Source organism: Cottoperca gobio, chromosome 6 (genome assembly GCF_900634415.1).
Source record: "Cottoperca gobio chromosome 6, fCotGob3.1, whole genome shotgun sequence".
NCBI classification, from domain to species: Eukaryota; Metazoa; Chordata; class Actinopteri; order Perciformes; family Bovichtidae; genus Cottoperca; species Cottoperca gobio.
In genome coordinates, this window is record NC_041360.1 from 10158612 (window position 1) to 10302790 (window position 144179).

Below are 144179 nucleotides of genomic sequence, written 5' to 3' on the forward strand. Positions count from 1 at the left end.
ACAAGACCTTACAGTGGACACTAAATAATAAGTAATTTGTATTGAAATATCTGCTTTTCAGTAACTTATCATTATCTATCATGTATGTGTCCTTGATTCAAAGGTATTCAGTAACTTTGGCGCTTACTAGCAATTCATCAGTTAACAGTTAGTTCCTGATTTAATTCTCACACATTTCTTGATAACCACTCTGGGTGTTGTGTCTCTCGTGATAAAATGTTATCTTCAAAAGGCCTTTACCCAGAATTCTTTTTTTGTTGTCAAAAACACCTCCCAGTTCCTGTGCCATTATGTTAAATACTTTGACACTGAAGACCAAAGACAGCTTAACATATGTAATTTGTAATTACATACAAGACTGTAAAAGTACAACAAAGGTTACATTACATTATATTGCATTACAGTTCATTTAGCTGATGCTTTTGTCCAAAGCGACGTACAAAAAGTGCAAACAATCATGGAAATACAACTCCGAACAGCAAGAATCTTGTAAGTACAATAGCTTCAAATAGGTACAATCGTATAAGTGAACACTGTCTTCAAATAAGCCAGTTTGAAGTGCAACATAAGTGCAACATACAGAAACAGTAGAATACAAATTCAACTATTAGCTAAAAGTAAGCCAAACCAATATAAGTGCAACATACAAAGAACAGTTATTTTGTTTTCTTCATTCGCCGAGGTGCAGTCGAAACAGGTGAGTTTTCAGTCTGCGATGGAAGGTGTGAAGACTGTCTGCTGTCCTGACATCAATGGGGAGGTCGTTCCACCATTTTGGAGCCAGGATAGTAAACAGGCGGGTTTTGTTTGAGGGAAATCTGGGTCCCACTTGTAGTGAGGGAGTGGCGAGCCGATTGGTCGACGCAGAGCGAAGTGATCGCGCTGGGGTGTATGGTTCGACCATGGCCTGGATGTAGGAAGGGGCTGATCCATTCACAGCACGGTAGGCCAGCACCAGAGTCTTGAAGCAGATTTGGGCCGTCACTGGAAGCCAGTGAAGGGAGCGGAGAAGCGGTGTAGTGTGGGAGAACTTGAGTAGATTGAAGACCAGTCGGGCTGCTGCATTCTGGATGAGCTGTAGAGGTCGAATGGCACATGTAGGCAGTCCAGCGAGGAGGGAGTTGCAGTAGTCAAGGCGTGAGATGACAAGAGCCTGAACAAGAACCTGCGTCGCCTTCTGAGTCAGTAGAGGACGTATCCTCCTGAGGTTGTACAGAGTGCATCTGCAGGAGCGGGTTGTTGCAGCGATGTTGGGACCGAAGGACAGTTGGTTGTCCAGCGTCACACCCAGATTCCTTGCAGTCAGAGTCGGGGAAACAACAGAGGTGCCGATGTTAATGGTAAGGTCTTGGATGGGAGAGTCCTTACCTGGAAGGAAAAGGAGCTCGGTCTTGTTTCAGTTTCAAGTGATGTGCGGCCATCCACCGAGAGATATCAGCCAGACAAGCCGAGATCCGTGCCTCCACCTGGGTTTCAGATCTGAGAAAAGACCGAATCAGTTGAGTGTCATCTGCGTAGCTGTGGTAGGAGAAACCGTGAGCATGAATGACAGAGCCAATTGAGTTGGTGTACAGTGAAAAGAGGAGAGGCCCCAGGACAGAGCCCTGAGGTACCCCGGTGGTGAGTTGACAGGGGTCTGACAGATCCCCTTTCCAAGTTACCCTGTAGGTGCGATCCTTTAGGTAGGATGCAAACAGGGAGAGAGCAGAGCCTGAGACTCCCAGTTCTTGGAGGGTGTGGAGGAGGATCTGGTGGTTCACTGTGCCAAATGTCCAAAGGTCCAGAAGGATGACAACAGATGAGAGGGAGGCTGCTCTAGCAGCGTGGAGTTCCTCAGTGACAGCGAGGAGGGCAGTCTCAGTTGAGTGGCCTGCCTTGAAACCGGATTGGTGCGGATCAAGAAGGTTGTTCTCGTGAAGGTAAGACGAGAGTTGATTAAAGACTGCACGCTCAAGTGTTTTGGAAAGAAAAGAAAGAAGAGAGACAGACTGGAATTCCACTGGAACTCCAATAGACTGGAGAAGGTGAGAGGGGATAGGGTCCAGAGGGCAGGTGGTAGGACGGGCAGAGGTAATGAGAGATATAACTTCATTCGGAGAGATTGGAGAAAGAAGTAAGAGTGGGGGGAAGTGATGTGGATGGTGAACAAATGATGTTAGTCGGCAAGTCGGAAAATAAAGAGCATATGTCATCTATCTTTTTTACGAAGTAGTTGACAAAGTGGGACGGTAGGAGGAATGAAGGAGGTGGGGGACTGGGAGGATCGAGGAGGGTGGAGAAGATAGAGAAAAGTTTTTTGGGATTGGAGAAAGAGGATTTAATTTTTTGTTGGAGGAAAGTGCTTTTTGCTTCTGAAATAGAAGAAGAGAAAGAGGAGAGAAGAGTTTGATAGGTAAGTAGGTTGTGAGGGTGTTTTGATTTCAGCCATTTTCTTTCAGCTCCCCGTAGGAAGGCTCTGTTAGCACGCACAGAGTCATCCAACCAGGGAGCTGGAGGGGTCTGGCGAACCTGCTGCAGAGTGAGAGGACAGAGGGAGTCCAGAGAGGAGGACAGAGTAGAGAGGAAAATGTCTGTGGCAGAGTTGGTAAGCATGAGTGAGAAGGAGTCAGGAGAAGGAAGGGCCGAGAGGACAGCTGAGGAAAGAGAAGAGGGAGAGAGGGAGCGGAAGTTACGGCGGAGGGGTACAGTTTTTGGGGAGATAGTTTTGTTAGTTTGGGAGAGGGGGAGAGAGTAGGATATGAAAAAGTGATCAGAGATGTGAAGTGGGGTTACAGATAGGTTTGAGGTCGAGCAGTTTCTGATGAATATGAGGTCGAGGTGGTTGCCAGCTTTGTGAGTAGGAAGGGATGGAGACAGGGAGAGAGCAAAAGAAGATAGGAGAGATAATAAGTCTGTTGACTTGTCTGACTGGATGTTGAAGTCACCGAGAAGTACGAGCAGAGGGCCATTTTCAGGGATGTTGGAAAGGAGAACGTCCAATTCCTCCAAAAACTCCCCCAAAGGACCTGGAGAACGGTAGAGAACAACAATGTTTAATGTAACTGACTTTGTTACAGTAACAGCATGAAATTTGAAAGATGAGTGAGTGAAGTCTGGCAGTGGGTAAAGAGAAAAACTCCATTTGGGAGAGATCAGCAGACCTGTGCCACCTCCTCGTCCAGTGGTTCTGGGCGAGTGGGAGAAGGAGTAGGCTGTGGAGAGAGCAGCAGGGGTGGAAGTGTTATCAGGTGTGATCCAAGTCTCAGTGAGGGCAAGGAAATTGAGGGATTGATGGGAGACATAGCCAAAGATGAACACTTGCGAGTGGCCGACCAGCAGTTCCACAGGCCACCTGTGACGAGGTGTTGGGTCTGAGAGGAGCGGGTGGGATATACAAAAGCAGAGCGGTTACGATGGTGTTGCGAACATGTGTGAGGCCTGTAATATAATAAGAAGAGACATGAACGGGTATGGAAAATATACACATTTTAATAAGGAGGGAAGAGCAAGCAAACCGAGATACTTATCCTCCTCACAAAGACTCCTTGGTCTTTGTCCTCCGAGTCTTCGTCCAATGAGGCTGCCGCTGGGGCTGCCGCACCAACAACTGTCTTTTCTTAAATTAAGACTTAATTACCTACGTAGCTACAGCTGTGTTAGCCACACCCACTGTAATCAGTCCACTGATGACTTACAATGAAACTGATTCAGAAGTCAAGACTTCAAAACAAAGTACACTTTAGCAGGTTGGTTGAGTGTGTGTGATAACACAAGTGGGTTAATAACAGGGTCTCTGTTTGCCTTTGTTCATGTAATACTGTATTGGAAGTGGCACAATAGTTTGTTTATTTGTGTCAGTCTGTGTGTGCTTTCGAGACCAGTAGTGTGTAGAAAGTGGAAAATGTGCAGGATTTATTTCATGTATCTTAGGAATGCATGTGTGTTTGTGACAGGAAGAAGAGTGTGAGTCTATTTGAGGCTAATCTGTGATGCAGAAAATACCGAGAATCAGAGTTTTTAATGGAGTGTGTAGCGTTAATGTCTTTCCAGTGCATCTTCGCCCTCGCTGCAGGGCTCTGTCACAGTGACCTCACCACCCCACTGTTGTTAAGTATCGTCTTTTCATCATTTTGCAGTCCCATCAAGGAACAAGACTTCACATGGGACAGTTACAAACGTTAGATTAGGAATCCCTGTTTACTCCCAATGTTCACATGTAAACAACAGGCTCTGACAACTAAGATGTAAACATGGGTGCATGGGTCATAGCAGCAATTATGACCATTTGCTCTGCATAAACAAACAAATGACAGACAGTTATGCAGATGGAGGGATAGAGAACAGTAGAACAGAGTTACAGTAGACATATCCTGCTCCAATAGTTGCTGTGAAATATCTTTTGTACATGCATAAGTAAAGCTTGCCCAAATTTGAACACAAATTTAAAGGTAAACATACCTTGCACGCCCTTTACTGTGACGGTGTGATCCATGCTTCTGCAATGTGTAAAGCCTTTGTAGTTCTGTGGAATTAGGAGAGAGGAGTATGTTTAGTTTGTGAAATTGAGAAGAAAGAGAGAGAGACGGTGGTGGGGGAATTAGAGAAGTACAGATACATCAGGAGGAGTGAGGTCACTGATGAGGCAGCAGCAACATGGACACTAAAGTAGATCAGTCCTGTCAGATAAATTCAAGCTCCCTTCATTGTCCCATCCATTATTTTCCAAATGTGAGAGTGAATAGACCTTAACATATTAATTACCACTAGTATTTTGTATAAAGTAATAGGCCTAATGTTTAGTCAATCTTTCAACCACCTAATCTTGACTTTTAACTAACTTTAGGTTAGTAGGTTAGCCTACTTTTAGTTAACTATTTAAAAATTTCAACCATTAGCCTATATTTAGCACTAGCTATTTAAACTATTTATCCATTACCTTTTTCACACTGTTTAAACTGTAGGCTATAGCCTTCACTTAGATACATCAACCATTTAGCCATTACTTTTAGAAATATATTTCAACTGTTAACTTTTAGCTAACTATTACTCTTTATGCATTAGCCTACCTTTAGCTAACTATTACTCTTTATGCATTAGCCTACCTTTAGCTAACTATTACTCTTTATGCATTAGCCTACCTTTAGCTAACTATTACTCTTTATGCATTAGCCTACCTTTAGCTAACTATTCCAATCATGTAGCCTATCTCTTTCTAATCGCTATCTATATGTATCTTCTTGCTAGCAGTTCCAACGGTTTAGCCATTACTTAGATATTTTAACCACATAGCCTATACCATTATTGTTAGCTATCTGTTTTCAACTCTTAACTTTTAGCTAAGGATTCATGTTTATGCATTACTTTAAGTTAACTGTGTTGACTTAGCTAGTTAGCTTGCCAACTTTTCATGCACTCTCAATCAATGTTTATTTCTATTTTTTCAAATTATCGGCTCTACATTTTCTTATATCCCCTTACATATCCCCTGGCAACTGCATTAATACCCCCTGGGATCATAGACTGTATAGCCTACAGTATAATATACATATATATATAATGGGATCCAAGTTCCCCTGTTGAGGAGTCACTGCTGTAGATGATGTGTTAATGTCTGTGCTGTAATGTTTGTATGTTGTAAAATAGGTCTGAATTACATGTTCTTAGCCTGCAGACAATGAGCAAGAAATAGTGCTCACAACTCCCCATAAAACTCACAGTAACACAGTCTGTCCAATTGGGTCACGACCTCTTGATTAAAATACAACCAGTCCAGTTGCCTCCTCGACTATTACTTAAAGCCAGTCAGAGGTGAATGTTATGAAAAAATACAGACTATCGACTGAAAAACATTTTACAACTGCAGGACAAAGTGGGTTTAATTTATTTAAAACCTTTAAAAAGAGAGGTAAGACAGAGGTAAGACTTTTTGGGAAGTTATTATGCAATTATGCAGATGGGGGGGGAGTCTACTTTTACATTAAGTGATGTACAAAACCATGATGAGTTTACAAGGTTGATAAGAAGGGAAATGATTTATAGACTGTAGTGTGATCTACATACAGTACGTCCATGTGTGTGCATATGTATTGTGTGTATTATACTGTAATGCTTCGTTAAGCTGCAGTTCCTTGAATAGCCACATATCCAAATTCTCTCTTGATACAAAGTGTTAATATAGTTTTAACAAAAAGTTATTGTCTCAATATTTCATTTGTTTCAAATCTGGGATTTTGTGATAATTTTGAGAATTGTTTCACTAAGAAAATACTAATGAATGATGATAAATACAAAAACAAATAAAGGCAGTACTGTACTCTATGCCTTATTACACATTTGCTTGACTGACTGGTGTCTCAGCTCATCACAGTCAGCTGTAATAACTATTTGCTCATCCTACCTCATGCTGCTCATTCACAGCACACTTGTATCTGCCCCAGTTAGAAGGTTTTAATGCAACATTACTAAACAAACTTTGAAAGGTTTCTATACAACACTGTTGCCAAAACTACAAAGCTTTAGGACTTGATCAGCAACAATATTGCATGAAGTATACTGTATACAGAGAAACATAAATTAAATGGGTATTTCCTTGGAACTCAAAGAGAAAAACAATCTGAATTGGCAGCAGCAAAATTGTGAGCAAACATCAAACACTGCAACCGTTTTTATTCATTATTTCAGCAAGTTTCAGGTCATTTTTCATATCACAGATCTATAATTGTATCATACAGATAGCTGAGGAAAAGGTGGGGTTCACTTGGACTGGAACCATTTAAAAACATCCTCCCTGAATTGGGACTTTAGATATGAGATGACTCAGAAAGGAAAACTTAACTTTCTCATGCACTTAATGACATCTTGAATTGTTAGCTTATATGTACAGAAAAGGTCTATTGGGTCATCAAGAGGTGATGCATGCAAAAGATTTGGCCTTATAGTGATCTTTATGTGTAGTCCCTTTACAATCTAAACTACCAGCAATCACTTCTACTTATCATACACATTCAAATGGAACATTTCTTTATCTCTGATAAACACCTCCAGTTTGAGTTTGTGGCTGACAGCCAATGTATATAACCATTTTGGCTTAATTAGGAAATTCCTCCATTGTCTTCATTATTTGGTCTGGCGCTAGAAAAGCTTTGGTTTCTTTCCTGCATGTAACTTCAACATTTAGAGGATCACCTTTTCAGATTGACATTTGAACTTGAACCGGGTCACTTTGTGTCTGCGTGTGCTGCTCATTGAAACTCTTTCCAGCTTACTCTGATAAAGTGTGCAATCAAAACATACAGGCAATCATTATATAGATCTGATGTAGAAGGCCTCTTTTCTGCACACTTTTTCGTTCTGTTTGTTCTTTGACTATAATTATACAGTATCTCACATGGCAGAATTGGCATTACAGTGCCTTACAATTACCAGCATTTATAGACACCGTCCCATACAATGTCGCTGGCTATGATATTTATAAATCACCTGAAAAAAATGTTACATAAAAAACAGGACCTTGTTTGTTCATAGAAATGTGTCTGTTTGCATTGAGTATGACAATGGAACAAATGAGAGCTTGTTCTTACTGTTTGTTTGCGTTGCTATTTGCTATATTAGCCTGTGTGAGTAAATTGCACAATTTTCTTTGTATCCGTGTTTGCATTTTATACTGTGGGCGAAGGAAACACAAACATAATAAATGTGCACAGCTATAGTTTCCAAATACAGTAGCCATGCAAACTTCATAGCTTGATAGCTGTTTTACCTTACTGAACGCTAATGGGGTATTTCAACAGTTTGTGAAAAACAGTAGGCCTACACCTGTTAACCTGCTTGCCAAAAGTTAGATGAGGAGGAGCCAGGCTAGCAGTATCACCCTGTTTCCAATATTTGTGCTAAGCTAAGCTAACCAGCTGCTGGTTGTAGCTCCATATTTAGCGGACACAATGAAAGTGGTATCCATCTTTTCATCTAACTCTAGGCAAAAAGCAAATGTGTATAGTTCCCCCAATGCCAAACTTTTCCATTAATATGGATAGCACTTTTAGCTCTATTTCTAACCATGCTGTGTGGTGTGTTTTTCTAACCATGGTGTGGCTCCATTGCAATGTCCACCACTTTGGTCCAGATTGAAATATATCTCAACTAATAAAGGTATTGTCGTGAAATTTTGTAAAGACATTTATGCTCAAATGTTAGAATGATGAACTATGATTATGAACACGGGAAATGTCATAGCCTACAAGCACAAGCTAAACATCAATGAAATGTCTCTTACTATTTTGTGTAAAATACTTATTTCACTAAAGCATCGGTTAAAGGTTTAATGTGTAATTCCGAGGCTCTTGCTCAAAAAGAAATAGGAGGCAGTATTTCACCTCTAAGCTGGGTCAATTCGATCTAAATTCATCATTCATAAACTCTCAGTTATTTTAAAAGCCAACTATAGTATGTTAACCTGTTTATACTTTAGTTGTAGTAGTTGGTCATATTTATTGTATTCTAAGTTTTAGAGTATTACAGTGTATTCTTTGTATTGTGTATTGTATGCTACAGCTTCGTATCTCTCTCTTCTACTGTTGATATATTTACGGTGTATTTTTTACTCCTGTGTCTGTCTGTCAGTCAGTTCATTAGACCAGACTGCTGAAACTCTGCGAGCCGGTCTAAATAACGCTGCTATCTTATAATCTTCACATGGGGCTTAGATATCTGTGTGTTTACTGTGGCACTGGGGGCTGTACAGTCCGTGCGAGTCGTTTTCTTGTTTCTGCCATTTTGGATTCAATCAAACCAAACTATAAAAGGTTTGAATCTGAGTGTGCCCCTTGGATGTATAAAGAGAATGTCTGTCTGAGTCAGGCAGCTATACTTCTTCTCCCTCTGCACTGGCGCTACAGTGACTCCCTATTGCCTCTAGAGGAACAAGTGGTTTCACGAGACAGGTCGGAGCGGCACTAATCAGGCCTACTACAAAACAAAAGTAGGACATAAAAAATGTGATACCACACTACACTACTATCACTATGGTGTGATTTCACCATCCCAACGTTAGCCTCCAAACTGTATTCAACCTGTTCATAGCAGGAGATTGTTATTGCTTAAACGTTGGTAACCACTGTTCACATCGAGCTCTGCAAATGTAGTTTCATCTTCGTCACTGCTAAACTATAGAATTGTACGGGCCCATGTGTATACAGTATTTGCTGAATAGAGTTAGTGATTTCTGGTTTATTTAAAGCGGTTGCATCCATTTTAATACTGGAGATTCTACATGCTAAGAAACAGCTATGACTTAACAACTTATGGCAGGGAATTCCCAAACCCACAAATCCAAGAAATGTTATCTGTAAAGCTTCATTAATATTGAGAATATACATGAATCTAGACCAGGGGTGGGGAACCTTTTTCCTATCAAGGACCATTTATTTTATTACAACATCTTTTGAGGGCCATACTAATTATTGAACTCATAACCTCTGCAAAACTTTTTTAAGACACAGCCCATTCATTTCATCTTTCTTTTATGCTGTGAAAAAAGCAACTTTTTTATCCATGTATCTTTCTGTTTTATCAGAAATCCTTTATTAGTCCCACAACAGGGAAATGTATCTTGTCACAGCAAAAGAACATATGAAGTAAAACAATAATTAAATAGAATAAAAAAGAATATGAGTACCAAGTGGTTGATAGAAAATAAAGTGAGTATTGTAAATGGCAGTGATAATTGCACAGCAGTGGTGCAACAGTCTGTTCTTGGTGTGGTGGTCTACCTCTCTATCTTTTCATGTTTGTATGTTCCGCTCTGCAGAGAGCTGCTTGTTGGGCCAAACGCCGCCGAAGAGCGTTAACTTTATCCAAACGCACTCGTCCTTTCAGCTCGTGCAGTTTGTCATGTTTTGTGCAGTAATGACGCTCGAGATTATTTTTCATCACCGCAAGTACGTCCACACAAACTAAACTGGAACTGGCCTTTTACTTCCACAAATAAATCATCGTTCGTCCATTTCTCCTGGAAAGTGCGACATTCCGCATCCACCTTTCTCTGTTTTACACTCGCCATGCTGCGTTCGCTGATGTCAATGACAGTCTCGTTTAAAATTGAAGTTTTTTGACATGACGTGACCACGTGATGACACGTTCCGCTCGTGTTGTGTTCAGGGACCCTGACCTTGGCCAGGAAAAACAGTCAGTCGGTCGTTTAAAACATTGGCGTCTAGTTTATTTTGCTAGTAGATTTTTTTTGCGTGCGTTTTACGAATTACCTCGAGGGCCGGATCAAATGGTCTCGCGGGCCGTATACGGCCCGGAGGCCGGAGGTTCCCCACCCCTGATCTACACAGTCTCATGCATATCTATATGCAACAGTTCATGAATGAATGTGTGAATAAATAACAGAGAGGACAAAAAAAGTGAAAGGGAGAAAATGACCAAGAGGATGGATTGAAGTGAGGATTTAATGGCAGCAGGATGAGTTTAGTTCCTGATCGGGCTGTTACAAATGAAGCTCTCCAATATTTGGATTTTACCATTGACATTTTGTAGAGTACTGTTGGAGCGTGAACGTCCGGAGCTTAACAGTGTAGTGATATGCTGAGTACACCTCTTGGTTAATTTCGTTAATGTGAATATTGGATGACTAATTGTGCCACCCTCCAGAAAAAAAGAGGTAAAGTTCATAATTGACATGTCATGCAGTTTTAACATACTCCAAGGCTATGTACCTAAATGTGGAGACTAAATAAAAAGAGCAGTGGTGTAAAGGGAAGTTGTGAAGAACATTTTACAGCTACAATAGAATACAAATAGTTCTGTGCACTATGTAGGAGAAACACAACCACTTCCACAACATGCCAGGATCTTGTTGTCTTGTGATGTTGACCATGTTATTTTGAAAAAAGAAAATATCTCAATTTGCATACTACCATTAGCACACTTCGTGGAAGTGTCCAGCTCTCCACACTTGACCCTTATGAGTACACCATCCACTCATAGTGCACTGCATTTTTCCATACTTGTCAGTGTGAAAGCACTTATTCACTCAATATAGCACGTGTAAGTATAGAAGAATGCAAATTTAGACACCGCATCAGACACAGTTGGTATTTGGAGTAATCAGGGCAAAATAAAAGCAGAACAGATGTTGCTTACAGCAATGTAATATACACCCAAACAGGTGCTGCTGCTGTATCAGAGTAGTATTGTACAGACAATACAATATAACTTCAGTGCACTCAGGCTGGGATGTTGATGTTGAGGACTAAGGCCTGAATGATGTGTGCGTGATAATGAATCCATGCAGATAACATGACATTCCTTCCATTCCTGCACAGTATCAACATCATCTCACACATGAAACTACTTGACTCTTGATCTTTTGATGGAGGGCAGTGTGGAGATGGCAAGAGACAAACATTAGACAAACAGACAAAAACATATACTGTATATGGTAACAACAGCACAAACAAACATGCTGCAACTATCCCTAGAGGATTACATAACACTTTCTTGGAAATGGTGGGTCACAATGACCACTTCATATCATCTCCATCTCCATTAGCCATCATCAGCAGGCCTCTTGCAAAGCCATTATGAAACTGTCTGTCACAAAGCGATGGCAGCTTTGGCATCAAGTGCGCTGTGTAAAGGTCAGGAAAATCTCCCACTCAGCTCAGCACATCCTGAGTGATGCAACACAAGTATTAAGAGGTGTTAATGTTGCTTGAACACATCAGCAATTCACAACTCTATAAACTGTCCTGCTACTTTGAAGTTCTGGTAAATACAATGGTTTTCCAATTTTTGTGAATCTTAAAGTGATAGTTAGCCTAAAATCTGTCATTTGAATACCAAGCACTAACCCCCTAATAAATGTGTGAATGCGTGTTGCTTGCATATAACGGAGGCTTGATTTCCATTTGTTGAAACGGATTCACTGTGAAGTTTCACCATGAAAAGAAAGAATTAAAACGTCTATAAAAAACTTTTAAAAAATATTACTGCAGCTAATCCTAATTATCTGTTGTACTTTTGTATTCTTGGTATGTTCAAAAGCTTTTTATAATATATAGCTTGATGCGCCATTCATGTTTAGCAAGACTGTCCTGTTTATTTGTACACGTTTAATGTCTTGCCAGGGTCACTTTGACATGTGGACTGTTTGATCGCCAGCTCTTACATGCAGTATTCTTTTTCACTACATGTGTGATGGTAAAGTGATGTGAACATTTAAAGCTTGAACGCAGAGTCATGAATTGAATCAAACAAACAATTAAAAAGCTTACTTACAAAAGCTGACAAAGTGATGGTTAATGTGAAGGCTATAAGGCAAACAGGAAGTAAACAAGTGAGATAAAGGAAAGGATCAAAAACACAATATTAATAATCATACTTTTAATTACATAAATACACTTGATCAGAGTTTAATTTTCAAGTATTAATCATTGAAATTGAAACCTCAGTTTCTTAGAATGTTATTTGTTCTTCTACATAGTGTCACAAGGTGGATTGTCTGCTGTTTTTACAGCCAGCCATGAACAAGGGCTGTCTGTTATTTGCTGTTTCCTGTACAACGCTCTGTGACAAGCTGATAAAAATGCTCTATAAATAAACCTTACATGACTAGCCTATATCATGCACACTTCCATATTTAATTGTATTCCTGATTCTTAAATGAACACAGAGGACGTTTAGAAACATGACAGCACAGGTTCAAATCCCCCTTCTACTACACTGTCTAAACCAACAACTACAGTTGAGCAACTGTTGGCTTATTTGGAATGAATGGATGGATAAAGTTATGATAGACTTGACATCGCAGGCTGCTCTTCAAATTTAGTGCCAAATGAAAAGGCCCTGCAAACAGATCTTTTCCCTTTTCGCAGCTGATTACACCTCCTCTCATTGTAGTTGGTTGGTGCTATGTTGAGAGTTTGCTGAAGTCACCAAAGTCCACTTAAATCACAACAGTATAAACAGCGTTGGGCAAGTTACTTGAAAACTGTAATCAATTACCAATTACATATTACTTTTTTCTAATTACTCCACACATCAAAAGTAAATAGTAAAAGTACTCGTTACTACACAAACACATTGTACATTTTCTGTGTTAAAGCTGCAATGTGTAATACTGAGCACCTGTTCCGAAGAAATAGGGGACAGCATTTCACCTCTCCTACCGGGTCCATACAAAACCACATGTACAGTTATCAGTTATGAACTGATAGAATAATATTTGTGTTTTTGGTCTACCTGATGGCTCAAATATCAAATATAGTTTACAGTTGGCCATCTGTGTGTTTACTGTAAAACTAACTTTGAGTTAGTGTCAGATGCATTTCTAATTGCAAATAGTTTATCAAGTGAAAATGCAAAACCTGCTCTGTTGCAGTTTCTTTTACATCATTGTAAATTGAATATCTTTGGGGTTTTCTTTTAGTCTTTGTTTAGACTGTTGATCGGACAAACAATACATCTCAAGACTCATGGAACATGTGACGACCATCACCACTTTTTATTTGATCAATAAAAGAGTAATTGATGTATCAATCAATGATGGAAATAATTATTAGTTGCAGGCAGCTGTAATTATGTTTTTAATGGGTTTGGTTTGTGATGCTCAGTTAATGTCTCCTTATGGCTTTACAGATGTTTATCTTATAATGATTGTGTATGGCCAAGCATGAAGTCCTGTCTCCTGCTTAAGAGAACATGATTTCTTGCTACGCCCCTGCTAATGTGAATTCAGTGGCATCACTTTTTTCCAAAAAACATTTGCCTTGGCAGCTCGGCTTTGTGTGACATTAATAAAGGGAACCCTCGGATGCATTCCTCCACCCTGCCTGGCCAAAAATGGCAAGAATGCGGGGAAACTCTTTCTCATTTCTGCATGACCAAGCAGCCCTTGAGCTCAGGCTGTTGGAGCTGTGACACATTAGTGGAGATACTGAAGCAGAGGGGGTGAACTGATGATGAGAGGAGTGGCACACTTCACTAAAACTTCCCGGAGTGACGCGCCTTGTCGCCGCTCCTCCCCGAGCAGAGAAAGTTCCCCTTTTTGACTTTTAATTCCCCTGAAGTAGCGGTAGTTTGACGCAGAGTCTTTTCAAACGAGACAGAAAGTTTTTACATGAAAACACTCTGGTGACTTTTCTACAACTGGTAGAAAAGTCACGGCCAAGAAGCGTGCGGCATCATGAAGCTACTGCTGCGCTCCTGCAGCGTCTCTCTATGGACTCTTCTTTTCTTCAGCGCTCTCCTCAAGGTAAGAAGAAAGCTTTCATTCACTTACATTTTTCGCTGAATTGAACCAGGTGGTGTTGTTTTCTTTATGACAACGGGGCGCTTTGTTTGCAAGATGAAGGTCAGTTTTTATCACGCGGGTGAGACTGCACCTGTTGCGCAGGTAGCTGCTGTTCTGTGAGGTGATTTACTTCTCTAGTCAGAAGTTGGTGCAGTTGTATGAAAAAAGTTCATGACAAAATATCAACAGTAACAAAACAATTTAATCACAATAAGGTTTGATGGCAGATGAGAATGTCATGGCTCACTGTAAGAAGAATAATGGGCCTTTGAGAGTTTTAATTGGATTCAAATTTATGTCAGCAAGTAATTAATACGTCGACCTTCAGATGGAGAGGTTTAACAATGGTGGGTTATTTATTGGAAGACGTGAGGAGCATATATTAAATCCTACAATGTTGGATTTACTTGTGGAAATAAACAACATGCATTTTTCACCATTATTTGTCATAATGAAGTCAAGCACCCAAATGAGATGCTTTATATTTGTAATCTGTATGTTGGTCATTTATTTATTCAGGATTGCACATGTCAACAGTGACCTGACCTGTAATGTGTTAAAATGCGCCCCTGAACAAAGCTTACATAACAGATAGACTGAGGCATCCAGCAGCCACAGACCCACCTGTCCTTGTCCCACTGGTCTTTCTGGACAGAGAGAGAGAGAGAGAGAGAGAGAGAGAGAGAGAGAGAGAGAGAGAGAGAGGTTGAGAATGGCATGTAAGGTTGTGTGTGGCCAACACAAAGGGGTCAGGAATGGAATGAGGTGCAGCTCACCATAACTTACTAATTAATAGGTAACTAGTTAAAAAATACAGCCCGATAGAAACCACTACAACAGACAGAGAGGTGTGTCGTGACCTCTGGTCATTTTGAAGACTGTATTGGGCTATATAACTATAACTATAGAGACATGTTCTAATACAAGTTTAAACAGTTCATTTATAAGGTCTTTCTAATAATCGGAGGTATTCCTTAAGAGGCCTGGTTCTGACAAATGGCTGATTCCAGGCTTTCACCCCACAAATGATGACGCACTTTATTTTTCATTATGCGTTGTGCATTACATCAGGAGGTCCTTTTTAGTGATGCTCCCATCCAACTTTTTCTCGACCAACGCTATACCTTTGATCCCCTTAGCACATTTAAAACCTGTAGACCTCACATAGTGTACACACAACAGAGTTTTAGATTGCAAAACGTTTGTTTACAGTGGTGGTAGAAGTATTCAGATCTTTTACTTACGTAAGTAGCAATACTACTGTGTAGAAATACTCTGCTGTAAAAGTCCTGCATTCAAAATCTTACTTAAGTAAAAGTAATAAAATATTAGCATCAAAATATACTTGAAATACCAGAATTAAAAGTACTCATTATGCAGACTGGCTGGCCCATTTTGGAATAATGTATATTATATTATTGTATTACAATTATTGATGCATTGATGTGTTTATCACTTTAATGTTGCAGCTGGTAAAGGTGGAGCAAATTTAAGTTACTTTATTTATTTCTGGTTTCCTTTACCTATACTAATACATCATCATTTATTAGTTTATTTCTATTTTCTATTAATAATCTAAACCTGCAAAGTAACTAAAGCTATTGAATTGAATTGAATTGAATGAATGTAGTGGAGTTAAAAGTACAACATTTGCCTACAAAATGTAGTAGAGTAGAAGTAGCATCAAATTGAAATACCCAAGTAAAGTAAAAGTACCTCAAAATTGTACTTATGTACAGTTCTTGAGTAAATGCACTTTCCACGCCTGAATTTTCAGGTGTGAAAGTCATATCGCAGCCAATATCCTATCCACTAAATAGGATCAGTATTGCACCGTTATTGAAGTTACATGCTTTATTTTAATATAATGCAATTTACCTGTGACAAATGCAAGCGGCCTCTCTCTAAAGCACAAGTGGAGTTACGGGTTTAAACTGCATAACCTGTAAGCGAGGAGGTTTGGGTGGATATATGCTTACAAAAATGTAAAATGTGTGACTTCTCTTACCAACGGTCAACAATTACTTCCTTTAACGTTAACCATAATATGTGCCACACCTTAACCAGAGCTTCACCACAGAGGCATCAAATTATAAAGCAAAAGCGTTGACAAACAACCTATTTCCCCTTGAGGACCTTGTTGTTGATGTACGTTGATATACAAACTGTAAGGTGGGCCTCCACACTGTACATTTACTAACCTGATGCCCACATCCTTCAGATATTTAATCAATGAAATCTAACTCTTAGTCATTTGTCATTGCAGTCAAACTCGGCACCGATAATACTCCACTCCCTGTCAGCAGTTTGGGGCTTAAAGTTGACTTTAGTTTGGAAAAATGTGTATAAAATTCAAGATTTTGAGTGCGTATCTTTTGAAATGATACCTTAAATGTAGTAATTCATTGTCTTATGGTGAAACACCCAGCCGGTGTGATAACTGTAATGGTTTCAATGAGGAAGTAAAGGTGCTTAATCAACTTCTATGAAGAGTACACACGCTGAGCAGAGATGAACATAGGTCACACGCTACACATGCAAATGTGAACCTGCCACCACCACCGTTGGTTTAATACTGTAAAGAGAAAAGCAGGTTTACAGACTCATGATGGTTTGTATAAAATGGCTTAAACTGCGTGCCTCAGTATTAAAGAGGATGCTCTACGTATGACAACACATTTTCAGGGATTGTTAATAAATGCAAGAAAAAAAATCGTAGTTTAGATAAGAGATAAGACAGTTAGGACTTTCTCGTTTGGAGATAAAACCTGCTGCTCTTTCAGCATCTTGTCTTTTGATGAGATCAGAGATTAGAGGCCTGATCGTCTCCTTTGCAGCTTTTGGACACTTAAAATCATCCCTCTATGATAATATATAGTGAGTGTCAAGAAAAACACATTTTAAATTTAAAAAGAGAGGCATGTTGAGATGTTTTAGTTGTTGATGATGCTGGCAACACAGAGCAACACAAAGGTTCTAATGGATAAAACATATTCTGATTGTTTTTTTATCTTGTCTTTTCCAGAATTGATTTTCCCCTTTTCTCTTGTTGTCTTTTCCCCTCTTCTGTAGTTCCTGTATTACGGTTCTCTTACTCTTTTATTCTTGGTCCGAGGGTCCATCAGCACTTCCTTGCAGAAAATAGGAAGTGACTGTTGTGGTGCGACGTTACACCTTCGTGCCTCTCTTTGGTTATGGAAACTAGTCATAGAGGACGATTTGCAGATCATGACTTAATATTAATATTAATATTTAGGGACAGCAGAATGTCTTTGCTTTAAAAAACAGTATAATGCATTTGGGTCATCACACAGCTTATTCTCGATAGCCTTCAGAACGCATCAGGTGTTACATTTAGATTAAAACAATAAAAAATGGAAACATAGTGGCTAAAAGTACAAAGGAAGTTACAGTAGAAAAGGGGGAAATACTTTGCTTCCCTAAAAGGACATTTTTACATGCCGACATTTTCCATACTGAACATGTTAATAACGTTAATAAGCCACTGACTGCAGGTACACGCCACAGTCTGTATGTTCACTTCCCGTCTAAAGTGAATATTTCTCAGAAGGTGATATTTAGTTTGTATCTTGGTTTAAATTTTAGTTCCCCTTAAATAAATATAGTTTGATACTTTGTTTACCTGCTTTAAAAGTCTAGTTTTAGTGTTCTAGGTCAAAGTCATAATCACATTATAATTTTCTCTTCTGAATGGGAATTTGTTGTAAGTTGTCATTGTTTGTTGTACAGTATTAATTCTATCACTTGTTCAATGCCCAGTTGATCACAGATCATCCAGGATTTAATTTCACCTCCCTCCGGCAGGCGGACACAGACAGGCCACAAGAGGCCTAAGCGACACGGCTGCTACTGCGCCCCTGGGAAACTCTTATGGCTCTTAGGGCCAGAGGTCGACGGGGGCTTTGTAAGGATCAGCGGGAACCCTGATACAACCCCTCACATTTTAAAAGTCTTCTTAATGAACACATACGTAAAGTGCACAGCACGTCAACACAGGTGTTTTCACTCAGTTGTAATTCGGTAGAGCTATGATGTATTAACACCGGTCACATGACTCCATTAACCAATAGGATCTCTGAAGAGATGTAATTAGGCATACTAATTGAAAACACCTGTGCAGATGGGCAAAGGGTGTGTCGGGCCTTTAAGAAAAAAACCATCCCCCACTTTTTGACAGTGTACTTTAACAAATATAATATGGGTTAAAGATTTACATAAAGGATAATAATTTTGCGTGCATGGCACAATTATTCAAATTATATTATATTATATTATACTTGATTTACTGGTTGGACTGGTTATCTGTTTAATCACATATTTATTATTTCATATTCGATGTGTCTATTCCCCTGCTCAACCTAATGTCCCTATGGGGTTCATTAAAGTTTGATATATAAGTGTTTCTTATTAAATTAATAAATATCACTAAATTAAACAGAACTAGTGCATTAATATCTTCATGCATTATTCAGTTTTCAATTCTGAGTCCTTTAATGATTCTGTACTTTCTCTCGGGCACTTCCAGTCTATAAAGACATAGCTCTTCTGCTTGAAATAACACGTCCATTCAGCAGTTAATATAGCGTTAGTCTTTTTCTTGTACTTAGGAGCTTTTCATGAGGTTTGTCTGGCCATCATATGCTACAAAACTCAAAGATGGAATGACAAATGTGCCAAAAATAAAGCGTTGTTTGTTAGGTGCAGTCTAGAGAGAGTGCGTGCAAAGTCATAGCTTGATACATTCGTTACCCAGCAAAAGTACAAAACTTTGCATGAACTGCTCTGTTCCTGTGCACTTTATCTGTTTCACTCTTTTTCTCTGCCTGAGGCCTTCTGACAGCATGCAGAAATGGTGTCGGTGACGTTGCTATCAGTCCAGACATCTTGAAGCGAGGAAACGTGACGTTTTCTAACACTTGCAAGAACTGGCGCGTCTGTGGCTATGGACTGTGAAACACTGTCTTTCTGGCTAGCTGCTATTGTAATGCCTGGCACTACTATAAAATGTGGATGACGTGTGAGGCCTTCATGACAAGAATCCATCTCTAAAATGTATTCTTCTCTCTGTATCCAGATTAGAAAGCGTGCATCCCATTATTGATCTAAAGTGCAAAAGTCACAAGTCAAGTCGTCCTTTGTGGAATGCTGAACCCTCCGCCCACTCCCATCCCCCCTCTAACTGTATCAAGATAGTCCAGTTTCAAATGAACATCCCCAAACATGCTGCCATCCACCAGCGTTGTGACTGGAAGCTCAGAGCGAGCAATGAATTACAAAGAGTCACAGTTCCTCTGTCCATGTAAATGAGACACAGGCTCCTCTCTCGGCCTCAAAGGCCTTATTGTCAGAAGATAGCGATCTTTCTACCAGTGGCCTCTGAGCAAGGCTGTAGTTGGGATGAAAAATTATTATTTTTTCTCTTGTTTCAGTTGTCTGTCTACCACTCAGTCATACTGCCTTTCTAGATGGAGTGCTAGAGTGCTTCAAGTAAGATGTGTAATGCCCTGTTAGTACTGATCATAGTACATAGTACAGTATAGTGCAGTCTGTGGCAGTTGTTGAAATGTCTGGTTCTAAAAAACGAGTCTGACTAAATATCACTGTTAGCCACGCTAGAAGCACAGCTCTAAGGATGATAATGTAGAGGTGTTCAGTACATGTATAAATTAGGGATGTCCGGATCAAGTTTTGTTTGCCCCATAGGCATTTGATATTGAGTATCTGCCGATACCAAGTCCCGATCCAACTTGTATTTTCCTGATAATGGAATTGCACACTTCAAGTATACTGATCACACTTCTATGATAAGTGTAATGGCCCGGCCCTCTGTGTCCAGAATCTGTGGGTGTTGGTTAGTATGAATTCATGAACATCTCAGCAGCATTAGGAGGAAGCTCTGATGGCAAGTGCATTGTACTCAGATGGGTATCTGCAGCTAGCAGCTTCGCACTCTACACTGTGCAGGGAACAGTAAATACTACGTCACTCATTTCCATAGCCTCTGATGTGGCCCGCGATAGCAGCTGCAGGACTGCGGTGTGGGAGGCTGATACTGTACCTGGAGACAAACACACTCATAGTTAAAGCCGTCATGCACAGGGAGTTATTGGAGGCAGTGGATATTTTTAGACATGGCTTTCACTTTTTTTTTTATGATTCATGTTTCTATATTATTCCACAGGAAAACGCTCATATTGAATTTCTCTTGTGGCGCTTTATGCCATTTATATTCTCATAGAAATGCTATCACACTTATATGCTATATGATATACTACTGTGCAGTATACATAATGCAAATGTATAAAACACAGACATCTAAAGGGATCATCTGCATGTAGAAAATGAATATATCAAGAGTAGATATGATCAATTACAGGAAACAATAAAACATTTTAATTTAAATCTTCTCAACCAGTTCATTCATTTTCTTACTAATTTGTATAAAGTTATGTGGTATTGAATATAAGAGTAATATTATTATTTTTTATAAATAAATATAGAAGATAAATAAAGAGAGGTACTGATCACTAGGGGTAAATGAAAAATGCTTTTGTAATTTGGGTGAACATACATTACTGTAGCGCATTATTTAGGAACATTTCAAGTTGTAAAAACATGTATCTTGATAATGGAAAACAGACGCAAAGGTACAGTTTGGCGTGAAATAATTACATATGGCACACTTCAGAAGAAGGAACAGTGCAGTCTGTCCAGTGATGTTCTGGCAACAATGCTCAAAGATGGCTTTAAGGGAAAGAAACAAGCGTTGATTTATTAGCGAATGTCGTGTGGCTCTTCGCTTCCTCTATTTGACCTTAATGAGCTGGAGGTATGAATTAACTTAAAAGCCCTTAATGTTGTTTAAATATGTTATCAGGGGTCTCTGGGTGGGACAGGAAGTTATGTTAGAACAGAAACAATGAGTAGGCACACAAGCTACTGAAGCAATGAACTTAAAATAGAAAACAAGCTGACAATTTATTAGAGTCTGACAGAAGAACGTGAGACTCACTTTCCAAAAATCCTACCATACATCATACTTGATGTTTGCACTGAGGTATGAACTATGCATTTTAATGTGGGAAGCTGAATACACGACTAATTTACTTTTATGAAGTATTTTGCATACTTACAGTGTGATCTCACTATGACTGTGGCTGACACATTAATTAAACGATAAAACAAATATAGTATAAAATAGTATATAGGTAAAAATGTGTACTGGCCCTGCACACCCACACATGTGTGGGTTAGAGTTGGGTGGAGCTATGCTGGGAGTTACCTGATAATACAGGTCGGAGCTGTCAATCAAGCACAGTCTGTACACGCCGTTTTGGGAAGAGGTCTAATCAGATACCTTTAGTGAAAACACCTACAGCTACTGACCCTGAAGCAAACACATTGTTCAAAGCTTAATTTGACTCCATTGGTTACTTTAAAAGTAGGAATGCATTTTGACCGATCAACCGCGCTTCAAAGTATCACGGTTTTATAATCGTAAGGCTCAGCTACACCAGGTGTTTCTGTGCTCACTCTCAGAAAAGGTACATATGGTTATTACTTTAGTAGCACGTTACTTAATAAATCACTGAGCTGGGAGGGAATTAAGTATAAACATGTCACAAACAATCAACAGAGTAGCAGTTAGTTCAGTGATGGCTTTCAGTGCAATGTAAAACAAGGGCAACAAAAGGAGTATTGCACTGTTTATAAATGAACACTCACTAAAACGGCATGTAATCAGTTCAAGAGCATAACAATTAATGCATTATAATTCGTGAAACCAGGATATTTTTCTCAGACTGACTAACTAATATTACCATCAAAATCTATAATCGTTTAAAGATTTCAATATTCACAGGGCTTCTATGAATTATTCGACAGTCATGGGTGAAGAAAACACTGACTGTGCCACACAGCCAGGCTACCTGATGATGGAAAAAAACCTTCAAAGTCAAGTCGAGGGTAGGACAGGAGATGTCAACACACAAACGCTGCAAATGGAGAAAAGAGTAAAAAGAAACAAAGCATGTATGTAAGAGTCCTTGGCACTGGCACGCACTAGAAAAAAGGCAACTACAAAGGACAGGAAAAATCAATTAAGGAAAGAAGAAAACTCGTCAACATTATGCATTTCTCCATTTCTTCCTTATGAACTTTGTTTTGTGTTGCCAATCATCAAGACACCCACATGTGTTGGTTTGAGTCAGATAACATGATTTTGAAGAAACTTCAGCTGTAAAGGAATCTAAGTTCTCAGTCAACAAGGGCACCACCAGCAACTCCTCCACTTTGTGTAAGGAGCAGACATCAAGTATTGTTCTCCCTCTTCACATTTTTTTACTAAGTTATCAGATTATAAGGTTAAATAGGTTGATCCCTGAGAAAACAGCTTTAAAGGTGATTTCTTGATTGTTTTCTTGAGTGTTATTACGGAGGAAGGAACCGGGGCGTTATCAGCAGCAAAGGCAGACTGCTGGGAATGAAAGGGAATCAGAGAGTGGCAGGCAGGCTGCTTTTAGGGTTGATGTAATGTTTATATAGTGGTCAGTACAGCCATTTCCTCCTCCTCCCCATGCAGACAGGCTTAGTCGAAGGGCACAGATACAGTACACAGGGCAAAAGGGTCATTGGCTGAGTCAAAGCCACGAGTGTTTCACAATGAACATTAAGTTTTGCTCCTGAAGTAATAAGAAATAACGCTATATGTATATTAATTGTCAGACTTTGAGCTGTGTGTACTAACAAGCAGCAAAATAATTGTATTTCCCTATCTTTCATTGGCTTCCGTATAATAATCAGCTGATACCACTTGTGATTTTAAACACCAGAATACATATATCTAACACTATAATTATTTGTTAAGTAATCCAAGTGATCCTATAAGGTCTTTATTTAGGAGACGGACTAGCTGAGGGTTAGCAGGGAGGGAGGATATACAGATGGGTGGAGTCCCAGTAGACATTATGTGAACTTAAGTATTTATACGGCAATATATCCCAAATGGGACTTTGAGTTTGAGTTATTTTTGCTCTCTGAGTCAGTGCCAAGGCTTAATGGCTTGAGAAGTTGTTTTGTTTATTTAGTCAGGAGAAAATAAGTGATACTTAGGAAGAGAGCCAAGGGAAATAAAGAATTTGGGAATCATAGCTCAGAGAAATTACATCCACAGAGGTCAGTTCAACAAGAATATTTGTATGAAAACATGAGATTGTCAAAGCTCAAGAAAGTTTAGTTTGTCAGCAACAGCCGCTCCTAAGTTCAAACTTGGTCTGGTTGTAATGTGCTTAAGTTTACGTACCACTAAATTAAAATGCCTTTCACCACACAAACTAGTTTTTAAATAGAGCTTACTAAATATTGAATAAATGTGTCTGTTGTTGAGGTTTAGAGTTTATTCTCGACCTGCGAAAGCGATCTCACCACAAGGTCCTATTGAAAGCTGTTCTGGAGCGTTTTCTCATATCACATGATCTTCAACAGCAGATATAGTTTGCCCAGTTTTCATTAAGATGTTCAAACTCTATTCTTTCTGAGCACTTTGAGGACTTTCATCCATGTGGGCTTAAAAGCTGAGGTTATTGTGTAGTTATCTGGTTAACAATAAAAAAAAACATTGTCCGATCCAACTTGAAATGTATGACTTATCATGTTTTAAAGTCAGATAGAGTTAGTAAGCTCCACTTTTTGTCAGCATCGTGACAATGAATTTAATCAACCAATAACAATACAGCATTTTAACTGAATCTAATTAAACAGGCGGGTCCAAGGCTCTTGTATTGTGCATGTGGACTCACTGACATGGCTTACTCAGACATCTTTAATGTGATTATTTACACCTGTGCATTTCCTGCTTTGACAGACCAAAATATTGGCTGTGAAAAGGTTGATGTGGACAACATATTAGCAAACAGTTGCCTATTTACACATCCAGCCAGAACAGAGAAAGATTAGCCTACCCTTCATTAGGAGTCATCTTTTCTGACCACGTGATGAATGTAAGTCCAATATTTGATCTGTTCTTTGCATTGTTTTGGTAAACTCCTGAGAAACATATCTGTCAGTGATTCCTTACGACTGGAAGGAAGGGAAGGGTCAATGTTGTTAATAGAAAAAGAAAAGTTAAGGAGAGGTCTCCAGGGACGTGACGGTGAAAGGGGCAACATTTGATGCAGAATGGTGTCCTTGTCTGATGATGTTTGAGTTGTTAGGCCTATTCTATTCTATTATATATATCTGTTATATTCAATATATAATTTTTAATTCAAATTTACTGGTATTAGCATGATTAATTACAATATTGCCAAAGATTGTTGTACAAGACTTACAATGTCACTATAATTCTGAATATAAGAAAATACAATAGATATTCACACAGCTGCTTATTATAGTTTATCAGGTACACCCAACAATGCAGTGAAACACAACAAACTTTGTAATCAATCCCAACTTCATGATAGTTGTAATTATAGCTGAAGTGAATCTTACTCAGTTAATTGTTAATTGTCTAATTCATTAAGACAAAATGCCAATTTTCTTCTTCTTCTCCAATGTAATGATTTTCTGCATGTCTCTGTTTTATAACATTGTAAACTGAATATATTTGGGGTTTTGAAAAAACAAGACATATCAAGTCACAGGAAATAAAGATATGACATTTAAAAAAAACAATTTGACAGTTATAGACTAAATAATGAGTCGATAAATTAAAAACATCATTGAAAGCTTAAACAATAATGAAAACAATCACCAGTTGCAGCCCTACTTTTAATTGTGTGTTCAATGTAATGTTTAACATTAACATATTTAATTTTAAAGTACAACCTGGTTAGATCTTTTTCTTATTTAGTCTATTTTGTCATTATCGGGAGTTAATGATTGATGGTTATCTTTGTGTTGGAGAGAATGATGCAGGTTTGAGCAATGATGCCATGAGTTTAATGTTTAGCTGTGTGGTAAACAAACTGAAAGGCTGCATGTCAGCGAGTCACTCTGGGCTGATTAAGTTTGGGCTAATAAGTAATGTGGAATCAGAGCTGTGTGTTTAGTCCTGATACCAGGACACAGGTGATGACCATGGAAGAAATACTGAGCTGTGTGGACATGAAGTTGTATGTCCACATGCGTGAGTGCATGATATTATTGTTTGCTCTCAGCACTTGTTTGTAGTTTTTTGGAGCATGCGAGATGAGGAAGAACAGTATTTTCACAGTTGTATTATTATCTGAGGAAACAGAATGATTACTGATGGTCGAGTATTCACAGGATCGCTTGTTTGCACTAAGTGACGCAAAAACATGATCTTTTCATGATCAGTTACAATGGGACTTTTCCCATAATACTAAGCTTTTGTGTTTGAAAAGGAAGTGTCTTAATGACACTTATTTTCCTCTTCAGAGCTGTATGAACTATGAAGTTTATTATTTAATAGAAGTTCATATTTTTTCTAATGTAATATTTACACATGGTGTTATTTTCCATGCCGAGTCCTGCATGTTTTTTGACTTGATATACTACTTTCTTTACTTTGACTACTTTTGACTCATTTTTGAACTAGTGCTAAATATTATTATCTGTGCCTTTTAGTTTGGAAAATATAAGCAAGTTTCACCCTTCACACATGATTTAAATCAGGAAATATTTGGTCAACACTTTTCCATATTCAATAATATGTGACCACAATGTATTGAGGTTTGATACCCAGTGTGCAGTACTTATCCACCAGAATTTAATTCATGGCAGTGTGGAAACGGCGTTAAAAAACAGCATTTAGACCTCTATGTTGGGAATCATGCATCATATGGTGTTTCACTGGAAGGCTCATGTTACAAAAGGCTGTTTAAGAAACCGAGAAAACATTACCGATTTAGAAGTACTATCAGTGGTTTCTACATTAACTGATTCCCTGAGTACATCGAACAGGTGGTCAGGTTTTTAGTTGATGCTTTGGAGCTGTTTTAAACTCAATGCTGACCTCTGCTGGTGCAAGACCACTTACTCTGCTTCACTCTCTCAACAGGTCTCCGGAGCAGAATGTAGTAAGTACACATATGCTGTTTCTTTATTTTGTTGTGCTACGTTTCTGTTATTTTGTCTGTATATATTTAAAGAAACATAAATTACCACACAGGCTTGTTAATTACATCACTCCTGACATTATCTCTGCAGAAATGTAGCTAAAAAATCAATTTGTGCTCTTTTCTTATTATTGGTCTTGTCTCTTCTTCTTCTCCTTCTTCTTCTCCTTCTCCTTCTTCTAGATAGAGAATGTGACAGCAATGAAACAACAACAACAACAACAACAACAACAACAACAACAACAACAGCACTCACGTTTGAATCCAATCCAAACTGCACCTTCTCCATTGGAAACAATATCTCTGAAAACGGTTCAATAACTGGTTTGACTCCTGGAGCAAGCTATCAAATCTTCCATAATTGTTTGAACTGCTGCATACAGGCCACCACGAGTAAGCGTGTTAACTTTGTTGAATCATTCCAGACCCTTATACAGTACAGTACATACAACAGTATGAATAAACCACATATATCCAATACAAAGATGATAATACTGTGTAACACTAATGATGAGGGACGAGAAAATGAAACATAAATTATTTTCCCACACAACTTCTTTCTCACTCACAGAGCCTGAAGTCGTCCTGAACCTCACTGTTGATGAAATCACAACATCCTCTATATCTGTGAAGTGGATTAAACCAGAGGGAAACGGCTCTTCCTATAAAGTACGCTGGACTGATGGAAATATGAATTTTCGTGACCATGTGACTGAAACAAATGTAAACATTAGTAACCTGACTGCTGGTGTCCAGTATGACATAACTGTTACTGCAGTGGCAGATGATGGCAGGACTGAAGGACACAGTGCTGCAATTTCTCAATACACAAGTAAGTAATCATTTAGATGTGGTTCCTAAAGTCAGGTAGTGAGAGTCTGCTGAAGACATCTGTGAGAGAAGACTGTCTGCAGTGATCACAAGCAGGTTGATACTCTGAGGTTACTGTAAGAGAAGTCCAGATGTAGAATAACAAGTCCTCTCAAAGGAGAAGTGGTTGACTGAGGTTTGGGCAGCAGCTACAGTGATGCTGTTGTTGTACTGGACCATGGTGAAGACAAGAGAGCTCACCTGTGAAGCAAAGCTCTGGATTGTTGTTGTCTCCTTCTGTTTTTGCTAAACAGCTTTGTCAAAAAGTCTGTTTAGACAAGAATGATGTCATTGATACAGCAGTTGAAATTAGGTTTCTCCACAGGGCGACTTGCCTCATGTTTAGGGTGAGAGATCCAAGAAAATCTTTATGTCAAACTGCTGTTACTCTGTTGTATCAGAAGTCAGATGAGGGGCTTTGATCACTTGTTAAAGATGACGCTGAGTGTCGGCCTTAAGAAGTGTGACTGTACAAAGATGTTAGATGGACTTCCAGCTGCATGGAAACAGCTTGATAACATTTGTGGGATGACATGGCTCTGGTTGCACTGTTACTATCGTGACTTTGACTCAAAGAAGAATTTGCTTGATGAAATTATTTAAAAAACGGTTAATTTCCCTATTTAACACCTTTTCCCTCACAGAGCCTGAAGTCGTCAGAAACCTCACTGTCACTAAAATCACAACATCCTCTATATCTGTGAAGTGGATTAAACCAGAGGGAAACGGCTCTTCCTATAAAGTACACTGGACTGATGGAAATGTGACTTTTCGTGACCATGTGACTAAAACAAATGTAAACATTAGTAACCTGACTGCTGGTGTCCAGTATGACATAACTGTTACTGCAGTGGCAGATGATGGCATGACTGAAGGACACAGTGCTGCAATTTCTCAATACACAAGTAAGTAATCATTTAGATGTGGTTCCTAAAGTCAGGTAGTGAGAGTCTGCTGAAGACATCTGTGAGAGAAGACTGTCTGCAGTGATCACAAGCAGGTTGATACTCTGAGGTTACTGTAAGAGAAGTCCAGATGTAGAATAACAAGTCCTCTCAAAGGAGAAGTGGTTGACTGAGGTTTGGGCAGCAGCTACAGTGATGCTGTTGTTGTACTGGACCATGGTGAAGACAAGAGAGCTCACCTGTGAAGCAAAGCTCTGGATTGTTGTTGTCTCCTTCTGTTTTTGCTAAACAGCTTTGGAGCTGCAACAATTAGTTGGTTAATTATATTATTAATAATTTAATTGAATACTTTAACAAGTAACAAGGCAAGTATTTTGATGATCAATTAATTGTTTTAAGTTTTTTTTGCAAGCATATTTAGTTATTTTAGCTATTAAAATGTCAAATGTATTTGTGTTCCTCTGCATGTTGGCACCATTATAAACGCTAAGTTGTTAAGAAATATAATATAAAAAAATAATAATACACGGTAGTATAGTATGGAAGAATTGGAAGTATGGCAGCAGGGTCCCACCCTTGCTGTACACAGCTTGGATGGTTCCTCGCTTCCCCCTCCTGAGGTGCCGGATGGTTTTCCAGAAGCACCTTGGTGCCGACCGAAAGTCCTTCTCCATAGCTTCTCCGAACTTCTCCCACACCCGCTGCTTTGCCTCTGACATTGCAGAGGCTGCCGCCCTTCTAGTCTTTTGGTACCCTGCAACTGTTTCCGGAGTCCTACATACCCGGAAGGACTCCTTCTTCAGTCGGATGGCTTCCCTGACCACCGGGGTCCACCACGGTGTTCGAGGTTTACCGCCCCTTGAGACACCTAAGACCTTGAGACCACAGCTCATCACCGCAGCTTCAGCAATAGAGGTTTTGAACATCGCCCACTCAGGTTCAATGCCCCCAACCTCCACAGGGATATCTGAAAAGCTCCGCCGGAGGTGTGAGTTGAAGATCCCCAGGACAGGGGCTTCCTCCAGACGTTTCTAGTTCACCCGCACTACCCGTTTAGGTTTACCAGGTCTGTCCAGAGTCTTCCCCCACCCCTTGATCCAACTCACCACCAGATGGTGATCAGTTGACAGCTCCGCCCCTCTCTTCACCCGAGTGTCCAAAACATGCGGCCTCAGATCAGATGATACGATTACAAAATCGATCATTGACCTTTGGCCTGGTACCACGTACACTTATGAGCATCCTTATGTTCGAACATGGTGTTTGTTATGGCAATTCCATGACTAGCACAGAAGTCCAACAACAAATGACCGTTCGGGTTTAGATCAGGGAGGCCCTCCCTCCCAATCACGCCTCTCCAGGTGTCTCCATCGTTCCCCACGTGTGCGTTGAAGTCTCCCAGCAAGATTACGGAGTCCCCTACTGGAGCCCCCTGCAGGACTCCATTCAGGGTCTCCAAGAAGGCCGAATACTCCAAACTGCGGTTTGGGGCATAGGCACAAACAACAGTCAGAGTTTTCCCCCCCATAACCCGAAGGCGTAGGGAGGCGACCCTTTCGTCCACCGGGGTAAACTCCAACGTAGCGGCGCTCATCCGGGGACTTGTGCGTATCCCCACCCCGGCCCGACGCCTCACACCTTGGGCAACTCCGGAGAATAATAGAGTCCAACCCCTATCCAGGAGTACGGTTCCAGAGCCAGGACTGTGCGTAGAGGTAAGCCCCACCAGATCCAACTGGTAGCGCTTCATCTCCCGCACTAGTTCCGGCTCCTTCCCCCACAGAGAGGTGACGTTCCACGTCCCCAGAGCCAGCCTTTGCTGCCCGGGTCTGGTCCGTCGAGGCCCCTGACCATCACTGCCACCCGTGTGACAGCGCACCCCACCCCAGCGGTTTTTCCCATGAGTGGTGGGCCCACAGGATGGATGTATGGGAGGCACCACGTAGCTACGTGGGGCCCCAGGCTTACTCCGGGCAGGGTCTCTCCTTTCCTTTCCCTTTTTTTCATGAAGTCGTTTTAAACCGTTCTTAGTCTGGCCCCTCACCTGAGACCAATTTGCCTTGGGAGACCCTACCAGGAGCACTAGGCTCCAGACAACACAGCTCTTAGGTTCATAGGGACACACAAACCTCTCCACCACGATACGGTGATGGTTCCCAGAGAGGCCTCTTCTATACAATATATATAGTAGAAGGTCCCTGCTCCACCTCTACATCAGTTTGGGAGTCCTTGGCCTGAAAAACATTGAAAACCCCTGCGCTATAGCTTTTAACTTTTGTAGATGTTTATCCTGTCCCAAAACACACTCAAGTGTAGATGATGTACTTGCCACAGTCAGTAGTTTTTTTCCCTGGCTCTAAATGTGTTTATTTTCTCCCTCATCTTGTATTTATCCTGCGCTCACAGAGCCTGAAGTAGTCGGATATATCTCTGTCACTAAAATCACAACATCCTCTATATCTGTGATGTGGATTAAACCAGAGGGAAGCTGCTCTTCCTATAAAGTACACTGGACTGATGGAAATGTGACTTTTCGTGACCATGTGACTGAAACAAATGTAAACATTAGTAACCTGACTGCTGGTGTCCAGTATGACATAACTGTTACTGCAGTGGCAGATGATGGCAGGACTGAAGGACACAGTGCTGCAATTTCTCAATACACAAGTAAGTAATCATTTAGATGTGGTTCCTAAAGTCAGGTAGTGAGAGTCTGCTGAAGACATCTGTGAGAGAAGACTGTCTGCAGTGATCACAAGCAGGTTGATACTCTGAGGTTACTGTAAGAGAAGTCCAGATGTAGAATAACAAGTCCTCTCAAAGGAGAAGTGGTTGACTGAGGTTTGGGCAGCAGCTACAGTGATGCTGTTGTTGTACTGGACCATGGTGAAGACAAGAGAGCTCACCTGTGAAGCAAAGCTCTGGATTGTTGTTGTCTCCTTCTGTTTTTGCTAAACAGCTTTGTCAAAAAGTCTGTTTAGACAAGAATGATGTCATTGATACAGCAGTTGAAATTAGGTTTCTCCACAGGGCGACTTGCCTCATGTTTAGGGTGAGAGATCCAAGAAAATCTTTATGTCAAACTGCTGTTACTCTGTTGTATCAGAAGTCAGATGAGGGGCTTTGATCACTTGTTAAAGATGACGCTGAGTGTCGGCCTTAAGAAGTGTGACTGTACAAACATGTTAGATGGACTTCCAGCTGCATGGAAACAGCTTGATAACATTTGTGGGATGACATGGCTCTGGTTGCACTGTTACTATCGTGACTTTGACTCAAAGAAGAATTTGCTTGATGAAATTATTTAAAAAACGGTTAATTTCCCTATTTAACACCTTTTCCCTCACAGAGCCTGAAGTCGTCAGAAACCTCACTGTCACTAAAATCACAACATCCTCTATATCTGTGATGTGGATTAAACCAGAGGGAAGCTGCTCTTCCTATAAAGTACACTGGACTGATGGAAATGTGACTTTTGAGACCATGTGACTGAAACAAATGTAAACATTAGTAACCTGACTGCTGGTGTCCAGTATGACATAACTGTTACTGCAGTGGCAGATGATGGCATGACTGAAGGACACAGTGCTGCAATTTCTCAATACACAAGTAAGTAATCATTTAGATGTGGTTCCTAAAGTCAGGTAGTGAGAGTCTGCTGAAGACATCTGTGAGAGAAGACTGTCTGCAGTGATCACAAGCAGGTTGATACTCTGAGGTTACTGTAAGAGAAGTCCAGATGTAGAATAACAAGTCCTCTCAAAGGAGAAGTGGTTGACTGAGGTTTGGGCAGCAGCTACAGTGATGCTGTTGTTGTACTGGACCATGGTGAAGACAAGAGAGCTCACCTGTGAAGCAAAGCTCTGGATTGTTGTTGTCTCCTTCTGTTTTTGCTAAACAGCTTTGTCAAAAAGTCTGTTTAGACAAGAATGATGTCATTGATACAGCAGTTGAAATTAGGTTTCTCCACAGGGCGACTTGCCTCATGTTTAGGGTGAGAGATCCAAGAAAATCTTTATGTCAAACTGCTGTTACTCTGTTGTATCAGAAGTCAGATGAGGGGCTTTGATCACTTGTTAAAGATGACGCTGAGTGTCGGCCTTAAGAAGTGTGACTGTACAAACATGTTAGATGGACTTCCAGCTGCATGGAAACAGCTTGATAACATTTGTGGGATGACATGGCTCTGGTTGCACTGTTACTATCGTGACTTTGACTCAAAGAAGAATTTGCTTGATGAAATTATTTAAAAAACGGTTAATTTCCCTATTTAACACCTTTTCCCTCACAGAGCCTGAAGTCGTCAGAAACCTCACTGTCACTAAAATCACAACATCCTCTATATCTGTGATGTGGATTAAACCAGAGGGAAACGGCTCTTCCTATAAAGTACACTGGACTGATGGAAATGTGACTTTTGAAGACCATGTGACTGAAACAAATGTAAACATTAGTAACCTGACTGCTGGTGTCCAGTATGACATAACTGTTACTGCAGTGGCAGATGATGGCATGACTGAAGGACACAGTGCTGCAATTTCTCAATACACAAGTAAGTAATCATTTAGATGTGGTTCCTAAAGTCAGGTAGTGAGAGTCTGCTGAAGACATCTGTGAGAGAAGACTGTCTGCAGTGATCACAAGCAGGTTGATACTCTGAGGTTACTGTAAGAGAAGTCCAGATGTAGAATAACAAGTCCTCTCAAAGGAGAAGTGGTTGACTGAGGTTTGGGCAGCAGCTACAGTGATGCTGTTGTTGTACTGGACCATGGTGAAGACAAGAGAGCTCACCTGTGAAGCAAAGCTCTGGATTGTTGTTGTCTCCTTCTGTTTTTGCTAAACAGCTTTGTCCAAAAAGTCTGTTTAGACAAGAATGATGTCATTGATACAGCAGTTGAAATTAGGTTTCTCCACAGGGCGACTTGCCTCATGTTTAGGGTGAGAGATCCAAGAAAATCTTTATGTCAAACTGCTGTTACTCTGTTGTATCAGAAGTCAGATGAGGGGCTTTGATCACTTGTTAAAGATGACGCTGAGTGTCGGCCTTAAGAAGTGTGACTGTACAAACATGTTAGATGGACTTCCAGCTGCATGGAAACAGCTTGATAACATTTGTGGGATGACATGGCTCTGGTTGCACTGTTACTATCGTGACTTTGACTCAAAGAAGAATTTGCTTGATGAAATTATTTAAAAAACGGTTAATTTCCCTATTTAACACCTTTTCCCTCACAGAGCCTGAAGTCGTCAGAAACCTCACTGTCGGTGAAATCACAACATCCTCTATATCTGTGATGTGGATTAAACCAGAGGGAAGCTGCTCTTCCTATAAAGTACACTGGACTGATGGAAATGTGACTTTTCGTAGACCATGTGACTGAAACAAATGTAAACATTAGTAACCTGACTGCTGGTGTCCAGTATGACATAACTGTTACTGCAGTGGCAGATGATGGCAGGACTGAAGGACACAGTGCTGCAATTTCTCAATACACAAGTAAGTAATCATTTAGATGTGGTTCCTAAAGTCAGGTAGTGAGAGTCTGCTGAAGACATCTGTGAGAGAAGACTGTCTGCAGTGATCACAAGCAGGTTGATACTCTGAGGTTACTGTAAGAGAAGTCCAGATGTAGAATAACAAGTCCTCTCAAAGGAGAAGTGGTTGACTGAGGTTTGGGCAGCAGCTACAGTGATGCTGTTGTTGTACTGGACCATGGTGAAGACAAGAGAGCTCACCTGTGAAGCAAAGCTCTGGATTGTTGTTGTCTCCTTCTGTTTTTGCTAAACAGCTTTGTCCAAAAAGTCTGTTTAGACAAGAATGATGTCATTGATACAGCAGTTGAAATTAGGTTTCTCCACAGGGCGACTTGCCTCATGTTTAGGGTGAGAGATCCAAGAAAATCTTTATGTCAAACTGCTGTTACTCTGTTGTATCAGAAGTCAGATGAGGGGCTTTGATCACTTGTTAAAGATGACGCTGAGTGTCGGCCTTAAGAAGTGTGACTGTACAAACATGTTAGATGGACTTCCAGCTGCATGGAAACAGCTTGATAACATTTGTGGGATGACATGGCTCTGGTTGCACTGTTACTATCGTGACTTTGACTCAAAGAAGAATTTGCTTGATGAAATTATTTAAAAAACGGTTAATTTCCCTATTTAACACCTTTTCCCTCACAGAGCCTGAAGTCGTCAGAAACCTCACTGTCACTAAAATCACAACATCCTCTATATCTGTGAAGTGGATTAAACCAGAGGGAAGCTGCTCTTCCTATAAAGTACACTGGACTGATGGAAATGTGACTTTTCGTGACCATGTGACTGAAACAAATGTAAACATTAGTAACCTGACTGCTGGTGTCCAGTATGACATAACTGTTACTGCAGTGGCAGATGATGGCAGGACTGAAGGACACAGTGCTGCAATTTCTCAATACACAAGTAAGTAATCATTTAGATGTGGTTCCTAAAGTCAGGTAGTGAGAGTCTGCTGAAGACATCTGTGAGAGAAGACTGTCTGCAGTGATCACAAGCAGGTTGATACTCTGAGGTTACTGTAAGAGAAGTCCAGATGTAGAATAACAAGTCCTCTCAAAGGAGAAGTGGTTGACTGAGGTTTGGGCAGCAGCTACAGTGATGCTGTTGTTGTACTGGACCATGGTGAAGACAAGAGAGCTCACCTGTGAAGCAAAGCTCTGGATTGTTGTTGTCTCCTTCTGTTTTTGCTAAACAGCTTTGGAGCTGCAACAATTAGTTGGTTAATTATATTATTAATAATTTAATTGAATACTTTAACAAGTAACAAGGCAAGTATTTTGATGATCAATTAATTGTTTTAAGTTTTTTTTGCAAGCATATTTAGTTATTTTAGCTATTAAAATGTCAAATGTATTTGTGTTCCTCTGCATGTTGGCACCATTATAAACGCTAAGTTGTTAAGAAATATAATATAAAAAAATAATAATACACGGTAGTATAGTATGGAAGAATTGGAAGTATGGCAGCAGGGTCCCACCCTTGCTGTACACAGCTTGGATGGTTCCTCGCTTCCCCCTCCTGAGGTGCCGGATGGTTTTCCAGAAGCACCTTGGTGCCGACCGAAAGTCCTTCTCCATAGCTTCTCCGAACTTCTCCCACACCCGCTGCTTTGCCTCTGACATTGCAGAGGCTGCCGCCCTTCTAGTCTTTTGGTACCCTGCAACTGTTTCCGGAGTCCTACATACCCGGAAGGACTCCTTCTTCAGTCGGATGGCTTCCCTGACCACCGGGGTCCACCACGGTGTTCGAGGTTTACCGCCCCTTGAGACACCTAAGACCTTGAGACCACAGCTCATCACCGCAGCTTCAGCAATAGAGGTTTTGAACATCGCCCACTCAGGTTCAATGCCCCCAACCTCCACAGGGATATCTGAAAAGCTCCGCCGGAGGTGTGAGTTGAAGATCCCCAGGACAGGGGCTTCCTCCAGACGTTTCTAGTTCACCCGCACTACCCGTTTAGGTTTACCAGGTCTGTCCAGAGTCTTCCCCCACCCCTTGATCCAACTCACCACCAGATGGTGATCAGTTGACAGCTCCGCCCCTCTCTTCACCCGAGTGTCCAAAACATGCGGCCTCAGATCAGATGATACGATTACAAAATCGATCATTGACCTTTGGCCTGGTACCACGTACACTTATGAGCATCCTTATGTTCGAACATGGTGTTTGTTATGGCAATTCCATGACTAGCACAGAAGTCCAACAACAAATGACCGTTCGGGTTTAGATCAGGGAGGCCCTCCCTCCCAATCACGCCTCTCCAGGTGTCTCCATCGTTCCCCACGTGTGCGTTGAAGTCTCCCAGCAAGATTACGGAGTCCCCTACTGGAGCCCCCTGCAGGACTCCATTCAGGGTCTCCAAGAAGGCCGAATACTCCAAACTGCGGTTTGGGGCATAGGCACAAACAACAGTCAGAGTTTTCCCCCCCATAACCCGAAGGCGTAGGGAGGCGACCCTTTCGTCCACCGGGGTAAACTCCAACGTAGCGGCGCTCATCCGGGGACTTGTGCGTATCCCCACCCCGGCCCGACGCCTCACACCTTGGGCAACTCCGGAGAATAATAGAGTCCAACCCCTATCCAGGAGTACGGTTCCAGAGCCAGGACTGTGCGTAGAGGTAAGCCCCACCAGATCCAACTGGTAGCGCTTCATCTCCCGCACTAGTTCCGGCTCCTTCCCCCACAGAGAGGTGACGTTCCACGTCCCCAGAGCCAGCCTTTGCTGCCCGGGTCTGGTCCGTCGAGGCCCCTGACCATCACTGCCACCCGTGTGACAGCGCACCCCACCCCAGCGGTTTTTCCCATGAGTGGTGGGCCCACAGGATGGATGTATGGGAGGCACCACGTAGCTACGTGGGGCCCCAGGCTTACTCCGGGCAGGGTCTCTCCTTTCCTTTCCCTTTTTTTCATGAAGTCGTTTTAAACCGTTCTTAGTCTGGCCCCTCACCTGAGACCAATTTGCCTTGGGAGACCCTACCAGGAGCACTAGGCTCCAGACAACACAGCTCTTAGGTTCATAGGGACACACAAACCTCTCCACCACGATACGGTGATGGTTCCCAGAGAGGCCTCTTCTATACAATATATATAGTAGAAGGTCCCTGCTCCACCTCTACATCAGTTTGGGAGTCCTTGGCCTGAAAAACATTGAAAACCCCTGCGCTATAGCTTTTAACTTTTGTAGATGTTTATCCTGTCCCAAAACACACTCAAGTGTAGATGATGTACTTGCCACAGTCAGTAGTTTTTTTCCCTGGCTCTAAATGTGTTTATTTTCTCCCTCATCTTGTATTTATCCTGCGCTCACAGAGCCTGAAGTAGTCGGATATATCTCTGTCACTAAAATCACAACATCCTCTATATCTGTGATGTGGATTAAACCAGAGGGAAGCTGCTCTTCCTATAAAGTACACTGGACTGATGGAAATGTGACTTTTCGTGACCATGTGACTGAAACAAATGTAAACATTAGTAACCTGACTGCTGGTGTCCAGTATGACATAACTGTTACTGCAGTGGCAGATGATGGCAGGACTGAAGGACACAGTGCTGCAATTTCTCAATACACAAGTAAGTAATCATTTAGATGTGGTTCCTAAAGTCAGGTAGTGAGAGTCTGCTGAAGACATCTGTGAGAGAAGACTGTCTGCAGTGATCACAAGCAGGTTGATACTCTGAGGTTACTGTAAGAGAAGTCCAGATGTAGAATAACAAGTCCTCTCAAAGGAGAAGTGGTTGACTGAGGTTTGGGCAGCAGCTACAGTGATGCTGTTGTTGTACTGGACCATGGTGAAGACAAGAGAGCTCACCTGTGAAGCAAAGCTCTGGATTGTTGTTGTCTCCTTCTGTTTTTGCTAAACAGCTTTGTCAAAAAGTCTGTTTAGACAAGAATGATGTCATTGATACAGCAGTTGAAATTAGGTTTCTCCACAGGGCGACTTGCCTCATGTTTAGGGTGAGAGATCCAAGAAAATCTTTATGTCAAACTGCTGTTACTCTGTTGTATCAGAAGTCAGATGAGGGGCTTTGATCACTTGTTAAAGATGACGCTGAGTGTCGGCCTTAAGAAGTGTGACTGTACAAACATGTTAGATGGACTTCCAGCTGCATGGAAACAGCTTGATAACATTTGTGGGATGACATGGCTCTGGTTGCACTGTTACTATCGTGACTTTGACCCAAAGAAGAATTTGCTTGATGAAATTATTTAAAAAACGGTTAATTTCCCTATTTAACACCTTTTCCCTCACAGAGCCTGAAGTCGTCAGAAACCTCACTGTCACTAAAATCACAACATCCTCTATATCTGTGATGTGGATTAAACCAGAGGGAAACGGCTCTTCCTATAAAGTACACTGGACTGATGGAAATGTGACTTTTGAAGACCATGTGACTGAAACAAATGTAAACATTAGTAACCTGACTGCTGGTGTCCAGTATGACATAACTGTTACTGCAGTGGCAGATGATGGCATGACTGAAGGACACAGTGCTGCAATTTCTCAATACACAAGTAAGTAATCATTTAGATGTGGTTCCTAAAGTCAGGTAGTGAGAGTCTGCTGAAGACATCTGTGAGAGAAGACTGTCTGCAGTGATCACAAGCAGGTTGATACTCTGAGGTTACTGTAAGAGAAGTCCAGATGTAGAATAACAAGTCCTCTCAAAGGAGAAGTGGTTGACTGAGGTTTGGGCAGCAGCTACAGTGATGCTGTTGTTGTACTGGACCATGGTGAAGACAAGAGAGCTCACCTGTGAAGCAAAGCTCTGGATTGTTGTTGTCTCCTTCTGTTTTTGCTAAACAGCTTTGTCAAAAAGTCTGTTTAGACAAGAATGATGTCATTGATACAGCAGTTGAAATTAGGTTTCTCCACAGGGCGACTTGCCTCATGTTTAGGGTGAGAGATCCAAGAAAATCTTTATGTCAAACTGCTGTTACTCTGTTGTATCAGAAGTCAGATGAGGGGCTTTGATCACTTGTTAAAGATGACGCTGAGTGTCGGCCTTAAGAAGTGTGACTGTACAAACATGTTAGATGGACTTCCAGCTGCATGGAAACAGCTTGATAACATTTGTGGGATGACATGGCTCTGGTTGCACTGTTACTATCGTGACTTTGACCCAAAGAAGAATTTGCTTGATGAAATTATTTAAAAAACGGTTAATTTCCCTATTTAACACCTTTTCCCTCACAGAGCCTGAAGTCGTCAGAAACCTCACTGTTGGTGAAATCACAACATCCTCTATATCTGTGATGTGGATTAAACCAGAGGGAAACGGCTCTTCCTATAAAGTACACTGGACTGATGGAAATGTGACTTTTGAAGACCATGTGACTGAAACAAATGTAAACATTAGTAACCTGACTGCTGGTGTCCAGTATGACATAACTGTTACTGCAGTGGCAGATGATGGCATGACTGAAGGACACAGTGCTGCAATTTCTCAATACACAAGTAAGTAATCATTTAGATGTGGTTCCTAAAGTCAGGTAGTGAGAGTCTGCTGAAGACATCTGTGAGAGAAGACTGTCTGCAGTGATCACAAGCAGGTTGATACTCTGAGGTTACTGTAAGAGAAGTCCAGATGTAGAATAACAAGTCCTCTCAAAGGAGAAGTGGTTGACTGAGGTTTGGGCAGCAGCTACAGTGATGCTGTTGTTGTACTGGACCATGGTGAAGACAAGAGAGCTCACCTGTGAAGCAAAGCTCTGGATTGTTGTTGTCTCCTTCTGTTTTTGCTAAACAGCTTTGTCCAAAAAGTCTGTTTAGACAAGAATGATGTCATTGATACAGCAGTTGAAATTAGGTTTCTCCACAGGGCGACTTGCCTCATGTTTAGGGTGAGAGATCCAAGAAAATCTTTATGTCAAACTGCTGTTACTCTGTTGTATCAGAAGTCAGATGAGGGGCTTTGATCACTTGTTAAAGATGACGCTGAGTGTCGGCCTTAAGAAGTGTGACTGTACAAACATGTTAGATGGACTTCCAGCTGCATGGAAACAGCTTGATAACATTTGTGGGATGACATGGCTCTGGTTGCACTGTTACTATCGTGACTTTGACTCAAAGAAGAATTTGCTTGATGAAATTATTTAAAAAACGGTTAATTTCCCTATTTAACACCTTTTCCCTCACAGAGCCTGAAGTCGTCAGAAACCTCACTGTTGGTGAAATCACAACATCCTCTATATCTGTGATGTGGATTAAACCAGAGGGAAGCTGCTCTTCCTATAAAGTACACTGGACTGATGGAAATGTGACTTTTCGTGACCATGTGACTGAAACAAATGTAAACATTAGTAACCTGACTGCTGGTGTCCAGTATGACATAACTGTTACTGCAGTGGCAGATGATGGCAGGACTGAAGGACACAGTGCTGCAATTTCTCAATACACAAGTAAGTAATCATTTAGATGTGGTTCCTAAAGTCAGGTAGTGAGAGTCTGCTGAAGACATCTGTGAGAGAAGACTGTCTGCAGTGATCACAAGCAGGTTGATACTCTGAGGTTACTGTAAGAGAAGTCCAGATGTAGAATAACAAGTCCTCTCAAAGGAGAAGTGGTTGACTGAGGTTTGGGCAGCAGCTACAGTGATGCTGTTGTTGTACTGGACCATGGTGAAGACAAGAGAGCTCACCTGTGAAGCAAAGCTCTGGATTGTTGTTGTCTCCTTCTGTTTTTGCTAAACAGCTTTGTCAAAAAGTCTGTTTAGACAAGAATGATGTCATTGATACAGCAGTTGAAATTAGGTTTCTCCACAGGGCGACTTGCCTCATGTTTAGGGTGAGAGATCCAAGAAAATCTTTATGTCAAACTGCTGTTACTCTGTTGTATCAGAAGTCAGATGAGGGGCTTTGATCACTTGTTAAAGATGACGCTGAGTGTCGGCCTTAAGAAGTGTGACTGTACAAACATGTTAGATGGACTTCCAGCTGCATGGAAACAGCTTGATAACATTTGTGGGATGACATGGCTCTGGTTGCACTGTTACTATCGTGACTTTGACTCAAAGAAGAATTTGCTTGATGAAATTATTTAAAAAACGGTTAATTTCCCTATTTAACACCTTTTCCCTCACAGAGCCTGAAGTCGTCAGAAACCTCACTGTCACTAAAATCACAACATCCTCTATATCTGTGATGTGGATTAAACCAGAGGGAAACGGCTCTTCCTATAAAGTACACTGGACTGATGGAAATGTGACTTTTGAAGACCATGTGACTGAAACAAATGTAAACATTAGTAACCTGACTGCTGGTGTCCAGTATGACATAACTGTTACTGCAGTGGCAGATGATGGCATGACTGAAGGACACAGTGCTGCAATTTCTCAATACACAAGTAAGTAATCATTTAGATGTGGTTCCTAAAGTCAGGTAGTGAGAGTCTGCTGAAGACATCTGTGAGAGAAGACTGTCTGCAGTGATCACAAGCAGGTTGATACTCTGAGGTTACTGTAAGAGAAGTCCAGATGTAGAATAACAAGTCCTCTCAAAGGAGAAGTGGTTGACTGAGGTTTGGGCAGCAGCTACAGTGATGCTGTTGTTGTACTGGACCATGGTGAAGACAAGAGAGCTCACCTGTGAAGCAAAGCTCTGGATTGTTGTTGTCTCCTTCTGTTTTTGCTAAACAGCTTTGTCCAAAAAGTCTGTTTAGACAAGAATGATGTCATTGATACAGCAGTTGAAATTAGGTTTCTCCACAGGGCGACTTGCCTCATGTTTAGGGTGAGAGATCCAAGAAAATCTTTATGTCAAACTGCTGTTACTCTGTTGTATCAGAAGTCAGATGAGGGGCTTTGATCACTTGTTAAAGATGACGCTGAGTGTCGGCCTTAAGAAGTGTGACTGTACAAAGATGTTAGATGGACTTCCAGCTGCATGGAAACAGCTTGATAACATTTGTGGGATGACATGGCTCTGGTTGCACTGTTACTATCGTGACTTTGACTCAAAGAAGAATTTGCTTGATGAAATTATTTAAAAAACGGTTAATTTCCCTATTTAACACCTTTTCCCTCACAGAGCCTGAAGTCGTCAGAAACCTCACTGTCACTAAAATCACAACATCCTCTATATCTGTGAAGTGGATTAAACCAGAGGGAAGCTGCTCTTCCTATAAAGTACACTGGACTGATGGAAATGTGACTTTTCGTGACCATGTGACTGAAACAAATGTAAACATTAGTAACCTGACTGCTGGTGTCCAGTATGACATAACTGTTACTGCAGTGGCAGATGATGGCAGGACTGAAGGACACAGTGCTGCAATTTCTCAATACACAAGTAAGTAATCATTTAGATGTGGTTCCTAAAGTCAGGTAGTGAGAGTCTGCTGAAGACATCTGTGAGAGAAGACTGTCTGCAGTGATCACAAGCAGGTTGATACTCTGAGGTTACTGTAAGAGAAGTCCAGATGTAGAATAACAAGTCCTCTCAAAGGAGAAGTGGTTGACTGAGGTTTGGGCAGCAGCTACAGTGATGCTGTTGTTGTACTGGACCATGGTGAAGACAAGAGAGCTCACCTGTGAAGCAAAGCTCTGGATTGTTGTTGTCTCCTTCTGTTTTTGCTAAACAGCTTTGGAGCTGCAACAATTAGTTGGTTAATTATATTATTAATAATTTAATTGAATACTTTAACAAGTAACAAGGCAAGTATTTTGATGATCAATTAATTGTTTTAAGTTTTTTTTGCAAGCATATTTAGTTATTTTAGCTATTAAAATGTCAAATGTATTTGTGTTCCTCCGCATGTTGGCACCATTATAAACGCTAAGTTGTTAAGAAATATAATATAAAAAAATAATAATACACGGTAGTATAGTATGGAAGAATTGGAAGTATGGCAGCAGGGTCCCACCCTTGCTGTACACAGCTTGGATGGTTCCTCGCTTCCCCCTCCTGAGGTGCCGGATGGTTTTCCAGAAGCACCTTGGTGCCGACCGAAAGTCCTTCTCCATAACTTCTCCGAACTTCTCCCACACCCGCTGCTTTGCCTCTGACATTGCAGAGGCTGCCGCCCTTCTAGTCTTTTGGTACCCTGCAACTGTTTCCGGAGTCCTACATACCCGGAAGGACTCCTTCTTCAGTCGGATGGCTTCCCTGACCACCGGGGTCCACCACGGTGTTCGAGGGTTACCGCCCCTTGATGCACCTAAGACCTTGAGACCACAGCTCATCACCGCAGCTTCAGCAATAGAGGTTTTGAACATCGCCCACTCAGGTTCAATGCCCCCAACCTCCACAGGGATATCTGAAAAGCTCCGCCGGAGGTGTGAGTTGAAGATCCCCAGGACAGGGGCTTCCTCCAGACGTTTCTAGTTCACCCGCACTACCCGTTTAGGTTTATCAGGTCTGTCCAGAGTCTTCCCCCACCCCTTGATCCAACTCACCACCAGATGGTGATCAGTTGACAGCTCCGCCCCTCTCTTCACCCGAGTGTCCAAAACATGCGGCCTCAGATCAGATGATACGATTACAAAATTGATCATTGACCTTTGGCCTGGTACCACGTACACTTATGAGCATCCTTATGTTCGAACATGGTGTTTGTTATGGCCATTCCATGACTAGCACAGAAGTCCAACAACAAATGACCGTTCGGGTTTAGATCAGGGAGGCCCTCCCTCCCAATCACGCCTCTCCAGGTGTCTCCATCGTTCCCCACGTGTGCGTTGAAGTTTCCCAGCAAGATTACGGAGTCCCCTACTGGAGCCCCCTGCAGGACTCCATTCAGGGTCTCCAAGAAGGCCGAATACTCCAAACTGCGGTTTGGGGCATAGGCACAAACAACAGTCAGAGTTTTCCCCCCCATAACCCGAAGGCGTAGGGAGGCGACCCTTTCGTCCACCGGGGTAAACTCCAACGTAGCGGCGCTCATCCGGGGACTTGTGCGTATCAGCACCCCGGCCCGACGCCTCACACCTTGGGCAACTCCGGAGAATAATAGAGTCCAACCCCTATCCAGGAGTACGGTTCCAGAGCCAGGACTGTGCGTAGAGGTAAGCCCCACCAGATCCAACTGGTAGCGCTTCATCTCCCGCACTAGTTCCGGCTCCTTCCCCCACAGAGAGGTGACGTTCCACGTCCCCAGAGCCAGCCTTTGCTGCCCGGGTCTGGTCCGTCGAGGCCCCTGACCATCACTGCCACCCGTGTGACAGCGCACCCCACCCCAGCGGTTTTTCCCATGAGTGGTGGGCCCACAGGATGGATGTATGGGAGGCACCACGTAGCTACGTGGGGCCCCAGGCTTACTCCGGGCAGGGTCTCTCCTTTCCTTTCCCTTTTTTTCATGAAGTCGTTTTAAACCGTTCTTAGTCTGGCCCCTCACCTGAGACCAATTTGCCTTGGGAGACCCTACCAGGAGCACTAGGCTCCAGACAACACAGCTCTTAGGTTCATAGGGACACACAAACCTCTCCACCACGATACGGTGATGGTTCCCAGAGAGGCCTCTTCTATACAATATATATAGTAGAAGGTCCCTGCTCCACCTCTACATCAGTTTGGGAGTCCTTGGCCTGAAAAACATTGAAAACCCCTGCGCTATAGCTTTTAACTTTTGTAGATGTTTATCCTGTCCCAAAACACACTCAAGTGTAGATGATGTACTTGCCACAGTCAGTAGTTTTTTTCCCTGGCTCTAAATGTGTTTATTTTCTCCCTCATCTTGTATTTATCCTGCGCTCACAGAGCCTGAAGTAGTCGGATATATCTCTGTCACTAAAATCACAACATCCTCTATATCTGTGATGTGGATTAAACCAGAGGGAAGCTGCTCTTCCTATAAAGTACACTGGACTGATGGAAATGTGACTTTTCGTGACCATGTGACTGAAACAAATGTAAACATTAGTAACCTGACTGCTGGTGTCCAGTATGACATAACTGTTACTGCAGTGGCAGATGATGGCAGGACTGAAGGACACAGTGCTGCAATTTCTCAATACACAAGTAAGTAATCATTTAGATGTGGTTCCTAAAGTCAGGTAGTGAGAGTCTGCTGAAGACATCTGTGAGAGAAGACTGTCTGCAGTGATCACAAGCAGGTTGATACTCTGAGGTTACTGTAAGAGAAGTCCAGATGTAGAATAACAAGTCCTCTCAAAGGAGAAGTGGTTGACTGAGGTTTGGGCAGCAGCTACAGTGATGCTGTTGTTGTACTGGACCATGGTGAAGACAAGAGAGCTCACCTGTGAAGCAAAGCTCTGGATTGTTGTTGTCTCCTTCTGTTTTTGCTAAACAGCTTTGTCAAAAAGTCTGTTTAGACAAGAATGATGTCATTGATACAGCAGTTGAAATTAGGTTTCTCCACAGGGCGACTTGCCTCATGTTTAGGGTGAGAGATCCAAGAAAATCTTTATGTCAAACTGCTGTTACTCTGTTGTATCAGAAGTCAGATGAGGGGCTTTGATCACTTGTTAAAGATGACGCTGAGTGTCGGCCTTAAGAAGTGTGACTGTACAAACATGTTAGATGGACTTCCAGCTGCATGGAAACAGCTTGATAACATTTGTGGGATGACATGGCTCTGGTTGCACTGTTACTATCGTGACTTTGACTCAAAGAAGAATTTGCTTGATGAAATTATTTAAAAAACGGTTAATTTCCCTATTTAACACCTTTTCCCTCACAGAGCCTGAAGTCGTCAGAAACCTCACTGTTGGTGAAATCACAACATCCTCTATATCTGTGAAGTGGATTAAACCAGAGGGAAGCTGCTCTTCCTATAAAGTACACTGGACTGATGGAAATGTGACTTTTGAAGACCATGTGACTGAAACAAATGTAAACATTAGTAACCTGACTGCTGGTGTCCAGTATGACATAACTGTTACTGCAGTGGCAGATGATGGCATGACTGAAGGACACAGTGCTGCAATTTCTCAATACACAAGTAAGTAATCATTTAGATGTGGTTCCTAAAGTCAGGTAGTGAGAGTCTGCTGAAGACATCTGTGAGAGAAGACTGTCTGCAGTGATCACAAGCAGGTTGATACTCTGAGGTTACTGTAAGAGAAGTCCAGATGTAGAATAACAAGTCCTCTCAAAGGAGAAGTGGTTGACTGAGGTTTGGGCAGCAGCTACAGTGATGCTGTTGTTGTACTGGACCATGGTGAAGACAAGAGAGCTCACCTGTGAAGCAAAGCTCTGGATTGTTGTTGTCTCCTTCTGTTTTTGCTAAACAGCTTTGTCCAAAAAGTCTGTTTAGACAAGAATGATGTCATTGATACAGCAGTTGAAATTAGGTTTCTCCACAGGGCGACTTGCCTCATGTTTAGGGTGAGAGATCCAAGAAAATCTTTATGTCAAACTGCTGTTACTCTGTTGTATCAGAAGTCAGATGAGGGGCTTTGATCACTTGTTAAAGATGACGCTGAGTGTCGGCCTTAAGAAGTGTGACTGTACAAACATGTTAGATGGACTTCCAGCTGCATGGAAACAGCTTGATAACATTTGTGGGATGACATGGCTCTGGTTGCACTGTTACTATCGTGACTTTGACTCAAAGAAGAATTTGCTTGATGAAATTATTTAAAAAACGGTTAATTTCCCTATTTAACACCTTTTCCCTCACAGAGCCTGAAGTCGTCAGAAACCTCACTGTCACTAAAATCACAACATCCTCTATATCTGTGAAGTGGATTAAACCAGAGGGAAGCTGCTCTTCCTATAAAGTACACTGGACTGATGGAAATGTGACTTTTCGTGACCATGTGACTGAAACAAATGTAAACATTAGTAACCTGACTGCTGGTGTCCAGTATGACATAACTGTTACTGCAGTGGCAGATGATGGCATGACTGAAGGACACAGTGCTGCAATTTCTCAATACACAAGTAAGTAATCATTTAGATGTGGTTCCTAAAGTCAGGTAGTGAGAGTCTGCTGAAGACATCTGTGAGAGAAGACTGTCTGCAGTGATCACAAGCAGGTTGATACTCTGAGGTTACTGTAAGAGAAGTCCAGATGTAGAATAACAAGTCCTCTCAAAGGAGAAGTGGTTGACTGAGGTTTGGGCAGCAGCTACAGTGATGCTGTTGTTGTACTGGATCATGGTGAAGACAAGAGAGCTCACCTGTGAAGCAAAGCTCTGGATTGTTGTTGTCTCCTTCTGTTTTTGCTAAACAGCTTTGGAGCTGCAACAATTAGTTGGTTAATTATATTATTAATAATTTAATTGAATACTTTAACAAGTAACAAGGCAAGTATTTTGATGATCAATTAATTGTTTTAAGTTTTTTTTGCAAGCATATTTAGTTATTTTAGCTATTAAAATGTCAAATGTATTTGTGTTCCTCTGCATGTTGGCACCATTATAAACGCTAAGTTGTTAAGAAATATAATATAAAAAAATAATAATACACGGTAGTATAGTATGGAAGAATTGGAAGTATGGCAGCAGGGTCCCACCCTTGCTGTACACAGCTTGGATGGTTCCTCGCTTCCCCCTCCTGAGGTGCCGGATGGTTTTCCAGAAGCACCTTGGTGCCGACCGAAAGTCCTTCTCCATAACTTCTCCGAACTTCTCCCACACCCGCTGCTTTGCCTCTGACATTGCAGAGGCTGCCGCCCTTCTAGTCTTTTGGTACCCTGCAACTGTTTCCGGAGTCCTACATACCCGGAAGGACTCCTTCTTCAGTCGGATGGCTTCCCTGACCACCGGGGTCCACCACGGTGTTCGAGGTTTACCGCCCCTTGAGACACCTAAGACCTTGAGACCACAGCTCATCACCGCAGCTTCAGCAATAGAGGTTTTGAACATCGCCAACTCAGGTTCAATGCCCCCAACCTCCACAGGGATATCTGAAAAGCTCCGCCGGAGGTGTGAGTTGAAGATCCCCAGGACAGGGGCTTCCTCCAGACGTTTCTAGTTCACCCGCACTACCCGTTTAGGTTTACCAGGTCTGTCCAGAGTCTTCCCCCACCCCTTGATCCAACTCACCACCAGATGGTGATCAGTTGACAGCTCCGCCCCTCTCTTCACCCGAGTGTCCAAAACATGCGGCCTCAGATCAGATGATACGATTACAAAATCGATCATTGACCTTTGGCCTGGTACCACGTACACTTATGAGCATCCTTATGTTCGAACATGGTGTTTGTTATGGCCATTCCATGACTAGCACAGAAGTCCAACAACAAATGACCGTTCGGGTTTAGATCAGGGAGGCCCTCCCTCCCAATCACGCCTCTCCAGGTGTCTCCATCGTTCCCCACGTGTGCGTTGAAGTCTCCCAGCAAGATTACGGAGTCCCCTACTGGAGCCCCCTGCAGGACTCCATTCAGGGTCTCCAAGAAGGCCGAATACTCCAAATTGCGGTTTGGGGCATAGGCACAAACAACAGTCAGAGTTTTCCCCCCCATAACCCGAAGGCGTAGGGAGGCGACCCTTTCGTCCACCGGGGTAAACTCCAACGTAGCGGCGCTCATCCGGGGACTTGTGCGTATCCCCACCCCGGCCCGACGCCTCACACCTTGGACAACTCCGGAGAATAATAGAGTCCAACCCCTATCCAGGAGTACGGTTCCAGAGCCAGGACTGTGCGTAGAGGTAAGCCCCACCAGATCCAACTGGTAGCGCTTCATCTCCGCACTAGTTCCGGCTCCTTCCCCCACAGAGAGGTGACGTTCCACGTCCCCAGAGCCAGCCTTTGCTGCCCGGGTATGGTCCGTCGAGGCCCCTGACCATCACTGCCACCCGTGTGACAGCGCACCCCACCCCAGCGGTTTTTCCCATGAGTGGTGGGCCCACAGGATGGATGTATGGGAGGCACCACGTAGTTTCTTCGGTCTGTGCCCGACCGGGCTCCGTGGCAAACCCGGCCACCAGGCGCTCGCTGTCCGGCCCTCCCTCTGGGACTGGCTCCAGACGGGTGCCCCAGGCTTACTCCGGGCAGGGTCTCTCCTTTCCTTTCCCTTTTTTTCATGAAGTCGTTTTAAACCGTTCTTAGTCTGGCCCCTCACCTGAGACCAATTTGCCTTGGGAGACCCTACCAGGAGCACTAGGCTCCAGACAACACAGCTCTTAGGTTCATAGGGACACACAAACCTCTCCACCACGATACGGTGATGGTTCCCAGAGAGGCCTCTTCTATACAATATATATAGTAGGAGGTCCCTGCTCCACCTCTACATCAGTTTGGGAGTCCTTGGCCTGAAAAACATTGAAAACCCCTGCGCTATAGCTTTTAACTTTTGTAGATGTTTATCCTGTCCCAAAACACACTCAAGTGTAGATGATGTACTTGCCACAGTCAGTAGTTTTTTTCCCTGGCTCTAAATGTGTTTATTTTCTCCCTCATCTTGTATTTATCCTGCGCTCACAGAGCCTGAAGTAGTCGGATATATCTCTGTCACTAAAATCACAACATCCTCTATATCTGTGAAGTGGATTAAACCAGAGGGAAGCTGCTCTTCCTATAAAGTACACTGGACTGATGGAAATGTGACTTTTCGTGACCATGTGACTGAAACAAATGTAAACATTAGTAACCTGACTGCTGGTGTCCAGTATGACATAACTGTTACTGCAGTGGCAGATGATGGCAGGACTGAAGGACACAGTGCTGCAATTTCTCAATACACAAGTAAGTAATCATTTAGATGTGGTTCCTAAAGTCAGGTAGTGAGAGTCTGCTGAAGACATCTGTGAGAGAAGACTGTCTGCAGTGATCACAAGCAGGTTGATACTCTGAGGTTACTGTAAGAGAAGTCCAGATGTAGAATAACAAGTCCTCTCAAAGGAGAAGTGGTTGACTGAGGTTTGGGCAGCAGCTACAGTGATGCTGTTGTTGTACTGGACCATGGTGAAGACAAGAGAGCTCACCTGTGAAGCAAAGCTCTGGATTGTTGTTGTTTTGCTAAACAGCTTTGTCCAAAAAGTCTGTTTAGACAAAAATGATGTCATTGATACAGCAGTTGAAATTAGGTTTCTCCACAGGACGATGTTTAGGGTGAGAGATCCAAGAAAATCTTAATGTCAAACTGCTGTTACTCTGTTGTATCAGAAGTCAGATGAGGGGCTTTGATCACTTGTTAAAGATGACGCTGAGTGTCGGCCTTAAGAAGTGTGACTGTACAAAGATGTTAGATGGACTTCCAGCTGCATGGAAACAGCTTGATAACATTTGTGGGATGACATGGCTCTGGTTGCACTGTTACTATCGTGACTTTGACTCAAAGAAGAATTTGCTTGATGAAATTATTTAAAAAACGGTTAATTTCCCTATTTAACACCTTTTCCCTCACAGAGCCTGAAGTCGTCAGAAACCTCACTGTTGGTGAAATCACAACATCCTCTATATCTGTGATGTGGATTAAACCAGAGGGAAGCAGTTCCTTCTATACAGTAAAGTGGACTGATGGAACAACTGACTCGACTGTTAATGCCACTGAAACAAACATAAATGTCACTGAGCTGACTCCTGGAGTGCAATACAGTTTTACTGTCATAGCAGTGGCTGGAGATATCAAGAGTGAAGTGTCTGAGATTGTTCACTATACAAGTAAGACCATGAATTACACTTTTGCTAATGACAGTGCTTATTTCTTATTCAGTGCATCATCCTTATCTGATGTTAAATTATTTTTATACTACTGTACATATATAGTGTAAAAAATGGGGTTCATAAACGGCAGATAAAAAAAAAGTATTAACAAACAATTTGGATGCATGTGGAGCTGCAACAATTAGTTGGTTAATTATATTATTAACAATTTAATTGAATACTTTAACAAGTAACAAGGCAAGTATTTTGATGATCAATTAATTGTTTTAAGTTTTTTTTGCAAGCATATTTAGTTATTTTAGCTATTAAAATGTCAAATGTATTTGTGTTCCTCTGCATGTTGGCACCATTATAAACGCTAGGTTGTTAAGAAATATAGTATAAAAAAATAATAATACACGGTAGTATAGTATGGAAGTATTGGAAGTATGGCATATGGATTACTTAAATGTATGATCACATTGCAATATTTGATGTTCTTCATCGTTCAAATAGGCATTTACAGCAAATATATGTATTTGATTTGTATTATGCCATTTCAAATTACGACTCATCATGAAGGGAGATTGTGTTTCTTTCACAATGCAATGACAAGGAATCAAACCACCTTTTACTTCTTTATTGTACAGAACCTGAAAAGCCTGAAAACATTTCGGTGACAGCACGAGGAACCGATTACTTGAACATCAGCTGGACTTTGCCAAACGGGAGGGTTGATCACTATGTGGTGAACATCACAAATGAAATATATTTGTATTGCAACGTAACAACAGTCACCACAGTCCTCTTTACTGATTTAAATCCTGGTAGACTGTTTTTTATCAACGTGATCGCTGTATCTGGAATCTTCAGTAAGATGTCTGATCAGTCTTCATTTGCCACTGGTAAGTTCATTCTAAGAGTTATTCATCTAACAATGTTTTGCAAGTGGATGTCATTTTTATTAAAGGGTTTAAACCATTAAAACCAATCAGACATGACTAACAACAGAAACACAAGTAATAAGTGTGTGTCTACCTGTTGTTCATACATCTTAGAGCCCACACCTCCTGGTTCCATCATCATCAGTCAGAGGACAAACTCTTCGCTCTTTCTGCAGTGGGCGACTCCTGCTTTGATGGAGGGGGCTCCAAACATCAGCTACCATATCACCTACCAGACTGACGGTGGCGAGGCACAAAATAAGAGCCCCTTGGTCAATCACACAGAGCTGTCCTCGCTTCTCTCTGGAACTTCCTACAATATAACCGTCGAAACTGTTGGACCCCAGAGTTTAAAGAGCAAAGCCAGTCATCATTCTGCTTTCACCTGTAAGTATAAGAGGGAGAAACCAAAGGACGTAGAAGTGTCTCTATTGCTGGAAGTCATTAAATTGATGTTGTAGTTTTTGCAATATTTGTATAACATCTGCCCAGCACGTACAGTAAGAATATTACTGTATATTACGTAACTTATTTTATAAATATATCATAAGTGATGTAAATCGCTTCTTATTTAAGTACTTTTTAATGAATATTTCCCTTGTTTGTCGTTTTTTCCAGTGCCCAACCCTGTGTTGAACCTTGTAGCCAGCCCTCAATCCAGCACCTCAGTAAAAGTGGAATGGTCACACCCGCAGGAAGCCCCGACGTATTACAAATACTTGGTTCAAACCTACAATTCTACAGGAGCACTGTTCAACACAACAGTCAGCAATAACAGCACTAATGTATCCAACCTGGAGCCAGGAACTAGATACAATATCAATGTCACAACGATAGCAGCAGCAGGAAGTGAATCCACGGTGGAACAGACATTCAGTTACACAAGTATGGGCTTACATTTAAACACTTGATGAAGCAATAATGGATTATGTACAATCAGAAACATCCTGTATACTGAAATTGATTAAAAACATCACAAAAATATATAATACCCTTGTTCTACCCTCTGCTGTATTTGCTGCAGTGCCCAAAGCAGTGACCAACCTCACGGTGGAGGATGTGAACACAACAGCCATCCGGCTGACGTGGCTCAGACAAAGTGATCATAAGCCTTTCTACTCCTACCTGGTGATAACACTCCAGGACGCCATGATGGTGCAGAATCATTCAACTGAGACTGAGACTTACACCTTCTTCAATCTGACCCCTGGGAAATTGTACACTTTTGATGTGTTCACAGTTGTAGAAGGGGTCAGGTCCACAGTGGAAAGCAAATTAAGTTACACAAGTATGTCATCAAAGCTTCTGAAATGTGTTTTTTCATGTATATATATATATAACATTATTAGTGGCTAAAGACATGAATTTGCTCAATCACAATTGCAGTCAGTAGCACTATTCAAAGGAATAATACGCAGTCATGTATTGACTGGGTCAATTGGCCGATTCTGGCAACTTGTTTCCATATATTATTGAATGTGCAATAATTTTGGACAATAATACATTTGTAATTTTCTGTGCCTTCACATTATCTGCCCCGAAGTAATTCTCTCAAATGTAATTTTGTTTAGAATACACTTTTACAATTTTGATTGTATGTACAATACATAATTTTATTACAATTATTAAATTCCGCCCAACCCAGTGTATTTCTTCCAGTTAATGTTGTGTTTTCAGGCAGAGCTAAAACTAAGTATTTTCTAAATGTATATTAACTAACATTTACATTTTGAAATCTTAAATTTTACAGAGCCTGGAGCAGTTTCTGACACGACTGCCACAGGAAGCACAACCAACATGTCAGTGAGCTGGACACCAGCCTTTGGGCAGGTGGACTCTTACACTGTCCTGCTGTACAGAGACGGGCAGTTGGTGGAAAACCGCACGGATCTGAGCAACGCTACAGTGAACGAACAGTTTCAGGACCTGACACCAGGAGTGCTTTACTGTGTGGTGGTGGTCACCAAGAGTGGACCTTTTGAGACTCAGAACTTACAGATTTGCAACGCCACTTGTGAGTTACATCGCGACTTATAAACCTACATACTACACGTACAAATTATACGCACTGTATATATTTTGACCAATGTTTATTTTAGAAATGCCTGAAGCGTTTGAATCGATCACTAACAAAACAGTATTCCTTATTCCTCCTGTTCAGTTCCCAACCCTCCTGGCCCCATCATGGTGGACTCTCAGACTGTGGATTCCATCAACTTCACCTGGCCCTTTCCGGAGGGCATGGACCAAAATCAGTACAACTTCAGTGTGTCCATCTTTAGCAGCTCTGTTCTGACTGGAAACAACTGGTTCCTGCTGGACAGCCTCCAGTCTGGAAGCCCCTACAGTATCTTCGTTACTACTGTAGGCGTGTTGAACTATGAGAGCACTGCAGTGACAGCAGAAAGCTATACCAGTGAGTGTGATCACACCAGGGCTATTATTATTCAGTCATTCTCAGTGTGGGTTTCTAGTTTATTTATTCATCTATTTACACATTTAATGTTTGAGTTTTGTTGTAATTTTCTGGTTTTGGTTCCCATTATTATTATGATTTGGTGATTGTGACATTCAAAAGAGATATTTTGTATATGTTTGCAAGCATTAGTATTTGAAAAATGCTTCACTTATACTCACTTTTGTGAACATTTACATATTTTTCCCAATTAGCGTTAGTTATATATTCTAAATGTTCCAAAAGTTAATACGATACTAAGTTTACTTCTGACTATTAGCTACTTTCACTTACCTTTTATTTTTGTTTTATTCATAACAATAACCTTTGTACACAAACAATATAACAAATGTATAGTGATATTATTTAACCTGGAAAAACAGATTCCTAATCTCAATTGGACTCTCCTGGTTAAATAAAGGTTAAATAAATAGAAGACTGCTTTATGAGCCAGATGGGTTTTATAACACAAAGGCCATTCAGAAGCACCAAGTGACATATTGAGCACTTAATTACTACAGATGATTGACTTTTCCCAAATCTGACACATGAAAACACACGTATCTGCATATCCACTGTATCTCATCTGTCTCATTTGCTCAGGACCATATCCTGTAACCATGCTGAGAGAGACGGACATCACCACAAATTCAGTGACCTTGGAGTGGGAACAGGCAGAGAACAAATCTCACTACTCATATGTGGTGCAGACCACCAACGGCTCCTTTTCTACATCTGAAACCGTCTTAAACGGACACATAATGATCCCTGGACTTCTTTCTGGGAGCAGCTACAGCTTCACTGTCACCACACAGACAGCAGATGACACTCAGGCAGTTAATGTGACAGTGTCCTACTTTACTCGTATGTATATATTCTATCCAAATTACTGTCTCTAAAGTATCAAAATGAACCCCGAACTAAATAATAAAACAACCAAAGTACATAACAACTAAATATTTTACCTAACATTGACAGAGTGTGTCATGAGAGATTATGTGCTTTATGATGATTAACAGGAAACACTTTCTGCTCTGTTTGTAGGTCCATATAGTATTGGACAGTTGGAAGCTGAAACATTAAACACAACTACTGTACGTCTGGTTTGGACGAAACCATTGGAGTACAAGACTGAATACAGATATCGGGTTGAGACTACAGGCTGTTGCTCTGAATCCCAAAACAAAACATTTGCAGGAGAAGTCGCAGAGATCTCCAAGCTCACTCCTGGGACCAACTTCACCTTCTGTGTTTTTGTCATGGCAGCGGATGGCATCGAAGGGAAAGCAAGAAGAACCTCTCAGTACACTAGTAAGACTCTTACCTGGTATTTCTGTATCTTTTATTTCAAATGGTCAAGGTGGGTGATCAGCTTTAATCCTTCCTCCTCTGCACATTAACAGAGCCTGAAACAGTGCAGCCCAGTATCTCCAACCAAGGCTCCAATAGTTCGATCCTAGTGTCATGGACTACACCTCCTGGGAAAGTGGAGAATTATAAGGTTTATCTAAACAACATTTCCACAGCTTTAGAGGAGGTAGAGCTCGACTCCAAAAATACCTCCTTTCTGTTTGAGGACGTGTCTGCTGGGAGGCTTTACACTGCTGTGGTAACCACATTTAGTGGACCCTTCAATGCATCATCTGGAGTCGTTAAGAATGCAACTTGTAAGTATGATACATTCGTTAGATTTTTAGCAGATTCATATTCAGTAACTCACATCCAATGTATCAAACAACAATTTATTGCATATACTTTACATCATTGTTTAAGTTTCCCAAAGCATGCTGTTAGGTTTTGTTTTGTTTTTGGATCGCCTATCTTCCAGGCACCCAAAGGCTTTCATTAAATCTACTTGACTTTTAAGCTTCGGGGACATTTTGGAATATACAACAGAGAAATATTGTTTGCCTTCATTTGTTTCTAATCAGGTTTACATGTGTCAGCATGTGGCAGTGCAATTGTGAGCACAGCTGATGCTCAAACCTTGATGGTGCTTTCAAGAACATGATAACGGCCTGCTCTCTGGTATCACACAGGTCACACAGGACAATGATACAAGAACACATTTTTTTGATACATTTTCAAATTAAGTCAGCTGTTATTGATTGGCTAAATAAATCCTATGACTATAAGATGTAAAAAATATTTGAGTGCTTCCTTTATAACATAAACATAGTTTCAAAACAGGGTCTGCTCGCAACTGCATTATTAGTGGTAGTATTTTTATTCATCGCACACTACACAATAAGTTTCAACAGTTTCAACAGTGCAAACAAAGTAAATAAGAGTGAGAGTTGTATGTATGTATCTATGTATGTATGTATGTATGTATGTATGTATGTATGTATGTATGTATGTATGTATGTATGTATGTATGTATGTATGCATGCATGCATGCATGCATGCATACATACATGTATGTATGTGTCTATGTGTGTGTATTTATATATATATATATATATATATATATATATATATATATATATATATATATATATATATATATATATGCCTATCCTACATTCTTATCAATTTATGCTACCCTCCAGAAATAAAAATAATCATAACATAACAATCGTTCACACATTATTTATAAATCAATCTTTTGAAAACCAAAGGTGAGTTACATTCCTAAATTTATGTTGACATTGTTCCATATGACACCATGATAACTAAGCTTCTCCCAAAAAATATTGGCAATGAACTATTTACTGTGATGGTCTCCACCTAATTATACATTTCTGCAAGGAAAATTTTCTATATACATAATAGAAAACTTGCAACACTATCATATAGCCATTTAAGCATTCATATTTTTGTTACTCTGCTTGTTGAAGTTCACATTCCATAATTTACCCCCCTCCAGTCCCTAACTCTCCCGGGACGATTGACATCCCGAAGAAGACAACCGGCTCCATTGACATCAGGTGGATGGAAGCTCCTCTGATGACCGGTGCATCGTTCTACTACCAGTTGACTAACCAATCACCCCAAAGAAGAGAAAGCATCAATACCACCAACACCTGTCATACCTTTGACTTCCTGCTTTCTGGGACTTCCTACAACATCTCCATAGCAACAGTGGGTCCGATGGGTTTTGAGAGTGAAAAGATTCAGATCAACATGGTGACTACAAGTAAGGCTTTCATTTATGTAAGCAAGCACAAAACACTTTCATGTTTCTGTCTCGTAACATTTACATCTAATAAATGTCTTTTAAACAATCAGGACCGTTTAGTGTGAAGTCTCTTACGGCTTCTACAGAAGAGGAGAAGATCACAGTCATGTGGGCCGTACCGGACGAATACAAGGAAAGCTATCATTACAATGTGACTTTGCAAAGCTCAGATGGGTTCATCAGTGATAGAATTATTAAAGAAAATGAGTTTAATATCGATGACCTGTTTCCTGGCAAACGTTATAATATTAGTGTCACCACTGAGACCTCTGATGGAACTAAAGGTGCTCCAACATGGATTTCCAGGTGCACAGGTAGGAGTCATAAAAGCCTACTCATTTCACATAGAGTTATTGCAATCAGATATTTTCTAAATTATTTTGTCTTCCAACTGAGCATGTATGAAAATTGTGGATCAATGTTATTGTTGGATGTTTTCCTAAAAATCATTCTTGTTTGATGCTACAGATGCAAGCCCAGTGAAAGACTTGAAATGTGAAGGTCCAAACACAAAAGATGCAGAAATCATCCTGAACTGGAATATACCCAAAGGCCAATACTCTGGCTTCAACGTCACTGTAAACAATGACCAGATCAACTCTCCACGCACCTGTTGTCAATACACTGTGTCCGACCTCCGGCACTATACTGAATACAATTTAACTATGGAGACTCAGAGCTGTGGACAACCCAGCACTCCTGTGCATCGTCGCTGCACGACAGGCATCACAAGTATGATGACATTATGTTACGTGAACATTAGAATTACATAACTGTTCCATGTAAATACTAATATGTTCAATATGGTTTTTGAGTAAAAAAACTTTTTTTTCTTCCAGATCCACCCATTCCAGAGAACTTTGAGACACTGGTGGTGGTGAGTACCATGGTATACAACAAGTTCATCCTTCAGATTGACTCCAGACTGCTGAACAGCACCAATGGGCCAATCACACATGTTGGAGTGCTGGTGACAAATAATCCCCCCGGTGGGTTTCTTTTTCTCTCCTTAAAAGAACACTTCACCCTAAAAATGACCAATTATATATCAATTACTCACCCCGTGTTACTTTAACTTTGTTTTTAATATTCCAACGAAGATTCAAATACAGATATTATTCTTTCTGTTTTTTGATTCTTCATTCACTGTGGAGGCATGCGAGAAAAACAAAGTTTAGAGGTAACACAGGTTACTAATTGATATAAAAATGATAATTTTGGGTGTGAAGTATTCCTTTAATTTCAGTTGTGTAATTATGTGGCGCGATCATTATCCATTAGTGCTAATGTGACCATTTGATGGGTATCAATTTATTCATGCCTACTCTAAGCAACTTTCCTATCAGGAGCAAATTACCATAATACCTGCTCTTCCAGATGAAACTTCTGATTGGACCAAGTATGTGGGGAAAACTTATAATCAGTGGAGGAAAAAGGACACTCCAGTATACCTGGCAACAGTCACAAAGAGGCTCTCCCAATCACGCAGTGGAGCGAATGATCTAACCATAGAAGTGGGAGATGAATCCAAATGGAACGGCTACACTAATGGTGCTTTGGATGCCAATGGAAAATACCAGTAAGAGCACAAACAATATTGTAAATAGCTGTGCAGAAGCAGACAATATAAAGTAGTAACTTCTCAATGATACATTTTTAAGATATTGAGAGATTAGGAACAAAAACAAGTCAAAGTGTATGATATGTGTAAATCTCTAAACTCATTTGTTCAATCCTGCAGATATGCTATTGTGTTGTTCACCAGTCTGACTTTGAAAAACAACCTTGTGGATGAAGCAGCGTCTCTGGTGTCAACAACAAACTTCTATCGTGTATTTTCACTCCCACAGAACCCAGGTACCAAATTTAGAACCAATGTTGTTGATAAGAAAATGCTGCCATAACGTGAGGAAATGCTCACCGGCCTCTTTCTTTGTCTTTCTTCTGTAATCTTTTTCAACATTGTAGCAATCATTGGCATTGCTATCGGAGTAACATTTGGAATTTTTTGCGTTCTCTTCATCATCCTTATCGGCTTCATAATCTACTGGAAAAGGTTTGTATTCGTTATCATCGTTAAAAAATAAAGTCAGTATGCACTCTGTGTACTCTAAACTCACCATTCATGTACTTGTAGGTTATCCACCAAAGACTCGTCAGACATCCAGATTCATTCCATGAGGTAAGGTTTTCATTTTACCATGTCATTATACGTCTAAAGTAAATGGAAAACAATTGTTTCTATAACATTTTGTCAACATTGCTTTTTCCTCTTTCTTATTCCAGAGCTAAAGTGTAAGTATAAATCCTTTACATTATGTATGATCAGATATATCAAATGTTACACGCTATGACAGGCAATGAAGAGGCAGTGGTTTACTGAACAAAACTTGTGACTCTTGTCTGACCTCTGGTGTCCATTTGAGCAGAAGTGTGGCTATGAGGGTGGAGGACTACGAGGCTTACTACAAGAAGCAGAAAGCAGACTCCGACTGTGGCTTTGCTGAAGAGTTTGAGGTGAAACATGAGCCGAATATTCTAGTAGTAGCAGGCAATTATTACAACAACAAAAAATACATCATTAATTGCCATTCGGACCAATATCAAAATGATATCCTATTATGAAGTTCATTCTACACAGATATAATCATCTCATTTAACAATTTAGGAAATATGATGTTTGTAAAATGCAATACCTTTGCCTGATACTTTTTTTGGTACTGCACATGCACCCGATTTTGGACATAAAGGGAGCCATCCAATCATTACGTTTTTTTCCTTTCTTCTCAAAGGACCTGAAGATTGTTGGTACAGCTCAGTTGAAAACAAATGCTGTGACATTGGAGAACAAGCCAAAGAACCGCTACAGCAATGTGCTTCCCTGTGAGTCACCTTAACAAATCCACCTCTGCTGCTCTAAACAATAACACCCCACACTCTTTCAACTACGTCATCGCCTATCATCCTGTATCTACCATCATTATCTCATTTATAATTCAACATTAAATCAAAAATTATCACACACAGTCACGCAGCAGTGCGGCCATACCTTTTTATATATAATAATACATTTTATTTAGAGGCGCCTTTCAGGACACTGAAACTTTGATATAACTTAAAGTAGTCAGTGTGCTGCTTGAATAACAGTATAGATTTATTGTCCTTTGAAAATTACTCAGTACACAGCTGTTAATGTCTAAACAGCTGGCAACAAAAGTGAGTACACCCCATAGTGAACATGTCTAAATTGTGCCCAAAGTGTCAATATTTTGTGTGACCACCATTGTTATCTAGCACTGCTTTAACCCTCCTGGGCATGGAATTCACCAGAGCTGCACAGGTTGCTTCTGGAATCTTCTTCCACTCCTCCACGACGACATCACGGAGCGCACGAATGTTGGACACCTTGCACTCCTCCACCTTCCTCTTGAGGATGCCCCACATGTGCTCAATTGGGTTTAGGTCTGGAGACATACTTGGCCAGTCCATCACCTTAACCTTCAGCTTCTTCAGCAAGGCCGTTGTCATCTTGGAGGTGTGTTTAGGGTCATTATCATGTTGGAAAACTGCCCTACGGCCCAGTTTCCGAAGAGAGGGGATCATGCTCTGCTGCAGGATGTCACAGTATATATTGGAATTCATGTGTCCCTCAATGAAATGCAGCTCCCCAGTGCCGGCAGCACTCATGCAGCCCCAGACCATGATGCTGCCACCACCATGCTTGACTGTAGGCAAAACACATTTGTCTTGGTACTCCTCACCAGGGTGCCGCCACACACGCCGGACACCATCTGACCCAAACAGGTTTATTTTGGTCTCATCAGACCACAGGACATGGTTCCAGTAACTCATGTTCTTGGATTCATTGTCTTCAGCAAACTGTTTGCGGGCTTTCTTATGCATCGGTTTCAGAAGGGGCTTCTGTCTGGGGCGACGGCCATACAAACCGATTTGATGCAGTGTGCGGCGTATGGTCTGGGCACTGACAGGCTGACATCCCACTTCTGCAACCTCTGCAGCAATGCTGGAAGCACTCGCACGTCTATTTTTGGAAACCAACCTCTGGATATGACGCTGAGCACGTGGACTCAACTTCTTTGGTCGACCCTGGCGAGGCCTGTTCCGAGTGGAACCTGTCCTGGAAAACCGCTGTATGATCTTAGCCACTGTGCTGCAACTCATTTTCATGGTGTTGGCAATCTTCTTATAGCCAAGGCCATCTTTGTGAAGCGCAATAATCCTTTTTTTCAGCCGCTCAGAGAGTTCCTTGCCATGAGGTGCCATGTTGTCCAGCATTCAGAGAGAATTGTGCCCAAAACACCAAATTTAACAGCCCTGCTTATCATTTACACCTGAATCCTTGTAACACTAACGAGTCACATGACACCAGGGCGGGAAAACAACATCATTGGGCACAATTAGGACATGTTCACTATGGGGTGTACTCACTTTTGTTGCCAGCTGTTTAGACATTAACAGCTGTGTACTGAGTAATTTTCAAAGGACAATAAATCTATACTGTTATTCAAGCAGCACACTGACTACTTTAAGTTATATCAAAGTTTCAGTAGGATAATGTTATCCCCTGAAAGGATATAACAGAATATTTGCAAAAATCTAAAGGGTGTACTCACTTTTGAGATATACTGTAGGTAAAACAGACAAGACAAAGTGTGGAGTGACGGAGTGAAAGGAGGATCTGTGATAGCAAGTTGATTGTGTTTTAGCGTGAGCAGGCCAGTTTAAACAGGTGGGTTTTGAGGTGGGATTTGAAAGTCGTAATGGAGTCAGACTGTTTGATATGTGGGGGCAGAGAATCCCAGTGCCTGGGCGCGGTGCAGCTAAAAGCCCTGGCTCTCATGGTGCTAAGGCGGGAGGTGGATACAGTCAGGAGTCCGGCTGAGGATGAGCGCAGGGAGCGGGAGTATTCCTGGAGGATATAGCACATTTTTCATTTCATTTACGCTCTTTTCTCACCTCCTAGATGACTCATCTAGGGTGAAACTCTCCATTATCCATGGGAGTCCATATGGTGACTACATCAATGCTAACTGCATGCCGGTGCGTACTGACACTCTTTAAAACAGCTCTCTGCCTCAGTCATTGCTTCAGTATCAGTAAACATCCTGATCATCATTCTTTTGCTTAATGGCATGTCATTCAACTTCATCCGCAGTCATGTTTGAAATAATTGAACAGGATGGATGTGTGTGGGGATGTTTTTTTTTTTTTAAAGGGTTACAACTCCAGGAAGGAGTATATCGCAGCTCAGGGTCCTTTGGCCAGCACAGTCAGCGATTTCTGGAGGATGATCTGGGAGCAGAACGTACAGACTCTGGTCATGCTGACACGCTGTAATGAACAGGGACGAGTGAGTGCGAACACAAACATGGCGCCCAGAAGCAACGCGCATGTTTACATACATGGACACACACTATTGTCAGACCGCATACTCTTGTATGTAATATTTCATCCTAAATGTAATCAGTAATCATATTCCATGAATGCATCCCTGAAGTAAAGATGTTGGAGAGTTAATGCATTACAATTGGTTAATTCATTGAATGAACCACCTGTACATTTATCCAGATAGTAAGAGAGAGAATTATATCAACAGTGTGATATATTTCTACATCTCACACAGTGTATTCTTAAACATTTTATATGAAGCAAAAACAGCCAAGTCAATGCATAACCATAAGAATTATCATAAGCATTGCAGAATTTAGTATGCCAAAATGTATCTTTTTAAATAAAAACTAAAACAAGCTGTACAGCTGATTGACACAAATATTGTAGAGTTGCCTTGCTGCTTCAAAAATCTCATAAAATAACATTTCTCCTTAGAATGTACCTTTACTGTAAATACTTATGTTTCCAAATGTTTCTATATTCTGAATATAAATTCTGAGTACTGCAACTGAACAATTGTCTGTTCCAGGTTAAATGTGAGCAATATTGGAATAATGGCACCAAGCACTTTGAAAACATCACTGTGACAACAACCTCTGAAATATCACTTGAAGACTGGACCATCAGGGACTTTGACATTAAAAACGTAAGTGTCGAGATGTTACATATACCGTCGAAACATGATTGAACAAATAACACTACTGAACACCTGTCAATAATCTGATGAGTCTGATAAAAAAGGCACATTGCATTAAAACGTGTATCCTTGCAACCAATAAATTGTCATTTAAAAAAAGGGTGTGTGCTCCAGTTACCTTCTGAGCAAAGGCACTGTGATCTAACTTGTCAATAATTGTGAAAATGTGTTTCTCTGCAACACAGCCTGTGTCTGTAATTTGATGAGATCACACACTCCATACACTTTGATTATTTTGAGTTTGTGTGCATGTTCGTCCTTCAGGTGAAAACAGCAGAGACCCGTTCAGTGCGTCAGTTCCACTTCACAGTCTGGCCAGATCACGGGGTACCACAAACCACCGAGCTCCTTATCGGCTTCAGACACTTGGTCAGAGAGCACATGAACCAATACTCCAGACACTCTCCCACTGTGGTCCACTGCAGGTCCGACAGAACCCACGCACGCAATGTAATTCTACAGAACAGAAATGACAAAAAGATTAATCTGATATTCTGTCTTTCTCTCCTCTTTCCCTCTTCTGTGTGTCTACGTCGTCTACACTCAGTGCTGGTGTTGGACGCACAGGTACCTTCATAGCCATCGACAGTTTGATCTTCCAGATTGAAAGGGAAAATATTGTGGATGTTTACGGCATCGTCCACGATCTGCGCATGCACCGGCCCCTTATGGTGCAGACAGAGGTAAGACACAGTCTCGTTTTGGTTTTGGTTTTGTGCATGAAATAAATGAAGGGTGTATATGAAGTGTGCTGCAGCTCAGTTAACTTTTATATTTGATGTTCCTGCAGGACCAGTATGTGTTCCTAAACCAGTGTGCCATAGACATCATCAGATCAAGAACTGGAACCAATGTGGATCTAATCTACCAAAACACCGCTGCACTCTCTATATACGAGAACGTAGAACCAAAAAAAGGTTACCCCAAAAAAGGGTACCACAATGCATAGGCCAGAGAAACCATTCAGGTTCTACTTCTCTCTTTGCTCTTAGCAAGAAACTGAGCAGACATTTGCAAAGGGAAAGCTTTTAACAGATTATGCTGTATTTATTTTTTATACTTGCCACACTTTTTGTTCAGCATCTTGTAGCTTTTTGGATTTAAACTTCTATTTTGCGGTATTTATTTGTTAAAAAAATATAGAATGTTTGATAATATGGAGATGTAGGGGACATAATCACTGACCAAAAATATTTGGATTATATGTACATTCAAACATAAAATTGGATTCTCTCTTATAACTGCAGATTTTTGTATTGCTCATTTTGTTCTTTACATGCTTGTTTCCTACTGTATATGACTTACTGATGATTACATTGTTTGCTCAGGTAACATGTTTGATGCTGTATAGGTATTTTCACAGACACTTTTGACGGAAAAACTTGTAACTAATTGAACCTTTGGAATTCCCTTGTATAAAGAATTGCTGGTGTGAATACTATGTGCCTTTTCAAAGCATGTACACTTTAGTGCCAATAGGTGGCACTCCATTATTTTGTCTTAAACTGTAAAAGACAAACAGGGACTGTTATGATATTACCTTGTTACAGGAACCTTACAATTAGGTTTCTCAATATATCATATTTTATTAAAGTTTTTCAGATAGTCCAGTCAATTCTTTTTGCACCTCTTAAGCCAATTTAAACTATTCAATGCCCTTTAATGACTTGTGTGTATTTGTTGTAGACATGTGTACGTGTATGCACTGTAGTGAGTAATGCACTGGATGCATTAGTCTTTCTGTACACTGTCCAAACTATCGAGATGTTTTTTTTTATTATCAGTATCGTTGATTACATTTTAGCCAGTGCTTTGTGAAAGATTTTGCTCTTCACCCCACATTTGATTGTTACAATTTTACTTTGATTATTTTGTTCTTCTTCTGATTTAATAAGGTAGCATTAAACAAAAGCTCAGGAACCTTTTGGTGGGGAGGTATGGTGTTAACAAACCCATACTGCATCAGTGTGTACTGTCAAGAACTTAGAGGTCACATCCATTGTTTTTGTTTTGTCATGTCCTTCTTTTCTACATTGTACATTCCTCAAAGAAACAACCATGTTATGTCACTTCCTGCTGCACATCCAGTCTGTCTATGGACATTTCCTGTGATGTTAAAATCACAAGAGGAGCTTTATTTTCAGCTTCTAAAGGGCAGAGCTTTCCATGAGGCGGGTATACTTTTTATTAGTTTTTTAAGATAATTGATGCGTGTGGTTAGTCTGTAGAATATATAAGTCTATGTTTTATTTTTATTGTATCGTAATGTATTTAATGATTGAAAGCACTTAAGGAAAGAAGAATAGCAAATAGTCACAAAATTGTAGGATTGTTTTTTGGAATGCTTTATGAGATGCTTGCTGGTACAATGCAAATAAATGTAAATCAAATTTGTGTACCCTTCAATAAAATGAAACAAAATGGGATTAAAGTGGCTGTTATTACATTTTTACCCCACATTTGTGATGGGTTATTTAGTGTGTGCATGGTTTGAATCAGTGTGTAAGTGAGTGCAGCTCAAACCTGTCCTGTACTAGAACCCACTAGCTTAAAAGACGTTCGCTCTCACCATAATGTTATCATCATTTTTGATAATATTACAAATCTCCAAGATGATGTCACTCAGAATATGCTACTTCTTGTGTTGTGTAACATTTAGCCAGCTAATATCATTAAATCATACCTTGCACAATATGTTTGACAGCTACACTAGAACCTGTACTGCTGATACCTTTATTATGCAAATAGTTTCTGAATTTCTGCAGTCAAATGGAAAGATCAAATGAAACAAACAACAGAATATGCTGCATGCTGCAGAGGAGGACTGAACTGGCACACCTTTGCATTATTCAGAGCAACTTTGAGGTTGCAGGTAGTTAAGTGCACCGTCAAGAGACAAATAAATAATGCAATTTCTGTTTCTTCATAAGGAAAAAGCTTTTTACACTGAGACTTCAAAAAGTTATAATTGTACAGCTCAGATGAGGCCTATACTTGGGGGATTTGCTGCAACATGGAGGTGTTTGTAAGGGCTATTATTTTCACACAGTGGGCACTCCTGGCATGGTGGTAGTATACGATTTTGTCAACGTGTCAGCTTCAATAAGCCTGATATTTCTCACTCATCATCCTGTTCCATGTCTCTCAGATCCACAAGTTAGATCTAAAAATAGATGTGGCATTTGAATGCCTCCTAGTTTCCTATGCTGTGTGTTGCAATAATAGGTATACAGGGAGATGGAACTGTTATGACAGCAATGACACGTTCATAAACAAAGTTAAAATAGGACAAAAGATAACTGGGTGGTCCACATGTAATGATGAGCTCAAATGCTTTTGTGCCAGACAGTAAATCCACCATAATGGATTACACCAGGATATTTCCAATTGAGGTGATAATGTTTTTTTAATCTGTCTTTAAAAACACAAGAAAACAAGTATATAAATTGTATCCTACTGTACACTTCTACTTCTCGTTTTCAGATAAATATATTGTCCTCTTATTCCACTGCATGTACAGTATCTAACAGGTATAGTTACTAACTACTTTGCACAATACGATTGTGTGTATGAAACATGATCATCTTATAAAATGTGATGCATTGTTATAGATTAAACTAATCAACAGTATTTACAATGCTAAAAATTAAAACTACAGCTTTGACAGTAAAACTCTACTTATATGTTAAGGCATCAGTAATAATAATAATCCAATAAAATGATATATAATACTGATAGCCTAATGAGTACGTTTACTTTTGGTACTTTACATACATGTTGCTAATAATACTTCTGTAATTATACTTGATAAAAAAAAATACTATGCATTACTTGTATGTATTTTGCATGCATTTTTACACTGCGTAGTGCTATATTTAATGAAGATTACAATCTTAATACTTTTACCATTTTGAAATACACTGTCCAATACGTCTTGAACTATTCTTGTCCCACTGATGGGTTAGATGTTTAAATGATAATCTTGACAAGTTGTAAATACACTACAACATCTCAACAAATGGGCTTTAATACTCCATATGTGATAGTGCAAATGTATGATAATGTTTGCTCTTGTCGCATAACTACCTCATCTACATGGTTAATATTAACAATACAGTTCCGTGCAGCAGGTGTTGTACTCTGCTGCAGCCACAGGTGTCGCCAGGGCTCCCTGTGTAGCAGCAGCAGCAGCCAGATGAACCGCAGCAGGAGGATCCAGTCCACTCCACACTCTCCATGTTGAAACTTCTCCTCCTGCCGACTCCTACCGTCCGCCACAGCCCGCCTGCTGTTCCCCTCAACCCTGCTATCTCACACAGTCCCGTGCTATGACGCTGGTTTGGGAAGCAAGCTCGGAAACAACTGTATGAGCGCCACGCTGGTCGACACAGAGTAAGTTTTAACACGTAACTGCTCTATTACTACACCACGCCAACACGTCGAGAAAGATAACTTGCTATTTTTAGCGAACGTTACTTGTATAATTGAACGTATATTTAATGTGCTAACTTACGCTAGCTAGCGGAGCTCAGATAGCATTAACTGGTAAAATGTGGAGGATTTGCTTTTTCCGGACGGTAGTTGTGAGGGTCCTAACGTCGCAATATTTGGAGGAATTTGGTCAGTGGGGGTAGTAACGTTATCTGTGTCTATATGGTGTGCCTTCTGGCCGGGTAGTGGTTAATGTTACACGCTAGCTACCTAAAGTAAACCCTCATCCCCACGTTAGCCAACCATGCCCCATGCGGCTGCATCTTGGCTGTCACTTGTTTGCATGGCAACCCTGAACCTAACCGAGGTGTAGGGTGCCTGTGGCAAGCAAGGGCAAGCACCTCTGTATTAAATCCTCGTATGTATTCGTTTTACCTTCCTGCTTTCAACTGCTTCAAGTAACGATGAACTGCATTGGTACATTGGACCAATCAAACATGGATAACGAAACCCTTTATTACACGGTAAGTGGCAGAGCGATCACCAGAGGAATAACCATAAGGATTAATGCTGCTTCCCAACAACCTCCATTACTCAAAGGAGTACTCCGTTCATCGTCGTGATGACATGCAGGGCGCGACGTGCAGTATGTAACGTTAAGACATAATGCAGTGTGTAGATGATTCAAAGGAGAGCGTTGTGGGGCTGGTAGACATTTAAATGTCAAATGCCGGTATATGCAGTGCAGGCCAAGAAATCTTCAGCAAGATTCAACCCCAGTGTTTCTGAAGTAATGCCAAAGCTGTAACCTTTGACATGTGTTCACTACAAGCACATTTATGACCGTCAACAATCTTTTCTGCAGAGACCTTTCTCAATGGATATAGAGAACAATGGTTAATATTGAGTTGATATATGGATTCAATCAACGATCCAATATTATTGATGCAAAGTTAAAACATGGATACATATCATCATCTCTAGTATACGCCTTTATTTTGAAATTCCCATGGCAGTGTGTATTACCATCCAAGTGCACCTCCTTCCTACAGAGACCAGTCATAAAATTGTCAAATCATATTTTAGTTGCTATAAATGTAACTGATTGTGTTTAATGGTCATATGATATCGTCTCATATTGATCCTAGGCCCCTGAATTGAATCTATAATATCCTATCATGATTAAACTTGTGATTTAGACCCCTACTTAAAGAGTTAAGTGTCCTTGTAAGTAGAGCTACATTAATAAATTGGCCATTATTGGCTTATTACAGACAGTATATAAGTAACAAAAAAAGTGTGTCTATTACATAGCTTGTCTACTAGCACTGAGAACTGAGAAGTTTAGCTTTCAACTGCAAAATGTCCTGCTCAGTACATATCCAAGTCAACAACAAAAAAGCTAATTCAAAGGATCCTTATCAAAAATGTGTGTTTATGTAATACAAATAACCATCAACTAATATAGCATTGTCAGGTTTTTTAAACTCTTATATACTGACATTGGTGTTAACCTAAAAAATCCAGAATGGGTCAGTTTATACTTGTGACATTTGATCTAGGAAAGATAAGATAATGACTAAATGGAGATTTTACAGTGCCATATAGCCTCATCCATATCTGTCTATTCCCAGTGCAGACAAAGATAGAAGAGCTCATCATCTTTAATCGTGTGGTATTATGTTGAGTTGGGCTTTGCCAGAGATGAGAATAGCATAGAAGTGCACTTTAGTTAATATTTAAAAGGGTTACTGGAATGTGTCACTCAAAACACTGGGGGAAAAAAAGGCTCAAAAGAAGGCTATCCGAGCACCAGAGGAAATGATTACCAGAGGAGTGAAATGTTGGGAGATGTTTTGGAAATTGCAGCTGAGTGAGAAGAGACAGTTTAACAGTTTGCCTCTTGTTCCCCAAGTTTTCTTTCTGTCAACGCTCTGCAAAGTCGTTGCATTGTTGTCTCAGTGTTTTTGTCTGTACTTTTAGTTGACTCCATCTTTCACAGTGGGTTGTGCAGAACAATGAAGGCCTGATATCCAGTATTAGGATTCTCTGTCAGACTGGCACTGGGCAAAAAATTGATCTGATATTGAATGACCGCAAAATGTCAGGAAATAGGTCACGAGATCAATAACAACAGACTAGTCCTATTTCCATATCTAGTTTTGATCAAGTCTGTGTTGCTTTAAATACTCCATGTCCAATAAACCTTCATTAGATTTAGTTTTAATCCTCTCTAACTAAACAAATCAAAGTCTATTCTATCTTTCCTGATTTTTTTCCAACTTTATTTTAATGATGAGAGGTTTTCTGTGCTGATCTCTTAACACCCGCAGTCTGGTCTGCCATGTGAAAGTCTACCTTGCACTAATCAGGTGGAGATATTTAATGGTGTTGGTCCATAATCCTATCAACTGGGGCTTTGCTCTGCCGTGAATGACAAATGGGGGGAGAGTAGCCGTGAATGAAGGAAAAAGAAGAGTGGTGAGAATGTGAAGAGCTGTTTGAGCTGTTTCTGTGGGTGGTTAGTGCTGTTTTTTATCACTGCTTTTTCTAGCAGGAAAACACAGCAACAGATGTCCCAACTTCCATGCTGTGCTGTAAGGACTACTCAGACTACATGTCCAACTACATACTGTCGATCTGACTATAGGAGAGGCCATTCGAGGAAGTCCTGGTGGTGTAGAGGTTTAAGACGCTGACTGCAGTGTCCCTGGTCTGATTCCAGCTGGGGACCTTGTAACATGTCATGTCACCTCTCTCCCCACTCACGTCCTCTCTAATATCAACTTCAAGAACACAAGCAAAAAGGCCCAAAGATATAGGAAATACAAATCTTTCTTTGGAATTTCAATTGAACACTGCCAGGATTGTTCATTGGTATGAATGAAAAAACACCAACGTAATTGGATCTTGAGGTTTATCTGCAGCCAGGTGTTTTGTCCCTCGGAAAAAGCAAGCAGGCTGTAGCTAGTGTGCAATCAGCTGGGATTGGGATTCAGGTTTATTTTTCAGGGAAGGAAAATGAAAATCAATGGCAGTCAAAAGATTCCACAAATGTATATCGTCCCCTTGCTACTGTAAAACACAGCAGTTGCTTGCTTCAGTTTTTCTTTTTTTTACTGGGCCACCTATTCATTCAACATGTTGGAGCATCACTGCTTTCTGTTTAGCTCAGATGTTGATGTCAGAGCTGTACTGAACTTTATTTGTCCCACAAAGTGTTTCAGATCTTTGTTTTCCTGGCAAAATAATCGTTAACGAGGTTGTTGACCTGAAGATGACTGTCCGGAGTTGTTCTCACATCATCGTGCAAATTCTGCAGCCTCATCAATATTCAATCGTGTGCTCGGTGTGCCTCACCACTAACGTGCTTTGCCATGGCCATGCATCAATGAAGCAACTGATAATTCATCTGTCATTCATTGTAAAAATACAAACTATCAGTAAATAATGGCAGACAATATTGTCAAAAAGATAGTGTCACTTTACACCATTAAAAAAATCAGTCTTTACAAAAAACACTTTCTCAAAATGTGACGAGTGTGAACATTTTTCATAGTAATTTTCCAAAAGATAAGGATCCCTGTAAAATATGAGTCTGAGTCTGACTGGTCTTAACAATGGAATTGTCCTACTCTAGGGTTTGATAAATGGCTCAGTGCAGTTCCAGTTCCCCTGAGATATAAATGCTTTCCCCGACACCTAGTGGGGGAATCTAGGCTAATACTGCTCCATATTGAATCCGTCTCTCTGCCTCCAGAGAGCAAATGCACTTTTAGCAGCGTCTATTGTGCCAAGATTCCCTTCTCCTCCCATGGTCTTGCAGAGTTTTTTTGTCCTAAGTTACTTTACAGCTGTAAGTTGGCCTTTATGTCTAAAAACAGGTCCCTTTCTCAAAGAATGTCAAATGTTTCCCAGAGAAACCTCATCTCTGTGAACACAACACGATAGTACTGACATTTTCAAGGTTATGATATAACTACATCATTTAATCAAACAAGAGAGCACATACAGTATACTGCATGCTGTATAGCCAAATTGAGGCATTATTTACCACACTACAAAAGTCAAGTTACATTATTGTGAATTTTGTTACACCTGTCTGAGATGCAAGTCCCCAATTTTAACTGCTGTAATATTCGCTGTTCTTTATGATGACACCAGTATTGTAACACACTGTAATGTCTGTAGACAATAGTCTTTTGTGTTAGTACCACATTAATCTGGGGAAGCAGCTTTCCCTTTTCTCAATACAAAAGTGAGATAAAGACAAATCGTTACTGTTTACAGACCTGTGAAAGCATATTTACGACTTGGATGCAATATTTCATTATGTAATCGGAAACTGGATTTTTCCATTATGAGATTTCCGTGCAGATTGCACAGTGCTGATAATGTTATTTGCATAATTCTAATGAGTGATACTTGGAGTAAAAATCTTGTGTCCTCAGTTTTCGTTTGACTAAAAACGCAAAAGGGCAGTCTTTTTAACCGCATACTTTGAGTTTGACATTATCCCCAGTGTTGTTCTGCGGAAAGGGTCCATGTTTCACTGCATTTGAAAAAGCAGAATCTTTCAACTTCAACTTTGCACAACCTTTTTGGAATCTGTATTCTTTAAATTCTGTACCTCCCGGTTCCTCGTTCTACGTTTGTCTCTTGCTTACCATCCCTCTCTCTCGCTCTCACACACACACACACACACTTTAGGTTGTGCGACTAACCTGCTGACCCTTTGACGTTTGTTCCTAGGTTGCCGGGTAGCTGTTGTGTGTATTTATAGAGCAGGTTTAACACCTTAGATCCACTGCTCTTCTTTTTACAGAGGCAGCGGCAGCCTGGGTGCTCTCATGGTAGCTAGCACCTCTGAAATCGATATCCACCTCTCACTCATCTCTAGCTTAATGTATATGGAACTGCTGCTTGTGTAAATGCTGCCAGCTTTCCTCTGGACTCAGTGTTTTTGCTTTGTGGAAATTGTAGATACAGTTGCCAAACTTCACACGCATGCAAAGCTTTCGTTTTATTTAAAGGTGAATTTTGTAATACCACAAGGCAAAATAAAGGCAGCGTTTCACCGCTAATTTCAGTAGATATCTTTGCAACACAATACATTGACGTCTTTAGAATAACGTCGATACTGTAACCTGCTTCACATTCTGTTGATAATGGTACTTCCTTTATTCCTTTATTATTTATTTTAAACTAAAATTCTGGCCATTTCGCACAAACTGCAAATGTAAGGCTTGTGTGTGTATACGTATGCTCACGTGTTGTGTGTCATAAGATGATGAGTATTCCGACTGAAGGTTGTTGCTTCTTGTCAATTTAGCAAATTACCTACAGTACAAGTAGGCAAAGGCACAAGTGTCCTTGTCACAATCTACGTTTGTTTTATTCTGAGAGGCAGGCTTTGCACAGTGACTTGGTCCAGTCCCTGATTGGCACTGTGGACACCCCATGTCAAATGCTGATAATCTGCAGTTTCAAGGGATAAGCCAAAGTGTTTGTGTTGAGTTAACAGCGGGGTCGTTTTAGGTTTGTGTCATATTTTCATTACACTGAGTTTTTATTACGAAAGAGACGAGGCTGAGATGCTTGATTACGTAATGGGTTTAATGTCAGCCTGTTACAGGCCTCTTTGGATGGTCATCATGGTGCTCTGTGCAGGCTCTCATTTTTGGGATCCGTCTGCTGATTTTTTTCATGTAAAGGCATTTCTTTGGCGACAGACAAGTTGTTTAATAGCTATTAGTGTAATGTCACAGCTGTGTTGTTTCAGAAAATAAATACCCAAGTATCAGCGTTGTATTTATGAGGCTGTGTAGTGTTGCTAGTTTCGGTTTTCCTAATGGAGTAGTCAGGTGAGGGGAGAAAGTGACACTGTGTTAGATTACACTAAAAGGAAACTTGTGACACTCAGTCGTAGCTGTCTTTGCCAAGAAATCAAGCATCGCCTTAACCTTTTTAAGAAACACCTCAGGTTTCAGAGTATGGAACGGTTTCCATGACATAGGCCCATCACCTGACTTCAGTCTTAAAGTGATACTCCACCCAAAATCCATCTTTCGGGTATTCAACACTCTCTGTATATGAAGGGTGGCTGTAAAATGAGAAAATGACAGTTGACGTTGTTGCAATGGCTTCTGACAGTGACCAGGTGTCACACAGGAAACAAATCAAAAATGGTCATAGAAATGTCTAAAACCACTACTGCAGGATACATTTTTCTGTGCTCCCTCCCTTCAGTGTTTGTGACTGCCTGCTTGTAGCTTCCCGCCACGACCCCCCATCCCCCCTCGTTTCCTGCCATTTTGTGCTCAGATAAACACATCTTGGTCTGATCTCTGTGCTGAATGCACGGAGATGAAATTGATATCGATCCTCTCCTCTAACTCCTGGTATGGAAGCAAACAAGTGCATTTTTCAAAAAATGTCAGAGAATGCCTTTAATGCCCGATTATGATGTTTTTGATTATGCAGCACTACTTGACATTCAAGCTTATTTTAGTGTTTAATCAGTGTCACTTATATCGATTTTGATTGCTAACGGTTCTTGATTTCGACGGTTTGCAGGGATCAAAACAGGTCGCATGCTTATTTCAAAAAATGAATTTATGAAAACCTTTGCACACTTCATATTCACATATTCACTTCATACCTATTAAATTAATTGGAAACAGTTTCATTTGTTTGCTGTTACAATATCTCCCAGTCTCCCCTACTGTAACTGTAACACTGAAACATTCCAAATTGATACAGACAAGGTCCAACAAACGTCAGGCCAGTAAATTCAATCAGCCAGTTGCCCAACTGGGTCACTACTTGCAGAAAATGTAAATGTTTTAAATTCCAATAATTTTCCAGACTTTGCTTCATGAGATACATACCGACTTGGCACTGCTCTGCCTGTGTTTGTCTCACCGTCGTGAAGACAGACACAGGGAGGCTTGTTTACCTCATAGAGGAAATGGCTGTCAATATAAACAACATAAGAGTTGAAACGCTAAAGAACATCCATTGCATGTCGGCGAAAAATGTACGACTGGGTTGAGAATGATGACTGGTGTTATCAGAAGAGAAGCAGAGCCGCTTTAGTGTGGAGAGAGAGAGACAGAGAGAGATGCAAACAGCTGTTGCAGAGCAGAGAAGAAAACCTGCTGTTCATGGGGCCATGGCCTCCTCTTCTCGTTATTAATCTTCCCATAGTGCCGATACAAAACAAAAGCAAAATGTATCTCTTTGTGCAGCGTCATCTAGTCCAGAGAGAGCGCCAATGTGAGTGTTTAGGAACTTCGAATAGTCATAATTGGGGTCATTCTGAAGAAGACTCCATTGAAAATATCAGCAGACCTAATAAGGAGTTTTACTTGATAGTTAAAACATTAGGAAATTATGAAGTAATCAGTTATAAATGAGTTTTTAAATTAGAATCCAATCATCGGAAGGAATTTACGAATGCAGACTCGAACAATGGCATAGCCGTCAGTGCTGGAATACAATGTTTAAATTGAAATATTTAATCAAATTGTGACCTTTTTAAAATGGAAAGTCAAATTGAAGTGTGGATTTTGAGAATTGTGACACCCCTAGTGCTTAGTAAAGTTAAAAAAGAACCATGTCGTACCTATGTTTCCTGTATTAAAAGGGTATTAAAACACCCTTGTTCTCTGCTTGAAGACCCTAACTCTTACTGGCTGCTTTGCAATTGTGCTTCAGTTCCGAAGCATTTAATGAACATCCTGGTTAGCACAGCCTAAATTAAAAACCTGGCCGCCCACAGCCACACTTCACTTATGAAGATGAATTGCCATTTACGATTAATATTTAGGTAATTAGTATGCAGAATGTCGGGCTCTACATCAAGTAGGACACTAATGTCAGTTAGTGCTTATATTTACAGCAAATCTATTTTAACAGTTGGGCTGTCAGAGCAAAAAAAAAAGGCTTAGGCAATACTTTAAAAAAAGTGTTGATGTAAATGAAAGTAGTGTAGAGCAGTGCATTATCTATAATAAACATACACCTTCAGAAATGTATATCCAAAGCAAGCCATTTTACCAGTGTAACACGATACAGACACATTTTACTTTTATTAGAAGCAAGTGTATCTTAAGCTGCACAGGAAGAACTCCAGTTAAATGTTAAAGACACTGACTTACAGCTGTGTTTGTTTACCTTGCATTACAACATGTTTGTTATTTCTAGAGTGCAATTTGTTAGGCCTACGTAGGGCCTACAAAAGATATCTGTTATTTAGTCTATTCTGCATCATCGTCATTATTAAGGGCACGGTTATTCATTTCCATGCATGGGACATAGGGCTCGTTTTAGATAGTTGCTGTTGACCGTTTGCCCCATGTTTCTTACCAGTTTTATTGTGCTAACCCAGAGTTAAACCTAATGGCACAGATAACAGACCCCCGGGTAGAAGGGTTTGTGATGAGCAATAATTAGTGTGTAAGGCATTTGAGTGTACTTAATGTTAGACCTTGGACCTTGTGCCATTCCTGTAAAATCCAATCTGCTGTCATTATGCGCAGTGAGTGCTCACTTTGTGTCCCCGTGCCTTAGGCTTTTTTTTTTCTCCGTTCCTGCAGGGAGGTTGATGAAGTGTATGGTCCGCTTGTCTGTGTGTCTAGTGGCTTCACTGGACAAACAATCAGCTCTGTATAACTAAGGGCACTTGTAAATATCAGCCTCCATTTTCCACTTGGATTAGAATCTCATATCCAGGAGCAGATGAAGGACTTAGTCTAATAATAGTTCATTGAAAACATGTACCCTGTAAAGAGGCACCAAATTAATATTTGGCTTTTGATCTACCTTCATTGCAGAACCATGTGTAACTTTTGAGATTATCATTGATTTGCCCACAACATAAAGGTACATTTTTTACCCTTTTAGGAAAATTATTATGATTATTATTATTATTAATAATTGCCCAAAGAGGTAAATAATCTAAAGTAACACTTTTCAAACACTGAAGATGGACAGATGTGAAATATTTGGTATATTTTGAATAGACCAATAAAATCTAATGTCAGAATATCAGCCAGTCTTTATCACTTATCAGTTTTGCCTCCGTCTCTACCCACTACTATATTTCTAGTTGGAGCACCTACTCCTTGCCTCAAGTTATTATTCACACCCTCCCCATTGTTTCCCTTAATCGAGCCAGAGACACAACTATAAATCAGTGGGCAGGATCTGGCCTGGTCCCCTCCTATCTTGGCTCTCTTGCTGGGAAAGTTGGCGAGCTAAGCTCACAGTGCTCTCATGTAAATGTTACTTACTTGAATGCTTGCGAAGAGGCATGCAGAGCGCTGGTTTTAAAATATGCATGAGGCAGTGTTTCACCCATCCATAACCATATAGTTTTCAGTTGCAGGGCTAGTGTGGCTAATAGCTCCCTCGCTGAATTTCATTTGGCCCAGTTACTTGAAGATACAAGTAGAATTTGAAAGTAAAAGGCTTTGGCAAATCCAACACTAGGGCTTTAAATGTTGGTATGTTGTTGGACAGCATAGCGGAGGTAGACGGGAATACAGGTCATTTGGTGAATGCACGCTCATAATCTTGCACATCTACATGGCATGTTGTTTGTTTTATTGCACTGTGAATTGGTCCCAAGAACCGACTCACACGCCTGGTCTGAATAAGAAAATGTAGGACAGCGAGGAGTGTGTATTAGAAAAGTGGTGTAGTTTTGGAGTGCTTCCATCCAAACCATGTCACATTCTGGGTCAGTGTCTTCTGTCACTTTTTACTCTTTTTAAATATCATAAATGTAAATGTTCTTGTTCTTGTGCCATATGTTATGCATGTCATACAAACTAAGGACTAAATGAATACGTCAATAGAAATGAGTGCTGTTTTGGTTATTTTGACGATGTCATGTCCCTCTCAGCCAGTCTTAGATTACCCCTTCCTTCCCGCCCTCTACACCATGTCTTTCTGTTTTCCTCTGCTTGCTGTCTGTGTTTGGCTTACATCTCTGCACTGCCTCCCCCCTTTGTCTCTGCCCCTCAAGCGCTGTCAGCTCAGGGATTCTCTCTCAGTTCACTTCTTATTTAGGTTAGACGTAGTCAAGTGTTATGGCTTCCTCCTTTGCTCAGCGATAGGATTTAATGGCAAAGATTCCGTCTCAACTGCCCAACCCATTTTTTGTTGGTTTGCCGTTAGATCATTAACTGCGGTGTCATTGACAGAGATCCATCCATGCCAAGGTCATGTTTTCAACTGAGATGTGATTTATTTTTGTGCAGATTTTATACAGTTAGTAAAAGCATTGGTAGAGTCAGGGAATTGGTGATACTATATCTTTTTAAGTGTAGTTCTCCTACCTCTGAAATGGTAATGATCCAACAAAAATATTCATGTTATATGATCCTGGTAATCATATAGTGCATGAATGCTTGCTTGCTGTGTGTTGTTTTGCTTTGGTTTTTGGATTTGTGGCTTATCACACATCACAGCTGTTTGAGAATGCATTGTTCTTTGCACAAGCAGAATTAAAAGGCATTTCAAGGGGAAACAAAAGAAAGACCAGAATGGGGTGTTGAAAACAGCATTTTTAGCTGTAAACAATATATGTCAAGTGCAGTTAATTACAATGAAAGTCAAAAGTTAGATTATATGAGAAGTGGATTCGAAATGTACATTATACTGTGAGATTCTTTTAGTTGGATGGGATTCACATCCTACCAGGGTGTGTATTTGTTTGGTGTAGGAGTAGTAGTCCTCCCATGATTGGATAGTTTGTGTGTTAGTGTCTGTGTGTATGTTTGAGCATGGTTAGCTGGAACAGTGTTTAAGTAAACACATTAAATATACCGGTAATCCTGTTTCTTTCCATGAAAAATCATTGACAGTGCTATCAGTTATACTTTTACTTTTAATGACCTTTCTTATTGGATTGGATGATGGACTGCTCAAGTAGTTCTTTAGTTTCAAATCTACGTTAGCTGGAGAATTGATGTAACCGTACGACAGAGTGGTGTGTGTGCAGGTGGCAAACAGACCTAGAGAGACGTTAGTGGCTCCCTCAGGAGTGAGACTGGGTGGGGTTTGGTCTCAACCCTCTTTAACACAGTGGTGTGACCAGGAGGAGCATGGAAAGGAGACACACCGGGAGTGAGGCAGTTTGTCTGTTTTTACTGTGTGAGTTAAAGTGAAACCTTATTCTTACTTTTGTGTCTCTGCAGGTGAGACAGGCTGCTCCAACAAAGGCTTCTGGATGCAGTGTCTCCTGCAGCTCAGGTGAAAGGTAAGATGAGCTCTCACCTGCAAGCCCACACTTTATTGTCTTAATAATGCATATGCTCTGTTAAATTGGCTAGCTATTCAGTTTCAGTTAATCAAGTGGTTTGCATACGCCATTCACATGTTACAGTCCAAAATTAAGGTTTCATTTGTGAACCTGTTTTCTCTCAGGCGTCAGTCTACTTTCAAAATTTGACACAAATGCAAGTTCATTTTTACCCAGTGTTGCCAGGAGAGATAACTTTTTGAGCAGAAGAGAGAATTGGGACATGTCTCTTAAGGTGTGAAGTAGATGTACTTTCTGTTAATGCCAGTTTTTATTTCATTTTAAGTGCACTTGCTCTCTGCAGATATTTGATCACAGTGTCAGTTAGTGCTGTAAAGCTTCCACTTGTGCTGTTTTTTTGTGACTGTTTTCGCATTCCCATGTGAGCAATTCTGTGTCAATTTTGCAAAGTTGGATCATAGTGCAGCTTTGAAAGAGGAGAAACTGTTTGACAAAACTGAAATCAGGAGCTTACAGGGTGTGTCAGATTCATTTGGGTTAGAAGGGAGTAAATGTTTGGGTTGCACAAGGACCGTTGGCTTCAGAATGATACTTCAAAGAGATACGTAAAGCCCTAAAACAGGCAGTTTGCCTGGAGTACATGTTGATCTTTCATACAGTGGCCGAGGGTAGCGTAATGACTAGTTACTATTTCTTTTTTCAGCCTCCCATCCTGAGCACACTGTGTATTTTGGTCTCTCCTGGAAGGATAAGTGTACCAGTATCTTTTATGCTGTTGGTTAGTTAATCAGCTGTTCCACACATCTGTCCATTGAGTGTAAAGATGGAAACCACGTGTTCTTATTACACTTATTCCTACGTATTAATTTGGCCCTCTTACTGCAAAAAAGTTCCTTTTGGTGTGGTGGAATCACACTGATAAAAGTGACAGTTAACTTGCAGTGCTTTTGGTATCCTGAAAATGTGTTTGCTTTGCTATTCTGTACAGCTCTAAGATGGTAGCAGACTGTACCGTGGCAGCCGTGAAAAAGCACCACTTGCCCGCTCATATCAGTCAGGAAGCGTTTGGATTCAGCCTTACCCAAGCTGTTTATCTTGGCATGTGTTTGCAACATGGAGACGTATGAGATTTAACTGCAAATTACACATTAACCAGGCATAAATGTCTCAACCTGTACCCAGCGGCTCATACCCAAGCTAATCTTGTCACATTTTTGTGTCTGCCTTAAAGCCACACACAATGCGACTTATCTTATTTACTACGATGTTAAGATAATGATTATGAATACTTAATAGTTTCTGTTACTGTCTACTATCTGACTGGTTACATAGTTTGCTTATCTGTTCTTAGTTCCATTAATATGGCTTAGTACTGTGCACACTGTGTCAATTTACTTGGCACAATTTCAAAACATCTATTACATCACCCCAAACCAACAGTTTGAAGTTAGTACTGTAATAACAATTTGGTTAACAAGTTGAAAGTGCAAAAAGACACAGTACACGTTAATATCAAAATGTCACCTTTTTAAATCCTTCTCAACCCTAACGCACAACTTTTTCAATGTTGAAATGATAATGACCAAGGACACTTGATAGCCCTAACTAACTGTTCCTTTAAGTTTAAAGACTGATTTACCTGGTCTTTGACTTGCGAGGTAATAACAAGATAAATAGAAATATGGAAGTTGTTGTTAACAGCAAAACTGCTCTCTTTTCCATATTACGTCTTTCCTAAGCCTCTCATGCTTATCATTTGATCCACAAATTACTTTATTTAGCATAGTATAACATGGGTGATTTAAAGTGCAGTGAGAGGAATAGGATTGGACAATGAGTTGTACTGTATGGGTCATACCCTGAATTACATAGGCCTATATATTGTTACTATACGTTAGCCTGGAGCAGGTTCATGAAAGAGTAAGTCATACATTCAGGGAATGACCTTCTAACAATGGATCGAAAGGACAATGAGGTCCAAATTGGTTGTCAGGAAGAATATATTAAGGGGAGTGCTAGCAATGCTAAATAGCATCTGCATTGGGAGTACCCAGCAGTCTCCTTTGATCAGTGAGCAAAGTGTAATTTAATGAGATCAACACTGAGGAAGCCACAGTGAGATTTATGTTTATTTATTGTGTTCCTGGAGAGTGGCTTTATCCATCTTTGTGTTGTATCTGAGACTCTTCCTGTGTATTATTGACAGATGAAAACCAATCTGGACGTTTCTAAATGTAGATCTCCATCTTATTTGGCAGTAGAATTCTGAATGTGCTGGAGATCTTAAACCTTGGCAAATAAAACTAAAACTGTATGCATAGATAGATATACTGGTCCTTGAAGGGGCAATTGGTCTCCCTGTGCCTACATAGATTTCCCCAAAGACATGCAGGTTAGGTTAATTGGCAACTACCGATATGAGCATGGATGTTTGTGTGTCTTCATGCGGCAGCCCTTTGATTTGAAGGCCTTCAAAGGATAAGCGGGTATAGCTAATGGATGGATGATCCTTAAATGTAAAGTGTCATCTTTGTGAGAACTATTACCATTTGTTAAGATCTATCCTATCTAGTTGTGCATATGATTAGCTCTCTGGCTAGAATAAGCCTGTTTATCTGCCAATGAAAAGCCTGGGAGCAGCTAACAGCTTCTATAAAAGTGTCTGTCAGTTTAGGTTTGATGAAGGGACAGAAAGAGGGCAGGTGGTAAACAAGATAGTGAGAGGATGTACTGGCTGTGGGAAGTGTTGATCTTTTGACCATAACCTTTATTATCGTTGCCTAATGAGGTACTGGTGCACAGGAAAGGAACAAAGTGAAAGTGTGAAACGGTGATAAAGTTCAGAGGTCACAGCATCAGACAGACCTACTGGCTGTGTCTCAATTCATGGGCTGCAGCCTTCGCAGGACATAGCCTTCGCAGTCTTTAGAGGCCAGGATCTAACGAAATGAGACGGTCCGGTCTACAGGGGACTTCCTGGTACGTCACCAGTTGTTCACGGCCCTACATTTTGCTGCTCCCGTCGCCTAGCAACTCTCTGAAGTTACCAAGCAGTTGACGGCTTACTTTAACATTTTCCCAGAGAACGGAACCAGAGATAATACTTTAGTTTTTTTATTTTCAATCATTATTGAAGATGTGCTTTATCACCGGCGATAATGTATTTTAGATGATGCATCAGGAGACACCAGGGGCTTTATTGTGGCAGCCCATCCAAGTCAAGCAGCAAACTTTATCTGTATACTGTAAATGTTATATTGTTTTATAATACTTTTGTTTATAATAATCATTCAATCATTTTGTTTGTTCGATCATTCATTTCCATTCAGTGATAGGTAGTTTTCTAAATTAAATAATCTCTTTTTTAAATTAATAAATCATATGTACAAAATAAATCCTTCTTGAACCTTGAAATCAATTAAGTTTTCATTACTTTTCATTTATAGTTCATGTAAATTAAATACACAATATATTCATCATTATATATATTATTTATTAAAATTAATTTACATTTCATTTGTCAACAAGTTTCTCCAGCAGAGTAATCTCTCCTCCTCTCCCTGCTCTCCATCCTCTCCTCTCCTCTGCCTCCGTCTCCTTCTCCCTAAAACAAAACAAAATGTTAGAACAAGTTTATCTATACACCACTAAACAAAAGCAGATTAAGTTGCAAAATAAGTACACATATTATAAATAATAAAATATGTATAATCAATCCGAACGATTGCACTGGACTGAAAACCAAGCCGGTACTATGAAGTATACATTATCTATACAATCGCCACAATCTATGTAAAATATAAATAAACATTTACAACTCTTAGGTTTAAAAGTTTAGATCTTAAAAGTTCTACTTTAAAAGGCTAACTTTTAAGCTAGCTGCTCAGCAGCTGCTCCTAACAGCTGCTGAGCAGCTAGCTTAACTAGCATCGGCGCTAACGTCCTGTAACTTAACCGTCATTTTAGCGAAAATTGTATGTTTTAAGGTCCTTTGATTTTATAACATTAGTAACGTTCGCTATTCGAGCGAGTTGAAACCCAAGACTTATATTTAAAAGTATATCCATTTGCCGTATAGATAGTGTGCATGTGATGTCACGCTTATTTCCCAACCCGGAATTCAGCCATCTTGGTTGTATATACACAACCAAGACGGTGGCCGTTCACGTGTGAGTTGCTGCAACGCTTCGGAATTTTCTTTGTATTTAAACGTCTAAGATGCCAATCTTGTGCGCAGTGACCCAGAGAAACGTTTCTTTAGATTTCCTAAAATCATCAAAAACAACGATCCACAAAAGAGGGATGAATTACTGTCTACCGAACGCCGTGAGCTGGTTTAGCAACATAACTCGTCAGGACTTAACAGAAGAAAAAGCACAATTCACCCGTGTGTGTGGCGTCCACTTTATATCTGGTAAGAGCTCATGCTAAAGCTATGTTTTCAATGTTTACGTTAAACATTTGTGCTTATGATATACCCGAACACTGTAAGACCTTACTTCTCGTCACTAGGAGAAGCGGCAAAGCTTTATGACATAACATCGCCGCTCTTCTCACTCACAAACCACGGCTTGAGCGGTGTATCTCGAGCTCTTTGCGAGTGATTTACAGGGGCATGGACGGGCACCCTGTCATCTTTCACTGGTTTGGTAAGAAGACTACCAACCCAGCCAGAAACAAAGAAATTATAAGCATCTAAGCTCTTGTATGCCTTCCTTTGTGTATTGGTTGCCCACGACTTTTGTAGCACAAGGTAGTTCACAATATCCGGATATTCAATCGGCGGTAATGAATCTAAATCCTCAATATAATCCGACGGCTTTAGCGTGTACGGGTCAAGGCCGCAAATTTTGAATTTTTCTCTGAATCTTGCCTTTGCAGAGGACTCCAGAGAGTCAAAATACTTTGAAGAAGTCGGAGTTGTATTGTTGTTGTTGTTCGCTTTAGACGCCATTGTTGATTTGTTTTCCAACCAACATGGCGTCGCACGCATACGTCACAGAGTTTTGTCACGTGTTTGCACACTACCTATTGCTGGGTCGAGGGGTGCCATTTTTCGTCAGAATCTTTTTCTCTGGGCGCGCAATGAATCTTGGGATACCTGAGGCCGTGTAGGATACATCAGATGTATCCTGCAAATCTGGCAAACGAAGACCGCATTTGTCGGCTATAGCTGAAGGAGTCGCCGAAATGGGACACCCCTGTCGCGGCCGCTGTGACGTAATCGGTCTACAAATGCAGCCTCCGAAGGCTGCAGCCCCTGAATTGAGACACAGCCACTGTAGGCAGAGTGCTATTTAAACATTAAAACCGCAAGATCTGAAAAAGAAACCACATGCTAGTCCTTAACTTTTGCAAAAATGGTGTTATGTACTCAGGAATTATTATAATATATGGTAATAATATATAATTGGTTGGGGGGAAAATGTGTAAAACATGGAACCCCCTCAACTCTAGAACACGGATTTATGTAAAAAGACCTGTTTTAGATAGCTATGTCAAAACTATGAAGATAAAGGGCCAACAGACTTCTGAAGTCAGGCTGTGATGCAGCAGTTTGTTTTGATCATTTGCATATAATATGGCTTTTTATTACCATTTTGAGAAACCTGGTGATTAGTAAAAAAAAAAAAAATTCTCCAGCTGAAAATAAATAAACATTTGCACATAGCTATGACAAAGTGGCCCTTCTTAGTGTATTTACTGTATATAATCCTGGCGGTTCTTGTATTAAGGGATTGAGGGTCAGTATAATTTATTTATGCTACAACTCCATAAAACAGTTAAAGCGGTTTTAATGGTGTCAGAACTGTACGGGTTGTTGCACTGTTTTGATAAACGCTGGACAAGAATGAGGTGATTTCACCTAGACAGGAGTGGACGTGGAGCACAGTGGCTGTTTAGTCTTTAGACTTAGAGAAAAAAGTCTAGTCTCATTACATTATTTTGATTTAGCACCTGGGCTGGCTTGTGACAGGACTATCAAGTGACTGCTTGGACAAAGGGCAGAACTTGCATTTTTAGCAGATTGACCCAATTACTTCCAATTCAATGTGTTACACATCATGAGCAAGTCTTGCTGTGGCACGAGTCATCTCGGGTCTGAGAGCAGCCAGCAGTTCAATGCAGTTAGCCAAAAAAAAAAAAGCTGCCTTCACGTGATAGGAACTGTTCTCTGCGCTCACTGCGAGGTAGGTGAAGGCAACTAGTTAGTTTTGTTTCTATGGTTACCTCCCCTGCTTACCTGTGCCGCTTCATACAGCTGTTATGTCTTTTGTTGTGCTTTGAAAGGTCAGCGGCAATTTGAGCTTTGAGCGCAGCGCTCGGTGGCAATTTTGAGCAGTGCGCCACGACTAGGGTGCCGCTTCTGCCCAGTTGGGCGGCACCACTCTCTCCATAGTAAAACAACGGCACAACCAGCGCAGAGCGGTTTCACTGCCGATCATGTGAAAGCAGCTTAAGAAGTTGTCTTGTTCCCTCTCACCGTTTTTACTGGAAGATGATAAACAAACATGGACATTGTGAAAAGGTTAATGTTTCATAGTATGGTAGTGCATATGTTAAATAGTAATTATCTTACAATAAAGCACAGTTTTCCTACAATACAGTGCCATTTGAAAGGTGTCTTATTTTAATTTAATTTTCTTTAAGAATGGCTGGCAGCTTTAATGTATAGGTCAGAGGGAGTTGTATTTTCTTTGAAGCGTTTGCAGGGACCTGACATTAGGTTTCAAGTAGTGTTCAGGCTGAACAAGATCGCACTCATTTGCTTTCCAAGTGTATTTTCACTAAACTGACAATGCATTGCAATATAGACATCAGCTATATCTAGCCAGCAACATTTACCAACATTGTGTGTGCTAAATGTACCTGTGTAGGGGTGTGATAGCTCAGACTCATTTCAGAACCAGGTCCAGAACAAAAGTCTCTTGCTTGTTTCCCCTACTGTACACCCTCTGCTTTTTTGTTTGTTCATTCATAAAGTTCTATATCTGCAGTATTAGCAGTTTTTCCTCAAGTTTAATACTTCTCATAGGTTTTGCACCACAGTTTTGCTGGCAAAGCAGTTTTGTATTTTTAGCAATTATATATGTATTCAGTTTTTAAAATATGCAGTCAGTGTTTGGCCAAGTTGATGGGAAGATAAAAGCAGCAGGTTTGGGTTGGCAAGAGACACTATTGCAGAGCTCATGACAAGCTTAAAGTTGCCAGTTAAAATGCTCAAATCAAACTTTATTTTAGAAAATATATAAGCCACAATTTATTATTCCTTGCTGGTGAGATTAAATGGTATATTGAGGAGTCTGTAATGTGCTCCTACCGTCTGCTTCCCACGAGGCTGCTCTTTGTCTTAGTATTATTGATTTAAAGTCATTTATCCGACACCTTCTCATCTGTTATCCCTTGCTTAATGACCCTCCTTATGTCCAGTCAGGACAGGCAGCCTCCAGGTCTGCTCCATGTGCTGGCAGACATCTTCCTCCCAGCCCATCACACCTCATGTCTCTCCAGCAGACAAGCAGAAGAGCCTTTGCCTGACAAAATCTACTTAGCAATTCTCCTTTATTGATGGTCTACATTTAGGAGGAACGAAAACAACCAAAAAACGAATTCCCAAAATCAAAAACCTAACCTAAACAACAAACGAATATTTGACCAATCGTGTCCAGCTCTATGCAACCTCCCAATCCTATTATTTCCTTTTACTGCCACAGATGTTTCCAGCTCTATACAAAAGGCCTTATAATGATGTAACAGGGCCTTTTAAGCAGAGCAAAGGAAATAAATCTAATTTCCATAGCCCTTTCTAATAAGGTGCAACGTGATAAGTAAAATTGGCTCATACATTTAACTTTTTCAGCTTTGGAAGTGGAAATATGGGAGAGGCATTTAGAGCTGGTGGAAAAGCTAGATATCTTTGTTGATAATGTCAAACTCTTAAATGGGTATTTTCTATACAGTAAATAAACTGCACTGAGCACAATCATGTGTTCCCCAGACATACTGTATATTCTACTTTCACCTTTAACCATGGGAGGTTTTCTCAAGCTGCCTCTTATTTTTCAGCTACATCCTGCTATGCCATCAAACAGATACACAATGAGAGTGGCCTTGTAAATACAAAGTAAATTGATGTTGACCCCTGCCTCTTCCTTGTAGGAGTTCGGTATTAAGTTTCCCTTATATTTAATTTTGCTCTAAAAAAGAACTAGTCTCAAATACTTAATTGATTAATGATCACAATTATGATAGCTGCAGCCCTAACATGTTTGTTGACAAGATATTCCACTGCGTATCTTCTAAATTCACTGTCATGCCTCCTCCGGCTCACAGCTGTAATTGAGTTACTGGAGGTCTGTGTCAGTGTGTGTTTGTGTCTCTGTAGTTGCAGGTGCATGTACTGTATGTGGGAATCAGTGTGCTGATGCTAATATTCAGGCAAATACTGTCAGTTTTGTTTCTGTGTACAGGTTCGTTCCTCTGACACTGAGGGGATCTTTAATTGTGGTACACTGGTACTGTACTATGAATGTCTTTGATGTTCCAAGAGAAGGAACGCAATTAAAACAAGCAAGGGAGGATGTGCCAGTCAAAGTCATGGCTGCAGCCTCTCAAAGTGCACTATTGACGACCTCTGATACTAAAACATTTTATTTAGTGTCTCTTTGTGCGTGTTTGCATGTGTGTTCGTGTCTGCATATTAATGCAACTTATGTAAACAAAGTGACCATGCTTGGCACCGCTGCATTCATCAGCTCAGCCTGGCTCGGGCTGCCTAAGGCTGCTTCTCACACACAGCCACCCCTGGCCTGGATCCAACTGTACAGACAGCCAGCTGGCTTGGTCTGTCTACCAGGTCAAATGGTTCCAGTGTGTGGAACCATAGATGAGATTTCTGATTTATTAAGACAGGAGAACATGACCGCTTCCTTAAAACGGTGAGGAATATAAACTTTGAACGTGGTTGTTGGTGGGCTGACAAAGCACGACTTTTCACCAGGAGTGTTTGTCCTATCACTTTAAGATGACTAGATATCTGTCAGAAGACACATGGTACAATACAAACGGGACAAAATTAGCACCATGTACCAGCCAAATGCTGGTAAAGTATGCAGGTGGCTGGTAGATTTTCTGTACTCACCAGCTAAAAAAAGCATTGCTAATCTATTGAGGGGCTGGGTGAATTTAAGCCATTGGACAAAAAAAAACTGTACGTAAGAAGTGGACGTAGTCACCGTGATGTCAGCCATTTGGTTTGTGGACTGCCGTTTTGAAGCGTTGAGTTTGGCTTTTTGGCTGTCGCCCTCTTGTTTTTTTTGGACACAGAAGTGACACAAGAGGGTGAAGCTAAGTACGACCGAACGCTGAAAAATACATTTTTAAGTGACCAAAATGCTACAATAAACTCCCCCATGGAGTGAAATCAGACGATGTTGTTCAGTGTGATCATTTGTATCAGGAAGTTGGGGGCCTAAAGTGGGTATGTGATTGGGAAAGGTACACACACACACGCACACACACGCACACACACGCACACACACACACACACACACACACACACACACACACACACACACACACACACACACACACACACACACACTAGAAGCAAAGAAGCACAGAGGGAAAAATACTTTAAGAGATCTTTTTTTGATACAATTTGTTTTGGATCTGTGCTTGTATTATGATACAGCCATATCTCTGACTCTGTTTTCAGATACAGGTTGGTTAATCTTTTGCTGAACCAGAATCTGAGCTCGCTTCCCAGCCCCTTGTAGAGAGTCCTAGTTCTCATTTTCAGGCTATGTTTACCTTGCTCTTTCCCTTCTCCCTGACAGAAGCCTGTGTTCCCAGAGACTGTGTGTACGCAGGGAGGTTGTGTCTCCTGCCAGTCTAACCTGAAATACAGAGAACAGTGGAGAACCTTAGTCCCTCTCCTTCCCCCAAATGCTCAGGTCTCAGCTGGGCAAGAACTCTGATAACCTCTGACAACTTTCCTGGACTACATACAAGCTCGTTCAGATGAGCAAGACCTTGAAGAAGTTAATTGATGGTCATAGAATAGATGCATGATGTACAATTATTGACATTACTGCAGCATCAGGGGGGAGGGGCATGCTGGGTAGAATAGGGTGGGGACTGTGGTCGTATGGTGTAGTGAAGGCTTACCATGGTAACTGACCACTGCAGTCCCCACACAACAAAGGGAGTTTCCTATTTTAAGTAAGATCAAATGGGAAGTCTGTCTGGAAGACATTTTCTCCATGCGAGTTTCTTAAAATATACATGCACCCCCCGCAAGACTCAGAATAGAAGAACCGAACCAAACATCCTCCCACAGAGTCACAGAATTAGCCTCCTTTTTGAACTGCAACAGCTAACCTAGTTCTGCCTTCTTCATTTTCTCTTGGACACAGTAGTCATAACTCAATTGTTTTTATTTATTTACAGAGATGTTTTGAATGCTAAAGATTTCAGTTTATAAAGCTGCTTCTCCCAATTCTTAGTCAGGACAACAGCTGTGACAACTTGGTGGCGCTGTGACCATCACTTAAACTATTTCTATTGCCTATTCTTGCTCAAGGAATTTACTGGGACTGACCTCAGGCCAGTGTGTAAAATTGTATTCGCTAGATTCAGGTGGATGAGCGTGTGTTACTGTCTTGACCTGACTTCTGAATTATTTTAGCCGTGTTGTGCATGATGCTAAAATGCCATGCATAGTATGAGCAATTTAGGTTCCACTTCCAAATAATGTAGTTGTTGGTTAGATTTGTAGTTCAGTGTAGTGTTTCTTCACAATAGTTAAATGTTTTACAGGATGCGTCCGTAGATGAAACATTAGATGATGTTTCTGATGCAGGAATTGTAAAGGCAACTGAACAGGTGGATGTTATTAGGATAGAAACAATGTCTGTGAGCCTCCTGCAGCAGAGACAGTGGTTGAGATGCACTACACATGAGCGACTGGAACAAATGTCTGCACATCTTGCTTGTATGCGTGCATCCCCACTCTCCCTATGGTACCATTTGAAGAAAGACACGTGGTCTGTCTTCTACAGTATGTTGCAGTGTTCATTGTTTATGTACATACTGCACTTGGCGACAGCCTATTGGTGTATATCTAGGTCATAGGGCCATCCATTAGTCCTTCTCTGGAGATGGGGGTTAACAGGGTTGGGGGTGCTGAGGGGAGGACAGATGGGAGTGATGGAAGGATGGAGGGAGTGTCTGGATTTAATCTGTGCCATCATATTAGCAACAGCTGGCTTGATGATGCCTGTCAGAATTGAAAGGCTCTCACACTCTTACACACAAGCTTAGCACTTTCTACAGTGTGCACATTTATACACACACTTGCAAACAGTGGAGTTTTTTAGTCAAGGCCACATTTGTGTTTGTCTGTCACTTCGTGTCCTTTTGAGAGATCCTGATAGTGGCTATTGTACTAGAATCAATAATGGTATATTTCTATACCTATTTTTTTTAAATCATTTATAGCTCTTGTGTCCAACTGTTTAATTAGATGCCTTCACATTTTTTTTTCTAAACTCAAAATCATGATGTCACCCAGCCGACAGTATGGCTATAAATTAAAATGTAGAAAAGTGCATCAGTCAAGGCAGAAGTTGTTGAATTGTTAATATGCATAATATCATCCCATAATAGATCCTGGCTGTGCAGTCGCAAACGCCAGTGCGTAAACTGAAGATGTCTAACCAACCTGTTGTGTGTCACAGACCATTTTTATATTGACAGCCTTGTTGTGGACCTGCCGGTATGATGGGGGTTGGTGGTGGTGGGGGGGTTAGGGGGGTATTGTCACGACTAAAGTGACAGTGACAGCAGAGACAGGGTGAAGGGCCAACATGACTGCTAAATCAGGGATCTTGAACTCCATATGACACTTCCGCCTTAAATAGCAGTAGTGTTGACGGATTGGGTGTCAGTGTATGGGTTAGGATTTCTAGACATTGTGTTAATCAAAAAAGTAGCCTTCTCTTCAGTGTGAACATAACTGAGGGAAAAGAACACAAAACTTTCACTAGGTCGACCTCTTTCAGCTGATAAACAACACAGCCTGGTTACTCTGCTTGGTCTCAGTGGGTTAAACCACTGCTGTTTGTTTCATGATGACAAACTATATTTACTGGCATTTTTATTGTACTTTTTTTCTGGTTCAGTTATAAGACGACACAAAATTGTGATTTGATTGCAGCTACAAACACTAACTGTTTACCCACAATGGCTCCTGCATTGATGTTATATTGACTGTTATAGTTCATAATTCTTCAGAAAAATTCAATATCAAACTCATTTTGCTTCTTAAATTTACTGGTATTTTTTATAGAAATGGCCATAGTGCTTGCAACTAAAACCCAGCATGATACCATGTTCCCTGCTGCTCCAATGTGTAATCAATCAATTGAGTAAACTGTCTCTCAGCCACTTTCTCATACAGGAGTTTTGGTTGAATGTGGGTTGTTTATTGGAGTAATGTGAAAAGGTTGGCCTCTCTTGCAATATAATATAATAATACAAACTAGCCAAAGGTTACTCTCAGCCACTGCATCTGCAGCCCAGCTGTCTGTGTCCCTGAGAGAGACTGAGGATTATGCTCATTAGATCAGTCAAGCATGTTAACAATATACAGGTTAGAACATGTTAACATGACACCTCGCTCGGTTTCCCCCTCCTCCTCCTCCTCCCAGTTGGTGTAATGATTACTAAAAACGAGCAGGTCCCATGTGACAGCAAGACAGGTGCTTTTACCTCAACAAGGTAACTGGGTCACACAGCTTTTGTTGTTGTTGTTGTTTTATCTGTCCTCCTTCTCATAGTTCAAGGTTAATGTGTGTTATTGACTGGCCCGGTGCTGTTATCTTTTCCACAAGTTGTTCCTATCACTGGGTAAATATTAGCCGAGCACCTGTGTAGCATTAGCAGAGGTAGCAAACTTTAGGTGCTGTGGACAGTGAGTTGTGAGAGTGGTTTAGCACAATTACATGTTGTGTTTCAGTGATAATAGGTCAGTCAAAGGGTAGAGTGACTGTTTAGGGAAAGCAAAATGGTGCTTGTATATCTCCTTGGATTCTATTTGCAAAGATTCCTCATGTTTTCTCCTTTGTCAATATATACACTAATGAGACTTGAAAAACATGATACATATACAGTATATATATATATATCTCAGCCACTGGTAATAGAACACAAGGTCAATGTTTAATTTCCAACTTGTTATTTGTATTTATGAGTGCCACACTGATACTGGTCCCACTTATCTATTTGATTGTCTTTTTTTCCCTCACACTGAACTCTGAAACCTTAGAGCAGGGGTGACAAACATGCGGCCCGCGGGCCGGTTTGGACCCTCTGATGGACCGGTTTTGGCCCGCGGATGACTTTGCAAAGTGTAAAAATTAGTTGTTTTGATCATAAAGTAAAAGCCTTTGTAGATGCACTGTGATCAGTAAGTTGTAACACACATGTGTAAATGATACCTTTTTAAAAATTTGAAATTTCAGGTTGTTCATAATGTTTTGTAAAAAGATTAAGTTTGAACATTTTTAGAATGTTCTTGTACTTTTTTGCACTAAAACGAAGGGAAACATTTGGAGTTGTGGTTATTTATATTTATAGGTTATTATGCTCTGATTTTACTGGTCCGGCCCACTTGAGATCAAATTGTGCTGCATGTGGCCCCTGAACTAAAATGAGTTTGACACCCCTGCCTTAGAGGATACAGTAGCCTTATATTTGGACATGGAAACAGTGTGTTTTTAATTAAGTTTTATATATTCTCTTCTGGTGAGTTTAAATATGTGCATGCATAGCAGTATAGCAATAAAGCAATTCATATTGGTTATAGTTTGAATTCATAAAATAGATCTCTGATGTAGTAAGACTGTAGCTCGCTGCACAACTACTGGTGTGCGTGTGTGTTCTGTGCACTCGCGTATGTGTGTTTGTGAGTACTGCACACTCAATGCGGCCCGCTTTGCCACTGCTGCTGGGATTGGAGACGAACATTTTCCCTCTCCTTTGGCGCTACATCATGTGCATGTGTAATCCTCCCTTCAGTATGCAGCAACAAGGCACACACTCACGGCCACGTATGCACATCCACACACTCATTTTCCACGCATACGTCATTCGACGAACACCACACAAACACTATTGGAATGGCCTCCGTATATGCTCATCTGACAGGCCCACACACAATACAAACACATTAGACATTCGTGGATTCCACACCCATGCTCAGTCTAGACTGCGTAATATGCTCACACACATACTGTAGTCTTTCTCCCGGCAAATCTCCACCCTGCAGCTGTGAGAACCAGCTGTGATTGGTTTGTCCTGTCGGTCTCCATGTCTGCCCATATCTTGACCCGCCCTAGGGCCTGTACTGTAAGTGATATTAATTCTCCATGTGTGACTGTCCTGATACATTTTGGCAGCCCATTATGTTATATGTTATGTTATATACTGTTGGGTAATGCTAAAGCTTCATGCTCTTTTCCATGCAGCCTGCATCACACTCAGGGTTCAGCACTGTACTACACATGCACTCATGCACTGCAGCAATGGAATGCTATTTATAGACCTCCACAAGGACAAAAAAAAAAAGAATCTATTTTCCAAAAGAATAAATATACATTTTCTCTCTCATATCTTGGTTGTTCATAACTGCCTATTTGAAAGGACAAAGGAGCAGAGGGCATGAGGAAGAAATGCACAGAAGAGATTGCAAGATCAGAAATGAGAAGGGAGTCAGGAGGCTGAGAGAATGAGTCACAGAGGCAGGGTAGAAAGCAGAGGGGAAGCAGGGAGTGGTGTGACGAGTATACGGATGTGAGTGTGCTCGTGTATTTTTAATATGTGCATAGACTTTATGTACTTGTAGAGGGAGGGTACAGTTTGTTAACCGCCAGGACTCCTCCAGCACTACATGTGGTTTTCCATTTCCAGTTTAAGTCATTGTCCACCTTCAGGTTTTATTTGTATAATTTAGCAATATGTACACTGACAAACGGCCCTTTCCTCATGCACCAGTGTAATCACAGTTGAATGATGTGGGTGAGTTGAATGATGAATCAGTCTGTGAAAATGTTCTATGAATGAATTTTATGTAACGCACAGTTCTTGAATATTGTAATTGATGGCTCGTAGGCGAGACTGCTCTGTAGGCCGGGAGTCTACTGAATGTGTTTGTGCACTGAAAGAAAATGAATGGGATTATATTGATCTGAGCAGAGAACAGTGTGGCCGTACAGATGGACCCAGGTGGTAACAGCTACGCTCCATTTACCTCAGTGGTTTACCGTCGACTCTGGTTTGCTCTGATCAGCTCAGCACCAGTTTGGACAAGCACAATGTTTAAATCTGTCTGGCAACAGCCATAACCCTCAGCAGTTGTTAATAACGTGCTCTGAATAGTTTGCCACTTGTCAATAGTTACAGAGCTCAGCAAAGTAGAAAACCGAGCACAAGAGAGAGAGAGCGGAGAAAACAGGCAAAGTGAGGCTACGTCATCGTGTCTCTGGGTACCAAAGAAGAAAAACACGTCTGTCATTAAGAGCACACAGATTAACAGAACATTTAATGTCTCAACACAGGCTCTGTATGTGCAGACTTGTATACAGTAGGCCTATGCATATGCGTGTATAGTTTATTATATGCAGGCATGGGACGATATAGGGTTTTATTGCGGTTAAAAACACAATAAATTGATTGTGGTGGATTTCTATCTATAATCATAAATATTGTCTCATGAGTAACTCAACAAAGCTGCCTAAATCACTATCTATCACTTTCACTAAGTGAACAAAAAGAAGAAAGAACGGACTCACAATGTTGCTGTTTTCTTTAATCTTTTATTTACACAGGGGGCCTTATGATGTATGATATGATTATGATTTATGTCTCCTATCTGTGCCATTTTAAGAGTTTTAAGCATATTTTTTAATGAATTAAGCAAATGTAGCCATTATTTCAGTTAGGATAATCGTGACATGAAATTTTCATATTGACCCATGCCTACTTGTGTGTGTATTTCTTTTGTTTCCTTTATGTGGGCATTGTGGCCTGAACATATTACTCATCCACTCACTGCTGTAAATCAACAACATGAAGCTGCAGAGCCACAGCTTGACCCACATCTGCAGTAGCTGCATGTGTCCCCTTTTGTGTGCCGAGATGTGCATCTTATTGGTAGATGGGAATCCTTGTGGATACCAACAGAACGACTGGAGAAACAGCATTTTTGGGGGCGAAGCAATTTCTGGACTGAAGCCTGTTGATGCAGACCGACAGGGAGGATGGAGGAGTGGTGACAATGGTGGTGGGAGTCGTCTTGGACAGTGAGTCTCTGTAGACAGAGGGGCTGAACTTGGTTGGAGACGCTATCCGTCATATACACTGACAATGTGCAGTCTGAACTGCTTGTCACTGCCACGCACAGTGGTATTATGTGGACAGGCTGACATGTCCTGGTACAGTAGGTCTTTGTTGGTGTTATAGAGGAGTGAAAGGGCGGGGGTCCTGACAGGCCGATAGATATACACAAAGAGAAGGAGCGAGGTTGGAGTTCAGGAGCTTAGAGTCGGTGACGCAGGGAGAGACAGCAAGTACAATTATATTCAAAAGAAGAGGAGCTACAAACACGAGATGAATCACTTCTATTGTTTTTAAATCCTAATATTAGATGAACAAATGCATGCACGCAAACATTTTGTAACATTTTGTTCTAATCAGAATGTTCCTCCTTCCTTTCCAAATCTTCCCTTCCCTCCTTTTTTCCCTCTGCGCTTCTCCTCCTGCAGAGGACAAGCAGGTTGTCAGGATGAAGGAGGAGAATTTGTTCCATCGGAGGTTTTCTCTGTGCCCTAACGCCACCTCCCCACCCAAAATCGACCCCCGAACCCTCACCCGAAACCTGTCTTATGGAGGAGACAACGACCTCTACAACCTCAGCCCAGGTAAAAGACCAAGAGGTTTAAAGCCGACAAATTAAATGTGAATTTTACACAATAGTATATTTCGGTGGCTACTGTACTAATTCCATACAAATGAACAAACCTCCGCTGCTGCTTATATCTGCTTGTGTGGCTGCCATGCTTCAAATGTCTGTCAGCAGATTTATTTACCGAGTTCATTTGTATGTAACTGTGTGTTGTGGGTTCCCACCAGGCAGTGACACAGACAGGAACGGTCTCTCCATGCTGAGTAATGAACTTAGTCCTGCCCAATCACCAGGCAGCAAGGTAAGAACGCAGTTCCTGATTGGGCAGCTCACTCTAAGTGACTCATTAGGTGAGCCCCTTTCCTTTTGTATTCTATGACAATTTATTTTCCTCCGCAGTGTTAGGAACCCGAAACATCTACGAGGATTTTAAGTGGACAAACCTACAACTGTTGTCATAAAAATATACAAGATAGTCATTTCCACCTTCAGTGTATTTGAAATGGAAACCAGTTTTGATACATCAGCACTAACAAACTAGGAATTAATAACCTTTGAAGTCATGACACTGCCCCAATGTAAGTCCTATAAAAGCTGTGGGACGTCAGGGCCATGGTGGGAACTGTGTCTTTTGCACCAAACACTGACGCTGCCTGTGTTGCATTAGTCCTAACAATCCCTTTCAATATTTTAGTAAACCCTAACCCTAATTAAGAGTGGTCAATGTATGTTTCCAATGGCAACTGCGTAATCTCATTTTCGTTTCCTCTTGTCGCTTCGCCTCGCCTCGCAACACCGCCTATTTATATGTGGAATAATTCACAGGCGCAGCTGCGTCTCTGGCCTTTTGCTCTTTCTTCCATCCTGAAAGCCCTTATGGGACAATAGGAGACTGAGCACAGCCTCGCATGTTGTCATTTTTACAAGGTTGTAATAGTGAACTACGCTTTTAAGATTGGCTTCTTTTAACACAAATGGATAAGTCCAAGCACATGTGTGGGCTCACCAAATATTACTGTGAGTCATATTTGGTTTAGTGCATGCAGAACATTTGGTTATGTAATTAAACATCACGGAGAAATGGCAGCATAATTTACCACTGAGATTCTAATCTTTACTTACTGATCAGTAGAGCCCATCAAACAGTCAGCGCCCTTTGATGTCTAACCAAGGAAGTTAGTGGGTTTGTGGTCACAACAGCAGAACTGCTATCTGACTGAAAGGGCCACCCGCCTGCTTCATACAAACGTGTGGCCGATCAGATGAGCTACGTGGCTAAGGAAACAATAAATCAATGCGGGGTTCATAATGCCAGCGAGTCAAGTCGGTTAACTTGTGGCATTACATCACAAGAGATAACCGTCTATTGTTTATCTAATAACCGTTTCTACACTCTAAAATATAATCCGCAAAATTCGTTTATAATGCTGTTGTGGTGGTTAATCATAGATTATTAAACTCTATTTGATGAATGAAAATCTCTACAGAAGCAAAGTTAATAGTGTTTGTCTGTAGTTTAAATCTCTTCTTCATCCTCCCTCAGTCTGAGTCCAGGATGTTTAATGGTGTTGAGAAGGACTGCCCCTCCCCCACAGAGAGACTGGCCCGGAAGGAGTCTCTCAAGGTACACATCACTTTCTTATACGAGACTGCTGTGAAAAATGTTGAGCAATATTAATGCAATTTGGAAATATCATAAAGTTCATGTGATTCATCTCTTCAGTGTCTCTCTCAGTCTAAGCTCAGTGAGATAAATGTACGCGAGCCATTTTAGAACCTTTTTAGTATTGTAAATGTGTTCCCTATTGTATGTTTCAAACGGTCACCAATGAGTCCTGTTAATGATTACCAAAGAGCATTGTTGCTAGCATTCGGTTGGCTTTGCTTCCACCTAGTGTTGGTGCTCTCAGATCGGTCCTCGGAACAGTAACACTGATGACTCATTCATGTGTTGATGTTTTTTTCACAGGTCCAAAAGCAGAATTACAGGCAAGAGAAGAAGCGGGCAGCAAAAGAAATGTTTAGTGCACTAAAGGATCCCAGTGTTGTCATCATGTCCGACTGGCTAAAGGTGTGCTGATGTTGTCTATTACACATATGCTATACGCTCTAATCTAACAGATTATAGAATAATGATATCTCTAGAAACACACTATTCAGATGTTGGTATCTTCTGTCATGTATGCCTTTTTTGAGTATCATCATCCTAGTTTTTTTCTACTTTGCACGTCAAACTTGTGGTATCTTGTTATGTGTATTAACATCACATCAACAACATCATATTTCTTGTGTTCTCATTATGTTCTGCTACTGAAATGTCCTCTCATCTCACCCCTTCTGCTTTAGATCCGTGGCTCTTTAAAGAGTTGGACCAAGCTGTGGTGTGCCCTGAAGCCCGGAGTTCTTTTAATCTATAAGACCCCCAAATCAGACCACTGGGTGGGCACCGTCCTGCTCAATGCGTGCAAGCTGATTGAGAGACCCTCCAAGAAGGACGGTTTCTGCTTTAAGCTCTACCACCCGCTGGACAAATCCATCTGGGCTGTCAAGGTCAGACATGTTTGTAGGCTCAGCAGTAAAGAACAGGGTGCTTTGTTGTTGTCATGACTGGAGTTTTTAATTCAAATTTGGTTTGCCAACGTCAAATGAAAATACAGGGTTTACTTGCACTGCAACGGTTAAAACTAAGGCAGTTTTATCTGTAATTATATTTTATATCTGTTCTCTTTGTAGTCCATATTGACGCTCGGTTTGGTCAGTGCTTCACTACAGTTCTGAGGTCTTTACAGTGGCTTCCTGTCCGTCAAATAATCTATTTAAATACTACTGTTGTCTTATAAAGCACTTAGTGGTTTAGGGCCAAAATACATTTCTGGTCTTCTGCTACATTATGAACCATCCAGACCTCTCAAGTCGTCTGGGACAGGTCTGCTTTCTGTCCCCAGGGACGGGTCTGCTTTCTGTCCCCAGAGTCAAAACTAAACGGGGACAAGCAGAGCTCAGTTTCTATGCACCATATGCCTTGTTGCTTAAATGTGCTATACAAATAAACCCAATAGTTTTCATTTTTAAGTGACAATTATCCTGTTCAGTGCTCCATTATGGTTATAGCCCTTGAGAGAGCCATTTGCTTCTGTTGGTAAAACATGACTAAAATGGCATGAAGCGTGACTCATCGTCTCATCATTCTGCTCAGGGTCCCAGAGGAGAGAACGTCGGCTCCATCACGCAGCCTCTTCCCAGCAACTACCTGATCTTCAGAGCAGCATCTGAGTCTGACGGTGAGGCTTGTTTTGGTTGGAAGTGTACATTCTAACGTTTTTAATGGATTATTTTTACGAGCAGAAATGATTGACGGTGCTCCTTCCCCTCTCTAAAATGTGTCTGTCTCTCCAGGGCGGTGCTGGATGGATGCCTTGGAGCTCGCTCTCAGCTGCTCCAGTCTCTACAAGCTGACAGCCAAAGGCGGGAAAGAAGGAGATTTCAGCACGTCTTCCGAGTCCTCCCATATACTCCACCTGCTGCAGTCGACCGCACTCACTGATGCAGAGCTGCTACAGTAAGTGCATACAGCTGCATACACTGAAAGCATCTCGCATATCATTATTTCCATCTTACATTTATTAGTTGTTGTTATTGGTGCGTTTTATGTTTTCTGTAATCACACTCAAGTTGTTGCGCTTGCCAATTCACACACAAGACCGTTGGCATTCTACCAAACACATTTATGCTGTTTTATGATAGATGGTAGGTCTAAAATATAGTTTCTGTGGTTCCTGGTAATCAACTCATAATAGCAGCTGCAGAGACATGGGGTGCACCGTCCTAGTAAAAGGAATTAGTCATTTAGATTTCTTTGTTTAAACGATCAAGCACAAGTGTGATTTCAGATCATGCAGTGCTCATTCTTTTTACTTGTGTGTATTTAGAAGGGAGTATATCAAATGTAATGTTGTGAACTGTATACATTGTATGCTACCATTTGTTTAATTTGATCAGAAAACTGCAAACTGGAAAAACCAGGTCTGAAATGAAAGTTTTAATCCACAGTCAATATAAACTCTTTTTGGTGTCAGGAAACTACTCCCTGTTTGCTGTTGTGCTCGATTGCATTAACAGTCACACATGAATACTCTGGATAAACGCTCATACTTGAAATGTATAAGTAGAAGGCTGCATTTAATAACAAAAACAACTGATTAATGTGGACATGTCCCGAGACATGAAACCATACTATACATAATCAAGGCGGTCATATATACAAGTGAATATGAACAGTAAGAGCAGTAAAGAGTAACTTTATGCCATGATGTGATGTCAACACAACAGGTCCAGCATGATGGAAAATTATGTGATCTGCAAATATGAATCATATTCATATCTTGACTGTAATGTTTGCCTAGTTGGACCATTGTTGAACACTGGTCCTGTGGCCGTTCAAAAACATGGCTCTTGATAGTCTGACATGACCCTGATGAGCTCTGCGGAGCAACGAGGTTCACCTGTGCTGTCAAGACTGAACGAGACACAGGTGAACTCGCTTTGCACTAAATCAGTACTCTTATAAGTAGGAGGAAAAAACATTGTTCTGTTTGCTGTACTACCAACCAGACATGTGTTCACTCATACCTGTGCGTCGAGAAAGTGAGTTATTCTTTAAGATTTATCAGTTTGAAAGGCTGTGGCTCCGTTTGAATAGTCTTTTGTACTTAGGAAGGTTCCTAACTGAGTGAAATGACCCAGACGTGGCAGCCATGATGGGAGATGTTCGAATTCTATAAATGCTAAGGATATAAATGCTCCTTTAGCTTAGGGAACACTGGACCATCCTTTACCAAAAGAAAAGAGATGATTATGATCTAGTTAGATTTCCATTTAGTCTTGTAGCCTCTTTTGAAAACCACCTGATCATGTCCCCTTGTAGGAGTTACTGTTACTGTAGCCACTCTACCTTCTGTAGCTGAATCATCCTAGAGACTCCATTCCCTGCAAATGGAATCTAAATTTAGCATCTTCTGCTAAAATTAGTCTGCCACTGTTTTAAGTTATTAGTGAAGCTGAGCCACACGTGCAATTCATCCTGTGTGTGTGCGCACGTGTGTATACTGTGTGTTGCGTGTGTATATATACACTGTGTGTGTGTATACTGTGTGTGTATACTGTGTGTGTGTGTATACTGTGTGTATACTGTGTGTGTGTGTGTGTGTGTATAGTGTGTGTGTGTATACTGTGTGTGTGTGTATACTGTGTGTGTGTGTATACTGTGTGTGTGTGTATACTGTGTGTGTGTGTATACTGTGTGTGTGTATACTGTGTGTGTATACTGTGTGTGTGTATACTGTGTGTGTGTGTATACTGTGGGTGTGTGTGTATACTGTGGGTGTGTGTGTATACTGTGGGTGTGTATACTGTGGGTGTGTATACTGTGGGTGTGTATACTGTGTGTGGGTGTGTATACTGTGTGTGGGTGTGTATACTGTGTGTGGGTGTGTATACTGTGTGTGTGTGTGTATGCTGTGTGTGTGTGTGTGTGTATGCTGTGTGTGTGTGTATACTGTGTGTGTGTATACTGTGTGTGTGTGTATACTGTGTGTATACTGTGTGTGTGTATATTCTGTGTGTGTATATTGTGTGTGTGTATATTGTGTGTGTGTGTGTATATTGTGTGTGTGTATACTGTGTGTATACTGTGTGTGTGTATATACTGTGTGTGTGTATACTGTGTGTGTGTATACTGTGTGTATACTGTGTGTGTGTGTGTATACTGTGTGTATACTGTGTGTGTGTATGTGCTGTGTGTGTGTGTATACTCTCTGTGTGTGTGATTCATAGAGAAAGTGGGAGGATCTAAAGAGAAATTAGCTGGGTTTTTTAGCAGAAATTATTACATTTAGAAATGAGCAGTGCGACGCTTGAGCATAGTGTGATGTTGCCCTAGTTTGTGTCTCATTTAATCATCTTTTATACATTTGAACATTGGAGCCAGTAAACTTCTGGTCACTTGCTTTGTAGAGTAAAGTATATAAAGTAGCACCTTTGGAAACTGGTTCAAATCATCTTTATTAGGCACTGGACAGAATATTAGCTAAGAGAATAGAAGTGTTTGAGGAGTGTGTAAATGTTAGTGCCTTATTTGTCAAAAAAAAATCAAAATGCTGCTTGATTAGCAGAGTTTTAAATTGAATATAGATTCTGAAATAGTGATCCTGAATAGTGACAATGACGGGAAATGTGAATGCAAGTAGTTCTTCAGCACTGTGATTATTATTCTGACCTTGTACTAATTATGTTTTTGCTATGAAGCACTTTGGGCTACAATTCTTGTATGAAAGTTGCCTTACAAATAAAGCTTATTATTGCATTTGCCCTTAAGCAAGGCAGCTAACACTGGTGGGCAGTAGAAGATGGTTGCGGTGTAGACTCTATTGACTCTGAACGTGGAACCATATTAATGTGATGAGGAGAATTACAAGGGAAGCAAATAATGTGTGTGTGCATGCTCCACTTTGGCAATTCATTAATGCTTGACATCTGTTGTGTAACTAAAAAAAGCTATATAACTGCCAAATCTTTAAATGCAGCCATGTCTTATCTTTTTTTTCATGTTGGTACTTATCTATCAGTCATTTCCCCTTTTTCTCTTGAGAATGCAAGTTGCAGTTTGTGTGCTGTTTACATTCTACATTAGACATCCCTGTCCTCCCCTCCTCCATGGCTGTACCCTCCCTCTGGCCATCCACCCAAGCTCTCCCTCCTCTCCTGCTCCTCTACCAGCCAATCGCAGCAGCCCGTACAATCACATGACTGTCAGAGGAGCAGGAAGATGAAGTAGAATGAGAACCGTACACCGCCCAGAAAGAGACGGCAGCAACACAGCCGTTGGAAGCCCACATACACACGCACTGGCACACAGACAGAAATATGCAAACACACACATTTAGGAAGCAGGTGTGCCAGAGTCGAGGAAAACAACACTGAACCTTTTAGTCACTAGATTAAAAACATTTACGCACGCACTGGAGAGGAGAGGACAGACTGCGCTCGTGTTTGGATTTCCTGTTAACATCATCGGTATTTGATTCCTGGGGAAGAGTTTGTCTGTTTTTCTGTATGTCTTTGAGGTAAGGAAAGCCACGTCTGTTCCAGGGCGTGTTTGGTTAATGGATAACGTTACTGGCTGGTTAGTGATTCACAGAGGGTGCAGGAATTTGACTGTTCTCGTCTGTCGAGTCTAAAGGCATTTTAAAAACTGAACTTCCTTTCATTGTTTGTGAAAATAAGCGGTTTCCTTGTGTTCTGGGACCACACTTGCAATTATCTTCCACCGTCCTAATGTCTGACTGTTAGAATCCCAATTGTTGAGTATTTTTGAATTATCTGACTTAAAACCTCCGAGTATGCATATGATTAAAACCTGCTTTAATTTCTGTTTGTTTGTCCTTTTGAATGTGCTTTTGGGACTTAGCACTAGAGTACACAGACGTCCACTGTCTGCCTTTTTAAAATGGCTGTAGGTTTGGAACCATGATGTTCCCTATTAGCTATCGATTTCACCCTGCCCCTCCCTCTTTCCCTCTTATTTTCTCTTCTCCTTTCTTTGGCTTTTTACAAGCTGATTTGTGATTTTCTTCACTGTGTTCCCCTTTTTTTGGTTAGTTTTTTGACTTTGTTCTGGTTGTGCAAGTGCTGACAGATCTGACATGTAGGTTTGATGTGTCCACGACTGGAAAGTTCCACATTGAGAAAGTGATAACTCAGCATTGTATCTGGTTTGAATTATCTCTCAAATGTGTGCGTATGTGTGCATACATGTACAGCATGCACATATGTATATGCATACATTACCCTGTTTGTGTCTCCTAATTTTTAGCCAGTCACATTCAGACAATGTTAATGTGAGGTGGATAAGGATGGGGTGATATGGCCTGGTTGTCCTGGCAACCAGTCGGGTCAGATTTACTAAATGTATCCAGGCCCGCCAGGTTTTTTTAGTGGATAATCTCTGACGCGATGAGCTTACTCATCATAGCTGTAAGGACACGATTTGATCAGATTCAATACACATTTAAAAGGCCATTCAGTCTCTTAAAAGTTCACGGCAGGTCATTTGTTTTTCTCCAAAGTCGGCTGTTTATAGAACGCCGGGGGAAGAAATCATCAAAGGCAGCACTGAAGTAAAATGAAATACTATGTTTGTGATGTCATGTGATTTCTCATCTTTGATGTCTAATCACGGTCATCAACTCCCTCAAGTTTCCACGCTCAATTGAATCATCCATGGCAATGACTTGCTAACATTATGAGAGCCACTTACGATACCAGTTTAAATTGATTTAGATCCAACCTGTCAAAGATCAGCACATGCACATGGAGCTACTTCATTAAATCCTGTGATTATTCTTCATCTGTTATTTATTACATCATTTCCAGAAGAGGTTGGTCTTAGCTGCAGTAGCAATACAACTGTTGACTTGAGGTTGTTTAATATAATTCTAACCTTAATGTTCACTTCTGTTACTTTCAGGTTAAATGACACCGTGCTGCTGGGCAATCACCACATGGAGCACGATGCCTTTTCAGACAAATCGGAGCGTGAGGCTCACGATGACTGGTACACTGCGGCCAATGAGAACGGTGGAAGAGTGACAGAAGAGAGCGACATGGACCAATCAGACGAGCTGTCCCCCGGGCCACAGGCCACAGCCTATGTAGAGCAGAGCACAGAGGAGATGGCTGAAGTGGGTTTACAGTTACAGTATTTATGTAGGGAGTTCTGCCTCGTTTTGTTTGTTACAGTTCCCTTACTGCAGTTTTTCATCTTTTTTTTTTTTAAAGGCAGCAAAAAAATGTAAAAACAAATGCATCTTCAGTGTTTTTAAAAATGTAAGTCTTCTGAAAGCCCTGTTTCTTCTCCTCCAGGAAATATACATCAGTTTAATTCTCTTTCTGGCACAGGCCCAATATTCATTAAAACGTAACTGCTTGTCTTTGAGAAATTCCCTCTTTGCATGTCCTAGTTGTCTCTGACCGTAGATTCACCAACGTGACTATAAAGGGATCCCTCACTCATGTTGTTTTGTTGTTTCTTCAGGCTGGGGAGGCGTCCCAGGTGGAGACTGTATCGGAGGAGAACAAGGGTTTGATCTGGAGCCTGCTGAAGCAGCTGCGGCCGGGCATGGATCTGTCCAAGGTAGTGCTGCCCACCTTCATCCTGGAGCCCCGCTCTTTCCTGGACAAGCTGTCTGACTACTACTACCACGCTGATCTGCTCTCACAGTCAGTAACTTAAAGTCACTATACTTTGTATGTGTGTCCATAAGAGTGTGCACATTTTAGCATTTTCCTTCAAAGTCAGATGAGTGGAATTATTATCAATCTGCTTTTTCTTTGTGTCCGTCTCCCTCACTGTCTTTCCTGCCACAGAGCTGCACTGGAGGAGAGCGCGTACGGTCGGATCAAGCAGGTGTTGAGATGGTACTTGTCTGGTTTCTACAAGAAGCCAAAGGTAAGATTATTTTTCCACAATTGTACCAGAAGTATCATAGTGGCCCAAATACAGGACAACCCTGATTATAAGAAGCATTACCTGTTAAAGTTGATGATGGCAGCTATACCATATACACCTCTCTTCAAAATAGTGTTACATAAACATTCAGACAGTTAATCATTAAAAATAAAAAAGATACATTTTTCAAATTAACTTATTTAGTAATAAATAAAATACATTAGACTTGAATAACTTCGGCTTAGTGGATTTTCAAATTCCATTTCAGCAGCAACCAGAGCGCTGGGAGATTGTTTGCATTTTTCAGACACATCTTCTAACATGGGATTCTGTACCACTGTATTTCTTGGCCGTTGGATAAATGACTGTCCTGGGTCGATTTCTGCAGTAAAAACGTCAGCAGAGACTTCGCACTTGTTTCTACTCGTTAGGAATTTATTTCCTCAGCGGCAGCAAAACGCCCAGCATGAGCCAGCAGCTAACGCCTGTAGGTTAAACTGGGCTTGCTCAACAAGCTTGCTGACGACCTCTAGGAGGCTCACTGGAGATGGAAGAGTAGAAACTTGTAACCTTGTAACCTTTAATGATTATTGTGTATTATTCTTCCTGCAATGCTGTACACTATTTCCTGCTCCCATTGATACTAATGTCGATGCATGTGCTTTCATTTTCCAGGGTCTGAAGAAGCCTTACAACCCAATCCTGGGGGAAACGTTTCGCTGCTGCTGGCTTCATCCTCGAACCGACAGCTGCACTTTCTACATAGCTGAACAGGTGAAACCAGCTTCACAACTAGAATGTCTAAATGCACCCGCTTCATCCCCTTGTGTGAAACATTTTAGCACAATTAGACTAAGAGTAACATTAATACGTGCCAGAGGGTATCTGACGCCTCTTTTCCTCACTTTCTCGCTCTTTGTTTTGTCTGCCAGGTGTCCCACCATCCGCCCATCTCTGCCTTTTATGTGTGCAATAGAAAGGATGGTTTTTCTATTGGTGGGAGCATCCTGGCCAAATCCAAGTTCTATGGTACGAAGCATACTGCAATATGTAATCCGTTTGTTCAATGTGAACAATACACACATTTAAAGTCATGCAAGGACACAACAATGGGGTCACAGGGTTGATCATGTCGAGATAAATTCCCGATTCTGCTTCGAGGCACGACAAATGACTGTCAGGATAAGCTTTTTAAGGGGATCTACAAGGAAAGATTATTTTTCTGTTCTTTAATAAAGTGCTTCTCTGTTGTAGGCAACTCTCTGTCAGCTATTCTGGAAGGCAAAGCCAGGCTGCTGTTCCTGGGCAGGGACGAGGAGTATGTCATCACCATGCCGTACGCTCACTGCAAAGGTAATAGGCCTTAAGTAAATAGTGATGACCATCACACCCATTAGTCTGTCCATGTCCTTGGTGCTATGTTAACATCGGGTGCAGGTTCCCATAATCTCCTCAAAACTGTATCGTCTCTTTGAAAAAGAGTTGTGTAGAGTATCGTTTAGAAACTATAAGGTTGGACAAAGGGTCCATTCTGGGGTTGATGTCCCTCTTGATGCTGTTGTGTTTACAATCCATTTTTGTTATTGAAAATGTAAAAATCACCTTCGCTATCAATTTAAATACTATTGGATTTATTTGCAATTATTACATAGTATGGAATAAGTACTGTAGATCAGTGGTCCCAACCTTTTTAGCGCCATGGACCGATTTCATGTAAGACAATATCTTCACGGACCGGCCTTCAAAGTGTGGGGGGGGGTGTAAATATGATGAAATAAAATGATACGACCGGCATAAAAACAAATGTAAAGTGCATAAAAAAACTCACCACTTCGCTGAATTAGTGGAAGCCCTGAGCTTGTGTCTCTGCAACGAACCGGTCCAATATAGGGGTAGGCCTATAAATTCTTCACCAACAGTAAAAGGTTTCTTCCTCTTAGTTAGTCACTAAGTATGACGCTCTCAGTGCACTCATGTGTTGATGTGGTGGCCATCAGTAATTCTTTATGTCCTTCTTGTTCATGTTTTTATCTTTCAAAAAACTCGCGTACCGGTGGTTGGGGACCACTGCTGTAGATTATTCAAATACAATTGTAAGTAAATGAAAGCAAGGACACACTGTCAGACAAGAAATACACTATATATTGCACAAAGGAGATTGAGTGGCTTAAAGATCATCTAGTTTCACGGGGGGGGGGGCAGGAAACTTTGAGTTACAGACTGCATGAGGTTCTTTGTGGATCTATGAGTTTGCACAGAGCTTAAGGTGTACACAGTGTTGCAGTCAACGGTCTCGCGTACGTGTGTCAGCAAAGATGTGCTCCACCTTTAATCCACCAATCTGTCTACACAGAGTACCGTTTACACAGGCCGCGTAACCAGTTTAGTTTTGTTAAACGGCTCGTGCTTCACCCGATGCATACTTCTACGCTTAAGGTCTTTCTTCAGATTATATGAGCATAACTATACTGATTGTGTGTTGGGCTTTGAGATTTCAGCACCATACTTCTCCTTGAACAAAACTTAGTTCGACACAATAACAGACCGGATCAAGTGAAATGTATAAAAAAAGATTTTATTTCTCTTTAGCATCCTTCCATAATGTTGTCAGACACTTAACAATAACAATCAGAGCCTGCGAAAACAGGCCATTTTATTGGACATGCAATGATGGTGCAGAATTGCCTCAAAGGATTATATCTCAGATGTTTTTGTGGCTGCCGGCTGCAGCGCTCACACTCCATACTGGACCAATTTCAAAAATAGTTTTCCCCATTAGTCACTTAGACACACAAATATGGGAAAAATGGACTCGGGTATAAAAATACCCAAGTTTCCCCATCAACACACAAACTCATCTTACATGGATACGATGGAATCTGTCTTCTGTGACAAATCATGTGTGGGCTGTAACTTTTGCAGCCATCTGTCGTAGCCAATATGTCTGGGCTACTGGAAATTAAATAGCACCCTGCTCTGAACATGAACTCTCACATGGCAGGCAGCCAAAATGTGAGATGTATGATGGGTCAGGTTTCCATTTATTCACAGAGTGTACATGGGTATGTTGTAAATTACCGTCTTTAATCTTATCTCGCAATCCAGCCAGGGACCTCGCACCTAGATCATAAATGATTTTCCTAACCGTACGTAACGCAGGGAATGATGAGAGTTATCTGAAGTCTTCCAACAGGATTCATTTGTTCTCGCCTACATTCTGTTCACTGATGTGCTGTTGCTCTGACGCTGTAATACTGTATCTCCTGTAGGTATCCTGTACGGCACAATGACACTAGAGCTGGGTGGGAAGGTTACCATTGAGTGTGAGAAAACCAAATGTTTCACAGAGCTGGAGTTCAAACTCAAGGTATATTTTTGCGTTAACATTTGTGAATGTACTTTTGGATGGTTATTGTTTTCTTACATTATAGTTGCTTGAGATGAAGGCAGTTTTAGTAAAAGGTGTTTACATTTTGACTGCAGCCTTTCCTTGGAGGCTCCTGCTCTGTGAACCAGATCAGCGGCAAGATCTTTGTGGGAGAGGAGCTCCTGGCCACCGTTGATGGACACTGGGTGAGAGCTTTTATCTTAATCTTTCAGCATCCCACTGCCCCTTATTCGATGCCACTCAGTGTTCCGTGATTTTCTATAGGAAATAGAGGCAGAATTAATTGGTGATTTAGAGGATTTAGAAGCAGGGAGACAGCAAGTGGAGAGGAGCCTGATTAGAGGGCTCTCGCAGTAAACTGAAGGATCTGAAGAAAGTGTCAAAGGGTTAGAAAATGAACTTGATCATTTTTACTTTCTGGAAATTGTTTATAAAAAAAAAAGTATAAATATTTTCCAGTTGGGATGGGACTGAACATTGTGTTGCCTTTGCTGGGTTCAGGACAGTGAGGTGTTCATCAACGAGAAGCGCTCGGGCCAGCAGGAGACGTTGTGGAACCCGAGCTCAGACATTCGCAGCAGCCGCCTCAAAAGACAAGTGGTCCAAATAGAGCAGCAGGGAGAGTTTGAGTCTGAAAGGTAAAGCACACTGGCTCGTTTCTCATGTTAAACCTGATGTCCCCAATGTATGTCAATCATTATTCTTCATTTGAAGGTCGTTAACTTGAGGGAACAAACATCAAAATTCTCGCAGCACACATTTTGCAGGTAAAACACAGGCGTAATTAATAACATTAACAATGGTATCATTTAAGTGTTTCAGTATGTCATCTCAGTGAGCCGACATGCACAATACCGGGGCTCTGAAACTGGCACACCTAAATGAAAAGCAGCCATTAGTAATATTATTAGCCACATCTTTAAAACAATTACAAAACTTCCATGACAAATGTACAATATGTATGCCCCGTGTTCACGTCATTTCAATATGCACTTGGCAGACTGTGGCAGCATGTGACCAGCGCCATCATGGATCGGGACCAGCTGCGGGCCACTCAGGAGAAGTTTGTGCTGGAGGAAGCTCAGCGGGGAGAGGCGAGGGAGAGAGGAGACAAACCCTGGACCTCAGGACTTTTCCATCAGGACCCAGTCACCTCAGAGTGGACCTACAGGCACATGGAGTATGAACACACTTACACCGAGCAAATAAAACACAGGAAATGGCACACACTGCAATTAATGTAGTTTTTTGGTCAGTATAACCAGGACTGAGCTGTACATTAAGGAAGACGAAAAAACATGGATGTAATGGCATGTTCAAATTTAAATGACACTGCATCCACAACTTATTTTATTGTTCTTTTTGGCAGCACGCGGCCGTGGGACTCAGAGCGCTGCCTGGTTCAGTTTGAGAAGGACGGAGTGGTTCAGACGCACGAAAAAAGCCAGAGGCAACACAACGGACTCTCCTACAGCCACAGCTGGGCCAGCCAACAGAAGGTCAGCCAGACCAATCACACACCTCCATGCTAGAGCCATGTTGATCTATTATTGATGAAAGTGTCATTGACATTCAATCAAAAGGAAATCTGCACTGCTTCCTTTCAAGCCAGACTGCACCTGATATGAGCCCCTTTTTTTTAACTCACTTATTTGTTGCAGTAATGCCCAGACAGCTAAACCTTATCTGTGTTGCATCAGCCAGCATTTCATTGACAATTTGTCAACAGTGAAGTTTGAATAACTTACACTTTAAGACTTTTCTGCCCCCTGCCAGGCTGAGATGAATGGGAAACGAAGGAAGGCCAGCAGCCAGCCGTCCAGCTGCAGCCAGAACACTGAGAGCAGCAGCACCACACCAGAACCCACGCACGAGTCCTCGGACAACGAAGGTGACACGCACGCACACTCACTCTCAAAAATAACATCTTATATCGAGCTACACAAGTCTTATGTTCTCGTCTGTCATGTGCCCAGGATTCTCAAACCAGTGTGCACGATGCAATAAAGAGGCGAAGGACATCGCCCTGATGGAGGCCTCCATCACATCCATACAGAAGACACAGCAGGACATCCAGAGGTGAAAATAACACACATTCACATGCACACACACGTGTTGGTGGTAGCATAATGTCTTAAGAGGTCAGATCGTGGCTATGTTATTGGTGAAGAGACCCATGTTTGCATTATTGAAACGGTTAACAGTTGTGTATAAGTTTAGGATAGTGTAAGAGGGGTTGTTTTTGACAGGTTTTCGTTTTTATTGTTTTAACATTGCTTAGGCTTAATTCCTGCTCAACATTGTTAAACAGGTGTTCACCCTGACCCTTCTCTCTCCCCGTAGGAACCTGGTGGCTCTGAGCCGTCAGCTGACTCGTCAGAGGGCCACAGACGACAGCGTGTCGCTAACAGGCCGTCACTGTCTCATCCTCTGTGTCCTGCTCCTCTCACAGCTCCTCCTCAACTACGTCTTCATCTGAACTCTTAAGGGAGGAGTTTCCCTCCGGCACTGATCTGGCACCAGATTTCTCCAAAAAAAAGCACAGACTCCAATCAGCAGATGAGGGCAGAGACCTCAGATCAGTGCAAGGAGGACAACTTTGTCCCTTTTTTGTTTCCTCTGAGGGGAGGAGCACGGACATTAAAGCAATAAACACAGCCACAGCCACCGCCTGTCAGTCATCTGCAGAGAGGAACAGCACACCCTAGTGTAGCCAGACTGAAACAGCACCGGCACCCACGCACTTTGGACAGGAAAGGAGGGATGAGAGACGAGCGCGGCTAAAGCTTTTGAAAAAAAATAAAATGTAAGATGAAGAATGATTTTGCAAATTGACAGAGGATGTTTCACCATTCCTTAGTATCTTTTTATATTGCCCTGCAATACTGTTTATCTGTTAGTGTGCCTGTATGTGTGTTGTTCGTACCTACAGTACAGTAGGCAGATCACAGCTTGGACTTCTCCTACTCCCCTTCCACTCCAGATTTGGGCCTTAATGCTGAAGCCAAAAAGAAGAAGAAGAAGAAGAAGAAGAAGAAGAAGAAGAAGAAGAAGAAGAAAAACACAACAAACAAACAAACAAGAGTATCTTCCAACAGTGCAATTCTGTGTGTTTTGTATTGATGTACGCTCAAATACACTCCGTCTCGTCTTTTAATGATGATGATTTTACCAAAACAGTATTTATAATCCGAGAGGACAAAGAGTACTTGTTTACAGGGAGCACTGTGTGTTTGTAGTGACACATAGGAAGGAAGATAATGGGAAGGAGGCAGGTCAGAGAGCCACACAGTGTCTTTGTATTTGTGTGCCTGTAGTACAGAAGTGATAATAGCATAGCACTGTTTTTTGGTCTAGACCACGACACTAGTGTGTACACAATCAGTTACATGGAGCGTGGAGGGAGGGAATGAGTGAAAATACAAGGAACATTTGAAATCTTTGGCTTAATAGGAGTTTGTGTGCATCTTGGTCCACACCACGTTCAAGTGACTGTTTTAAGATGTAAACACTTGTAAGAGTTTTTTCTTTTCTTTTTAATCAATTTGTATATATTTGTCTTGAGGTCCGTGTTTCAAAAAGAGATTTCAGAATGTATTTATTGGGTGATTAACCTTGACTTTCCTAATCTGATTCAGCTTGGAGGACGGAGACCAGGGACGACAATCGCTCTCCCAGGGTGTGGTTTTGTGTATGTTTGTGTGTGTGTGTATGTGTGAGGGAGCACATGTGTGCAAGTAAGCCATTACAGTTGTGCTATACAAAGCCAGATCTGTGATCTTGGGTTTTACTGGTTTTTAACACTTGCATTTCAGTCTCCATTGCCACTACTGATCTACCCAATGGGAGAGAATCGGAGAGCACAAGAAAGAAGTCGACTCTTTGAATGCTTTTATTTACACCTTTTGATTTGTTCTTTTTATTCTTTTCCCGTTTTCTACTCTACTGCCATGTTGTGGGGATTCTACATGCCAGATATCTTTGTCATAAGAACGATACTACAGAGAACATGATGTTGCCCGATGTTTTCGTTCATACCTGTTGCGTACTGTAGCACTACAGTAAAACATTTTAACCCTGTCACTGCGCTTGGTTTTCATTAATGTCTTCTATGGAAACATTTATTCACTGGTGTTCCAAGCAACTGGAAATACTTCACTTTACAGAAGATGGCTTCCTCTGTAGTCTAATAGTCTCCACTAGAGGGAGATGTTGATGTGGGTAAACGGAGTATTCCTCACGTTTGGGTACAAGCTGGTGGAAACTAACGAGGTGAATATACGAAGGTGCTTTGAGTATTTCCCTTTTTTATGCTACTTTATTGTGCTTTGTACTTCACTACATTTATATAGTTTTCAAACAAAGATGTTGGACACAAAACGTATGATCAGTTTATAAAATGATTCATTGTTACAGATTAAACTGCCAAAAGTAAATGAAGTAGTTAAAATTAGCTCCACCTTGTTAAAGTTGCGTGCATACTAATAAATCAATAATTATGATCCAATATAATAGTATAGCACTGACGGTAGCCTCTCTGCATTAGGAGTGCAATGTGTCGTTAATACTTCTGTACTTTTACTCCTGTGTCATTTTGAGTACAAGACTTTTACTTGGGAGTATTTTTATACTGCACATTGTCATTCTGAAGTACATGATGTGAATACTTCTTCCACCACTAGCTACAAATGCAACAGGTGACAACCCTTTCCTGAATGCAACAAAGATCTTAACCGTAGCTCACACAAGATGTAACAACATTGGTGCCAATGTTTTTGTGCAAACTATAGAATAGAGATGAGGGTTGACACTAACTGCAGAGCCTCTGTGGGCCGGAGAGTTGAACCTGAGCAGGTGAAAATCTCGTGTTAAACACCACATGGATCAACATCTTTGCCCACACACAGATTTAAGCCCCAGCGAGGGTAACGGGATTGTGACGAGGAGCCTCCCCGCAATGCAGGAGTGACTGATGTTCACGTGCACTATCACCTCACAGCACCGACGTTACTCGTGTTTTGTTTTTCCTCCGTTTTGTTTATTAAAATGTTCAGGGCTTACAAGGATCAGCAGTTCAGTTTATAAATTGCTCTGCCCGTTCCCGTAAATGTACATAGATAAAAACCTCTATACATAGACGGATAGTAATAGTATTAATAAATATTAAGTAAAAAAAAAAAAGAAGACCAATCAATAATGCATCAAAATAAAATACGTTTTAAAAAGGTATAAAATAAAAACTGTACAATGAACAGAAACAATGACACATGGGATGAGATATTTTATTGTGTATTAAGTTTAATCAAAAAGCAAATGTCTTCTGTAACAGTGCACAACCTGTCATTCGCTTAAGTGGCGTTCCCATCCACTCGACAGAAAGCCTTTGAAGTGATGCGATGAATACCTGGCATATCAAAGTGTCAAATCTGTCCAAACAAAGATTATCTGCACGTGTAGGTATGTGTGTGCGGTTTAGTGCTCATTGTTGCTACCTGGAGCCTTTATGTGTGACCCAACCTGAACTGAACTCCCCTGTTTTATACCTGCCTGCAGCAATCCCACATTGTGGTATAAAGGTTGTCAAAGTCACCATGAAAGCAATTTAATGAGTTGATAAATGGCTTTAATTTATGATTTGGCTGCAGATATTTGATAAAACGAGGTGATTGAACCCAAACGTCCTCACTGTCACCCTGGATATACTTGCTATGACTGAACCACAGCAGATCTAACTGCGTCTAAACCAGTCAATCCACATGGCTACCATCTCTTACCCAAATCTCAACAAGAGAGGTATGTGTTTTGTTTTCTATTGAAGCAGCAGAGTGGGCAGATTGGTAGCAGGGTAAAGATCAGGGGGCAATCTCCTCCCCCGTGGTTTGTTTCTATTCTCCAAAGCTGGATGTTTGAGTGGGTGCACACTGGATCATTGTGTTGTCCGACTGTATGTGTGGGACTGACGGAAGGAGCGACAGTCCAAATTAGGCCCGAGGGGAGTGCGCGTGTGTTTATTATCCAGGCGGTAAGCACTCATCCAAGGGTTTGTAACAGTTTCCCTGCCCTGGATCCCTCTTTGTCTGTCTCCATGTGTGTCAGTGTGTGTTTACTTTTCCTGGCGCTCGATGAGCGAGTGGAGTAAACTGCTCTAACACAGTATCCCACACACTGCATTAATGAACAAACTGAGGGGAACATTCAAACAACACTGGAAGTGGAGCAATATGACATCAACCAGACTTAATTAATTTTTCGAATGTTTTGTTTCTCATATACCCTGCGGAAAATCATTTCTCATTGCTGAAAATGAAAAGGAACAGTTCATTTTGAGATAGGCAAGAAAGCAAACAAATGTCTAACACGTGGTTAGCTGAGCAACAATTAACTCAGCACAAAGCAAAAAGATGGGGAAACAGCTAGCCTGGCTGTGTAACAAAATGCACCTACCAGCACCTTTAACAAACCTTTCTCTTTCTCTTCCTCTATTTCTGAAGCAACAAGCACTTTCTTCCAACAAAGAAATCAATCCTCAACTCTATCTTCTCCACCCCCCCAGTCCCCTGCCTCCTCCCTCCTACCGTCTCATTTTGTAAAAAAGATAGATGACATACGCTCTTCATTTCTCCGACTTACCGACTGACATCAACTGTTCACCATCCTCATCAGTTCCCCCCACTCTTACTTCTTTCTCCCCTCTCTCTTCAAACGAAGTTCTATCTCTCGTTACCTCTGCCCGTCCTACCACCTGCCCTCTGGACCCTATCCCCTCTCACCTTCCCCAGTCTATTGCTCCTGACCTCCTTCCTTTTCTCACTCATCTCATCAATACCTCCTTAACAACTGGTTCCTAACAATCTTAAGGAGGCGAGAGTGAACCGTCTCCTAAAGAAACCCTCACTCGACCCTTCTGAAGTGAACAACTACAGACATGTCTCTCTTCTTTCTTCTCTTTCCAAAACACTTGAGCGTGCAGTCTTTAATCAACTCTCGTCTTACCTTCACTAGAACAACCTTCTCGATCCGCACCAATCTGTTTTCAAGGCAGGCCACTCAACTGGACCAGTTGCCATACTCCAGACTGGTAGCCTACATCACCCCACGTAAAACCACAAATTAACATTTTCACACGTTCGTTTTTTGACCAGATGAACAAACAAGATATTTAAGGTGTTAATAAGTGAGTTCTAGAGGTTCTGGTAGGCACACTTTGTTAACTTAGGACAGAGCCAGGCTAGCTGTTTCCCTCTGTTCTCAGTCTTTATGCTAAGCTAACCAGCTGCTAACTGTAGCTTCAAATTTAGCGTGCAGTCATGAGAGCAGAATCAATATTAGTGTCTTGACCAAACACAAATAATTTGTGCAAATAAATTGCACGTCAATTAAAAAATTTTTAAACCCATCTATCTTTATAATTCAGAAACGTTTGTATTTCCTAATGCAGTTCCCCCCCCCCTCAGCTGCAGCATTTGAATAATGAGTTTTGCTCACGCAATCAATACATTTTCTGTCGGCAAAAAAATGCACAGAATTCCCCAAATATTGAACTATTCCTTTAAAATATGCAACATAAGTCATTAGTCTTTTATTTGGTGGTCTGTAACTTACAACAACAACAACAACAACAACAACAACAACACCGGCAACAAACGTCATTGTGTCACAGCTCAGTCGTAATGCCGACGATTATCATTACAGATGTTTTTCTATAAAAGCTTCTTTTCGAAAATAAGTTCAATTTTGAGTTGGTGTCATGTTTTGTTTTGTTTGTTAGCTTGAGCACTGAGGCACACTTAGGCAAAATGAATCCTTTAATTCACCCTCTATGATCTATGGCCTCCCCACCCTGTCCTCTGTATTCTCTCCCCAGGTGAGTGAGTGAGAGGCCAGCTGCACCGAGGCGTGTCCTGCTTGTTTTTGGCTAAAGGTCAGCGGGAGTCAGGTTGGATGTTTGCTCTGTGGGTTGCCGCTGTGTTGCAGTTCTGGCCCGTCCCAAATATACAATGAGCGAGGCAGAGACAGAGGACTTGTCTGGACGTGCCTTTCAGAGAGCAGAGGAGAGGAGGGAAAACAGAGGAGGCAGTCTTGTAGTCTGGTGCACCCTGAGGCCATGTGTGTCATGTGTCTATTGCTTTATATGTGCTGGTTGAGATCAGTTAAAATGCTGTCAGGTAAACCAGTAAATCACTGCTGACTGGATATTATGTCCTGTAATATAGGTGAATTTCTTGCTATTCCTCTGACACTGACATTGGTGTAAAGTAACTAAGTGCTGCACTTCATTTGCATTTTAAAGAACTGGTGCTTTACTTGAATATTTCTCTTTTATGCTAATTCTTGACAAAACAGTCTCCACCCACGGTCCACGTTCTGGAGCTTGGTCTTCATGGAAAAGAAGACGTTCAAACTTTACATTATTCGGAGTACTTTTAGGACTCGTCATTGTTGGCTTTAAAGTTAGAGACAGTTTCACAAAAGGTCCACTTTCTCACTTATTCTGGAGCTTTCGACCGTATCACAAGATGATGGTGAAGAAGACCACGATACTGCTGTTAAAACTGTCTTTATACTTTGTACATTAGATTTCAGAGGAAGTATTGTAGCCTTCTTTTTACTCTTTGCAGAAGAATATGTTTACGTTATACAAAACGTTTATGTGATATAATATGGCTCGGGTCAAATCTCATACAAATGCAGCTCATATATATATATATATATACCGGGTCGAAATGTGCGACATGGAAGTCTCAATGTTGGTGTTATTTTTGTACTTTAAGTGAAATTTGAATGCGGTACTTCTACTTTTACACACGATCATGACAAGCTGCTTCTTCCACCTCTGGATTACTCAAGTGAAGAAGAAAGAAACCGTTCAAAGTCATCTGTTTCTGCTTCTGATTTGAATCTTTTGTTGTCAAAACTGTTAGGATTAACACACGTCAGTCAGGATAAAGCCATTAGGTTTATGATTTGATCAGATTTACTTCACATTTAATCCAATAATTTATGAGGCGTAACTCTGTCTAACTTTGTATATTAGTATTCACTGAACCATCTCCTCCACTTGAAGAGATAATGAAACCAAACTCAAACTTTTTGGTTCCATCCAAATCGACTCTTTGAACTTGGCCTTTGATGATTCAAAGGCTGAATCATTACGTTTCACTACAAGAGGGAAACTTTTATAGACGAGTACCGATTTGTTTGGGTAGGCTGCAACAATTCCCTGCCTGTCTGTTGCCGTGCAAACCACCCACAGCATGTAATGTAAATGCGAGGAAAAGGATACAGGGTGGTCTTGTGCAGACAGGTAGACATGGCCTGTTAAAACACCGACAGAGGAGGATTCAGAGAGGATCTTATTCTCCTTTTACCTCCCAGGATGCAACATTCACATCCAGGGCTGACATGAAAAGTCTCAAAAGAAGTGAGGTGTGATAATAAAAACTCTCTGGTTCAAGTTCAAATGCAGGAAAATCCCCACCAACCAGCAATTACATAACCTTCAAACACACCGGTTTGATTTGTTGCCATGGCACTGCCCCGCCTCCATTTGAAGCTGTTGCTCTTGTCTGGTCTTGTCACCCAGCCCGTCCCAGAGTTTAACGAGACAATCACTCAACACTCTGGATTTATCACTACACGCACCATCACAAGCTCACTGTAACTTCAATTCTGCTTGGAAAAAATAGGCCATTGTGTCCTGTCTGGTCAAACACAGAAAAAAAGTGTAATACTCTGAGAGAGCAATCGATCATTTTTATTACATCCCCCGATACATGTATGAACTGCGGTGTCACAAGAGTAGTGACCTTTGACCTATAGAGCATGCATGCTGTTCTGCAGCTGTGTGAGGATGTATAGTATCTAAATATAGTATCCGGATTATGTTTGTGTTTGATCCTGTATGTTGGTTACATACATTAAAAGCTACTGTTGACTGATCTCTGCTTCCTGCTTCCTGTGTGTGTCTCATTGTTTTGTCCTTGGTCAGTTAAAGGTCAGGCATTGTTCTGATAACCCTCTGATTTGCAATCCAAGTTATTCTTTCATTTTCTTCTCTCTTCTTTTCCATCTGTCAGTCAAACAGTTGCTCATGATCTAATAAACGGGAGAGTGAAAGCTGTGACAAGGGGTCACAGCTGATGTGTACATGTGTGTGTGTGTTGAATTCCAATACAGGCGTTAAACTTGCTACCGGGATCATCGTCGGCATTAACACAGAGATGTGACACAGAGGAGTTTGTTGTTTGTTGAGGTTGTTAACCAGAGAAAGTTATATTAAAGTAAGGAAGTAACAGACATACAAAACAACCAAATAACTTACGCTGGTTTCCACGCAGTTTTGTTTTGTGTCCGTAACTCTGAATAGAGAGTTTGCCCCCTAGTGTTCAATGTAAGGAAATGCATCTCTTTATGGAGGGATATAAACGGCACCGCAGACATGGGAGAAAAGTAGATTTTTATGTGTTTTTCACCGTCCAGTGTTATGGAATATGGTGTGTAGCCATGTTTTGTGAAATATTTAGTTTAAAGATATATGATCCGCTATGCATGTACTCTATATGTTACACAGCTAGCATGCTACCAATGTTAGCTAAATATGCTGTCAAACATTTTACTAAGACATTTATTTTATAAAAAAGAGCTGTATTACGTTCAGCAATCAACATAGTCAAGCAACTGAATTGAATGAAATAGCCTGTTAGCTAATTTGCTAATTCAACAGTAACTTAGCATAACATGCTAAATTCTATTGTCACTTTCTCATAAACTGCTAACTTCCCGTGACACAGTGCATACGGTCTGTCCAAAATCTGAAGCAAAAGTTCACATTTTTCAACGTACTCGAGATCATTCTAGAATGGACAACACATAGAAGATCCCAGGGGTTTCCATAAGAATAAATGTACTTCCATTGACTTGCTTACGTACACAGAGCTTTGTGGAAACAAGTCGCAACTTTACAAACCAACATTTCTTGGGGAGTTTACAAAAAACTGAATCTGCGTTCCGCTATACACACACATACATACACGCAACAGTTTCGCAATGGAAAGATAATAAATTGCATTGCACTTACAGACATAAGTACACACAGTACATTCTGATTTCTACCGTAGAAGCCTTTGTTGCAGGGGCCACATCCTCTGCGGCGAGATCCTGACCCTAGTTTGAGAGAGAAGAAGTGTGTGTGTGTGTGTGTGTGTGTGTGTGTGTGTGTGTGTGTGTGTGTGTGTGTGTGTGTGTGTGTGTGTGTGTGTGTGTGTGTATGCACACTGCATGTGGCCTGCCCACTCAGCTCTTCCATCCAGAGCCCCAGATTCCAGTGGACCTCCCTGCTTGGGTGTTGGAGGGGGCGCTGAGGTTGGAGAGCAGGCTTTGAAGGAGGCTCCAGTGACTCATTACCCAACAATCCAACCGCCCTTTATGTCCTCTGCACCCCCCAAACATCTCCATCCTCGGCCCTGCCCCTGCTCCTTGTCTTCTGGCGCAGATAGCAGACACACAACTCCGTACACACACACTCGATGAACATTGACTGAAGAATACATTTTGTTACAGCAGAACAAGGTGGACCGAACCGCTGTGAAAGACTCCTCTGTGTCTGTGTGTGTTCGTGTGTGTAAATGTTGTACTGTTATCAGTAGCTACTGCACTAGCTCTTTTAACTTTTCTCAATTTCAACAGCATGTGGAGCAAGTTTTATCAAACAAAATCCCAGTTTTCATATTTAATGTTTCAGCCTGATATCTTATTCTCTGCCTCCATCTCTCCTGTTGGAGTCATTTCTTCACGTTTCCTTGGGGGTTGTGTAAACCTACACCGCAAACTCCTGTTCCCACAGCTCACACTGGTCATACCCCCACCTTCAACTGGTGTGTGAACACACATCTGCGTACCTCATGGGGCCAAAACCAGACATCTGCGCCCATGTTATAACAATCGGTCCAGGAGAAGTCTATGTTTTTAACATACTGCTGGGTGTCTGTGTGCAGTGCAGCTCATTAAAGATGACATCCATGGGAGATGACATCATTTGGTCTTCCTGTCTGTAGCACAAAGAGCAGAATTGCATTTTCAAACACACACTGATTCACAAAACATTAGAATAATTTGTCTCTGCATTCATGGGAAAATGTTTCCAATATACATTACGCTTTGAAATGTGTATGAAATGTAATGGGAAACTCCCGGCTCGCAGTCTGTGCCCAGATCTCAGACTTATTCAATGTAAAACAGGGTGGAGAACAAAAGGGGTCAGTGAGGCCGTTGACACATAAAGGTGCATTGCAGGGAAGAAAATGTCACATTTTGTGACTTGCAGCCCTTTTTGTTTTAGGTTTTCTTAAATGTTTGCTGAATTAAAAGCTTCTATATATACCAGTACTCAAGATGTAAATTCAGCTTCTCATTGCATATAAATTACACAACTATGCAAGTAAGGATGTTAATGATCAAGGAACCTTTTCATGAATGAGATCTCAGATTTCTATAGATATAACCGGTACATGCAGATGTAGAATCTGTGTAGAATGCCTGTGTTTACATTGCTGAAGTGGCTTGTGCTGCATTTTAATCATGCTCGTTAATATGATTAATGCTGACCTCCAATACAACCGTAGCCTATTTGGCAAAAAGGTTGGCACTGTGCTCGGTCTCGGGGCAGCGTGTGGACAGAGAGGACCATTGTGAGTTCCCCTGCTCCTTGGGAAAGACCCTTGAGCCATGACAAACAGGATTTCCTCTTATTTAAGGCTTTAGTTTCCCCACTTCCTTGTTCTATAGGGGGTTTATAAAGCAGCTACTCACAGCTTTGTAATGTCACATAAATTCAGCTTCGGGCAGCAGCGGGTTTGATGTGCCCAGAGTATTAGTGTGTCTTTGGAGTTTTTGTGAGGAGATCCATCAACAACATTTGTTTTTAAATATGCAAAAGGATTTTTCTCAGCAGCCATTTCACTTGTCATAGTATGAAAAGCACAGGTGTAATTAATGACATAATCTTGTATGTAATTTATTTTTATGAATCTGTTCCACTCTATGCTATGACACATCACTTTGCTGTTTGCTGTGAGAAAGACCTGTAATAGATCAGTTGAACTATTTAACTAAACCAAAAAGAGAAATCTAATTGCAACTGTCCAATGTCAGTGCTGACTGCCAGCTGGATTTTTATAATTTATTTAAAATGACAACCTTGTTCATGTCATTGTCACTAGAACCAAGAGGAGAGACCACATCAGTCCAGTGTTAGCCACTCTACACTGGCTTCCAGTAACTTTTAGAATTTATTTTAAGGTCCTCCTCCTTGTTTACAAAGCCCTAAACGGAACCACACCAAGTTACACTGCCAACTCTCTAATCAACTATGTGCCCCCAAGAACATTACGATCATCCGCTACTGGTTTATTAAATGTTCCCAGAAACATCCAAAAGAAAATTGGGGATGCAGCCTTTTGCAATTATGCACCAAAGCTATGGAACACTTTACCTGCAGACATTAGGGAGGCAAGCTCACTCAATATCTTCAAAAGTAAGCTAAAAACATATCTCCTTACTTTTGCCTTTTAATGGTGATATTTTATATCTCTTTACTTTAGCCTTTTAATAGTGATATTTATATCTCTTTACTTTAGTCTTTTAATAGTGATATTTTATATCTCTTTACTTTAGCCTTTTAATAGTGATATTTTATATCTCTTCACTTTAGTCTTTTAATAGTGATATTTTATATCTCTTTACTTTAGCCTTTTAATGGTGATATTTTATATATGTTTACTTTAGCCTTTTAATAGTGATATTTATATCTCTTTACTTTAGTCTTTTAATAGTGATATTTTATATCTCTTTACTTTAGCCTTTTAATGGTGATATTTTATATATTTTTACTTTAGCCTTTTAATAGTGATATTTTATATCTCTTTACTTTAGCCTTTTAATGATGATATTTTATATCTCTTTACTTTAGCCTTTTAATAGTGATATTTTATATCTCTTTACTTTAGCCTTTTAATAGTGATATTTTATATCTCTTTACTTTAGCCTTTTAATGGTGATATTTTATATATTTTTACTTTAGCCTTTTAATAGTGATATTTTATATCTCTTTACTTTAGCCTTTTAATGGTGATATTTTATATCTCTTTACTTTAGCCTTTTAATAGTGATATTTTATATCTCTTTACTTTAGCCTTTTAATAGTGATATTTTATATCTCTTTACTTTAGCCTTTTAATGGTGATATTTTATATATTTTTACTTTGCCTTTTAATAGTGATATTTTATATCTCTTTACTTTAGCCTTTTAATAGTGATATTTTATATCTCTTTACTTTAGCCTTTTAATAGTGATATTTTATATCTCTTTACTTTAGCCTTTTAAATCAAATCAAATCAAATTTATTTGTATAGCCCAATATCACAAATTATACATTTGTCTCAGTGTGCTTTACAGACTGTACAGGTTACGACATCCTCTGTCCTTAGACCCTCGCATCGCACAAGGAAAAACTTCCTAAAAGAAACCCCAAAATTAAAGGGGGAAAAATGGAAGAAACCTCAGAGAGAGCAACTGAGGAGAGATCCCTCTCCCAGGACGGACAGACGTGCAATAGATGTCGTGTGTACAGGATAAACAACATAGTACAAATACAACATTTGACAGAAATTATGTTGTGTTGGAAAAAAAATATAGAAAGAATGGATGAATCCAGGAAAATGTCAATAAGGCTTCCCGGTGTCCAACAGGACCAGGTCAGCAGGCGCTGTCACAATTCATGATCCTGACGTAAACTTTATCAGTGACAACCTGCCACATGAGAGACAGACACTCCGGGGATGATAACCCGGATGGTGAGTTAGTAACATACATTTACATAAATGCATACAGATAGAGAGGGAGAAGAAGAGAGGGAGGGGAGGAGAGAGGAAGACAAGGAAGAAAGCAGGGAGGTGTCCCCCGGCAGCCTATAGCAGCATAACTAGGGGCTGATCCAGGGCAAACCTGAGCCAGCCCTAACTATAAGCTTTATCAAAAAGGAAAGTCTTTAGCCTACTCTTAAATGTGGAGAGTGTGTCTGCCTCCCGAACACAAACTGGAAACTGGTTCCACTGGAGAGGAGCTTGATAGCTGAAGGCTCTGGCTCCCATTGTACTCTTAGAGACTCTAGGAACCACAAGTAACCCTGCAGTCTGGAAGCGTAATGCTCTAGTTGGTTTATAAGGTACTATGAGATCTTTAAGATATGCTGGAGCCTGACCATTAATTGATTTGTAAGTCAGGAGAAGGATTTTGAATTCTATTCTGTATTTTACCGGGAGCCAGTGCAGTGCAGCTAATACAGGAGTAATATGATCCCGTTTCCTTGTTCTTGTCAATACACGTGCCGCTGCATTTTGGATCAACTGAAGAGTCTTAAGCGACTTTTTGGGACAACCTGATAACAATGAGTTGCAGTAATTTTAATTATTTAATTTTTAATGGTGATATTTTATATATTTTTACTTTAGCCTTTTAATAGTGATATTTTATATCTCTTTACTTTAGCCTTTTAATAGTGATATTTTATATCTCTTTACTTTAGCCTTTTAATGGTGACATTTTATATATTTTTATCTTAGCCTTTTAATGGTGTCACTTTAAACTAATTTAAATGATTTCATACATTTTTAAGCTTAGTTTTCCTGAAGGAGGATCATTTAGTGTTGAGGAAGTAAGAAAGTTAAAAGTAAGGTTGAGAGAGCAAGAGGAAAAAGTAATGTCAAAGAGAAAGATTAAATCTGAAGCATTGAAAACAATGGAAGAACATAAAAGACAGTTTATGTTATGGGAGAAGGAAGCAGAGAACAGGAATAGGAAGAAAGTATGTGGAGTATTTGCAAAGACAAATATAGATGAAAGTACAGACAAAAGGATTATGAAAATGTCAAAGAATGTATAAAGGTAACTCAGATGAATCACATAGTATGTATTTTTGAAAAGCCTGAGATCAAATAGACTGTTTTACCACGGGAAAAAGAGGAAGTTTCTCAGATGAATGTGTATTGGAGAAAAACTGGCTTTAACCGAAGGGAGCAGTTGAAAGGCCACAGGGGCGCATTGTTGATCTCATGCTTTCAAAATATGGCTCTGACGGTTTAAAACATTTATGAATGTGATTTCCCAGTAGTAGGGTCGTTAAGGACGGACACAGATAGAGAAACTAGGCATGAATTATTATTATTATTATTATTATTATTATTATCTTATGAATTATTATTATTATTGTACTTATAATGTAGAACCTGCATAACTGTGTATATTTGTTTCCCTGTTGGACCTACGTGTAGCCATGTTGCTGCTTTTTTTAGAGCGCAGTATTTATTTTTATGGGTGCAATATCATAACTGGTGAACCTGACAGGCAGAGCTATGAAGTTTCATAGGAGAAGCACAAATTAAAGTTGGCGTGTATCTTTATGTTTCCTTTGTCTCCAGCTCCCTGCTCTTCATCCATCCTTATGTCCATTCATAGATCAACCCACTCAGGCGTCCATCTCCTTGGTGGCTGCGGAGAGATCACATCACCTCAGCGAAGGTATGCAGAGTCGGAAACACAAGCCCACACCCCGATCAGAAGTGATTAAGCACCCACTGCTTCGTCTTTGAACAATGCACTCCTGTTGTGTTCTGCTATGATTGATGGAGACATTTGTTGACGGGTCAATACCACACTGCTGAAGTGATCATGGAGCTGGAGCCAAGCAGTGAAACAATACATAGGATCTGCAGGAATGCATTGTCTGAGAAGCTGTAGTCTAATAAAGGGACTTTCCAGCTTCCTCGGCCTGCTCCTTGTGCTCCCATCACTCTGAGAAACACATTTTCAGACAGATAGCCTTAATGTCCCTGATGTACTCTTATCATCAAGTAAAACTGTTTCCAAATGTTTCCCACAAAACTCTCTAAACAAAGGTACATGATAGACACCTCTTTTTAGCATCTTTTTGTTGTTTTAACACAAATGATAAAACTAAAAATGCCATATAATTATAATATTGACAAAATATTCTGGCTAGAGAGAAATTAAAACAGATTGACTATAAAGTAATTGATGTTTGTGTTTTCTTCCAAAGTAAATAGTGACTCTAATCCTTACTGTTTTGTACACAAAATGACAAAACTGCAAAATCTACCACATAGGAAATGTCACATATTACTCTTTATTACTTTATGACTCAACATTAACTTAATATTAAATATGTCTTCAACAAATTACAGACGAAATGTCACTGTGGTTTATCTTTCTTCACAATGTGTGCTGTTCATGTCAAATCATTTCCTAATGTTAAAGACAGAGTGAAAGATAGATTGAAAATCATTCAGCAGACTGTTTGAGCAGGGAGCAGCATCCATGTTGCATTACCAGGTAATTAGATCATACCGGTATGTTGTTGGCTTTGGTGTGTCGCGGGGGAATTCCTGCATCCATTTTCCCCTCTTAGCAAACTCTTCTTGTTACATTGTCAGTGCTGGAAATTTCCCTCCCTCCCTTTATGTGCTAATTTATCTTTCTTTCTCTTCCACTCGCTGTCATCTTGCGCAATATCTACGGTGAACTAATTTCCTCTCACCCTGATAACGGCTCTGGGCCAGGGGTCATCATTAGTGGTTATTACAGCCATTCGTTTCACCTTCGGTTTTATGTCAAGCAAAGTTGATCACGTTGCTGCTTTATTTGGTGCACCGACAATCTGATGTAACTTACTGTAACTGATGTGAGTGACGATCAGCTGCTGTAGAGCTATTCAGTGGCACTTTGAGGAAATCACATGGCTGCCTGTACCACAGTGAAACCAGCACTTTGCCCTCAGATTTCCTCTCTTTTCTCCTCTTTGTGTTTCTGCAAACAAATATAATGTAAATGTAAATCCCTTCAGGTGACACAAGCATGTGTAAAACATATAAAGGTTTCCATAAACTGGGTACTACTGATTGTTAATGACCATCGAATCTCCATCAACGTTTCTCCAGTAAAACTTGTACTGGGAATGTCTTAGTTGTTAGACTTTCAAGATGGGAAATATAATGTTATTATAATCTGCTTTCAGTAATCTCTTCACACACCCACTCACGCAGGTGCTGGTGACCCGCCCCCCTCAGGAGCCCAGTTCCAGTACTGCTCCCATCATCCACTGTGATCCACATCTGTTATTGAAAAGTTAAGGAATGCAGCCACAGATAGTTTTGGTCTTTTTTGTCCAGGTTTTGAGATAATTGTCTCTTATACTTCTTGTTCCATATAATACACCAATATAATATATAATAATACATATAATACACCGTCCACACATCCAACACAATGGAAGGGATGTTATCTGTTTTGCTCATTGCATTAAAAAAATTACATTTGCATTTCAGAAGCAGCCTCAGAGTCTCCAGCATGAATGCAGTTGCATTTTAAACATTTCATTGATATCTCAATACTTGAGTAGATAAAACCAAAATGATATATCTGTGACTAAATGCTGCTCGAGGTAGGAGAAAAATCTGATGAAACTTACATTAAAACACATCACTCAGAGTCTTTTGGGAAGAGTCCAAGTCAAGTTAGAAGTAGAAAAATTGCAAGTTAAACTACACTTTCAGCTCTCTGAGTGCGGCTCATTAAAATGACACTGCTTTGGAACATTTACATGTTATCAATTTCCAAGGTCAAAACTTGAATGTTTCCACTTTTAAGTCCAAGTCAAAGCTGAAGTCCTCAAGTCCTAACCTAAGTCCCAGTCCAAGTCTAAAGTCGGAAGCCTACTCCATGTGATCCTAATCTTCGTCCTCTTCCTCAGGCCACAGAGTGCACGTGGAGCTCTCTGGTCCTCGGCCGTCCGCCCCCTCGCTGCCTCGTAGACATTCCTGACAGCGTCTCCTCTCTCTGTCTGAGGCTTCTCTCCGGACAGCTGGGTCTTAAGCAACATGATCCCCGCTCAGCGGTGCAGCCCCTGCCAACACTTTGTGTGTATGATATACAGCATGTGTGTGTGCGTGTAAGGTTGTGCCTATCCAATACACACGCATGTCTTACATTTGAGAGGTGCCACATTTGTAAGATTCTCATAGAAAAACAGGCCTTCAAAGAGACCATCGATATTTGGGGAAATATCACCTTACTCTGACGTGTTGAGTTTGCTTGTTGTTGTAGACTTTTCTATATTTACGGAGTAGCGGATGTGTTCTGGACGTAGAAAGCTATTAGGTTGCATCAGGGAATGTCTCATAAACAGAAAACAACGAGACACCACTCTGCTGATGTTTTGTGTCCCATGATTCCTGACAAGACATTTTAGTTCAGTCGCAGTGTATGTGACATTGTGCATACGTTCAGTGCTGAGTAGCTTCTGAGGTTATTTGAGTTGCAGGTTTGTGACAATCACAGTCAGAGAGTAGGCAGATACTCGAGCTGAAGATGCGGATCTGGGGAGTTCTTTCGCCGTGACTCAGCAGGCAGAAATGGATGTCCCATTAACAACAAACACTGTTGTCGTGGCTACAGGCGATTAGGAGAATAACGCCTTTGTGGATATGATGAGGGGGGGGGTCTGTCCGATTTATCCGCAAGACCAGATCTGGGAATCAGATGACCTTTATTTGGGTGGAGGAATGATACATGGGAAACAGAAGAGAACCGCAGAGAGCTGGATTTTGGTCGAGCACTAATTGTTTAGTTTTGAAGTTTTGTATACCACAGTAACCTGGTGACTTTCTATTGTCTCAGCCATGGCCTGAGGTCGTCTCTCTGTCTCTGTATTTACTGAGGTATGTGCTCAGGTATGCACTTACCTGAACCATGCGTCACAGGGTAGCATACCTAAAGAGCTTTTTTTCCGGTAAAATGAGCCAGTGAATTGTACTTCTAATAATAATAATCCTGTGGTTTAAAAATACTAAAGAACCAGGTGCAGTGCTGTAACCTTTTATCAGACGACTACAATGTTTCAAGTGAGAAAGCGAGAAAAGTTACATAATAAATACGTCACGTACGACACAGATCTTAAAGGTTGTTAGTAATCAGACTATGCTTTGCCCAATATCCTGGTAGTCTCTGCTGTTTGGGTTTTAGGAGGTTTTTATTTACACGAAGCTCTAGTGTTGTGTCCTGCTGGAGTCAGATTGGACTCGGGAAGAAAGAGCGAGGAAATGACACAACAGGTTGAAGTCAAACAAAGATAGAAGTTCCTAGGTGATGATGGCTTACAGGAAGCAGGGTGATACTCTCATTAAGCATGAGGATGTGTAGCCATGACGCATACCTGAGCATAACCCGTAAATGACGCTGTGGTGAAGTAGTGTTAACATGTCATCACGCTGTGCAACCACAAGTCCTGTTTCTGTTTGAAATGCCCAGACATGCTCTTATGAGTTATATGCTGTAAGATTTTATGGGAAAGTCGACTCGAGGATTACAGTCGGAACAGCTTTTCTATATTTAGAGTTTGAACCCCCCAGCTACAAAATTAAGAACCTTTGATCTTCAATTCCAGAGAAAGATGATTCCTGTACGGTTAGATTCCTCTTTTATCCTTTTACTATAAAGTAAATGGAAGTAGTGTCCTATGTTCAAGAGTCCACTTATTAGCTATCATAATATTTCATAATTGTCACATTTTCTCAGCAACCATCATAGTGTAATATAATTCCCATCGTTGTTATACATTATAATCTTTTTTTAATGCTCCACTGTTATAATACTTTATAATTAGAAGATACTCTAAGTGGTCATTGGGTGCTTTAAGGGAAGTGAAAAAAGTATCATTAAATCTAAAATGTCAGTGAGTGATCAACACTTATGAAGTATTATGATACTTGACCTTGTAAGTCATTATACAATGCTTTATACTGCGTTATTATTATTGCTATAAAGCATTATGAATATTTCTGAATGCATATAACTATAATTATAAAGTGCTTTAAGCGGATTATAACCCATTAAAAGTATGTTTGTAATGCATTATAGACATGGGCATCTTAGAAAGTGTAACCTATATCTTAATGTCTAAAAACAAACATCAAATGTAATGATATTTAGTCCCTAAGATATCAGCTGTTTAAACTGTAAACTGATTACTCTGGCTTTTCCGAGCATACTATTTGCTCCACATAAAGCATTTTCATGTTAAGGCGAAGAGGACAAAATAGAAGATTCATTCATATCAATACAGGATAATGTCTTGACATATTGCAGAGTTACTGCTGTTTGTGTAGGAGGGAGACAAGTTCCTTCTGGTTGCCGACCTTCACCTCACAACACCCCGCTCAGCTGTTGCTCCATACGCACTGCCTCAGCTTGTCAGCATTACTTCTTGTGTTTACGATGAACGCCTCTGAATCAGACACTTTTTCCTGCTCAGTTTAAAAATATGTATACAGGACAGGGCTGCACACTTGTTTCACATCCTCTCTACTTATTGCGTATATCTTTTCCCAAGAATGTAACAATGCATTCACTGTTGCGTAGCCATGCTGCGTCCACATAATGAAGGCCTATGGAGCAGTGACGCCAAGGCCACAAGTACGGCCTGAGTGTGTGCCCGTGCTGCGTCAGAGGATGTTTATACAGCCTGAGATCAGAGAGGAAGACACAGTGTGTGAGTCCTTCTGGTTTGTGGTGTGTGTGTGTGTCCAGATGAGCCAGGAAGTGAAGAAAACAACAGTGGATTATGATGTTTTTTTATCAGTCTATGAAAACTTAAACTTAGAGTCAAATGCTTAAACAAAAAGCACTTTTCTGCATCAAATTGTTTAGAAAAGAATAGCATGCACATGGCCCTTGGCTCAGGGGCCAAATGTGTGTGTGTGTGTGTGTGTGTGTGTGTGTGTGTGTGTGTGTGTGTGTGTGTGTGTGTGTGTGTGTGAGATTAAAGTGGTGCCAATTTGTGAAGCTGTATTTTTAGAAAGGGGGCCCGTCCGCTCCGGTAATACTCCTCAGATCAGTCTAACCCTTTGATGCGTTCATTGCAGTGTGATCCTACTTCAAAGCTGCACACGGGGACAGGACGGGATGGGGAGGAGTGTGACTCCACTATACACTTCATTACTGCGGGCCAGAGATTCGGCTTTCTGTCACCTCTGACCTCAGGGCATTTGTGCTCATAACACACTTCCACTCCACAAGATCCACAACCGGAGGTATTTATTTCAGAGCAGAAAGGACACATCTTTTTTTAACGTCCGCACAGTGTTGAGGAAAATCACTGTAGTTAATGTTCCTCTGTTTAAGCTCCGACACTTTGGATCAAACTCCTCCTCTGGATCACATCAACTGAGTCTTAATATATAAACTTAAGTTATCTAGAGCCTTTCATTTTTTTACTGCCGTTTCTTTTTGTATTACTGATTTTATTTATTTTTCTTTTATTAAACTACACAGAGAGAAACATTTAAAAAATGTTTTTATACTTGAGAAAGAATGACAATAGTCTTCTTCTTCTTCTTCTTCTTCTTCTTCTTCTTCTTCTTCTTCTTACAGTACACATACAGTTTACCTATATTTAGTTACCTAAACTGAATATTTTAGTATAATATAATAGTAGCAAGTATCAGTCATAGCTGAATGAAATGTTCAGTATTATGTCTTCTTCATAAGTTTATAACAAATATTTGACAACTACAGAAATTCCAAATCTTACATACTTATTAAATGTTCCTAGCCAACATCTGAGCATCATACAGTCAATTATATAGCTATACAGCTCATTCAGAATGACTAAGTGTTTCACATGGACTTTATAGCCCGCATTATCTCTCTTTTGTGGGCATTGCAAGGTTTTCTGAATGACTCAAGTCGTGATCACTCGGGTTTATAACAGTAATTAAATAGGTGTGTACCCAGTGTCACGTTATACTCATTGAAACAGCCTTTATGTCATAGTAACAGGGCAGTAAAGTGGACTTCCTGTGTGTTCGGTCTGCGTTTTAAAGAACAAAGTCGCCAGATTAGAATAGTTTGTCACCACCAATATAAAACCTACAATTATCAGATTATAAATGTAACTTTTAAGCATTTCCAAAAAACCCATCATTGGCGACCTATAACCCTACCACACCTCGGAAGCAGTTAAGGTGTGTTCAAAGGCGCTGCTGAGTCTTTTAAGTGTCTGGTGCTGCTGACTGAAGCCGCTTATCAGTTATGACTCAAGCCCGCAACCCTCCCAGTGACAATAAAGAGTCACATTCCACCTGACAGCAGAGAGGAAAGGGACTTTCCTGTCCTCCACTCCCTTTTTACTGTTGTATGTCTGGCATTTACTAAGAAATGCTGCTGGTGAAAAGTGTCCCCAAGTGTAGAATATACTGTTACTGACTATATAATGCTGCAATGAGATACTACCAGACCTTGACACCATTTAGAAAGGTTTTCTAGTTGAGATATGAAAAACAAAAAGTAGAGGAGAGTACAAAGTTATGTCAAAAATGCATGAATATTTATTCAAATAAATACACACTCAACACACGTTGAAAAAGTAAATAATTTAAACAACACAAGGTGTTTGCCAGTAATATCCTGGAAACAAATAAATTAACATCATGGTTTTAGGAGTCATTCCTCCCAGGAGAGCAAACTTTAAATAGTTTTGACAATTCAAGGGTTCAGTCCTTTGTGTGGAGCTTCTAAAAATCTCTCAGTCTGTCGGTTTAGATCAGTTGTCCCCCCTCTCCCAAGAGCTCAGTCCCGAACAATCCTTCATCTTTGGACCGGATGACCTCGTCTTCCTTTTGGTCCGATTATTATTTTTCTATGGTCCACTTTGACACTGGAAGGAGATAAAAACCATGTCATTAGTTTCGAGATTCTCCCATTGCGCTCAGCTACAATGTTTATTCACATATCATGTCAGCTATATGTCATGGTGTGTCCCTCACCATATTAGGAGTGGTTAACTGCCAGAGTCCCCGCAGCGGCTCAGGGCGCCCTCGCCATGCGCCTCTCCTGCTGTCCGGGCGACGCGCTTTCATTGTCCTGCCGCGTTTTAAAGTCCTGGATGGCCTTTCTGTTCTGGAAATCAATCAGAGCCATGGTGATCACCGCGTTCCAGCAGTTCTCCTCCCCGGAGCACCGGAAATCGATCTCCTTATTGTCTGTGGTTACGATGGTGAAATAGACGAACTTGCCGGTGCGCTCCACGCAGTCCACCTTCTTGATGGACTGCAGCTTGAGCTCCTTGCCCTTGGAGCGCTTCTGCGTGTCGGCGTAAATGTTGAGGCTGTCCGTGGTCAGGACGCACGTCTTCCTCTTCCAAAACTGGAGAAGGCTGTCGCTCCTCTTCTCCAGCTCTCCCTCCTTGAGGACCTGGCTGATCTCCGCCGCTGACATTTTCATTGTTTAGCTATATCGGGCAGGTTTGAGTTTCCCCTACTGTGTTGTCCTAGGAGGAGCCCGAGGAAGGAGCTTCTCCACAAAGTTGTTGGTAATCCAGACTGACGTTGTGAATGAATAAAGTAGTAGAGGACCTTTATAGTCTACTCTGACAAAGCCCTTCCCACTTGACGTCAGATGACTTGGGAATGCATCAACAGTTGCCAGTGGAGTATTCAAGGCTGTGTGTGTGGGCGGAAGCTGTGGCGCAGGCGGGGGAGAGGGCAGAGGAAGTCCTAACGTGGACCTAATTACACCGCTACCATGTTAATTACTAATCCACATCCTACTGCAGAGATTATAGTCCAAATATTTGCCCACTCTGCAGTGAGTGATTCAGTCTAATACGGTTAATTACCAGATGTTTCACTGAGTAAGCTGAGCACATGCGTAAAAACCAGTATGGTCCTGTAAACCTTTAATATCAACAATCATTTCAAAGGGATTCTTTTAATTCCCTGTTAAAGTTTATGAACCAGACTTTTTCCATGACAGCCTGGTCATTCATTCCCCATATAAACCTTGAGCCACCCTGCTCTCTAGTGATTCTTTAAAAAAAAAAAAGAGGTAACACTTCAGTCTAAACTCGTTTCACCTCAGTGGTGTTTTACATAAACTCTGCTATTCCTGTCTGTGGATGTCAAGCTGCTAAAATACACCCAAACAGCCCATGAGCACAGCACAGTTTCTATTCAGTGAGCAGAGGATTCATCGGAGTGTGTGTCAGCAGCTACAAAAAGAAAAAATAGGTTAGAGTACAAGGTTTAGAAAGCACAGGTAGGTGTGCAGTGCAGTTCCTCAGCAGTTACAGAGACCAACACAGACATAAAACAAGCAGAAAGTGGGTTTTTAATGCACTGTTAAATATGTTAGGATTGTTTAACATCCTGCTGCCTTTAAAAATGGGAGTTAATTGAATTACACTTATTATTTAGACACAAAGACCTTTAAAGCAGCGGCTACTCTTTCTCGAGCTAAATGTACTGAGACTGCAAGGCTGTAACTGGTGATTGTTTTAAATGATCATTATAGAATGGGGACTGAATTCGATACTAAACTTCATATTGATTGGCTTTGTATTCATTACATCTACTATTTGCTTTCATTTATCTTTAAGTATTAGTCAATCCTCACCTAGGCTATTTTATTTTTCTAAGACGTAGTTTTGTGTTGTTGAAAATTTGAAATTCTATAAACTTCTAGAAGTAAGTCTGCTGATCGTGTTTTATCCATTTATTATTCATTTCATTTAATGAGTTGAGTGAACTCTCATTCAACTCATCATTTGAAATCAAAAGACTTTAAGTCAGGGGAACTCAAGTTATGAAGTGGTCTAAAAATAAAACCAGAAAGTTGAATTAACTTTGAATTAATACAACGTATGAAGTGTATTTACATGAACAGTTTAGTTGATTCCACTTAATTCATGTATGTTTTGGATTTAAAGAAGGAAAAAGGGAAAGCTGTAATTACGTTGTGTTTTTACACTCACGTGACATTGATGCAACCTGAGGTGACATGTCATGTAGCTGCATAGGTCACATCCGCCACTCTCATGCTGATCCCCTTCACTAACAACTGACCACAGTGTTACTCTGTCAGTCAGCTGACTGGTTCAAACCTGATTCATGTTCATGTCAGACTGACAGCAGCAGACTTCAGATGTGAGCCTCTGGAGCCAGTGTTAGAGGGATCAAACCTCAAAGTATCAAAATACCAAGTCTTGTTTAGAGTATTGATGCTAGTATCAATAGGATCCATACCAAAAAAAACAAATGTTGTGGTAACATCCACCCTAGCCTGTGTGATTCTGCAGCAGGAAGTGCTAAGAAGACAGATGTCATCGACTCATCATCACCTACAAAAAAACAACCCTGACTCCATGTCCAGTTTAGATACACCAGCCCAGATGCATCGCTCATGTGCACAGTGGGGAACGTGCACCAAGCACCCACTTCAGGCTCTCCTGTCTGCCTCACTATCAGTCAACTCTGTCAGACGTTTTGGAGACATCTCCCAGTTTCCCTCCGGAAGCGAAATGTCATCATGAACTCAACACACGCACTTCTCCCGTTCTCCAGCAATAATGCAAATATCTGGACCACCCTATGGGAATCAAACCACTTTGTGCCCCTGTGAGTTAGAACAGAGAACCAGCCATAAGACTTCACACATCAACTCTACTTATGATCAAACAGACATTTGACTCTACCAAGGGCGTAACCATAGTGAATCACTTTAAACAGCTCGTGCATGACACTGGAGCGGGATGTGGCGGCCACTTTAATCCTCTCTGATCTTAAAGAAAAGGAAACCACATGTGTGTACGGAGTCAAACAGCATGCCAGCTTCTGTTGAGTAGAGAGTCTTTACCCCCCCCCCCCCCCCCCCCCCCCCCCCCTTTGTTTTAGGTTTTTTTCTCTTTGTTGCCTGGCAATGTGTGTGTGTGTGTGTGTGTGTGTGTGTGTGTGTGTGTGTGTGTGTGTGTGTGTGTATGTGTGTGCATATATTGGTTTTTGTTTGCGGTGGAGACTTGCAGACATGCCCAGGCAGTGACTCAGCGGATGGTGGAGCGCCTTACTTTGGAGGAGTGTGCTTGCCAAAGGAGGGCCAGGTGTGTGTGAGACAGAGTGTGTGCACATGCAGATGACTATGTTGTGTCTATATCGTCGGATCATAATTTATTCCCCTGTGAAGAAGGTTGAAGAATAATGAATTTTACATAATAATGTTTGTATGTGTTTCTGAAAAGATAGAGAAAAAAATAAAATATAGACTAAAGTCTGAAGAAACATGCAGAAAGTTGCCCGTACCAGTTTTACATTAGAATAAATATGATCCATATTCAATCAGTACACCCTCAGTTTTCTTTAAACAAAGTGTTTGGCGAACATCATGTCCCTTTAATAAACCTCTCACACAACGCCAGCAGCAGTAAATCTCCAAGGTGCCGCTGCTCTCCTTGTTTTTCCTGCTTGTGAGAAAGTACAACTCTTTCTGGAGTCAGACTGTGTGATGGATCTCAGGAGGTGTGTTGTGACAACCTCGGGTTCAAATCAGCGCCCTCCGGTTCTCACTGTCTCAACACAGACAAAACAAAACCCCCAGAGACACACGGAGAGAGGAAGTAAGATAACGTGTCATCTGCAACAGCTGAGGAGGGTTTTGATCACAGAATGAAGAGACATGGGAGTTATTGAGCACACGGGTGAAACAAACTGAAACAGAACGACATGTCTGTTGTTCTTTTCACCGTGTTTACGTGACTGTGATGGAGTTGTGCAGCCGTGGGCACATGGGTGTGACAAGACAGCAGGTGGAAGGACCAGAAGAGTTTGGTCGTCGTGTCGGGGCATGAAGTGTTTACTGTGAGTCACAGCACACAAAACACCTCAAATACAGAAGAAGAAGTGAACTTCTTCAACCTCGCTTGAATCAACTTGTTGAGGCTGAAAATAAGTCAGTGTGTGTAAGAGACAAAATCTATTTATATTAATACAAGATTTGTTACATAAAACAGGACTGCAGAACTCTGAAAGAGATCAAATTAATTTACTTTGTTAAAAAGTCACTAGAAATGTGAACAGAGTACTTTTTTGGGGGGATTTAAAGATTCATTATTGATCAATTTAAGTGCTTTCATTTAAAAACAAACCACCAGAAAACCAAAACAATGAGCTGTTTTTAAGAAACTAAAACTCTTTGTAGTGATCCGTTGTTAATCTAAAACTATTGATTATAGCCGCTTTTACCTTTTAAATTGGTCTAATAAAGATTTAAAATCTCTGATGTAATGAGAGCAGCAATAAACTGTGAATAAAGGTGCGGACTAATAACTGTCACACCCAGCAGTTACACTAAAAGCAAACTGTAATCGACTCATATCCTGTGTACAAATGTTTGCATAAGCTCCCATTGTTATAAACTAAATAGTTATTAGTTTAGAGGGAAGTAAGTGTAACATTTAAATATGCTATCCGTTCAATTTGAAAAACATTTGTTGCATTTTGAAGGCTTGTGAAAAAACCGGTGAATATTGTGAAGAGTTCGATTGTTATTGATAATACTGCTTATAGTTTAATACAGGATACTTTTTGAACCTGGCTTTTGCATTTTTTATTTATGTAATTTCATTATTTCATTCATTCATTTATGTTGCTCAGTAGTGCAGATAAATGAACGTTGTATGCATGTTTTGTGTGCATGCACATTATGATAATGTACATTATGTTTTACTTTCCTTTAGACAGTGAACTATACATAGTCAGTCTAACAATGGGGGCGCAGTATGGATGAGCTAGTTCTGATGGGCCGCTGACAAGTACAGCAGAGCCTGCAGGTAACAGCTGCATACTGTGACACGTTTATGACTTCGGCCTGCCTCTCTCACACACACATCCACGCACACGCACATCCTCTTCTGCTCTTCTGCTCTTTGGTGACATGCCCTTGTGATGAGACTCCGGAGCTATTTGAGGCATTGTTCTGATAAGCCCTGTGTGTGTGTCTTTGTCCACACTGGCATTCAGCAGCGTGGGAAAAAGAACAAATGGCTGTTGAGGGCAGCGCACAGTCAATCACAATGCTGCAGGAGGAACCGTCGGTGAACAATTAAAACAGACAGAGAAATTGGGCAGTTACTGTAAAGATGGCCGTGAGGTTAAAATGATATCAGATTAAAGAATTATTATCCTTTAACTTAGATCAAAGTAGCAATACAAGCATATCAAATTACAAGTAGAAGTCCTGCATTGAAAATATTTGAATAAAAAAATGCTCATTATGTAGAGTATTATATGTTTCAATCGATTATTATTGTTACATTTAAATAAATAACATTTTGTTATTGTAGCTCATCAAGAGAGGTTAACTCCTTTATTTACTTGTGTCTAGTTTGATCTATAAAAATGCACTTATTAGACAAAAAGAATGATATGTCTCCCTCAAATGTAGTAAAATAGAAGCACAAAGTGCACCTAAGTACAGCACTTACAGAAAATGTAATTAGTTACATTCCTTCACTGGTCTTATTACTCTCATATGTATTTCCAGAATGCTGTTTAGCCAGAGAAAACTATCCCATAAATGTCATTGCATATACAACAGTCTAATCATGTTGTCCCACTATCATTAGCACATACTTTAACACAAAGGTGTGTGAACATGCAGTCTGTGATAACCGCACTTCCTTCACACACCACATGATCCATGTGAAGAGACTCCGGTGAGAGTTATGAGAAGTGATTGAGGGAGTACGCTCAGAGAGTCCAGCACCTCACACTTGCCAATTTAACTCTGCAAAGAATGGCAGGTATGCAGGTCTGCAATCCTTCTCCCTGCCAGGAATGTAGCATTCACTTTACTGTCTGCATAGCTTCACTGCGGCTTATATGATAAACCTAGAGACTCTCCATCAAACCAATACTAATCTGTTGCGGGAGCGGGGCCACGGACTGGACTTTTAGGCCTGTGCTGTCTAACTCCACGACTTAAGGGACAGTTCACCACACAAATGTTTCCTCTTACCTGTAGTGCTATTTATACATCTAGATTGTTTTGGTGTGAGTTGCCATCTGTTGCCGTTCTCTCCAGTGTAATGGAACTAGATGGCTGACCTTGATGAGAGCACTTTCATGTACATGGGACTATTTTCTTTCTACCGAACTACACCGGCAATCGTATCACCTCGCAGAAGGATGTAATTATGGAAATTATGGACGAGAGGCTTGTGGTCACTCGTTGGCGGGTTTAGTTCAGTAGAAAGAAAATAGTTCCACAGCAAAACAATCTACATTGATAAATAGCACTACAGGTAAGAGGAGAAATATGTATGTTTTTGATTCTGTGATATGAAAGGTTTACAAGTTTTATCCTGCATGTTGTGCAGAATGAAAGTGGAGTTTAACGCAAACACAATGCCTCATTGTCAGATAATCCACATAAATCCAAGACTGACAGTGAAAAGATGACTAATTAGCTCAGAAATGTCTGTAGCAGTGATTTAACAAGTCTGAATTTGACCAGAGGTCATCAATCAAAATCAAGTCAAGACTATCAGATTAATTGAATGATTGCCTAGAAACACCCCCAGGAATCTTAACAAGAAATATGTGATGACATATTCTGTCTCTATAATGACAAACAACAATCTTGTCTTATCTTGAACATTTCTGTCATGGACGTCAATGTTTACCTTGAAGCAAATAGAGCAAGGCGCTCAAGTTTGCATATATTCAAACCAGCCTTGCCTCCGATTTCCTTTTTAGGTCACCTCATACCTGTTCATGTAGCTCAGGTTGCACTGACAGCTTTATCTGTACTCAGAAGTCGAGGAGGGTGGTTCCGGTTAAACATGCCACACCTAGTTCCCTGTTCATTCACTGCTCCATTCATAAATGCAGACAGAATTGTGCTGCCCTGTCGTTAAGATGTGATTAGGTGTGAAGCTTGCTTTCCCACACATACCAGGCAGAAAGGTAAACGGTGATAATGCAGTAAAGCAAATAAGATTATACTGACCATTGTTTATAGTCATGCATGTTAGTCAAACAAGGATAAACATAAAGGAACAAAGTGTGCCTGGTTGACAAGTCGCTGTAATGTAACAGATTGTTTAGATCTTTCTGATGACTCTGGTACATTTGACATGTTTTCCTTTCTCCCACAGCTCCTTCTAATGTTTCCTCAAATGTAGTTTTAGTGAAACAGCGACGTAGAGGTCAGCTCAGGTTTCCTCTCCCTCGCTCCTTCTACAAAGAGTTTACACATTCACCCCTTATACTGCCATACACTCGTCCAAAGACGTGCCAGCAACGCAGACTGAACATGCTCCAGCCTCAAATGAGCAAGTCAAAAAATAAATTCTAAAAAACAATACGTGGATTGTGCTTTGGCCAACAGCTGTCAACATCGTTCCATATTTCCATCACCTGACGCCCACATACAACATTTAAACAGTGGAGAAGAAGATGATTGGAGGGATTTGAAAGAGTTTTGGCTTGAGACGGTGGAAAAGATATTGTGAAACCCACGCTGACGTGTTAGTCACATCCTTGTTTGGTCTCACTCTTGGAGGAGATTGTGTACAGCTCTCCCCAAGGACGCTGCCCTTCCTGAGTTTCCCATGAACCCTCTGCAGTGTGTGGCAGCTTTTGTTTATGCATGGCAGGTGCTGTCAGGAGAGGTTAAGCTGATGGCTGAACTCTCCCCTCTGCATGTTTATTGCTCATTCATTTGCTGACTTTTGATTTAGTACTACACAGCATATTTTCCCTCTGGAGTTTGGCCTTCACTTATATATATTGTTTTTGGTTTAAAGGAATCGTTCACTTCAAAAGGAAAGTTAAGTCATTTAATGCTCAGTATTACCGCAAAGAACTCCACCCGGTTTCCATTCTGGAGTGATTTTCATTAAACAAGAGTCTGTGAGGCTGCACTTCGGCCCAGCGGTGCTTTGAGCTAAATGCTAATGTGAGAGTTAGGGTTGCTGTCATGCTGAGGTGTAGCAGGTATAATGTGTATCATGTTCACCATGTTAGTTTAGCCCGTTCTGGTGTGAGCATTTGCTAATTATCATGAAACACAAAATACAGCTGAGTCTGATTGAAATGTTTTGAATTTTACGGGTTATTTTGTCATAAGCCAAAGCGTTGGACAAATTAAACTGTAGCACCAAATAATTTCCTGAAAATTATATAACGCCTTAATACAGGGGTGTCAAACATGCGGCCCGGGGGCCAAAACCGGCCCGCCAGAGGGTCCAATCCGGCCCGCGGGATGACTTTGCAAAGTGTAAAAATGAGTTGTTTTGATCATAAAGTAAAATACTGTTCCAGACACCTGTGACAAAACGTTTTGTGCCTTTGTACATACACTGTGATCTGTAAGTTGTAACACACACGTGTAAATGATAAACTAATTTCAGGTTGTTCATAATGTTTTGTAAAAAGATCAAATTTGAACATTTTCAGAATGTACTTGAATGTACGAAGGGAACATTTGGAGTTGTGGTTATGTATATGTTATTATGCTCTGATGTTACAGGTCCGGCCCACTTGAGATCAAATTGTACTGCATGTGGCCCCTGAACTAAAATGAGTTTGACACGCCTGCCTTAATATAATGTCCTGACTGACAGAGAGGACAAAAACTGCAGAAGGCAAAACTTTTTATTCTTATTAAATGAAGTGTCTCCTACAATTTCTACATTTAAAAAGGGTTTCAAATCAAATTTTAAATTATGAAAAAAGTTGACCTTAATACTTAAGTACATTTAAAAGTAGAAACCTTTTGACTCATGCTCAACTGCACCCCCCATGATTGTGATGGGAGGGTCCAATCCAGATTGTATTCATTATTGGGTGCTACAATGTTTTTTAACCAGATGAGCTAAAAAGCTCACCAAAGTTATTATAATTCAGCATGAGGGGAACATGACTGTCTGTATCAAATTTCATAAACATAAATTCAATTACAGAGACATTTAACCTCATGGTGGCGGATCAAAGTCAGGGGATGACCCATGTCATCGGAATACATCCTCTATGTAGAGTATGTACAACACTTTCCAATGTATCCATTGGTTGTTGAGATATTTCAATCTGGACAAAAGTAGTGGACGGACCGGCCGACATTGCCTTCCATAGACTTGCCAGTGTGGCTAAAAAAAGAAAGTAAAGAGACAATAACTTCAGTTTTCTACTTCCTGCTTCAGCTGATAACCTGACAGAATGATCAAAATGTGTGCAAAATTGTGAGTTCTTGTGTCAATGCCATCAGAAACATTCTCAGATCTAAGATGTAATCGTCTCTTTAATCCAGCTCATTCAGCCCTGAACACCACCCCGGCGTCAGCAGCATAAAGCACCGCTATTCATTTTTTACTCTGGAACTCAATCTGGCTCGCACCACTTCCGACCGGGAGGGGGGCAATACAAAAGACCCCACACAGACAAACTTGTTCACGTACACTTGTGTGTGCTCACATACACGTACAGGCTCTGCCAAGAGCACCTTGGGGCCAAGAGTGGGACAGTGGGTGCAGCTGCAGCTGGGAGGAAGTTCGGAAGAAGACTGCACCCTTACACTTCTGCTGGATGTGGATGAGACGATGGCAGAAGGCGTCATTTAGGGATAATCACAGCAGTGTGAATACTTTCCTTTGTTCTGCTGCTCTGGTCATGTGCAAAGCTCAGAGATCATCTCCCAAACTGATTTCTTCTATACGTGTTGTTTAAACAGCCTCTCTCTCCATCCATCCGTGCACACACACACTTGACAAAACATCAAACAGCTGAGTGGTGTGCAGAGCAGAGGATGTCAAACAGAGCGGATGAAGCCAAACTATTCTTTTCTATTCGTTCTCCCATCTTTCAACAGGACCAAATTAGTTGACATTATTCTTATGAATGGCTTGCTCAGTTACAGAGATCCCTTACTCTCAAGATGTTATCTCCAAGGTGAGGTCTTCACATATCTTGTTTTGTCAGCACAAAACCCAATAATATTTAATTAAATATGATATAAAACTGAGAAAAGGATATCTCAACAGCATCTTCTGACATTCCGACACTTCAACAATTAATCAACTATCAAAATAGTATTGGATTATTTCTCTGTCGATCAGGTATACATAACAGCTTTGGTTGACACGGACACCTTAGATATCAATTTTCAGTACAAACAGTAAGCAGTGAGCCCATGGTGCAGCTCTCTGGCCGTGTTGCAGAGAGCACAGAATTGAGTTTTCAGACACAATTGGACTCCTTGTTACAGTGAGGCAATCCTCAGACCCCCACACAGCCGCCTCAACATGAATAGTGTCTTGTTCAGTCTGAAGAGTAAAATCCCCAAAATTACAGAAAGAGACGAGGGAGATATTTCTGCTGTGTAGGACTGAAGGATCATAAGTCACTGCTGCCTACTCATTCCCTCCAAAACATTATACATTTAATTATTTAAAAAAAGCATTAAAGACTTGATGTTGAGTGACCTCGCCCTTGACATGAACTTCTGTTTTCTCACTATCGCATGTTGTCGTTTCTATTCCCGTGAAGATCGAAGCATCAACACAGTTGTAGGTGTCGCTGGAAGAGGGACGGGATAAGAAAGCTCTCGTCTTTCAGCACTTAGCAGAAAACTTGGGTTGCTAGGACACTGTCGCCATCCTCCTCCAGAAACGTCTGAGCACTTAAGACATTATCTCCCACAATGCATTACAAGGGTCTCTCAGAGGAGTGCACATACTTTCTCTATCTGCAAGACAGAATTCCAGAAATTCTGGTTGCCTTGCCTGATGTTGGGCAGACCGTAAGCAAATTCTTCCAGCCTGGATACCACCATGCTGTTACAACATGGTGTGTGTGAGGAGGATGAGGGTCAGTGCAATCATGTTGAGGCTGCATGCTCTGCACTAAGCTGCTGCTGATCATTTGCAAATCATCACCTGATGCCTAATAGTGAAGTCAATGTGTGTGGTTATTCAGTGTCCAGTCACATTGTGCTGTCAGCAACATGTGCATTCATCCCAGGGAAACTGAGCACTCTCTACAGCAAGAGGTGATCTGAGCTGGCCAGTGAGAGCAGGCTGTCACTGCAGACGAAGTGCCTCGCTCCATAGGGCTTTTCTACAAAAACATTTTGACATGGAAATAATGCATTTAATGATGGCTTAATTCCATTTAGCTGCTTCAGTTTCACTGTCCCCGCTTAGTGGGACACTTTAATAGAACAGAGCCATCGTCAAAGTTATTAGTAACACCTGTGCTTTTCCTACAAGTCAAATTGTCTGTAACCTGTGACCAGGGGTCACAAGGCAAACCACTGGTAAATCAACAAATGGCGCTCGCACACACACACGCACATTAAAGAACAAAGGACACACACAAACACATTTCCATGTCGCACAACTTTAATAGAATATTTTACCTAACTCTGTACAAATTGAAAAGAAATATTGCGCAAGTAACAAATTGTGAATAAGAACCAGTTAAGGCCATTGCTAGCACACGGTCCAATGTGGTAGATTTGAAGATGTCAACCGTGGCTCTGAGATCATTTCAAGATCTACAATCGTTCTTTTTAAAAAGAGATGGGGTGGGTATTATTTTCATTGTAACTGCTTTCGCTGACCAGTCACCAGGCAGAGGTGTCCAACCAAACGGCCAAAAGCCGAGTGCAGTATACAAAATACATTGACAACCTCTTCCATTTGTTTTCCACCGACATTCTACTGAATCATTAAGACAATAACAGAAATATTTATATATTCTTTAACAACTTTAAACGCTGAATTAGATTACACTGTGTTAATGACAATTGGCAAACAATTGAATAAAAGAGGACGGTGTGTTTTGTCTTTCATTTT

The 144179-nt window shown here is 40.9% G+C and overlaps 5 protein-coding genes across 15 annotated transcripts in view; 3 read left to right on the forward strand and 2 right to left on the reverse strand.

Moving 5' to 3' along the window:
- Positions 1–14039: 14039 nt before the first annotated feature.
- On the forward strand, positions 14040–28112 carry LOC115009340 (receptor-type tyrosine-protein phosphatase eta-like). Its single transcript, XM_029433286.1, has 6 exons — positions 14040–14236; positions 26316–26334; positions 26557–26766; positions 26945–27205; positions 27888–27985; positions 28095–28112. Exons 1-6 carry the CDS (start codon positions 14168–14170, stop codon positions 28110–28112), a joined length of 675 nt encoding a protein of 224 aa, XP_029289146.1. The 5' UTR covers positions 14040–14167.
- Positions 28113–31702: 3590 nt separating this feature from the next.
- On the forward strand, positions 31703–65298 carry LOC115010159 (receptor-type tyrosine-protein phosphatase eta-like). 5 transcript variants are annotated; one of them, XM_029434616.1, is made up of 40 exons: positions 31703–31757; positions 32440–32700; positions 34329–34589; positions 36996–37256; positions 37939–38199; positions 38882–39142; positions 39826–40086; positions 40769–41029; positions 41713–41973; positions 44380–44640; positions 45323–45583; positions 46267–46527; positions 49018–49278; positions 49942–50196; positions 50829–51083; positions 51237–51509; positions 51741–52007; positions 52147–52410; positions 52873–53136; positions 53284–53538; positions 54181–54441; positions 54622–54888; positions 54981–55244; positions 56447–56716; positions 56809–57072; positions 57227–57490; positions 57598–57747; positions 58136–58337; positions 58500–58615; positions 58727–58814; positions 58896–58940; positions 59045–59053; positions 59188–59275; positions 59551–59641; positions 61743–61819; positions 61995–62129; positions 62700–62816; positions 63132–63292; positions 63415–63550; positions 63658–65298. In XM_029434616.1, the coding sequence occupies exons 1-40, from the start codon at positions 31718–31720 to the stop codon at positions 63814–63816; spliced, it is 8169 nt and encodes a 2722-aa protein (XP_029290476.1). In that variant the 5' UTR covers positions 31703–31717; the 3' UTR covers positions 63817–65298. The 5 variants fall into 5 exon arrangements, with proteins under 5 accessions (XP_029290476.1, XP_029290474.1, XP_029290478.1 ...); XM_029434614.1 differs by lacking the exon at positions 31703–31757 and having other exon boundaries at positions 32370–32700; XM_029434618.1 differs by lacking the exons at positions 31703–31757; positions 49018–49278 and having other exon boundaries at positions 32370–32700.
- Positions 65299–67105: 1807 nt separating this feature from the next.
- Positions 67106–112512, forward strand: osbpl5 (oxysterol binding protein-like 5). Of its 4 annotated transcripts, none has more exons than XR_003832391.1 (24): positions 67106–67259; positions 78506–78567; positions 95397–95552; positions 95764–95837; positions 97080–97160; positions 97506–97607; positions 97883–98086; positions 98733–98817; positions 98933–99095; positions 104061–104274; positions 104628–104812; positions 104960–105041; positions 105717–105815; positions 105974–106070; positions 106296–106394; positions 108311–108408; positions 108525–108614; positions 108931–109067; positions 109430–109609; positions 109799–109928; positions 110206–110320; positions 110406–110508; positions 110773–111235; positions 111362–112512. XR_003832391.1 is itself a non-coding variant. In XM_029434090.1 (23 exons), the coding sequence occupies exons 3-23, from the start codon at positions 95417–95419 to the stop codon at positions 110906–110908; spliced, it is 2610 nt and encodes an 869-aa protein (XP_029289950.1). In that variant the 5' UTR covers positions 67106–67259; positions 78506–78567; positions 95397–95416; the 3' UTR covers positions 110909–112512. The 4 variants fall into 4 exon arrangements, 2 of the variants coding, with proteins under 2 accessions (XP_029289950.1, XP_029289951.1); XR_003832392.1 differs by having other exon boundaries at positions 111413–112512; XM_029434090.1 differs by having other exon boundaries at positions 110773–112512.
- A 19348-nt stretch (positions 112513–131860) lies between these two features.
- On the reverse strand, positions 131861–132991 carry phlda2 (pleckstrin homology-like domain, family A, member 2). The gene is made up of 2 exons (XM_029434245.1): positions 132322–132991; positions 131861–132212 (listed from the first exon to the last, which is right to left on the reverse strand). The coding sequence occupies exon 1, from the start codon at positions 132776–132778 to the stop codon at positions 132362–132364; it is 417 nt and encodes a 138-aa protein (XP_029290105.1). The 5' UTR covers positions 132779–132991; the 3' UTR covers positions 131861–132212; positions 132322–132361.
- Positions 132992–143705: 10714 nt separating this feature from the next.
- Positions 143706–144179, reverse strand: part of nap1l4a (nucleosome assembly protein 1-like 4a) — a 12257-nt gene continuing 11783 nt past the window's right edge. For all 4 annotated transcript variants that reach the window (XM_029434050.1, XM_029434051.1, XM_029434048.1 and 1 more), the window contains one exon: positions 143706–144179. This exon is cut by the window's right edge and continues 1247 nt beyond it. The gene's annotated coding sequence lies outside the window, so the exon portion shown is untranslated.

Coding starts and splice junctions, on each gene's coding strand:
- osbpl5 (XM_029434090.1), top strand. CDS start 95,417: ATGAAGGAGGAGAATTTGTTCCATCGGAGGTTTTCTCTGTGCCCTAAC. Junction 98,087..98,732: donor AATCCATCTGGGCTGTCAAG/GTCAGACATGTT, acceptor CATTCTGCTCAG/GGTCCCAGAGGAGAGAACGT. Junction 106,071..106,295: donor GGCCAAATCCAAGTTCTATG/GTACGAAGCATA, acceptor TCTCTGTTGTAG/GCAACTCTCTGTCAGCTATT.
- phlda2 (XM_029434245.1), bottom strand. CDS start 132,778: ATGAAAATGTCAGCGGCGGAGATCAGCCAGGTCCTCAAGGAGGGAGAG.
- LOC115009340 (XM_029433286.1), top strand. CDS start 14,168: ATGAAGCTACTGCTGCGCTCCTGCAGCGTCTCTCTATGGACTCTTCTT. Junction 26,767..26,944: donor CTGCATACAGGCCACCACGA/GTAAGCGTGTTA, acceptor TCTCACTCACAG/AGCCTGAAGTCGTCCTGAAC. Junction 27,206..27,887: donor TGCAATTTCTCAATACACAA/GTAAGTAATCAT, acceptor TTTCCCTCACAG/AGCCTGAAGTCGTCAGAAAC.
- LOC115010159 (XM_029434614.1), top strand. CDS start 32,385: ATGAAATTATTTAAAAAACGGTTAATTTCCCTATTTAACACCTTTTCC. Junction 34,590..36,995: donor TGCAATTTCTCAATACACAA/GTAAGTAATCAT, acceptor CTGCGCTCACAG/AGCCTGAAGTAGTCGGATAT. Junction 54,442..54,621: donor GACAGTGTCCTACTTTACTC/GTATGTATATAT, acceptor CTCTGTTTGTAG/GTCCATATAGTATTGGACAG.